The sequence below is a fragment of the Pipistrellus hanaki genome, assembly GCF_964339955.1.
Source record: "Pipistrellus hanaki genome assembly, chromosome: 4".
NCBI lineage: Eukaryota > Metazoa > Chordata > Mammalia > Chiroptera > Vespertilionidae > Pipistrellus > Pipistrellus hanaki.
Window position 1 is genome coordinate 49193117 of NC_140506.1, and position 132214 is coordinate 49325330.

General features: G+C 38.8%; 1 protein-coding gene across 2 annotated transcripts; it reads left to right on the forward strand.

Annotated features, from left to right (window-relative positions):
• The first annotated feature begins 10973 nt into the window (after positions 1-10973).
• On the forward strand, positions 10974-94773 carry LNPEP (leucyl and cystinyl aminopeptidase). Of its 2 annotated transcripts, none has more exons than XM_084881946.1 (18): positions 10974-11161; positions 42422-43262; positions 49353-49491; positions 52118-52249; positions 58593-58713; positions 59585-59739; positions 61476-61589; positions 63087-63218; positions 66635-66766; positions 67453-67613; positions 68104-68192; positions 74978-75161; positions 76271-76427; positions 84270-84454; positions 85908-86069; positions 87839-87979; positions 88636-88717; positions 89338-94773. In XM_084881946.1, exons 2-18 carry the CDS (start codon positions 42445-42447, stop codon positions 89467-89469), a joined length of 3036 nt encoding a protein of 1011 aa, XP_084738072.1. In that variant the 5' UTR covers positions 10974-11161; positions 42422-42444; the 3' UTR covers positions 89470-94773. The 2 variants fall into 2 exon arrangements, with proteins under 2 accessions (XP_084738072.1, XP_084738071.1); XM_084881945.1 differs by lacking the exon at positions 10974-11161 and adding an exon at positions 12022-12191.
• The last annotated feature ends 37441 nt before the right edge of the window (positions 94774-132214 follow it).

Here is a 132214-nt window from a genome sequence, read left to right on the forward strand (position 1 = left end):
GGTCCCTCAGAGAGCTGGAGGGCCAGACTATATGAACTACTAATTTCTACTGTAACACCTCGGCTGCGCTCACTGCCCAAAAAACCTGGCGGGCCAGATCAGACTCCTCTGCGGGCCGCATGTGGCCCGCGGGCCGTAGTTTGAAGACCCCTGCTGATATCCTTCTGGAATTATACAAACTTTTGCATAAGGAAATTGAAAGAGTAAAGACTATTGTTTTTTCGCACTGTGACAATATATAAATTAATTAGTAAAATGTGTATGAGTTTTGGTAGAACTGTGCCATCAACATTTCCATAAATAATCAAAGTTCTTTATTTTGCACAATACTTTATCCTATATGATAAAAGGCTAGTATGCAAACAGACTGAACGGTGGAACAACCAAACAATCGAACAACTGGTCGCTATGATGTGAGCTGATCACCATGGGGCGTGCATGGAACAGGTGAACGGGGGTGCCAGACCAAGGTGGGGCACCAGTTGCTGTCATTGGGGCGAGCCTCTGGTGGTTACTGAAAATTCTTTGCTCCCATGCACTGCGGTCCCACCCAGTGCTTGGACCTGATGCCGGCACCAGCCCTGCTCACACCTGCTGCTGGCGCCTCGTGCTGGCCCTGATTGCTTGGCTCTATCAGCAGATGTGAGCAGTGCTGCTGGCCTCAATTGCCCCTCAGGGCTTCTCCACCTCCCCCTGCTCCTGAGGGGAGATCAGGGCTGGAAGCTACCTCTCTTACCTGCTGTCAGTGACAGCCCCACTTGAACCTGCTGCCAGTGCTGGAGCAGTTGCTCCCACCCACCGCCAGTGCCAACCCCATTCCCACCCACAGCTGGTGCCAGAGCTGCCATTTGTACCTGCTGCCAGTACCAGGTGCCGGTCCCAATCACTTGGCACCATCAATGGGGTGATAAGGGCAGCAGTTGCCATTTGCACCCACTGATGGTGCCAGCCCCAATTGCTTTGCGCCTTCAGCAGCTGCTAGCAGGGCCAGCACCATCAGTGCGTGGGAGTGGTGGCAGCTGGAGCGGGGCTGCTGGTAGACAGATAACCGGGAAGAGGTGAGGTTGAGGCAGGAGAGGCCTGGGCAGGGGTGCAAAGGATGGACCAAAACCTGCCCCTGTGCCTGCTACAGCCTTGCGGCCCACAGTTCCTTCGAAGGTGCACAAATTCATTCACTGGGCCCCTAGTATATTATAATTTTCCATGTTTTCTTAACTCTCTTTTTTTAGTTCCTTATTTATGTACATTTATAATTTTTTTTCAAATTCTTAAGAATTGAGGTCAGAAAGAAGCAATTTTATTATTTAATGAGAATAAACATGAGAACTAATGTATCAATAATGTTTTGACAAATAGATTTTTTTAATGTATTGTTCTTACTAGTGTGATATTTCAAAAGCTTTATGGTACATGCCAGAACCCCAATACTAAATAAGACTTGGCTAAAGTTACTTTTACCCCAAATGAACAAACAGGTTGTGGGAAAGTTATCACATGGTGAATAGTTGATGGAATGAGCAGCTTCTCTGTGCCTCCCTGATTCCCCACAGAGCCTCCTGGGAGAAGTTTGTGATCTCTGCAACCTTCTCAGAACAAGAAACCTTCCAAATCAGGGGCGGGGGGATGAGGGGGGTGAAAGAACCAATGGCTTGTTCCCTTTCAGGGTTTAGTGGGGAGAATAGGCACTTCAGTCCTGGAGAGTCCAGCCTAACACCATGACAGGACTTTGCCCTGTCTCATGTGCACACTTCTGCATTTCATTCCTTGTTGTGTCATTGGGTCTATTTGAGGTTCCAGAGAAGCAAGCCTGACCAGGAAGTACTACTACAAGAGATCTTGATTTTCTGGGGGAAATTCCTGGAGGGAGTGAGGGAATGGGTTTTTGTTGTTTTGTTTTGTTTTTGGAGTTAGGGAGGGGTTTATTCCAAGCCACAAGGGGGACCTCCAAATAGTCATAGGAGCTAGTTTTCCACTTGAACATTAATATCTGCCCAACACAGGTTGTTTAAAATGGCCATGTTTTAATTCTGCAGCCCTCCTTTAGTTATATTCATTATTGACTTTCTTTCTTCCATTTGACTATGTGTCACCTTTACATTTATAAACTTTAGCCCTAGCCAGTTTGGCTCAGTGCATAGAGTTTTAGCCCTTAGACTGAAGGGTCCCAAGTTTCATTCCAGTCAAGGGCATGTACCTTGGTTGCAGGCTGTGTGGGAGGCAACCAATTAATGTGTTTCTCTCACATCAATGTTTCTCTCTGTCTCTCCCCCTTCCTTCTCTTCTCTCTAAAAATCAGTGGGAAAATATCCTCAGATAAGGATTAACAACAACAAAAAAATTATTATATACTTTATTTTTTTTTATTATTTTTTATTTTTTTAATATCCACTTCTAGGAATATTATATACTTTAGATCAATCATCTATTATATCGTTTGCTTCCTGAAACCTTAATCTCATCAAAATCACGTCTTTAAATCATAAGGAAGAAAGATGAAAAGATTATGAAAGACATGGGTTTGTGGGGCTGAAGCATATTGTATTTTATATAATCTAATATTTTAAAAGACAGTGCCAGGCCCTTTCTCTGAAAGGGGATATTAATTCACTTTCTTCTTACTGCTATATTCTGTACTTGTCAGTACCAAACATTAACCTTTTATATCTAGAATTACTAGATGTCTACGTAGCTATGCCACTAGTTTCTTTTTACTGGTATCTGCCTGGTAAAACTTTTTGTATTCTACTTTGAATTTTTCTATATCATTTAGTTTCTGTTGAGTCTTTTATTAAACAGAATATACTTGAATTTTGCTTTCTTTATGTTCTCCAACTTGGGCAGGCCCGGGCTTTGTTACCTGTCTCCTCTACTCTCAAATACATAAAAGCTGATACCCTCAAGGAAAATGTTGATTTCAGCCTTCTGCTTACCCCTCAGGGTTCCTGCCTTCACTTCATTTCTCATCCATGAGTCTAATAACTTTGAAGGACATCAATGTGCTAAAACAATTTTAAAATATACTTTATTCTACATTTTAAATCATTTTTAACAAGAAAGTCAGCCAGGGAACCTGGTCTAGCATATTCTCAAAGGCCATAATAATTTATTTTCCAATATGCAAATACCTAACACTTTTACATATGAGGCTCCTTCCTATAGAAATTTCTCTGCTGTATTGACTGCATAGTATCAATTTCTCATAGATGAGATTGTGAGATGCCTCATAGTTAGGAAGCTAGCAGTGTAAACAGTCATTTAGTCAGAACTTAAGTCAGAAAAATTTTCCAATATTCATAGGGAGAAATGATTTAGAAAGTCTGAGAAATGCAGATTTCACTAACAAGATAGAAAAACATTTCTATGTCTCAATCACTTCTGCAAACTTTACTTTGCAACTGTAACTTCAAGATCTTTTGCTAATTTGTTCTTTCCCTAAAAGTCCTCATCTTCTATCATGTTCCCAGAAAAAGAAAAAAAAAAAGTTTTCTGTTCTCAGTACATGACTCATTAATTCTCACTTGTAGGTATTTAGACATATGAATTTCCACACTTTAAAGTTCTTGCCGCCCTCTGTGGAATTATGCCATACTTCATTCTTTTAATACAACATTAAAGGTTCATGCTCCTGTAAGGACTACCCATGTAAACAATCTGGCATATCCCTTTAATCATCCAAACAATGCCTCCGTTATAATTACAAATCTCATTTTAAAGTAGGCAGAGTAAATTGTCTAAGACAAAAAATACATCAAGGACATTATGTTTTGAAACCTTATTTCCCTTTAAAATTATTTTCTAGTAAACTGAGTTTGAAAATTCTCACTCCTTTCTAATACGTTAAGTTGGAGTTGAGAGTAGGATGAACAGGACATTTTAAAAATTCAAATATGGAAAGAAGTGGGATGTGAATGGGGGAACGTTTTCTAAAAGAGAAATAATTGTCTCCATGGCATAAGGCTGTTGGCATGTAGACCCAAAGACAAAAGCAGGAATCTTAAAAGGACAAATTGAACTTTTTAGCATATCAGGTAAACAGGTGATAGGATCTGTTCCGGAACAACTATGCACAATCTGTGAACCTGACACAGTCCACAGGAATCAACTCACACTCGGGCTGAATTCGGGTCATTTACACAACAATGAATAAGTTGTTGGTTAATGAAAGAGGATGGAAAGCAATTAAATGTTTCTATTTGTTCTAAGTTGTGCCTTATCTCTATATAGATAGTAGTCATGATACTACTGATCAAAGCACTGTTTTAAAAAATAATGTTCTAGCCCGAGCTAGTGTGACTCAGTTGAGTGTTGTCTTGGGCATCCAAAAGTTGCCCGTTGCACGCAGGAAGCAGTCAATGTTTTGCTCTCACATAGATGTTTCTCTCTCCCTCTCCTTTCCTCTCTTTCTAGAAACCAATTTTTAAAAAAATTATTTTTAATGGTGTGTGTGTGTGTGTGTGTGTGTGTGTGTGTGTTCTATTCAATTCTAGAAAAGCCATTACCAAATAGGAAAAACTTATTCTTCTTCTTGTTTCAGATAACTGTTTCTTTGGGAAGCCTAGCTGTTTGTATTTGAAGGCCAAGGGGCGTATACTGTTGGTTCCTATGTCTCACTTGAGGACCTAGAAGGAAATGACACCTGCAAATCCAAATTTAAAAAGTGCTGTCTGAAAAACAAATCTCATAGGTTTTGTTTCGCAATACATCTCTCCTTATCCACTTGCCTTTTCTTCTACCATTTTATCATTACAGATTTATTCCTTTGGGCTGAGAGTGTTAACATATTAAACTATAATTTATTAGTCATGATTTAGTGTGAGTTTAAAATTTTTTGTTTTCTCTATTTGAGAAAAGGGCCTTAAGGAGAGAGAAAAGGCCCTGATCTGGGGGAGAGGACTAGGGTGGAGGATAGATTCTGGAATGAGGGCAATACCTGGGTAGAAAGCTCTGGAGGGTAGTATCTGTCACTTATTCTAGTTGCATACAGGTGGCATTTGACAGATATTTATTGACTGTGTGAAGCAGCAGTTAGAAATGAGGGAGGAAAATTAAAAAAAAAAAAAATGGTACCAGAAGAACTTAGAGATAAGCCTACTTGGAAATATTGCCTCAGGCTGGTCCTGCTAGAACATGATGGTAGGCTCCTGTGGCATGTCTTATTATGTGTACATCCCGTGTGCTTGTCCTGACTGGCCCAATGCCTTGTAAGTGCCTTCAAAGCAAAACTTCAGCTCTTGTTTTGTTATTTGTTCTCTTTGGTGCTCTGTACACCGAAGGCCCGCCGCAAATATTGCTGATTGACTGACAGCCTGTGCTGGCAGGTATCGGCCAGGGGGAGAGGAAAGTATCTGAGTCAGCCCAGAAGCAGCCAAGAATCACAGTCAAGTGTAATTTTCGGCATAAATATTACAGGTCTTTCTCATGCTCAAAAACGGACAAAACCCCGAAGGACACATTTTATGGCAATGAACCTTGGACAGGCTCTCTTTCAGCACAGATGTTAAGAAATAAAGGGAAATGAAAACTGAATCAGTACCTTCAGGAGTGTAAACGTCAAAAAATTCCAGCTAGATATCATTTCTAAAAATATCTTTTACATCTCCTGACTTTTATGCAAGAGGGCCGAGGATTGGCTTTCCTGGCTGGAGCAGAGCCCACCTTCCCTGCCGCTTCCTGGCCCAGCGAGGCCCCAGCTGACGCTGGCTTAGGCATCCACCTGACACCAAGACCTTGGTTTTCTCAGGACCTCATTATTTTAAACTCTCCGGTTGGAATATGTCAGCATTATATAAACTCGTTTGCTCTTGCGTTACGCTTTGTGAGTCTAAGCTATTTTGCATGTAATCTACATGGCACTGAAGTTTCACAATTCACACTTAAAAGTAATAGCAAATCCATTCTTTAGAGTTTACTTTGTGCCAGTCTCTGTTCAAAGTACTTTCAGTGTATTTATTCATCTTATCCTCACAATAACCCTAAGATGGGGCACTTGTCCTTAGTTTACAAAAGAAAAAATAAAATTCAGGGAGGTTAAGCAATGTGCTAGTCACAGAGGTCACAATTTTTAGTATATTCACAAAGTTATGTACCTATCACTGTGGTCAATCTTAGAACATTTTCATCACCTTAACAAGAAACCTGTACCCATGAGCAGTCACTTCCCATTCCTGCCTCCCTTCAGTCCTAGGCAAGCACCAATCTTTCTGTCTGTACAGATTTGCCTCGTCTGGACATTTCATATAAATGGAATAGTACAGTATATGGTCTTCTGAAACTGGCTTCTTTGATGAACATTTATGTTGCTTATACTTTTGGGTCATTATGAATAGTGCTGTGTTAACATTCATGCACAAGTTTTTGTATGGAAAGAAATTTTTAATTATTTGGTATATACATAGGAGTGGAATCGCTGAGTCCTACAGCAACTCTATGTTTAGCCTTTAGAGGAACTGCCAGACGATTTTCCAGCACAGGTGTGCCATTTTATATTCCCACCAGCAGCGTATAACGGTTCCAATTTCTTTACAGCTTTGCCCACATTTATTAGTCTCTGGCTTTTTTATTCTAGCCATCCATAACTGGGTGTAGCCATACCCTGAAGTGGTATCTCATGGTGGTTTTGATTTGCATTTCCCTCATGGCTAATGATATTGAACATTTTTTTCATGTGTTTATTGGGTATTTATATACTAGTATATTGCTTGGAGAAATCTGATCCTTTGCTCATCTTTAATTGGATTACTTGTCTTTTATCATTGAGTTGTAAGAGTTCTTTATGTATTCTAGATACAAATTCCTTGTGAGGTAAATGATTTGCAAATATCATCTGCCATTCTGTGGGTTACTTTTTTTTCACTTCTTTATGTTATCCATGAAAACCAGATTTTTCTTGATACTTATCTTCAACCTATTTCTTCTAGAAAGATGCTATTATGATGAGTTCAATTGCGTCTACCCCAAATTCACATGTTGAAGTTGTAACTCCCAGCACCTCAGAATGGGACTTTATTGGAAATAAGGTTGCTGCAGATGTGGTGAGTTAAGATGAGGTCATATTAGAGTCGGATAGGCCCCTGGTCCAGTATAACTGGTGTTCTTATAAGAAGGGAACATATGAACACAGACATGCACACAGGGAGAATGCCAGGTGAAGACGGATGTTACGCTGCCACAAACCAAAGAATGACTAGAAGCCAGGAGGGAAGCTGAAACGTACCTTCAGAGGGAAGGCCTGTGCCTCCAGGCGCAAGTCCCTGCTGGAATGTTGGTCCCCACCTTCTAGCCTCTAGAACTATGAGAGAAAATGTTTCTGTTGTTTAAGCCACTCAGATTGTGATAATGTTTTACAGCAGTGCTAGCAAACTAATGCAGCTGACTAAGATTTATTTTTCCATGTTACCCTGTTTCCCCGAAAATAAGTAAGTGTCTTATATTAATTTTTTCTCCCAAAGTTGCGCTAGGTCTTATTTTCAGGGGATGTCTTATCTTTCCATGCGCTAGGCCTTATTTTCGGGGAAACACGGTAGTAGTTGCTTTCAGGTCAAGGTTCAAGGTTTAATAATATATCATTTCTTCATTTGTAACCCTAGCCCTATTTATCAATTATATAAAAATTGCATCAAATTGGACTCTATTTTTAATTTCTTTGTACAGTGTTCTTAGGGTTTAAAAATATTATCAAAGTATTCTTGAAATATTTCACTATTGATAACCTCTGGTGAACATTTAGATTGCCTACCTGACATTTTGCTGGCTTAACCCCCTTTTACCCTTCTGAATAAGCTAAATGATTTTGTCCAAGGCCCCCTATCCCCCCATCCCGCACCCCATATGATATAAGAAAACTGATTCTAAACTCGGCACTCCTAAACTGCTTTGTCTAAGAAGCCGATCATGGTGACCCTGTTTTCATGTCCAGTGATTTGCGTAAAAATGTACAAAATACAGTTTTGGCAAATAACACCTAAAGAGAATTCTAATGGGGCATTTCCAAGAAAAGTTTCCTCATTCTGAAGAAAGAGACACTGGAGAAAAGGCTCCTCCTTCCTCCCTCCCTGCAGCCTTTTTGGCCGAAGGATACTCAGTCTTTCAGAAAACCGCTCACAGAAGAGACTGAGTGAGAAACTGAGATCTTGATGAGGTTGGGGAGCGGTGACTGGAGACTGCCTTTCCTCTGGACTTGTCATGTGAGATGATACATTTCTTTATGTTTAAGCCAGTTTATCAGCATCTTGCGTTTGTTTGCCAAAGCATCTGAACGCCTATAGAACTGTTCTTTCCGTTTACTTTATTTGGCTGGATCTTTTTGCTAGTGTCTAAGCTACACGAGGGCTCTGTTGGATAATTATCCTGTTTGTTTTTGGAGCTCTAAACATTGCTTAATTTGGTATAACTTCAAAAATCACTAATAGATGCTGAGCGTGCGTGCTGCAAATGGGTTACAGGGGTAGTGAGAAGCTGACTCGTTTGGTTCTTGGGGTGGCTGAGTAGAGTCGGGCGTAGCTGGAAACCTCGTAAGGCTCATTGTGTCCTGGCAGCAAACAGCGTCCTCTGTTTCTGTAAGAGTCCTGAACCAGTAGTTTCAAATGTGTACACTGAATGCATGTATTGTTTATTGCTTATTTCAGGGTAATTAGAAAGATTATTTAATAACGCTAAACCTAAAGTTGACAGGGACTATCGAGAAATTAAGTTGGGGTATCAATTAGTTAATGGGATAGCTGTCTGGTAATTAGCCTGAAGTTAGTTGTATTTCTCTTCACTCCATATCCGTTTCACAGACTATTGTCATCGATCCTACTGTCCCTGTGGAAACAGGGAAGCAACACCAGACTTCAGAGCTCTGGTTTAGAACACAGGCCCCCTGAGTTGTGGCTGCCACTGGACTGTGAGTAAATCCTCCCTCCTATCCTGCACCAGACAAACTGAGGCTTGCATTAACTCATTCATGGCATACCAATTGCTTTATTTTGATAGGGGGGGGGGGGGAGTTCCTATATTCATTGATTAGCAAGTTTGTTGCTTATTTATAAATAAATGCTGTTTGTTACTCAGGGAGCTCATATTTCTCTGCTTATGCTATTTATTATGTTATACTTAGCCTTCCAGTTTTTTTTTTTTTGTTTTCAAATGTTAAATGGTAGAGATTCTGAAATAGTAAATGGGTATAGTAAACAATGTCTCACTATTGCCTCTGTTTATCAATAGTAACTTCATAATAATTTAAAGTATTATGCCCTTAAAGAGGAAGTTCTATGTGGGAGGCTTGGAGGCAATTAAAGACTGAACCATAATGGGTTTCACTAGTGAAACTGGCTTTATGAAATCAAATGCAACATGTTTTAAAAAACAAACAAACACAATAAACCAAACCCACAATAAAACAAAACAAAATTCATTATTTGAGGGCAGGTAGAATCCTGAAGTGTTTTAGGTTTGTATACTTTAATCTCCAATCACAAACCCAATCCACATGTCTTTAAATGCTCCTTAATATTCCTCCCTCCCTTCCTCCTCCTCCTCCTCCTCCTCCTCCTCCTCCTTCTTCTTCTTCTTTTCTCTCTCTCTCTCTCTCTCTCTCTCTCTCTCTCTCTCTCTCTCTCTCTCGGCAAAGAGAGGATAAAAAAATTATTGAAATTATTGTCTCTTTGTCAAAGAAATCACTGAAAGACATGATTACCCACCTATATTTAGTAGTGCCATGGTGAAGCATTTTTATCACAAGACTCTGCAGAAATGAAATATTTAAGACAAAATACAAGATAATGTGTTCCACACTTAAAAGCTTGATAGACTCGCTTACAGGTGAGGTGAGGGGATTTAACGAGCTGTGGAGTTTTAAATATCTCTGATACTAAGTACTTTGGTTGCAAAAATAACTCCAAAGGGACATGACATGACCTAAAATATAGGGGGAAAGCCTCTTATCCAAGCAACACAATGTGTGGGGTACTCTTAACAAAACCCAGCCTTGCATATACTATAAAATATCTGAACACTGATGCACCACCTATGGTTCACTTCTGATTTTCAGTTCAATTCCTTTGAGTGGGGGTAAAGGAGAGCTCGAGGGAGAGCTGAGATTATCTTTTAAGGGTGGGGAGAGAGCAGCTTTGAGGTGTCATTTGATGAAGACACCTTCCCTGTACTGATCACAAGCACATCACTCACTATGGAGATGTTCTCTGGAAGGGTGTTCCACAGTGCAAGTGAACTAGAACTCTAAATACCATTGCATCCACTCCAGTATCAATTGGAAAATTACTGCAGTTGTTTGGGAATACAATCCTTATAAAGATAAAGACCCTATCTGTTTCATGCAGCTTTAGTTCTTGAGAGGGAGGTTGATAATAATAAAGCAGCGAACAAAACCATTGTTTTACTGAGTAATGGGTGCTCTAAGAAAACTAAGCAGTAGACCATGTTTCTTAATTTCAATTGTGTGGTTGGGGAAAGGCTCTCTGCAGAGGTGACATTTGGGGTGAGACCTAAATGACAAGAAGGAACCAGCAGGCAAAGTACCAGGGCAAGCACAGTTCCTGCAAGAGGAACATGTTGGGTGGAACTTGCCTACTTCCAGGAACTGCAAGAAACCCTCTGTGGCCAAAGCCTTGAGCACATGCTAGGAGAGATGAGGTCCCAGGGCTGAAGAGTTTCGCTTTTTATTCTAAGCTCAATTGTTAGTCGTTGGAGGTTTTAAAGTGGGGTGGAAAGTGCGCGATTAGAGATATAATTGACATTTAATAGACAATATTGCACTTGGATTTTTATTTATTTATTTATTTTTTATTTCTTTGCAATCTAATTTCTAATTCCCGGCTGGGTCCAAGGACACTGGTTTACCCAGGCGGTTTGCGCTCGCCGCGGGCGCGCTCGCCCCCCGCGTCCTGCGGGGCCGCGCCGCTGACAGCCGGGCCAGGGTGACAGCTGGCGGCGCAGGGAGGCTCCGGGAGCCAGGCTGCTGCAGGGGCTGCAGGGGATGCGGAAGAGGCGGGAGAGGAGGTGGTGGCAGCGCCTGGAAAGGCCGAGGCCTCCGCCGCGATGCGCACACCGAACCGGGGATGAGGGAGCCGCCCCGACAAGCCTCGCCGGGGCTCACGGGGCCCCCAGGGGCTCCATCCCCAAGGTTTGCCAGGTCTGCCCGGATCTGACATCGGAAACAATGGTATCGAGGGGCTGGAGGCAAAGGTGCAAATGCTGGGGGAGGGGGTGTGGGGGAAGACAGGGGTGACGAAGGGAGCTTCCGCTGCTCGGGTCTTAGCTCCGCTCGGCCCGGCTGCGGTCTCCGGCGGCGGCACCCCCAGAGCCGCAGGTGTTGATTTGGGGCTCGGCTCCCACAGGCCTTCTGCCCACATCCTGCTGCGAGCGCAGGCCCGGAACATCCAGCGCCGGGTTTTGTGGTTCGCCCGCCGGGAGGGGCCGCTCCCGAACCTCAGCCCGGGGGCTGGGTCCCCGGGGTCCCCGCGCTCCCCGGGGACTGCTCCGCTGGGGGCGGGCACCCCATGGGGACCGCCCGAACGCCTCCTCCTCGGAGCCGGGGCGCCGTGCGCTCCCCGGGGCCCTCTCCCCTCCTGGGAACCCGCTCTGCCTTTCAGACCTGGCCGCGGGGGCGCCCCGAGCGCGGCCTCTCCAGCAGCCATCGGGTTAGCTAGCGACCCCTCCCTCTCGCACACACCGCCCCATCGGATGCTCAGCGGGGCAGTCATTTCAGGCTCGCGGTGTCCTGCGTTTGTGTGGAGTCTGCTGCGGGGGGAATGTCCGCCCCGCTCTGCGATGCCCGTTATCCCGGCACCTAGGACCGCAAGTTTGCGGAGAGATCCACTGCGGCTCCAGCCCCGGGAGGGGGAGGGCCTGCCTCCTGGCGGGCGTGGCTGCACCTTGGCCCCAGCACCCCTAGGTCCCAGCCCCGCCCGAGCCCAGCCCTCCGCTCCCCCATCTTTCCCCCTCCCCCATAGGGCAGCGGGCGGCCCGGAGCCCCGCCCCCCGCCCCGCCCCTCGCCTTCTCCGCAGCTGCCGCCAAAACCCGGAGTGGCGGAGCCCGGGGCGGACGGGCGCCGCCCCGCGCCTCTCCGCACCGGCCGGGCCGCGCTGGGCATGCTCAGTCGGCGGGGCCGCCCCAGCCCTCGGAGTAGGAAGCTGGGGCGCTCGGGCGGCGCGGCGCCGGGCCGGGGGGAAGATGGAGCCCTTGACCGGCGGTGAGTGAGCGGGCGGAGGGCGGGGGAGCCCGGAGGACCGAGGGCAGTCGTACAGCCCGGAGGGTGGGCGTGCGGGGACCCGGCCGCGAGTTTGGGGCGGAGAGATGGGTCTGGGGGCGGCGGCCGCAGGCGGGGGGCGGGATCGGGCCGCGGCGGGCGCGGGGCCGGGGCGGAGGTCCTCGCGGAGGTCCTCGCCGCCGCCGGCCCCGGCCCGAGGCGCGGGGAGAGAGGGGCGGCCGAGGGGGCGGGAGGCAAAGTTTGGGCTGCTGTTCGCCGGGGAGGGGAGAAGAAGGGGCCGCGGAAAGTTGGCGGCGCGGGTTTGCCCCGTGGGAGGGGGTGCCCGCCGCGGCCCCTAAGAAACCCCACTCCTGTGCGCCCCGGAGCCGCGTCCTGCCCTTCAGCGAGCGGCCGGCGTGACTTTCCCCGATAGGACGGGCGGGGGCGGGGCGCCGGGCCGGTTGATGGAGGGGAAGGAGGGGAAACTTGGAGGCGGCTTTTGCTTCTAATTCATCTGCCCGGCGCCCCGAAGGTGCTTGGCCACCCTCCCGCCTGCTGCGGAGGCTGTGCCAGGGCAGCCTGGCTCCCGTGCGTGCCCAGGCTCCCAAAGGCAGCTGTCCTTAGTATCCAGGACCCTAATCTCCAGGGTCTTTAATATCCAGATCTTTAGTATCCAGGGTCTTTAATCTCCAGGGTCCTTAGTATCCAGGGTCTCTAATCTCCAGGTTCCTTAGTATCCAGATCCTTAGTATCCAGGGTCCTCAGTATCCAGAGTCCATCAGCGCGATGTCACAGTCAGGATGCCCTGCAGACTGCCACAGCCCTCCCCTGAAGGGAGGGAATAAATCCCACCCCATTAGAAGGATGGTTTTTGTTTGGAGCACAAGTGCCAGAGTCCCACTCTAAGGATGAGATGTCTACCCATTTTGCGACGATGAGTATATGTATGGATTCTATTTTGGGATAGAAAGTAGGAAAACTGCCAGTAAGGGATGGTTTACTCTTTAATTAGAGAATCCATTCTCTAGTTGACATGGGTTTTCCTGCGGTGGTTTGATTACTTCAGGTAGATAGATGGTTTGTCATTATTAATAGAAGCCAGAGTCTACCCCTGACAAATAACCCACCCAAATAGTCTACTGTTTGTGTGGGTCATTTGTCACCCAAAAGACAGACATTGGTTCACTTAACTATTTCAACCGTCATCCTGACTTGGGTGTCTGTTGGGATTCATTCACGGGCCTGCGAGCTACCTAATTGTCTTCTCCCGGTCCCTAATTCAGAATGCTTTATTTCTACTGCCATCTTTCTGTCTGTCCTGTTTAATCAGGTTTAACTGATGACAACTTTAGTTCTGAATCTTCTCATTCATGTCCTGCTTGTAATCACAAAGGCTCTGAGAAGAGTCTAGGAAATTTACCGAAACCAGATTTGAACAGAAAAGGACCTTAAAGATCACCTAAGTACTTTAGGGTAAAATATGTTTAATATAAGTCATTAAATCCTTTCAAATGATTATTTTAAGGCCTTTTCTTTGTTCTAATTGAATGCTTGGAGCTTCCATCTTTGGAGGATTTTGAATGTGAACTGTCATTTAACGTAAAAAAAAAAAAAAAATCCCCACACGGCTGAATCATCATTTGGTCAATATCATTGCTAGCTGATTGGGTTAACCTGGGTCTACAGAACTAAAACACATTTTCAAGTCTTAAAATGGGTGCCTTTCCTCCCCTCTTAGAACAGGCTCCCCTACATATGAATATTGACAAATTGCCGCATTTGGGAAGTGAAAAAGTCTTAGAGAGAAGAACAAAAAAGAAGCAACCCTTCAACTTTCATGTGAAAAATTAGATTTCTGATCCTTTCCTCTCTATCTTCAGATTTTCAAAGTCTGTGTTGGAGATAGTTTGGCAATCCATCATTTTAGTTAGTGTTTTAATCACTCATTAGAGCCTTATCTAGCATTCTTTAACAAGGAGAATAGAAACTACAGTATCTAAAGTCAACATGAAATTTTAGCTTTTTAGGTTTAAGGTGGGCTTTTTTTTATTTCAGAACTTTTGAAGGGTAGCTGTAGAATTTTCTAGTGTCTTCAAACAGGACATCTTTATACTTAATCCTTTTGAGTGCAAAGCATATGTTTATTTAATTCTCCCATTGATCTGGGCGTTCTGATACAGAGTATTTTATTATCCATAGAATTTATGATTGCAGGAATTATTAAGCTTGGTATTAACTTTTGTTACAAACTCATGCTCTTTTAGTAAAATTGTCACCACTTACACTTTCTCAGAGATCCCAGTGTATGGAAAGAATTGTGGGAGCTTAACAAAGACAGTTTTGGTAATTCAGGACAACATATCTTTCAGTTAAAATCTTGTCAATGGTTTCACCACCCTCTGACCTATAAATTTGTAAAGGAGGCAAAGTTAGTTTCTGTTTTATCATTCTGGCTTTTAGTACTCATCTATTCCAGTAGGACTTTCTGACCTTTTCCTGTTAAAACTTGCTGCTAGTTCACTTTTCTTGGTCCCTGCTCTCTGCCTGCTGCTGATCATGTGAACATCCTATGTTAACCTGTCCAGGTAAGACTGCTGGAACCCATTTAATATGCACATCTCCTGAAAAGACTTGTAAAGAGGGATCTTAGTGCCCGGAATTCCCATTGGCTCAGGAGATATTTCTGGCCTTGCCCTTGGGAGGAACTACTGACTCTTATGCCAAAGACTGGTTATCCATTCTGGCTTTGAATCTTTGGTGACTTTTTTTTGTTTGTTTGTTTTTTTTGTTTGTTTGTTTTTGTGGGGAGAGAGATATGCTAGAGCTAGACCAATACTCAAGATTGTTTTAACAGTAACTGCTATGTCCTGTTAGGCAGGTGGAGCTGAAACTATTAGGAAGTAGTGGTTTATGTTTTACCATAACAAACAAACAAAAGTGACGTGATAGGGCAAGTAATTACTTGATGACTTTATTTATCCTCATGTGCTTGTAGGGTTGAGGTATTTCAGGGTAAGTTAAATTCTTGTTAAATTAATATAAATGCCAGGATTCAACCTCAGAACCTGATTGAGGAGGTCTGAGGTGTTGGGCTTAAGAATCTGTGACTTCATTTTGAGGATATTAGAAGTATTCACCAGAAGGGAGCAAATTCAGAATTTGGAGGCATATTGACAGAGGACTCCTTAGCCTTCGTGTGTGTGTGTGTGTGTGTGTGTGTGTGTGTGTGTGTGTTCCCCCTGTGCTTTCTAGGTCTGAAGGAAATCTAGAAGATAAAAAAGCATTGATTTAAGCCCCAGAACTGGAAACCTAACAGTTTGTCATTTTTTTTCATCTGAACAAAGCCCCCAGAAATCACTGAAGTACTATAACCTGGTACATAATCAAACAGGGGGACTTTCCTGTCTTACAAAATTATTTTTGTTGTTGTTTTTTAACTGCAGTCCAATTAGAAGTATTTCCCAACTTCCAAAATGAGAAGTCTGTACAACAAGTTAGATATTCATGGATTAGAAGGCAGTATAAAATTGTGATTTCATCTTTTCAAGTTGTAAATAATAATTGTCCTACAATATACATTTAAAAACATTTTTAGCATCATCTATAAAAAATGTGAGCTTACCACATTTTGCTTATACATTTTTTTCTTTTGTTATATGGCAAATTACCACATTGAGAGAAAACCCTTAAGAAATGGAAAATCTGAGGGTTTTTTTTCTCTGTGATGGAATATAAGTTAAATTCTGTTTTTAATCCACCTGCCTTAAGTTTTTATTTTAGAAAAGGGAAATAGCTATTTAGGAATTGAGTGTTAACATCATTTAATCTAAAGTTGAGGCTGTTACAACCTCCAAAAAAGTGTCTTGAGACAAGATAAACAGCATATTTTAGATGCAATTAAAACCAGTGTTTATCATTTATCTATAGATGATCCTTGATAACTCAGCCTGAAAGCTATATAACCAAAAAGATTGGTTATGAGGAAATTATCACATAGAAAATAAGCAAGGGGTAATTTCCTTCTCAGTAATTCAGTCAGATATAATATTTCGAATGCCCATTACAAGTAGATTTTCTGTTAAACACAGTTATAAAAACCCCACAAACCTGTCAACAGATAATGCAAACCAAAATGAGAGAAGTGAAATGGAAGAATCTAATTTTGTTTTCATGCTAACATAAAAATATAGAAGCAAAGAAGCAATAAAACCTCAAGAAAGTTTTCTAATTGTGAAATAAATGTAAATGTACAGAGTTGTCTTTAAAGCCTGTTCATATAACATCTATCACCAATAATTTCACATTTCTGTTGTGACTACTCCTGTTAGAAAACAGTAGCATTTTGACCCTTCCCATGAAAGTGTTAGGAAATCCCAAAAGTTGGGATGGAGCCTGGTTCGTGGTAGTTGACGTGACAGATGAAAGTGCAACCATGTTCTGTAAATTTGTTACTCAATGTCTTGAAAACTGTAGGAGGTGGTGGTGACAATAATACTACTAAGCCTTATCGTAATATTAGTGGATCAACAAGAGAAAGTATTTATCTTTTTTTTACATTTGAATCCATAGATATGCACATAGCCTGGTACATAATACAGATACATGATAATTTCTGTGTTCACAGAAAGCAGGATTGGGAATGGAGGGAAATTTAGGAGCCCTTTTGATGGTACAGTTCCTTGTATATCTAGTGGCCTTTGTAGGGAAGGCTGCCCATGGTCCTAGTGTTTCTGAAGAGTGAATGTGACAGTAAGAGTTCCTGTGTCAGTGGAAGAGAGGTCAGGATCCCCCTGTAACTTGATTCATTACTGTAATTCATTTGTGATTGTCCTCAGAGTTCCTTTAGGACTTAGGCTGTAAAGATTTTTTGGGGGAAATTGGGACTTAACAGAATGAATGATGAAGATGAAAGAAATGTTGAGATTGAAGGTAAAGGAGGAAACTGATAGGTAGAGATTTTCAAAATGGTCATACTTTGAACCTTGCAAATCTTTGGTTCAGAAATGAGCCTCGTTTGGGAAGCATGACACAGTTGTGTGAGTTTGAAAGACAGAATCAGAGTTGGAAGGGGGCAGTAGGTAGATCTGGTGGATCTAGTCAGACAAAAGAAATTGAGGGGTGAAAGAGATAAATGAGTTAAGAATGGCATTGGGAGGCCATAGAAGGAAATAGAAAATACTTGCCATGAGTTTAAACATATGATGCACTTCTCTTTTTCATAGTCAGAAAATGTATAGTCACTTGTAAGACAGGACTGTTCACTTTCTTGAAAGTTTTAGATTTCAAGAAAAAAAATTTAGAGGACTGTAGAGCCACTGGCCTTGTGGGACCTTCCTAATAGCAGTGACAGTTCTTTATTGCCCGGTTTTACTTCACTTTGCTATCCTGAAGCTTATGGTTGAACAATGAGCCAATTAACTTTTTAAAATTCCAACCTCAGCATCTAAAGCAGTTCATTTGCCAAGTAAAAAAAAAATCAGGCTCCCAAGGGAGTTTGAAAACAATGGAGAATCAAGTTCAACTATAGAAGATCCTTTGAAGTTCTTTTCCTTTTAGAGTATTTTTCTTAATGAAAGTCTTCCTGGTCATTCCTTCCATGTATTTAAGAATGCACTCACCTGCCCAGACCAGTTTGGCTCAGTGGAGAGCGTCGGCTTGGGGACTGAAGGTACCCGGGTTCGATTCCGATCAAGGGCATGTACCTTGGTTGCGGGCATATCCCGGTAGGGGGTGTGCAAGAGGCAGCTGATGGATGACTCTCTCTCATCGATGTTTTTGGCTCTCTGTCTCTTTCCCTTCCTCTCTGTAAAAAATCAATAAAATATATTAAAAAAAAAAAAAAAATGCACTCACCAAAACATAACTCAGGCCACTTGTCAGGATTTATGTAGGTTGGGGGACTGGGTGGTCCAAAGTCTTCTCCAGTCCCCCTGTGCTTTTGAGGGAGGATAGAATGAAGGGAGTAAAAGATTTCCTGATTTTCTGTGAGGAAAGCTTCATAAGCTGTGAGAACAGGAAAATGGGAAGTGCAGTGAGAGAACTAGTATCTCTGTGGTTGAGTGTGCTCCTTTTCTTCCTGGATAGGACAGCGATGATGACCAGGACTATGTGGCAATGCTTCCCAGACAGCTACTTTAGGAGTCATAGAGGAAGTTCTGGTGGGCAAGGAGGCCTTGGGCCATAGTATTTCTCACAGCTGAAACTTCCTATCTAATAAAGAGGGAATATGCAAATTTACCATCACACCATCACAAAGATGGCAGCACCCAGTCTCCTCAGCCCCTCCGGAGTGTCCCAGTCCTTTCAGCTCTACTGGGGGGAGGCAGGGAGGGGGCAGCAGGCATATGGTGCAGGCAGACCTGTCCTCAGTCCCCCAGTCACCCAGGGCTGGCCCTAGGCACAGGCAAGCCTCTGATGGTGGCTGCCCAGCCGCCCAGGGCCACCCAAGGCTCAGGTAACCAGGGCCAGCCGAGGCTTGCACTGCCAGCAGTGGCAGCAGCAGAGGTGTAATGAGTGTATCGCCTTCCCCTGATTGCCAGGTCACCTCTCACCCCTGAGGGCTTCTAGACTGTGAGAGGGGGCAAGCTGGGCTGAGGCACTCCACCGTCCAGTGCATGAATTTTCTTGCACTGGGTCTCAAGTATTTTTATAAGATTTTAAAAAGTTGTTAGGATATTCATTAACTCAACAACATTGTATCATCTCAAGATTCTCTTTAGAGGAAAAATGCGTGGAGATTAGTGGGAGTGATTGAGTAATGTTTTAAAAGATCTTTCTTTAAGTTGGTCTTGGTCATGTGGTTTGAAAATAGAAAGTAGTGTAATACTTGTCTCGTTTCTTTTTCTCTTATAATTGTTGAAAGGGCCTCAATGGTTAAATAAGGGAGGCTGCTGTGGACCTTGGGGCTTGGTGGGAGCAGCTAGTGTATTAGGTTTATCAAGATTATGTCCATGAGTTTGGGATGGTTCCCCCTTACATGTATTAACAGTAGTTTTTCTGCTTTAAAAACTAAATTCTAAGTTCCTAACCCTTAGGGCCACTGGCATCGTCCTTGACAGTATCTAGATTGGATGGCTAGATTAAGAAAACAACTCAGAGCGTAGGGTATTGGGTGTTAAGGGGAATAAGAAATGCATTGCTCTTTAAAACAGCAGCTTCACTGCCATCTGCATCCACCCAGGCTTGTGAGGTTTGGTAACTTTCCAGTTGGAGGAAGTACACAGAGAAATGATTTGAATGTAGAAAAGAGGGGCTAGTCTGACATGCGGTTTCGATAATAAATTTAGTGTGTGGAGTTAGATAGAAATGAGTACACATTCACTAAAGTGCAGCTACTCTTGTTCGGTTCAAGTGCAGTTATTTGTTGCAGTTGGGTGCATTGTTTTAATTAATTGCCAATTTGGGAAATACTATAGAGAGAAAAACCTGAAGAAATCATGCATAGAAACTTTTCTTGACAGATAATTGAATGACAGTGGTGATTGGTAGAAAAAAAATGTGGTTACAGTCCCAGACTTTTGGATAATCATCACTATTAAAAAAAAAAAAAATAGGTTAATGATAAACTGACCCTTAGTAAGTTGTAAATTGAGGGCAAAATTTTTGCTATAGAGATTTAACACTATCATTTGCTTGTATTTTATCAGTCTGATGAGGTCAAGTCTAACAAATACATTCACCAATTGAAGTACTTTCTAACTCATAAGCATTCTGTATACATTGAAGGGTTCTTATAAATGTCTTTCAATGATATACATTCTCTACTAAATCACTTCTAGGTATTCATTAAGCCTAAGGCCATTTTCATTTTAAATAAGGGATTATGGTAGATTGAGATTATTTTGAAACTATATCCAGTTATTGGGTGGTATTAAAAATAAACATTTTAACTAGCTCTTTGAAAGGTATTAGCCTAAGAGATTAATGAGCATAAATATTTAGGCATCATTGCAATTTCAATTGCTTTTTATAGCTGAATCTTTCTAGGTGGTACCATCAGGATTGTCAAGGACTATGGGACCTATGTTATGAAGATTTTAAAAAATATTATAAACAAATTTGATATAAACATTAGGGTTTTATAATTTAGCCTAGGAAAGGGGAAAAAAAAAAGGAAATTTAAGATTAAATAATTTTATTTTGCCCATAAGGCTATTGGCTAACTTTTAAGTGGGGGGGAAAAAAAAGCCAACAACAACAACAACAAAAAAAAAACCCACAAAAAAAACAGGCATATCTGATCATTTTCATAATGATAAATATAAGGATAAAGGATGCAAATACTCTCAGTATTCTTTACTGTGTGGCTGTATTCTTTAGTCCATGGAATATTATGTTCCACTTGTTAACTTGATGGTTTTTAAATATCCTCTAGCCAGAAATTTAACTAGAATATTTTTTTTTCTATGGAATCTATAATGGTTTTGAATGCTGACAGTAGAAATAAATGGTTGTTATTAGAACTTTGTACATTGTTGTAAATTTTATTCTTCTTTGGGCTCTATATTAATTTGACTGAGATAACAACCAGAGAAAAGAAATACAGAAATATGTATTTATTGGAATATATTGTAAAAAAAAAAAAAAAGTTTTTTTGAAAAGGAATGCTTTGGGCTCAGTTTTGATTTGTTGAATTTAATACTGTGGTTTAAGTCTACTTAATTCTGTTTTTTCTTCTTTTCCCCATGTTTGTTTTTAGTTTCTTTCTTTTTAAACCATGCTAATAGCTTTTCTTTAGCTCTTATTTTTATCATCACAACTAAAATTAGTTTTCATGTCTCCTTGCTCTATTTTTCTGTTGGGGAATCAGGATAGGAGAGTCAGAGAAAAAGCATAGAGTGAATGGTTTAGTACACATTCTTCTTGCATACCATTTTAAACTGCCTCAATTAAGTATTTTTTATTTGTTTTTGACATGTCCCTATTTACCTCTTTTTAAAAAGATAATAGTTTTTAAAAAGATCCCTCCTTCAAATAAGTACATTAAAATATAGGTTACCTGTATGCTAACTTGTACCAGGCTTTGTTCTTTAAGCTGGAGTGAAAATGTGAATGCAGCATTGTCTTTGTTTTTGAGGTGCTTGGAGTCCAGCAGAATTAATTTTTTTAAAGGTATATGGACATACAAAATAGTGCATTCTCTTAGAAAATGGCCTGGCTTCAAGAAGCACAGGTCCCTTCTACCACTTTCCTTAACGCTTGGTTTTGTACTTTTGTTTTTTCATTTTGTACATCTGTCATGATGACCTATCTACCTATCTTTCTATCTGTCTATCTCATTTTGTAAGACTACTGCATAGTGTAGCGTAGTGGTCGGCAAACTCATTAATCAACAGAGCCAAATATCAACAGTACAATGATTGAAATTTCTTTTGAGAACAAATTTTTTTTAAACTTAAACTTCTTCTAACGCCACTTCTTCAAAATAGACTCGCCCAGGCTGAAAACCGACTTTTGTGCATGGGCCACAAAGTTTCAGTCACATTGCACATGTGTGCCCCAAATGATATTTTGTGGAAGAGCCACACTCAAAGGGCCAAAGAGCCAGCTCTCGAGCCGCAGTTTGCCGACCACTGGTGTAGTGTAATAGAGAAGAGCCGTTCAGATGGCAGCATTCAGATCCTGGCTCCTCAAGAACTAGCTCTGTGATAGTTAATTAAGGAAATTAGCAAGATGTTGTACTATATTTAGTTTAAAAACTAAAATGTGCACAGAAACTCAAACTCTTCATGTTATTAGCTGAAGTCAAAGATATATGGTGGTTTGACATTCCAGCCATAGTGAGATTTTCAAAATTGGAGAACAAATTGTATTTCTTCATCTTGTTTAGTAAAGGCTTGAAGCTAGTATAGAAGGATACTTTCCATTTCATATTTATTAACTATTATCATGCATTTGTAACACTTTCAGATAAGTGTGTAAGAGTACAGGAACTATTTCAATATTCAATTTGATTCTGGCTTGGATGTGTTTTTCTGGTTCTTTAAGCAAATGTAATATGTAACACCTCATTATTCATACAAGTAGAACTTGTTTCAGTCTTAGATTAGGTATTAAGTACATTTTATCTATTAGGTGGGGTTGAAGTAGTTAGGAATTTAATACAAAAAGAGGTAGTGTTAACATGAAGATACAGAATAAGGTTACTTCATTAACTGGTAACAAGGCCTTCATTTCATAGGCACCAGGCATGCAAACAAACATGTCTGTGTTTAAATTCATACCTATTTGGCTATGTTTTCTCACAGTAAGCTTACTAAGTAGCTAGTTTTACTAGTGAATTTGTATTTCTGCTAGTGACTGACGACCTTATTTTATTATTATTATTTTTGCAGAAGGATTGTAACTTGGCAGCAGCTTTTGGCTCTGAGAATCTGTTATGAATCATGGCAGTTTGCCTGCTTACCTCCACCCTGCCAGGAGTCTCCAGAACTGTTCCTTTTTTCCCCCCTCGCAAAGATAATACTTTCAACTTCTAAAACATATCAGGCAGTGATTTTGACCAAAAAGCCAGCTGAAGAATGTAAGGAAAAATTATTCAAATGGTTCTAAGGAAGGATTGCATGGAAAGAGGGTAAGGGCATGTCTCATCTTGGGCCTCATTTGTCCCCGGGGAACTTCAGGGTTAAGAAGATAGTGTTTTTCCACAAGAGTAAATTATTGGAGCCCATACTTCTGCTCAAAGCTGCCCAAAGAAACACAAATGGTATGTTATGAAAGCTGAAGTACCAGTTGTTTAGGACGCCATTTTTCTAAATGGTTAAAACCACATTTTGAGTTCTGTATAAAGATTATATACACTTATTAGCTAAAAACCATCAATTACATCAAATAAAAACACAATTTTCTCCTATTTGTTTGCTACTAGAGTTGCCACCTAACATAGTATCCCACACATATTAGATGTTTAATAAATGTTATCTAAGGCTAATATTGCTTCAGATAACTCTGAAACAAATATTTAAATACCAATTTTATTCGTTTTCTTTTAAGTTAGAGGTTTGTCCCCCCACCCACCCTCCACCTTTTTTCCCAAGTAAAGTTGAATTTCAGTGCTCTTTTCCTTTTTCTATAAATTTCTCAATAGCAACAGAGTAAATTAAAATCACTTTTTGGGGGCAATATTCTTATCAGTGTTCATTCAGCTTCTCTTTTTTATTGAAATGCATTTTGAGTGTTTGCTGTATTTCAGACACAGCAAGTGTTTAACATGGGAAAGATAGTGCTGCATAAGAAGTGGTGAAGGGAAGAAGATGATGGCTAATAGGAGGGAATCTCTTACTCTGAAGCATTTTTAGAATCAAAAGAATTGTTTAACATTTCCCTCCTTCATAGCTAGAGAGCTGCTGTGCAGTTGAGACTAAAATGGTGCTGTTATATCAGTTTCTCTCTGGCAGTGCTGTAGGGCCTTCTGCTCACCTGCTATTGGGGAATTTTTGCCTTCATTAATTAGCCAAAAACAATTCCCAAGCCAGTTAGATTCAACTTATAAAAGGGATTTTCCTAATATCCCACATACCTTATGGGAAGACTAAAGGAGGTGACCTTACATCATTGCTGTAAATGAGGCAAAGCCATTGGGAGGCAAGATTCTCTATTAGTTGGTATGACAGAATAACTAGTGGTGTGAATTAGTTACAACATGAGCTGGAATGTGAAAGCATGAAACTAACCAAGAGGGAAAATGTAGATGTTTCTGTTGTCATATTAATCAAAGGAAAAAAAATTAAATGACATTTGGAGAAGAACAAAACCAATACAGCTCCTTAGTGGCCATGTAACATAAATTATGGTGTGTGAACTGTGAAGACATTAATTCAGTATTTTCCCTCTTAAACAAGCAAAAGCAAAAAACAAAAACAAACAAAAACAAGAAAACCTCCATTTCCCCCTCCTCTCAGTATATTTATGAAGTACTTATATGGAAACAGAATATAGGCAGTGTATTAGTCAACTCATACTGTCATAACATAATACCAACAGACTGAGTTGGGTAGCTTAAACGACAGTAGTTTCATTTCCTTACAGTTGTGGTTTGGAGGTTAGGTGTTCAAGATCAAGGTGCTGGGCATGGTTGGTTTCTGGTGACTCTTCCTGGCTTGCAGATGTCCACCTTCTTGCTCTGTCCTCGCCTGCCTTTCCCCTGCGCTTGCAGAGAGATCTGTGGTGTCTCAGATTCCTCTTGTAAGAACATCAGTCCTATCAACCTCACCCTTATAACCTCATTTAACTGTAATTATGTCTTTAAAGGCCCCTATCTCCAAACAGAGTCACACTGGGGGCTAGTGCTTCAACATAAGAGTTTTTGGAGGGGGTGGGGCAGGCGGGCTCAGAGCAATCTATAACAGGCAGCTTTCTTTATGGATGATTTGTTTACCTTTAGGTAAAGATTATGTTTTTTCATAGGAACAAATTATTGGAGTCTACATTCCTGCCCGAGGATGCTCAAAGGAGCATATATTGTTAATTTAAGTTCAATGATTTATTTTTGGACCCAGAAATCCAGGATGTTCCCAAACCCTTCCTGCCCTACTAGAGATTGATTTAGACCCTTTATATTTGTTTTTACTTTATGTATTTATATACTTTTTCAAACAATATATTAAAACTTCCATTCTTGAACCAAGATGTCTGGAGAGTTTGGGGATTCTTTTCTTTATATTTGAAGGCGAAAATTATGCTCCTCAAACTTTTTGGTTTCAGAATGCCTTTCATACTCTTAAAATTATTGTGGACCCCTAAAAGTTTTTGTTTATATGAGTTCTAGATCTTGGCTGTGTTAGAAGTTAACACTGAAACAACTTTTAGAATATTAGTTTATTACATAACAATAAAAAAAACTTTTACATGTTAACATAAATAATACTTTAAAGGAAAATAACTTTTCCAAAACAGGACACTTAGTGAAAGCATTGTTTTATATTGTTGCCAATCTCTTCAGTGTCTGGCCTAACAAAAGGCAACTCGATTTTCAGATTTGCTTCTGCATTCATTCAGTCTGTTATATCACATGTCATGTACCTATGGAAAACTGCACCTTGAAGACCCACTGAAAGAGTATACCACACCCATACCACATCTTGAGAACTGTTTAAACATTTAATCTTCCTTTTACAGGGACGGGAGAGGAATACCTTAGGAATCCTCAGCGGGTAGAAAGTGGAATTGGGCAGCAGGTTTGTTAAGATAGATCTAGGTCACAGGAGAAGGAAATGTTCTAGCCAGGCAGATCTGACAAACCACTATTAGGTGCCTTAGTTATACGAGGATTCTACAGTTATTTATTTCAGCCCTGGTTAGTTTTAAACTAGAGAGGACACAAAGTTTTAGAAAATTATTTAATTACCTTAAAAAAAAAAAAAGAAGTAAGTTTTATCTATTTTATGTTTAAACTTGAAGAGTTTTCAACCTCTGCCCCTCTTTCTCAAACCCCCTTCCTCCAACATTCACATAATATCATTTAACTTCGTAGCCCTTTAGTGATTTCTTAGACTTATTTTAATGAATTCAAGGCCTACATGGCTAAATTCAATTTTTTTTACAACTTATTCTGATCTATGGAGTCCAGAATGATCTAAAACCCTCTGTCCCATATCTGTACTGCTTGCCATAGAGTGATCTAAATCTTTATGAGAACTAGAATCAACCCTCTTTTTTATTCTCTAGTGCCATGAATCTACTTAAAACTGTCTTTTCCTTGAAAAATGTCTATAGCGCCTTGTTCATAGCAGCATTATTTATAACTAGAGGTCTGAAATTTGTGCATGGAGGGGGGTGTTCCCTCAGCCCAGCCTGCACCCTCTCCAATCTGGGACCCCTTGGGGGATGCCCTACTGCTGATTTAAACCGGCAATTGGATATCCCTCTCACAATCCTGAACCATTGGCTCCTAATAGCTCACCTGCCTGCCTGCCTGCCTGACTGCCTGGTCACCCCTAACACCCCCTCCCCCCACCAGCTTGATTGCTGCTCACTGCCTCTGCGTGCTGGCCTGATCGCCCCTAACTGCTCCTTCTGCTGGCCTGGTCATCCCCAACTGCCCCCTTCCTGATGGCCTGGTTGCTCCTAACTGTCCCCCCTGCTGGCCTGGTCACCCTTTACTGCTCCCTCTTCCAGCCTGATTGCCTCTAACTGCCTCCCCCACCTCTCCCACACCGACCTGGTTGTCCTCAACTGCCCTCCCCCCGCCGCCAGCCTGTTCGCCCCATGCAGCCTTCTTGTTCAGTCATTTGGTTGTCCCTCACTCACCCCCCTGCTGACCTAGTTATAGGCAGCCATCTTGTGAGGGTGTGAGGGTAAATTTGCATATTACCTCTTTATTATAGAGGTCTAGAGGCCCGGTACACGAAATTTGTGCATGGGTAGGATCCCAAAGCCTGTTTATATTGGCCAACAATCAGGGCCAGTCAGGGCCTTCCGGTTGCTGGCCGAGGCCTCCCTCCCCTAGATGCTGGCTGCCTGTTGGGGCCTCCCTTCATTACTTGCCACCCCCTAGTGGTCAGTGCATGTCATAGCAAGTGATTGAACTCCCAGTCTTCCAGTCCAACTCCTGAGGGGACACTTTGTATATTATTAGCCTTTTATATATATAGATAGCCAAGTCATGGAAGCAACCTAAGTGTCCATGTTGCAACAACATGAATAAACTTTGGAGTCATTATGCTAAGTGAAATAAATCAGAGAAAGGCAAATACTGTATTTGTCTTGCATTTGGAATCTAAAAAGAAAATAACACTGAAACCCCAAAAAACATACCAAACACTTAGATAAAGAGAACAGATTTGTGGTTATCAGAGGCAGGGTGTGGGAAGAGGGGCAATTGGAGGAAGGTGGTACAAATTTCCAGTTGCAAGATAAATAAGTACTAGGTATGAAATGTACAACATGATGGCTGTAGTTAATACTGCTGTCTGATATGTAGCAAGGTTGTTTTAGAGTAGATTCTAAGAGTTCTCATCACAAGGAACACTTTTCTTTTTACCTTTATCTGTGTGAGATGATGGATGTTAACTAAACCTATTGTGGTAATCATTTTATCAAACCATCATGCTGTATACCTTAAACTTATACAGTGATGTAGGTTAGTTATAAGTTCAGCCAACTAGTGTTCTATAAAAGTAGGTCACGTACCAACCGTCGTAATTCATACATTTAAAGTACTTAGAAATACTAACATTATAAAGAATTAGCTCTTTACTCAGTTGGTGTTCATCGTAAGTGCTAGGAATATTTTTAAACAGAAGACCATTTATGGATCCTTTGTGTGAGTGAACAAAAAGTAATTATGGAACAAAGGCCTAGAGTCTGGCATGTGAATGTACAATAATTGTTTAAATGAATAAGCCTCTCAAATTGGCCTTTGTCTAATTAAAATTAGAGTGTTGCATATTCCTGATTCTCGTGTTACATTTTTTAAAGTCAAAGCAAAACAAAAAAAACTACAGTTTATCCCTGCTCTGTCCCTAGGCAACCATTGACCTGCTGTCTGTCACTATAGATTAGTTTATATTTTCTAGAGTTTTATATAAGTGGAATTATATAGATTTTATATAAATAGAACAATATACTATCTTTTTGGCCTAGTGTTTTCTGATCAGCATAATAATTTTGAGATTTGTCCACAGGGATTGGGCCTAAACGGGGAGTCAGACATTCCTCAAGAGGTCCCAGATTGGAGAGGGTGCAAACTGGGCTGAGGGACACACACACACACACGAATTTCGTGCACTGGGCCTCTAGTCTATATATCTGTATCTATCTATATCTATATCTATATCTATCTCTACATATCTATATCTATATCTATATCTATATCTATATCTATATCTATATCTATATCTATATCTATCTATATAAAAGGCTAAGCGACCATTTAACCCATAGCTGTGATGCACAAACACCACTAGGGGCAGATGCTCTGACCAGTAGCTATGATGTACACTGACCACCAGGGGGCAGACGCTCAATGCAGAGGCTGCCAAGCTGGGGTGACTTGGCAGCAGTGGTTCTCAGATGACACACCCGGAACCAGAGAGGAGGGAGCCCGATTCCGGGGTGCATAACCTGAGAACCGCCCTCTTGCAATCCAGGACCCTTTGGGGGATGTTGGAGAGCTGGTTTCAGCCTGATCCCTGCACTCCAAGCCGAGGGACCCCACCTGTCAAAGAGACACCGCTCACTCGCAGATGACCTTCAAGCTGTGGCAACTGGCCAGGAAGAGACCGAGTGAGGTTGGCTCCTGAGTGTGTCCAGCCAGACTCACCCAGTCCCACCACACTGGCCACCTTCTAATTAATTTCCTTTCAATATGCATGAATGTGTTCACTGGGGCACTAGTATACACATAAACACATAAACATGTAAACACATGAACATATGTAAATATGTCTGTATATGTATGTATATACACATATATATGAATATAAAACAAAGATGCTGCTCTATGAACTTCTGGCCTATGTAGTTTTCTGTTAAGAAATCCATGGTACTTTGAGTAGTTTTATCTATATTAATATGTTGTTTTTTTCTAGCTGGTTTCAGAGGTATTTTTTTATTTTTTGTTTTCAGCAGTTTAATTTTTTGTGTCTTGGTTTGGTTTTCTTTGAGCTTATCCTTTTGTTTGGTTCATTGAACTTCTTGAATCTGTAAATTTGTATCTTTTACTATATTTACAAAGTTTTAGACCATTGTTTTTTTTTTCCATATAATTTTTCTGCCCCAATATTATTTTACATGTACGTTAGTCTTTTTTATAATTGTCCTATAGGTCCTTGGGGCACTGTTCATTTTTTATCATTTTCTTTTCTCCCTGTTATTCAGTTTGAATAATTTCTATTTATCTTTAAGAAATTATTACTCTATGATATATGAATCATAATTAAAGTTGAACATCAGTTGAACTTAGAAATCTCCTGAAAAATAGCTGTAGTAAACAGCTGCAGTGAAACTTGTTTTCAATGAAACACTGGTTCAATAAATAAATCTAAACTAAAACTGAAAAAAAATCTCATGCAATATTATTTGCTGTAAATTTTAAGTTGTTAGCTAAAATGCATTGAAGCAAATTGGCCAAATCCTGGGGTATACGGTGCCATTTCCTATAGTAGTACTCTTATCAGCCAAGACACTGAGTTCTGTGTCCCAGCAAGTAGCAGTATAGTTACTATTTTTCAATAATAACCATACGTTGAAACTATTCTTTGTAAGGAGATGGGAAAGTAATAAAACTTGTTAGAAATATTTGCATCAAAAACATTTTAAAAATTAGCAAATAAACTTTATCATTCAGCCAGAAAACTCTAATATTAATAATTATACAGATTCTCTCATCCTAAGTGTGACATTTTACTGTACCAGAATTCAGCTAGTACTATAGGATAAAAAATGAGACAATTTTTTTTCTCTCAAAAAATAAGCTATCGCACAACATGAGAAATTTATTTTAAAATAATAATTTTTCAATCATATCTGGGTCTGTTTTGTCTGAGATCAGGATGGAACCGTGTTGCTTAGCACTGAGCTGTCAGTTTGCCTGTTCCTTGCAATGATTTTTATTCTTCTGGTTTGGTCTTAAAGAATAGAGTAATACCTTCTCTCATAGATTTGCTATTTCAGTTGATGAGTGCTTGGACAATGCTAGGATATTCTGGTATCTGAAGAGGATTCATTTTAAAAAATTGTCTACCATGGTGCAAGGATAAATGACTTCTTTGAGGTTACTTTACCATTTCCTGTAAGTCTGAGAAAGTAGTTGTTTTCAAATCGCCAAACTGAATTTGGGGAGAACTAAACTTAGCTGAGCGATTCTGTGGGCAAAACCCACTTATTGTTTCATTTCCATCTTCCTGTAGAGAAATTAAAATTTTTAAAAATCTCCCTGGTTCCAGGCACTTTTACTAACCAGCTAGATAACTTTAGACCAAAGTTAATTGTTTTAGCTGCAAATATAAAGGTTTAGAAGGTCTCTAAAAAAGTTGGTAGTTTTCTAAAATAGCAAAAAATCAAAAGTTTCAGTAAAATGAACACAGACTGTCTTGTATTTGGATAATTTCATAATCTTAATGAGAAAGGAGGAAAGTCCAACTTACTGCCCATGATGGGGTAGTAATACAGGGAATGTAATTGGGCAATATCAAGCAGCACCTTTTGAATACCTATTCTGTGCCTGGCTGAGAGAGTTGTGGAAACCAGCTGTCAGTGTCTGACACATTTGGTAGTTGTTTTAATCTTTGAGGCTATCCTAAAGCTCCCTGCAGCTCTTCAGTTCTGACCTGGAGGTGGGTCTGTGACCACCCCTCCTCTAGAGGCTGTGAAGACAGGAAACGTTTGCCAGCAGGAGGGGCCTGGTTTGACACTCCTGGGCTATTTTAAGTGATATCGTATGTTGTTGGAGAGTTAAGTTACCAGTCAGAAAAATGTGGGTTTGGAACTTGGTTGTGCTACTTACTAGCAAGTTCTTTAACCTCTTACACTCTCACGTCTTCATCCATAGAATGTTATAGGGATTAAATTAAATAAGCTCACACATGTAAAATGCTGATTAATAATACAGAAGGCTAATAATTATGAGCACTAAACTATGTGGTAGGCTCTTTTCTAAAACTTTTACAGGTTTCTCATTGAATTATCAATTCAATCAGAGAGGTACTGTTATTATCTCCATTTTACAAAAGAGCAAACTGAGCTTAGAAAGGTGAAATAATTTGCTCAGTGTTACACAGGAAATGGCAGAGAATATCTCAGGTTCGAGAGACATTTTTAACTACCCGCTGTGCTCAGCCCATTATTAGCACATGCTAACGCCCTCAGTGAGAGTTGGTTTTTATCACCGCTTTGATTGGTGGTGGTATTGAAATGGTAATGGTGATGATGAATTTTGGTTTTACTTTTCCCAATGTCTAACCTGGTCCCCTTCTAGGACCTCAAGCAGAGAGCATCTTCACATCATTTGATGAGGGAGGGAGAAAGTATGAAGTCATGTACATCAAGGCCCTTGAGCTTTGGAGGAAAAGCTACAGCTGCACACAGTTTTTGTATGAAGAATGCAAAATGTGTTCCATTCTCTCCTTAAGTGTTTGAGTTGAAGTCCAAAATAACCGTGAGACCCTGCATGTGTTTAAAGATGCCACAGAGTCATAGAACTGGTATCTATAGCATATATCAATTTTGTCTTAGGGGATAAATTAGCCTATAAGAATAGTAGACACACCAAAATATTAAAGGTATACTGTATGGATGATGGATAAATCAGTCATCTATTGCTGCATAATAAATCACAAAACATAATGATTTAAAACAAATATTTTATTTGCCCATGCTTTTGTAGGTCAATCATTTGAATTGGGCTCAGCTAGGTGTTTCTTCCACTGATTTTGTCTGAGGTCACTTGTAATAGCCGTCATCTGGGCAGGTTAACTTGGAGTTAGAAGATTTAAGATAGCTTTGCTCACCTATCGGGCAGTTGGCACTGATTGTTGGCTGGGCTTGTCTTGTGGTTCCTCATCCACAAGGAGGCTAGCTCAGATTTCTTCTCATATGACTCTCAGGTCAGCAAAAGAGAAATAGTGAAAGCTATGAGGCCTCTGAGCCTAGGACTGGAAATATTACTTAGTCACTTCTGCTGCATTCTACTGATTCAAGTAAATTACCAGGCCAATACAAGGCGTGGAGACAATAGATTCCACCTCTTAATAGGAGAGCACATGGGAGATTAATTAGCAAATTCTATCCTGGTATCCAGGTTTTCTGATTTTACTGGCCAGGACCATTTCTAAGACATGCCAACATTTGATAATTTTTCATTAATTTATTAACTTTACATCTTGAACAGATTAAAACATGATCTGTACATGTTTGAGCGTGTTTTCCTATTAATTAACATTAAAAAGAAAATGTAATAAAAACATCCAACATACCCACAACTTCACCTCAAAGAAATACTGTTAACACTTTTAACACTTTTATTTACAGTGTGTACAACTAGACAAATATTATTTATTTAAAAATTTATAGCCTGCCTCTCAATGCTATATCTTGAATAGCTTTCCATGTTTAAAATATATGTAAATAATTTTATGTCTACATAATATTTTATTGGGTATGAATATACCTATCCCCTTTCATTAAACACTTAGGTTGTTTCATATTTCTTGCTATGTAAACAAAACTGTTATAAACCTTCTTATATATAGGTGGGGCAAAAGTAGGTTTACAGTTATTTGTATGAAAAATAATACAAATAAACGCAATTTCATGTATTCACAACTATAAGCCTGCTTTTGCCATCCACTCTATATATGATTGTGTAGATTCTCAGGATAAATTCTTCTTGTGGAGTTACTTGGTCAAAGGAGTTTCTTGGGCTTTTGACACGTATTGATGAGACATAATTTTTTAAAGTCTCTGGTTTAAATTTATCAATGAGTATAATTTTGCAGATGTAGGTTCTTAAGTACCTTAGTAAAATTATTCTTCAGACACGCACAAGTAAATGTACTCATTGCTTTGTGTTTGGAGGAACTTAGGTATATTCTTTTGACTGTCAGGATGAACTCTTAGATGTGGTTTACATTAGTTTCCCTTTAACATGGAACATAATACTTTTTAAACCTAGGGGGAAATGGAAACCATAAAAATACTTTCCTCTAGCATTTCAAGTCAAAGTGTATAAACTTAGTTGATAATATCATATTGACTCAAGGTTTTGTTTTCCATATGGACCATTGATTAGAGTTCTACGTCTTTCTTGTATATGATATATGCTGCCCATATTGCATCTGTAATTTCTAGGTCCTTTTTTTCCCCCAAGTGGTTTGAGAACTTAAACACTTTGAAGCCTGGATGCAAAAATTCTTTTAGGACCCTTGTCTCCCAATCTTTTTGCTTTTCTTGCTAATACTTAATTTGGCAGCTGCGTTATTTTGGGGTCTTGCTTTTGTAGGGTCTTTCCAATACATAACCCAGTTTTCATATAAACTTTTCATTTTTGTATTTTTTCATTTAATACTTAATTATTACATAACTATAATTATAATTTTAAATAGCATAAGCTGGCTTATTCTCTCGGTAAGAATGCAGCTGTTCTGCTGGGGGCATAATTGCTTGGACTTTCTAGAGCACATGTGTCAAACACAAGGCCCGCGGGCCAAATCCAGCCCGCCAGGCCTTGCAATGTGGCCAGCACCGCACTGTCATCACTGCACTCCGCTGTCAGTTTATGACATTGTCAGTTTATGACTGTTTAGTAAACCATTCGGCCCGCGATTTAGGCTGGATTTTAGATTTTGGCCCCTTCTCTGATTGAGTTCAACACCCCTATTCTAGAGAATAACCCTTTAGTTGTAAGCATTCACCGGGCAGTTGACATCAGAAAATGTCTTTCAGAGGAAATGGAAAACATTGGTTAATTAGGAGGTTTGTTAAAAGAACATCCACCTTGTTTGTTGAAATGGAATATATCTTTTACTGAAAGAAATGAATCCTCCTTTACTATTTTATTATTGTTTTACAAGTTAAGGTTTGCATTAAACTGCAGGTACTTATTTGTTTTACACCTTGATTTTTGACATTAACTCTGTATCTGAAACATTTTATGCAGATTCTTTATGTAGCCACAGCTCTTGTTTTTGTTTGGTACTCTCATTGGTCATTGACATTCTCTAGCAGGAATGCCTCCTTTTTCTCTTAAATGTTCTCCTTGACAGGTATTTAAAATAATGTGCTTCACATCGAACAGACTGTCAAAGTTTGGTGGGAAGGCAGGGAAGGAGGAGTGGTTAGACCAACCAAAGAACTTGTATGCATGCATATAAGCATAATCAATGGACACAGACACTAGGGGGGTAAGGGCATGTGCCTGGGGGTGGGAGTGGCTGGGGGGAGGTCAATGGGGAAAAAAGGAGACATATTTAATACTATATGTAATAATTTAAACAATAAAAAAATTGTGCTTCAGATCTACAACATTAAACTTGCAAGTAGTTCATCTTTTTTTTTTTGCATCTTCCTCCCAGCACTAAAATGTTGATATTTGCTCATAGGAATGCAGAACTGCACAGAAAATAGCAATCGTGATTAGATAGAGTAAATCTAATACAGCGTAGAATTTGAAGATGGTGGAAATTTTATTGACTGAATATTTTAGTTTGATAAGGTAAAATCAATGTCTATGTAATGCTGCCCTTTAGGCTATTTCACTTAGAAAATCTTGAGCAGTATATAAATTTAAATTGCCGCCTTAACAAATTTAATACCTGTTTTATTGTGTGAATCCAATTATAGCAAATGAGCATAACCTTTAGATACACTAGTTCCTACGGGTATTTTGAGAATAGTAATAGTGTCTTTACAGTCAAGACAGCCATGGACAAATGTGTTAGAAGGCAGATGTAAAACATGCATATTAAAATCTCTGAAACAGGATTATCTGAAGTTACCTTGTTCCACTCAGCCTGAAGTCCTCCATGGACACCGCTGGTGCTGATTCTGAAAGACTTCAAGAGGCCAAAGTTGTTGCCTGTGTTATTATTTGGTATTTATGGCCCCAAGGACAAAATGAGGTTTCTGGACTCTTCTGCCTTTACTAGTATCTACTGATAAGTGTTGTGAGCAACATTTAAGCATCATCTTTTACAGTTAAAGTATGGGGGGAAATTTTTCTGATGGATCTTAAAGAGAAATACTAGTGTGCTTGGCTGAAAAGTAAAAGTGTTTATTTGCTTATGTGTTTGAAGCTCCTACCCTAATTACTTAATATATTAGCAATAAATGCTTTATTAATATAGCACTTTATAGTCTGCAAAGTGGTGTGACCCACTTATTGGGCAATGATAATCTAATAACTGGCAAGCCAGTTATTATTTCCATTTTAAAGCGAGAAAACTGAAGTTTCAACACACACTTACGTGGTGGAGCCAGAATTCAAATCCCCAGGTTTCCATTTAATACACTTTATGCCTCCTAAACCATAATGAATTTAAGTTAAATACTGACTTAGAGAAAACAAGAGGAAATGTAGTAAGAAGTCTGAAAAATCACTGTTCACTGGTGAAGAAGTGAGGTGACTCTGAGCCCATGATCACTGAGGTAACTACTAAGCCCTGCATCACAGTAGGTGTTAGAAGGACTTTGATACCCTCATAGCCAGCATGTTAATTTTATCTTCTTACAGGTCTCAGGAACCTGCGTTCAGCCCCTGGAGAATTTATGAGCAGACATGGAGATAATTTTCATTAATTAATACTGCCTTTTAATGTATGGGGTATTGCTACTTTCATTTAAACTTTTCAACATTTATTGCAGGCTTCTTCCCCGCTAGGTACCAGAGATACAGAGGCATTGTCTAAGTGTGAAGCAAAATTTATAATTGTAGTTTACTTACAGTTCCCTTCCCTATGGTATACCAGGCCTTGAATTTTTCTAAACCTTCTGTCCTTCAGAGTGTAATTCTTTAATAAGTGGAAAGTTACTAAGATTAAAATGTACCCATTAGTCTAGAAAAGTATCAGAAGCAGGTTTTGGAACTTAGTATTTCATCGTAAATGTGGAAGACTTGTATAAGCACGTAGTATGCACAGCTTCCAGTTTCCAGGTTTCAGAAGCTGCCAGTGAGTGGTGTGTAGTGTGGAGAGAGGTGACTCATAATTGGGGAATGATTGTTTTGATCTCTCCTGGTAGTTTCTGTAGAATATTGGCAGGGCAGCCAGCACAATTAACACTGCACAGTCTAATTATAAACACAATCTGTGGACAGTAGCTAGGGAGAAGCAAGCCTGCAATGGATAATTTTGTAACTTGGCAGAATTACTTTAGAATAATGACTAGATAAAGTGGAGTTTACTCTAAATCAAGCTTTTCTGAGATTGTCTAAAGAGTTACCTTAGGGAGGAAATGATATTTGTGGATGTCTCACTGGGTTATTTTTTTCAGGGCCCACATAGCATTTATTTTTTACAGTCCTTCTAACCTTTTCATCCTAAGACAACAGATTGGCATCTTAATGTTCAAGAGAGAGTAAGAGAAAGAGTCAGAGTGGGACTTTTTTTCCCCAATAACAGTTGAATTGATATTTAAAAGGTAAAAGAAACTAGGGATTTCAAACCATTACACTGGATTAGTGTAATTAAAGAGGGAGAAAAGATAAGCCTGTGGACTGAGGAGAGTGAAGATGGTGGGATAAGGGTCTGATGATGAAGTGGTCACAGCAGCCATGAATGCTTGAGAGAAACTGAGAAGTTTGTAACGTGTGTGTGTGTGTGTGTGTGTGTGTGTGTGTGTGTGGTCTCATACTAGTCAAAGGCAGAGCAGGCAATGTGCGTGGTTGTGTGTCCTTTGGGATTTGCAGAAATGTGGCTGAGAGCCAAGGACCAATTTAGTTAGTTTATATATAGGTTTCGGTTGTTAGGTCACTGAGATTCAGAATAGAGGTGTTAGCTGTGGAGATTGATTTCATATAATTGTAATCTGAACTATTGCAAGATGGTTGTATTTCTGCAGAATGAGCCTCAGAATTGTGACTACCCTAAATGAAGTAAGCACTTTAATTCAGATGTTTAAAAATGAGGCCTTTTTTTTTTTTTTAACTTTAGATTTTCCTGTTGAGAATTACTCAGTTAAAATTTTAAATGGGCACTTAAAATAAAAAGGTTTTTTATTTTTTAAAAATATGCAAAAATTTAAATTCAGAAATAGATGAGTTAAGTACAGTGTTTTTTCTTAGGAATACTTTTTTTTACTTTTAAAGAGATCATATGAGGTTTCAAAGGAATTTCTTTGGTTCATTTTAAATACTTGCATTTACAAAAAAAAATTAAAAAAAATCCCTAGCTTTTTATTTAAGAGTACGGTGAGAAAATATGTATTTTTAAATTTGAGTATAACTAGCATTATCACTAGCTAAATGATTCTGTGTTTACCAGCTAGTCTTAAAGAGGGACAGATAAGACTGTTGGGCTTGTAAAAGAGAGTCTCTGTCTATAGCCAAGGAATCAATTCTGATTTGTCTCTTTAATGAACCTAACAAAACTTTTGGGGAGATATGAAAAATTAGTTTTGGAGATCTGCTATACTTGATTTATGTGGATCTTTAGGCCAGTTTCTAGGAGAATATGATTTAGAGCCAATAACACAGCCTTACTGTTCTCCAGAAGCATTTTTTTTCTCAATTAATTTTCTGCTGTTTCTCTGTTTCATTAATTTCTGCTCTATTCTTTATTATTTCTTCCACTTCTATTTAATTTGCTATTCTTTTCTAGATTTTTAGGGTGGAAACATATCTGATGATATGATGACATATCTAAACTTGTAACTTAACCATAAGCATTGGAATTGGGGGTGGGTAGAGAATTTTTTGTCAGAGTAGAGCTGTTCCAAAAAGTCACCTTCTTTTGTTCTAAATTGTAATCTTTTCTTTTTAAGCTTAAATGTCTTTAAAATAAAATCTCTTTTTGATGAAAGAAGATTGCTCATAGGCAAATAATTACCTTTTTTGGTAATTAGCCATCACTTCAGAAATTTAATGAAGTTTCCATTTGGAGATGATCTAGAAGATTTAAATTCTGTCTCAGGCTTGGAGTTTTTAGCTCTATTTAAATGTGTCAGTGGGGCCTCAGAAGACTAATCTTTTATTTTTAGAGCCTAATTTGGTTGCTGTATTACCTAATTAAATATAGTAAATCTTGTATCTGCCCAAGAAGCCTTATTTTTATTAGCCCTATTCTTGTAAAATTGTTTTTGGCTTATTGATTTGGAAAAACACTCCATTTCATTTTCTCTGAAAATATGATGGTAATTTGAAGGAATTAAAGTCTGTTGGAAGTTTGCTCTTTTTAATTCAAGTTCTTCACCATGTTTGCCATAGCTTTACTCAACTTTTACTTTTAACAGTCCTTTATAGGTGAGGAAGGTGAAACTAAAGCATGCTTGGTAACCTGTTTGAGATCAAGCATTTAGTGAAAGAGCCAGGATTTTAACCTCTGTCTAAAGTTAGGCCAATAAAATAAAATAAAATAAAATAAAATAAAATAAAAAGTTAGGCCTTTAACTCTATAATATGCTATTAATCAAATACCTTCACTTGGCTATCTGACAGATATTAAATATGTCATGTCCCATGTCCCATACCAAATACCATCTCATACTCTGTTTTCACTATCAATGCCCCCCCCCCCAAGAACCCCTCCTCCAAAAAAAAAAAGAGTATGAAAATCTGTATTTTCCAATCTCAGTGAATGGCATTTCTTCTTTTAGTTATCCAAGCCAGAATTGTATAGAGAATTGACATACACTTACCTCTGCCTCTCCACCCTACAGGCCCATCCAGCCCAAGCTGGTGTCAAACAATTCCTGTGTAATTCTCCTTCAACATGACTCATTGTCATGTTCTCCTTTTTTACTTCCACTGCTACTGTGACAGTTTGAGAACTTTATAATGACCTGGATTCCCTTTATTGTGACAAACCAACTCATTGCTGCTCACATTATCTGACATGAAGAACTAAGCTTTCTTTTTTGTTTTTAATCTGTTGCAGAAATTTTGTAAGCATATAAAAATGAATCCTTGGAGAAAACTAAAATGAAAAAAGACATGAAAAATATGTTTCATTTTGAATTTGACAGATATAAAATTATTCTGAAATTTCTGTAGTTTTCAAATACTAATTTTCTATGTGTATCCTGTCACAGACAGATAAACAATTTGCCGATTGGCGCTGGTCCATAGACTACATTGAGGAACACCAGTTCTTGATATCTGATGAAAAGAAATGTCTTCAGCTTTCTCAGATTATAACCACATGAGCCTATGTTATTTAAAACTGAAATATTTCAACTAGAAGATTCTTTGCTTTTGGCTTATAGAGAGCTTGGATATATGGATTTAAGAGGTTTTAGAAAATTTCCCATTTCTTTAAGACGCCTTCTTTCAATGTGAATAAATCCCTTTGTGAGCAAGGGGTAGTCATGTGTTACATTATAGCTTAATGCTAAGATCAAAGTTTACCAACTTCAGAATCTAAAGCAACATTTTCTTAAATAAGCTTAAAGTATAGCCTTCATGGGCTACCTGTAATAACAGGATTTCCCCTCATTTGATATATTTAACTTGATATGATTGCACACATATACAAAAGTTTGTTTCTAATGGGCAATAAAATACAGCAGGTGGGTTGATTTGTTTCATTTATGAAATATTAAAATTCTATATATGTATTAATCTGACTGAGTGATAAATAATAAAGTTAACCTGATTTTGACAGGCATATGACTAAGTCCTTGTCAAAGTTTTGAAGTTGATGAATTGTGGACAGGAGATGCTAAAATGGTCAGACTGTGGATTTTCCCTTGGCTTTAAACAGGGCATGGCTTAGGAATCCAAAAACTCAAAAATGAAGTTTTAGAAGGATAGATGAATTCAGGGATGGAAATGCTCTAAATATAAGCTGAAATCATACCTAGAGTTAGTTTAGAAATTTATTAAATGAAACCATACTGCCCAAACCCTCATTATTGTCTGTATCAGGTAGGTCTGACACAGAACCAAACACATGGACAGATGCCTAAGAGAACATAGTTTTCCTATGTGAGATTTTTAAAAAAAAAAAAATCATAAAAGAAGGTCTTTTAGACATTTTAAAATGAAAAGGCAAATTTAAGCAACTCATCTACAGCATGGCCAGGTACTAAAAAATTACCACAGAGTATTTCTAACCATTAAGTGTTCATTAAGAGTTGAAAAAATTTTTAATTCAATTAAAGCAATATTTGCTATCAACTAGACTCTCAAACACGGTAAACTATCAAAACAAAACTTTGTCACAGAAATTGGGGTGCTATAGGAAGTTTAGGAGACTAAATTCCCAAAGCAGGATGTTATAACTATCACCCTTCTTCCATTTTCAGATCGTTCACAGGAGGTGGATAGGTGGCAACTTGCTAAACCCACACCCAGAAAGTGATTAACAGTTTTATTCAAAAAAAACTTAAACTAGTGTAGCTTTTGTAGGATGGAGAGGAGGGAGGAAAAGGCAACCTAACTGGTATTTCTATGCTCCCAAAGGAAAAAAAAGGGGGGGAGGGTGTGAGATAAAGTGAAAGAATATGTATTTTAAAAGATAATAAAGAAAAAATAAATAACTTTAGTTAATTTACATTGTAGCAAGTTCAGCTGAGTTATGGAATAGCAGGTGTTCACCAGGTGGACTGGATGGAAAGGAGAAATGATGACATTGTAGACGAAGGGAACAGAGAGGAGAGAAGGCATGTGGAAAACAGCATGAAATAGCGGCATAGCTTGTTCTCAGAGTAGATGGGAAGGCAGGAGCACACCCAGGCATGGAGTGACTAGTGTCTAGCTGATCATGGAGAAGGCTTACACCAGTGCTTCTCAAACTTATGGGCACTTAAATCTCCTGAGGATTTATTAAAATTCAGATTGAGGGAAGGGAGTTGAGAGTCTGCTCTTCTAAAAAGCTACAGTTTTGAGCAGCAAGACTGTACATTTTGTCTTAACATTTATTGATACTTTGTTTCATGAGTTGCCACTGTTTAGTTATTTAGTGTTCGTTAAATAGCACAAAAAACATGGCATTTCTGTTAAGCTAGATATTAAGTAATTTTATGTAAGTTTGCTGATAGAGAAATAATACTCTTAGCAACTTCATTGACAAACACAAAATAAATAATTTATATAAAGCTCTCATCACTTATTGAATTAGTTGAAAAAGGGAATGCAACATTATAATGGAAAGAATCTAAAATTTGGTATCGGATTTTTAGAATTTAACTCCAGTTTCAGTTTTGTGACTAAATAACTGTGACTGTATGAAGATAAATTAACCCAATCCTTCTTTCTATTTTTTTTTTCCCTTCTTGTCTGAAATAGGTATAATACTTTCCATTTTATAGAATTGTGTGAGAGTTAGAAATGATATGTATAAAGTACCTTGTAGGAAAGTTTAATGGGAGTTTCAATGATCAAACTTTTGAGATCCCTTAAAAGCTAAATTTGTGTGATTCTTAAGTAAAGAACATTGAATGGCCCTGGCCGGTTTGGCTCAGTGGATAGAGAGTCAGCCTGCCCAAAGGGTTCCGGGTTCAGTTCTGGTCAAGGGCATGTACCTTGGTGGCAGGCTCCTCCCAGGCCTAGGACTTGGTCTGCACTTGAACAGGAGACAACCAATCGATGTGTTTCTCTCACATCAGTGTTTCTCTCTGCCTTTCCCTCTCTCTGCTACTCTCCCTAAAAATCAATGGAAGAATATCCTTGGATAAGGATTCTAACAACAAAAAATAGAACATTGAATGATCTGATCCTAGGAATTATTGATCTATGTGTGATTATTTACTCATCTACTTTTTGGGTCTTTTTTTTTTTTTACTCAGTGACTTTTAGCAAGTTGGAGACTGTGGTTCTTTGTAGTTTATAAAAGCTTTTACCACTACCAAGTAAAAGGCCCACTTATACTCAGAGCAAATATAAAATGGTTGTTATAGAAGGGTATATGTTGTACTTCTGAATGCTCTGGAAGCATGAGAAAATAGGTTGGATTATAGTTTTATCTGATTTTTACTATTCTTTTGTTTTATTTTTAGTATATCTTGATTATGGAAATTTTCTATATAATTTACTACTTTCAGTTTGCTGTGGTACAGGAACATCCTTCTTCCAGGAGGAAAAAATAACCCAACCTTTTGCTTAGCTTTTATTTAAGCCTGTATAGAGCACACCAGTGATTCTCCTTAGGGAGCCAGAGAAGAGACCCACAGAGACCCTAAAAGCAGGGATTCTGGGTTCTGGTGCCAGTACCCCAGAAGGGGGACATGGACTGTGGGTGGGCAGGGCACATCTCTTTGTTCTTATTGACTCCTCCTCCTGGGGGGCATGCACAGCCAGAATTAGGCCAAAGCAGGGCCCTCTGAAGTTCAGGACAAGGGCCCAGGTTGTTGGGCAGGAGTGTATTAAGGAAATTAGTATTTAATCTCAGTTACCTTTTTTTTTTTTTTTTTTTTTTAATATACTAACCTTTGTATTTATGACTAGTATACTTTTATTTATGCCTGAATTTGTAATGGATACAAGAAAATTACAGCATCTTATTTATTAGTTCAGTAGCTCTGAGATGGAAATAAATCTTAGTGATAAAAAAATTCTTAGATTTAATGCAGTCTTGCTAGTAGACATTTTATTATGAGCTTTTCTTCCTAACTCCGTGCCTTGCCCTTATGTTTTGGTTTTTCAGATCGGCTTCCACTCCCCAGGAATATGATTGAAAACAGCATGTTTGAGGAAGAGCCAGATGTGGTGGATTTAGCCAAAGAGCCTTGTTTACATCCCTTAGAGCCGGACGAGGTGGAATATGAGCCGCGGGGTTCACGACTGCTGGTGCGGGGTCTGGGAGAGCATGAGATGGATGAGGAGGAAGAGGATTATGAGTCGTCTGCCAAGCTGCTGGGCATGTCCTTTATGAACAGAAGCTCAGGCCTTCGGAACAGTGCAGCCGGCTACAGGCAGAGCTCAGATGGGACTTGTTCAGTGCCCTCTGCAAGGACCATGCTGGTCTGTGCTTTTGTCATTTTGCTTGCCATTTCTGTAATAATGGTGATTTACCTACTGCCCAGATGTACCTTTACCAAAGAAGGCTGCCACAAGAAAAACCAATCAATGGGGCTCATTCAGCCATTCGCAACCAATGGGAAGCTGTTTCCATGGGCGCAAGTCAGGCTTCCCACTGCCATTCTGCCTCTGCACTATGAACTGAACCTGCACCCAAACCTGACCACAATGACATTCAAGGGTTCTGTGGCGATCTCGCTTCAGGCTCTCCAGGCCACATGGAATATCGTTCTTCACAGCACAGGCCATAACATTTCAAGAGTGACCTTTATGTCAGCAGTTTCAAGCCAGGAAAAACAAGTTGAAGTTCTGGAATATCCAACTCATGAACAAATCGCCATCGTTGCCCCGGAAGCCCTTCTTAAGGGGCAAAATTATACCTTGAAGATAGAGTACTCAGCAAATATATCTAGCTCTTACTATGGGTTTTATGGACTTTCTTACACAGATGAACATAATACGAAAAAGTACGTAGCCCTCTTAAATAATTCTGTTTCTTTGCTCTGTGAGACTTCTGCAATATGGATTCCTTTGCCCCCCCCCCCCCCCCCCCCAGAGACAGTAACTACAATTCTTTAACATTTAGGATGTTATGTGTGAAAGAGCAGAATGGTGACTTGGAAAAATGTGCTTTTTCTTTATTAGTCAAAACCTTGAACATATATCATATATCGTGGTGGGGTTGAGGACATGCTAATGGAAGGAAATGGATAAAGATTATACCTATTACAGTCTTTATCACAAAACGTACATTATTTTGAGTTTAAAATATATATATATATGTATGTATATATATATATGTATATGTATGTATGTGTATCTATCTATCTATCTATCTATCTATCTATCTATCTATCTATTACTAGAGGCCTGGTGCTCCTCAGCTCAGCCTGCACCTTCTCCAATCCAGGACATCTCTCTAAAAATCCTAGAGTGCTGGCTCCTAATCACTCACCTGCCTGCCTGCCTGGTCGCCCCTAACTGCCACCCCTCTGGCTTGATTGCCCCTCACTGTCTCTGCATGCTGGGCTGATCGCCCCTAAGTACTCCCCCCCATCCCTCCTCCCCCGCCAGCCAGGTCACCTCCAACTGCCCCATCCCTGCTGGCCTAGTCGCTCCTAACTTTCCCCTCCCCCTACTGGCCTGGTCACCCCTTACTGCCCCCCCACCCCCCCACCCCTGCTGGTCTGGTCACCCCCAACTTACCCCCTCTAACTGCCTGGTCACCCCGAACTGCCCCCCAGCCTAGTCACCCCGATCTGCTTCCCCTGGCAGCCTAATTGCCCCCAAAAGCCTAATTGTCCCCAACTGTCCCCCATGCCAGCCTGGTTGCCTCTTACTGTCCCCCCTGCCAGTCTGGTTGTCCCCAACTGCCCCCCTCTGCCAGCCTGGTTGCTCCTAACTGCCTCCCCTGCTAGTCTGTTGCCCCAACTGCCCCCCCCCTCCTGGCCTGATCACCCCAATTGCCATCCCCCCCTCCTCGCTGGCCTGGTTGCCCACGTAGCCTGCTGTTCAGTCGTTTGATCATCCCTCACTAATCCCCCTGCCAGCCTGGTCACCCCATGCAGCCTGCTGTTCATTCTTTTGGTTGTTCCTCACTAAGCCCCTGCCAGCCTGGTCATATGCAACCATCTTGTGAGGGTTAATTTGCATATTACCTCTTTATTATATGGGATAAGATGAATGTAGTTATCTCTTGCCTATTAGAATCTCTGAGGGAAGCAGAGTAAAGATGAGTATGGATTATTCTTTAAGACCTATTTTCCTTATATGTGGAACTTTTAGGAGGCACTTAGTGATATGCGGGAGAGGGTGTTAAGATGTGTGTGATTACATATGTCATTTTTAGTGTCTTTAATCTTTGCTGTCTTTTGTTTTTAATGCCAGTGGCTATTTTGAATTTGACAGTTTTTTTTTTTTTGTTGTTGTTGTTGTTTGTTTGTTTTTTTCAATCTAGTAGAGACTTAATTTGTGTGTTTTTTTAAAGTGACTCAAGCCTGGCCAGGTGTTGCTTAGAGGTTGAGCATCGACCTATGAATCAGGAAGTCACAGTTTGATTCCCGGTCAGCGCACATGCCCAGTAGGGGGCATGCAGGAGGCAGCTGATCAATGATTCTCATTATTGATGTTTCTATCTCTCTCTCACTCTCCCTTCCTCTCTGAAATTAATACAAAAATATATATTTTTTAAAGTGACTCAAAACATAAAAGTATTCAGCTCTCTATTTAGACCATGTATTTTGCACTTTAATCTTGGTATTGATAGCATGTAGTTTGAATTTTCAGAAAGATGAAGTGTACACTGCATACAGGTTATTCTTAAAGTAGCAATAATGTCAATTTTCTTATGTGCTCAAAGTCCTTGTTAGATCTGCTTCACTCAGTTGGAGCATTGTGTCATATTTTTTGTAAACAGCATTTGAATTACTAATGCCATTTGGCTAATGTATGCTGGTGTAATTCAGAAAAATAGAAATGAATATTTAAAATCTATTTGAGAAAAATTTTTGATCTTTCTTAAATGGGGAAAGACACAAAAGCAGGATCTGTAGCCCTATTCTGATAAGTAATTCTTCTCTTTTTATGTAATGCCTTTAAAATAAATGGCATGCTGACTCTTCATGATATCTGACATTAAAAGCAAGTTTATAATTGCAATGGTAGCTCAAGCTTCTTTGCTGTACTTCTTCCGTAATCTCTATCATTCTAGGAATTGTAGGATATACATTTAAAAAGTGTTCTTACTGTGCAAACAAACCTACAAGGCAAATCTTTTATCATCTCTTCCAAGTAGATTATTGCCCTTGGAGTAGGAGTCCCATAGTGTCAGCTACTATGTAATGAGAGGGAAAATACTATGTGGCAGAATAAGATGATTTGGGTATGGTCTCTTGACTCTTGCTATGGCTGGATTGAGAATTGAAATTGCTAGAAAAATGGAACACAGTTCCTTAAAATTAAGAAATTGAATATTAAAAATAGTATTTTAAAATCTTAAATTAGTCTGTGAAACTCTGCTGTTACTAAAAACATATAAATTGATTAACCTACTTGGTTAGATAAAATGAGTGCCCCACAAGAATGCATATCTTAATGCAAAATAAAAGTTTAGCAGATTATTTATACCCTTGAAGATATCTGAAAAATATAATTCAAAGCAATTTTTGGGTCTTTTTCACACTTCTAATTTTGTATAGTTATATTACAGAAGATTTTTTGTACTTTTTATCCCCTCTGAGATTTAAGAATAATAAATATTTAAACAAGTAGGTAAAGTAAGAGATATACTTCTCTTATTGATTGGAAAATCAGAGTATATGTAAATGCCAAACATTTATTGACACTGCTAGTGGTAAAAGAAGCTTACCGGTGTCATCTAAGAGGTGAAAATGGTCAGTAAATCTAGATGTTGCTGACGTTAGACTTAAGGTCTAGAAAGCAAACTGATGCTAAAGGAACTAGTAAACAAATTTAAGTTGGGGATGTGTTTTAGTTCTTTGTCTTTCAATCTGTCAGTGTTTTTTTCTTAAACTCTTGAAACATCTTAACTGATCTCCTGGTTTCTAATCTTACCACACTTTCCTCTCTCCTTTTTTCTCCTATCTTCTTCAGTGTTGTCAGACTCGTATTTTTAGAAATACAAATCTAATAATGTTAGGAACCATTAGCAGTTCCTCATTTCTAACATGATTTAGTTCAAGATCTGGCCTTTGTTTTTTCATAGCCATAGTGAACTTCATGAGCACTTTCCTGAATTCCATTGATAACAATAGCCCATATTTACTGAAAATTGAAGTGCTAGAAGCTGTTCCAAGCATTTTATATCTTTAGTTGTTTATCCTATTAAACCCACTAAGAGCAGGATAGCAATATTTTATTTATTTTATGGATGAGGAGGCAGAGGCACATAGAGTAACTCATTTAACAATTTATGGCTAGCAAGTAGCAGAAGGGAAACTCAAACCCAAGGCAATTTTAGCTCAGAGACATTATTATTATATTATTATTATTATTATTATTATTATTATTTTAATTGACCTCAGAGAGAGGAAGAGAGAGAAACATCAATGATGAGAGAGAATCATCAATTAGCTGTCTCCTGCAGGCTCCCTACTGGGGACTGCACCTGCAACCCAGGCATGTACCCTGACCAGAAATCGAAATGTGACCTCCTGGTTCATGGGTCAGTGCTCAACCACTGAGCACCACGGGCTGTGCGGAGGCCACATTTTTTTTAAAAAAAATCTTTATTGTTCAGATTATTACAATTGTTCCTCTTTTTCCCCCCATAGCTCCCCTCCACCGGGTTCCCACCCCACCATCTGCCCTTACTGCCCTCCCCAGAGGCCACATTCTTAACCTCTGTGTTGTACTGCCTCCCTAGTTCACACTCCTTTCCTCTATCCATGTGATCCCCAGTGCTTTGAGTTCTCTTACCTGACCTCCAGCTAATTCATAATTGCCTTCAGCTCTATTATAGGTAATAAATTGCAATTAGTATTTCTGAAAGCAAATGCAGTCACTAATACAAAAATAAGCTTCAAGGTACTTAACATAAGTAAGATAGATTATAAATATCATCAAGCAGCAGCCTTCTCAAAGGGACTTTTATGTGTAATAGTTATTATTACATCTCTTTTAACAAGAATTTAAGATTTTATTTGCCTTAGCATATTATGATCCAAGTTTTGTCCAAAGTAATGGTCCAAGTAGACTCTTATATGATAGTATGGCTATCATCAAGCAAATATTATGGCTATTATCAAACTTTATCCCCCTCCTGGCCTTCCTCCAAAATCTTTTGTTAACTGGTTAAGAATGTTAGAATTACATGTAATGTTAGAAATGTAATATATTTAAATGGTTTCAAGTTTAAGTTGATTGTTATCTTTTTTACAGTTTACCCAAGAGAAACAATTATTTGGGCAAATCCTTAACAGAAAGAAAGTACAATAATTTTAACTGTGAAAGAAGAGTTATCTAGCATTTATAATAAATATCTATGTAGGACTTTATAGCATACCAATAGTTTTTATTATAAAAAGTTTTATTTGATTCTAAAAACAAAACAAAAAACAAAACAAAACAACAACAACAACAACAAAACCTAGGTGTTTGTCTGGGGATCCTATCTCAGTCCTAAATTTGATAAATAAGGAAATTGAGACATGATTTGCCTCATGTCAGAGGGGTGGTAAATTGAAGAGTTTATATCTTCTAACTACAAATCCCACACTCTTTTCTACTTACCTTTTAAAAGTGGAAATTTAGCCGAAGCCGGTTCGGCTCAGCGGTAGAGCGTCGATCTGCGGACTGAAAGGTCCCAGGTTCCATTCCGGTCAAGGGCATGTACGTTGGTTGCGGGCACATCCCCGGTAGGGGGTGTGCAAGAGGCAGCTGGTCGATGTTTCTCTCTCATCGACGTTTCTAGCTCTCTATCTCTCTCCCTTCCTCTCTGTAAGAAAAATCAATAAAATATATTTTTAAAAGTAGAAATTTAGCCCTAAGCAAGTGAGGCTATCGTGTCTAAAGTGGCAGTTGTATACTAACTGGTACCTGAAATAAGCACACCAGGGCCACACTTGCCCTGATTATTCTATCTACAGCCATGTTTGGATGATTCCCCAAATGTTTATTCCTCTGCTTAATTGAATACTTGCATTTCTCTTTTTCAAGTTTTTCTTTTAAACTTGCTTTACTCCCAATCTTTAGATGAGTCAAATTCTCAAATGCTGTTGCTGTGTTCTAAGAGGGAGAGGAAAATGTTAATTCATTTCTGAAGAGAGTAAAGGAAACAAACATACTATAGGACAGCTGTTTTTTTTTCAGTCTTCCTGAAAGTGCACGTTTCAAGTTATTTTATTTCAGAGAGAGGGAGAGGGAGGGAGGGAGGGAGAGGGAGAGGGAGAGGGAGAGAGGGAGAGAAGGAAGGAGAGAGAGAGAGAGAGAGAGAGAGAGAGAGAGAGAGAGAGAGAGAGAGAGAGAGAGAGAGAGAGAGAGAGAATGATGAGAGAGAATCATTGACAGGCTGCCACTTGCATTGCATTTTCCACTCTGGGGATCGAGCCCACAACCCGGCCATATGCCCTGACCAGTAATCAAATCGTGACCTCCTGGTTCATAAGTCAACATTCAACCACTGAGCCACGCTGGCTTGGCAGGACAGCCATCTTTAGTCCGTGAACACATACTGCTCTTTTGTTGTGCTTCCCATTCTTTCCAGATTGTACTTTCTTCCCTTCTCTACCTTTTCAAATATTTCTTACTTTTTAAATGCCTTCTTCATGTTTTGTCACCAGTTTCCTTACAACGTCTCAACTGCTAGTCAGAATCTATTCCCTACCCTTTGTTTCCAGTGCTTTGTTTTCACTGTTATGACATGATTTGCAGCCTGGCAAGTTTTTGTTCATCAGATAACCTCTGCCCCTCCCAGTTGATTGTGGATCCTTTAATAAGTAGGGTTGTACAATGTTTATCTTAGTATCCCTAGTACTTGGCAAGGTACCTTGAATAAGTACTTGCTCAATAACTATTGGATTAATTTGCATTTGATTTAGGTACTTTGCAGCAACTCAATTTGAACCCCTGGCGGCAAGATCTGCTTTTCCTTGTTTTGATGAGCCAGCATTTAAAGCTACTTATACCATCAAGATCATAAGAGAGGAGAACTACACTGCTTTATCAAATATGCCTAAGGTACTGTTCTGGTTCTTGATTATAAATTTTTTGAGTGGATCTCTTTCTTTGTTGAGACTTGAATTCCTCTTTATCAGATTGTTGACAATGATTGAAACATCATACATTCTTATTCTTCCTTAAAATACATACATAAAAGTTAAAATATATGTTGGAATCAACTGAGAAGTCAGCCCAATGAGCACTTGAGGAAAGAAAAAGACCTGCTGGGTATGGAATGTATGGGCATGAAATGTGAAGTGTGTACTATGTACTAATGATGTACGAAATGATTAATACTGTGAACTGAAGATCAGAGTGATATTTTCTGAGATATGGTATATTTGCTATTCTAAACAATGATATTTGATAGTGTTGAATCATGATTGACCTGGATGTTTTATTAGTTATTTAAAAGTCCGTATTGTAAACCATGGAGGTTTAACATGTTAAATATTACTTTCTTGTATGTGAGCTCTGCGTGGGAGGCAATGAGATTAAAACCAAGCAGAATTGTTTTTATGCCAAATAGAATGTAGGGGGTCCTTTTGTTGACACCTGAGGGGCTGTGTGCAGCCTGATAGGAGCCTCTCAGAGCCCATGGGGCTAGTGGAGAGGAACAGTTACATTCAACAAACCCTGGACTGAGCCTTTGTAGGCCAGAGAGAACATGATCTGTCCTTCAACAGGGAAGTTACGTCAACAACTCCACTCCCAGACATAGTCTTCACCTTAATCTTTCTCTGAAAAAGGTAGAATGCCTGCTTGCCTAGTATTCCAAAACATATTGCAATTCATGATCAGAAAATCCTATAAGGTTGCCTTCATTCCCTCGTCTTATGGCTACTACAGACTTCTCTAATAACTTTGATCCCACTAAACCTTCTTGGGGTCATTACATGGTACTTTCTGAAAATCATTTTGATGCCAGAGGATTAGGGCCAGACTTTCCAGACTCAGGTGGGACTGAGGCTCTTGGGATGCTACTGAAAGAAGCATTTTCAGAAGCCTCGATGGGAGGATGGGATGTGAAAGATTTTATATTGGCATGGAGTTACATCTCTCTGGTTCCAATGTCCCATTTCCCTCAAGCCAGTCCTGAAAATAGAGCAACTGAGAGTTCAGCAAAGCCAGAAACGAGGTCAGTGTCCAAAGTTTCTGTTCCATGTTGCAGCCACATGAGGTTCAGCATTCCAGCCAGATTAAAGTCTATTAGTCCATGTGTGGAGAGCAACATGGCCATGCATCTTGCAAGCACAGGAGAGCGCACCCCCCTTCAGCAGAAGTCCCAAGAGGGCCCTGTGCCCTGGAGCCTAGAGAGTTAACTTCCTTTGTTTGGAAGTTTTTTAGATTTTGCTTGATTGCAGTGGTCACACCCATTCTGTCCAATTACCTGTTTCCAGGTGTGATTGATAAGCAGGCACTTTCCCATATCTCTCAGCCCTTACTGGGCTTGTGTCTAAATTGCTTTTGTCTAGACCCTTCCCCCATCAGTCAGCAGGGAACCGACTTAGAGTGTTCATTCAATGCAACTTTTTGGTAAAGCTGTATAAATGGTATGCTTATATCTAGTCTTCCCTTTTACTCCTTTCCTGTTAAATTATAACCAGGTTATTACAATGGCATCATTTTGTAGTGATATCCCAGCTTTAGCTCCTTCTTTAATGTTTATTTGTAGCAATAAAGAGGAGCATGCTAGATCATAAAGAAGGATTTTGGTTTTGGTGTTTTTAAAAAAATATATATTTTATTGATTTTTCACAGAGAGGAAGAGAGAGGGATAGAGTTAGAAACATCGATGAGAGAGAATCATTGATCAGCTGCCTCCTGCACACACCCCCTACTGGGGATATGCCCGTAACCAAGGTACATGCCCTTGACTGGAATCGAACCCGGGTTCTTCCAGTCCGCAGGCCGATGCTCTATCCACTGAGCCAAACCGGTTTCGGCTAGGATTTTGGTTTTGATGTTTTTTTAATTCTTTTTTTTATTGATTAAGGTATTACATATGTGTCCATATCCCCCCATTGCCTCCACCCCACTCCCATGCATGCCCTGACCTCCCCCGCTGTCTCTGTCCATTGGTTATGCTTATATGCATGCATTCAAGTCTTTTGATTGATCTCTCCCTCTTACCCACCCTCCCCTACCTTCCCTCTTAGGTTTGAGCATCTGATCGATGCTTCTCTGTCTCTGGATCTAATTTTGTATATCAGTTTATGTTGTTCATTATAACCCACAAATGAGTGAGATCATGTGATATTTATTTTTCTCTGACTGACTTATTTCACGTAGCATTGATGTTGTTTTGAAGGAGAGAAACAGAGCCAATGTTACTTATTATCTCTAACTTATATTTATTTAAAGCCATCTTTGTTGTTGTTGTTGTTGTTTGTTCTTAAAGTCATATTTTGAAACTAAAAACTCCTTAAGTATTTTCATTGTAATTAATATATCCTCATGATGAAGGATGGTAGAACAGACTGAGACTAAGGGTCATTAGTTTAGAAACCAGTCCTGACAGATTAAAATATGCTAACATCTTTGCTATTTATTTCCTATTTGAATTTTTAGTTTCTCAGTTTATTTGTCACTGACATTTATTCCCATAGTTATAGAACTTTCGTCTTTTCCCCTTGGCTTGTAGAAGTCATCGGATACCATGCAAGATGGACTTATTCAGGATGAATTTTTTGAAAGCGTGAAGATGAGCACTTACCTGGTTGCTTTCATTGTGGGGGAGATGAAGAATCTGAGTCAGGACATAAATGGAACCCTGGTATGTTGTTATGGTATTGGTCTTGAAAGAGGTTGAGAGAAATTCTTTATTTCTGATAACTGCTTTATGGAGGATAACAGATGTTGGATCACAGCTCTGACATCTTACAATTCAGAATTGTTACTTTTTGCATAGTTGTTTACTGTTATCAATTGAATACCTGAAAGTCAATAATTTCTAAATTTCTTTTAATTTTACTTTTACAAGTAAATCCCAGTAAGGCAATATACAAGATGGGCAAAGTAGGTTTATAGTTGTTCATATGGTAAACATTACAATAATTAATAAGTAATTATACAAAACTAAACTATATGTTTCACATATAACTGAATGTATAATAAAGCTTCTAGAATTGTGTTGTACACTATGGTGGTTACTAGCTTAATGTGACTATGTAGATTTAAATTAAAATTAGACAACAGTTTGGTGGCTAAATAAGATGTTCTTCACTTATGGCCACCTCTTTGCCCCAACAACTATTTGACATCCGTCCATGGAAAAGATGCCTTTGTGGAAGCTGTGGGATCCAGCACCACATGCCATGGGACCTGGAGAAGTCTTGCCTACCTGTGCATCAGCTAGTAAGCACACAGACCTTGGTACTGCTTGTGGACCCTGGAGTGGCCTGTGGAATGGTTCCAGCTTCCTGGGCCGTAGTTTGGGAGCATTTCAAAAACTGTCTTAGACCAGTGATTTTAAACCTTTTCCATCTCATGGAACATATAAAATAATTACTAAAATTCTGTGGCACACCAAAAAATATATTTTTGCCAACCTGACAAAAAATAGGTATAATTTTTATTTATTCACACTGAACAGCTATTATTGTTTTGTCTGTTGTCATTTTTTTTTTAATTTGGCAATCTAAGGGAAAAGAAGTCAGTGCCCCTGACTAAGTAGTCCGATGTTGCATGTTTTAAAAATTCCTGTAGAATATCAGTTGAAAATCACTGTCTTAGACAGTTGCTCTTGGATAGGAGAGCCTTTGTAGAAGTCCAGATTTCCAGCAGAAAAGTTCTAGCATACTATTGGAGGGGAAAAAAATATGAGTTTGAATGCATTGGAGATGTCATTTAGTAAAGACTGGAAGAGTTGACTGCTATTTCAGTATGAAGACAGCTACACAAAACATCAAGGGACATGAAAAATCAAAGAAACATGACACCTCCAAAGCACAATAATCTTCCAGTAACTGATCCCCGAGACATGGATATCCATGAATTACCCAATAAAGACACCAAAATAAGTTTTCTATTGTAAGAAAACTTATTGAGCTATAAGAAAAACAATTCACTGAAATCAGTTAACAACACACAAGCAAAATGAAAAGCTATAAAAATAAAATAAGTTAAAGCTAATAAAAAAGAACCAATTAGAAAATCTAGAGCAGGAAAATGTAATGAGTGAAATGAAAAATGCAATAGAGAGTATGAAAGGCAGAATGGATAAAGTAGAAAAAAGAAGATAGGAAAATTTGATATCTAGTCAGAGGAGAACAAAGTAAAACAGGAAAAAAGGTGAAGAAAGCCTGTGTGCTTTATGGAACCATCAAATGAAAGAATTTGCAAATTATTGGATTTTCAGAAGAAGAATAGACAGAGAAGGGGGCAGAAAGATTATTTACAGGAATAATGGTGATACAGAGACAGTAAAGCAACAAACAGTACAGCGGGCAGGGGAGGGAGATATGGGAGAGATAAGAGAACAACCGAAAGACTTGTATGCATGCATATAAACACACCAATGAACGCAAAACTCTGTGGAGGGAGGGCATGTATGAGAATGGGGGGAGGGCAATTGTAAGATATGTACACATATAATACCTTAATAAAAAATAAAAAAAATAAAATTAAAATTAAAAATGCTAAACATTAAAAAAAAAAATTTAAATAAATAAATAAATAAAGGAAGGAAGGAAGGAAGGAATAATAGCTGTGAAAGCTTCCCAAAATGAGGGATTTGGATATCCAAGTTTATGAAACTCATAGATTACAAAAAACAAACAAGCAAAAAATACTCAGTTTAAAGACAAGACACATTGTAATAAAACCACTAAAAATTAAAGAAAAACTTAAAATCAAAAAAATATTTAAAAAATCATTGTAATTTATAAGGAAAACTCCATAAGTTTATCATTGGAACATTAGAGGTCAGGAGAGAGTCATATTATCTGTTCAAAGTGCTAAAAAAAAATAAACTGCCAGTCAAGAGTATTCTTTCCAGCAAAGTTATCATTCAGAAATGGAGATAAAGACTTTCCTAGATAAGCAAAAGTTGAGAGAGCTCGATAGACCTACCTTACAAGAAATGCTAAAAGGAGTGCTTCCAGCTGAAATGTAAGGATGCTAATTAGTAACATGAAAATGTACAACTCATTAACAAAGTATATAGTCAAATTTAGAATACTGTAATGTAGTATATACATCCTATGGAACGCATAAAAAGAAGTTCTAAGAGGGAAGTTTGGAGTGATAAATGCCTACATTAAGATATGTATGCGTGCTTGGCTTCTTTTCCCTCTGTCCCCTTTCCCCTCTCTCTCTCTCTCTCTCTCTCTCTCTCTCTCTCTCTCTCTCTCTCTCTCTCTCTCTCTCTCTCTCTCTCTCTCTCTCTCTCTCTCTCTCTCTCTCTCTCTTTCTCTCTCTCTCTCTTTCTCTCTCTCTCTCTTTCTCTCTCTCTATCTCTCTCTATCTCTCCTCCCCACTTTTTCTCTTCCCTCCCATGAAGTAACATGCATGGAGTTATACTTTTTATTTTCTAAATCTAATGGGTGGGGCATTAGCCCCATGTTGCTGATGAAGAAATAAGTGTCTCAGAGTTTAGTAGTTGACCCAAAATTACATAGCCAGTAAGTGATAGTCAGAATTGTATTGTCCACCACAGTATGCTGCTTCTCACACCAAATGACTTAACTTCTTGTAGGTTTGGTGACCAGAAATTCAAACTTGGAGTCTACTAAAAGAGTTTTGTTATGTTAAAATGTGTCAGTGTCTAGGATGGTTTCTATTTTGTAATATTTGACATTAGGCCTATTTCACTTTGCTTACTAATCAGTCTTACCAAATAACTAAAAATGTCAGAGTTGGCTGTAGATTATTAAATATATCGTGTTCAGTGCTAGAGACTAGTATGTTGTCAAAGGCCCAGGGATAGAGAAACATTTGTTTTGTTATTTCTGTCCATTCTCCAGTGTTCTTTGAACCTCTCCCTGACTTCAGGAATGCCAGAATTACATAGTACATTCCAGGCCAGTTTTTAAAATACACTGCTTTTATCTGTTTGTCGTGAGGTGTTTGTTTTGTTTTATTTTTCCCATCGCCTGACTTTGTTTTTACCATAGGCAGATCTAATTAGTAGAATCAGAATTGAGTGGTGGTTAGTCAGATGTGGACTATTTAACATTCAAACAGAATCTTCAACAGCATATCCATATGAAGTTATAATTTTAATTTATTCATAGTCAGTTAGGAAAATGGCTTAGTTCCAATTTTCTGCTAAAGCATTTCTATCTCTCCACCAGCCAGGGACATTGTTTATAATTTATATCATTCTCCTGAAGTCCCATCTAATTAGTTATTCTGGATAGACTTGATACTGTTCTTATTGTGTAGGGTTTGTTGTTGTTTTAAGAATATATGCTTTTTTATGTGTTCAGCCATCTGTTTAGGAAAACTGATATTCTTTTAGGAGCAGGCTATATTATTATCCTTTTGGGTGGGGAATGAGGTTTAGTTTTGTTTTTGTTTTATCTATTTTTTGCTTTTATTAAATTAAGGAACAGATTAAGTTAAATCTAGCTAATCTGTTACTCCTCAGTCTAAGAACACTTTGCTCTGAGTCTTTAGTTGTGTTTTTTAGAAATCTCCTAAAGGTCTTAGCAAGAAATCTTGCAAGAAAGGTTTTAAGCTGTTAAGTCTTAAGGCCTAAATGGCAGTTGAGTTCCGTTTAGCAGTATTTAGAGTGCTTTTATCAAGACCAGAATGCTGGTCAACACTTTCTTTGTTAAACTAATTGCCCGTTTTGTTCTCACTGCTTTTGTTTTCTTCTCACTGCTTTTGTTGCTCCTAAAATAAGCTTGATCTTAGTTATAAGGACCAGATGATTTATCTCTATTGAGCGCTCATAGCACACATTCTTTTAAGGAAAAAGAAAAGAAGTTAAAATATACCAAAGTACCTTTTTTCCTAATTATTGTATACCAGAAATGGGACTAAGTGGATCTTTTGATCAGAGTTCAGTTTTATATAAACTTCCCTCCCCCCCTTTACTTTCCCTCTGAGGAAAGATGCTTTTCACTTACAGTGATGGAAGTGGCTGAATGGCTTGCCTGGCAAAAGGATGTTTGAAGAGGAATCAGGATGATATGGGTGATGTTTCTATTGGGAAAAGCATCTTCTAGATGATTGCATCAATTATAACATAAAATATGTATGTCTGAAAAGAACAGGCAGAGAGAATAAAGACATCTCAAATTCCAAGTGATCTTGGTACAATCATTTATAATAACACACTTTAAAAAAAATATGTCAGGCTTTTTTATTTTTTTAGCAATAACAATTATTTCTTCGGGAGTTGGGGGGGAGATGCAGAAAGAGCACCTGTCAGCAGCATGAGCTTGAGTTCCATTGGCAGGTGGTGACTGAATTCAATAAGCTGTGGTCACAGCCCTGTACTTAGGGCTGCGGATGGCAGAGTGCTGAGCCTGTAAAGTACTCTTGGCCACATGCTGTGGGAGGTTACATTTCTTCCATAGTTACTTTAGAAAGCAACACATTTTTAATTGGCTAACTCTAGTTCTAGACACTACATTCTTCCAGTAATTTGCCACTAATGTTCTAGTCACATATATTTTATTATACTCTATTAGTAGTAATGATAATAACTCCCATTTATTAAACACTTTTATTGTGTCAGGTACTATTCTAAGTTCTATAAATGTATTAGCTCATTTAATCCTCACAGAAGCCTGTGAGGGCAGAAGCTACTTGTATCGCCATTTCATAGATAAAGATACTGAGTCACACAACTAGCAGAGCCTGAACCTGGCACTCTTAACTACAGAACCTGTACATTTGATGCCATGGGTCCCCCATGTTTTCGTGATTAACGCATATGGTTCTATAGACTGAAGTCCCATATAAAGAGACTTACGGCTGAAATCTATTTGACCTAGTCTTTTAATGGGAGACTAAAATCAATTTAAAGTGAGAGTTCACCAAATGATGAATTATTTAATGTCCCATTTCCCACTACTGAAATCTTTATTTTGAGGTTTTTATTTTCTGCCATGTCTTGTCCATATTCCCTTTTCCAGGGGAGTATAGAGGTTTTTTGGTCCCCCCCCCCCCCAATCAATTAAAAAACGGTAAATATTGCTTTTAAAAGACCCATTGCTTTTAACATAATGGTTTACATTTTGTCTTTTGATATTTATTGAATAATATGTTTACAGTTAGTCACATCTATGTGTTTAACTTATGCACTTAGAAAAAGAGAGAAAGAATAACAATTTAAGTAATGTGGACGATTGCATCTGCCATCCCCCTGAGCAAGCACATGCCCTGGAGTGAATGGGGAATGGGGGCATGAATTTATCATCCCCTTAAGTTGGCTTTAGCTACTATGTGCCACTCATGGAGTGTTTCACTCTTCTGGGCGTGATTATTTTTTTATACAATGTGGCCTATTTTTTTTTTATACAACTGGAAAAAAGCAAGCCCTCCCAAGGCTGGAAGGAAAACTGGCTGTGCCGTACTGAAAGAGAGTGTGTTGGTTTATAGTTGTTGTTTTTTCTAGGATAAGTTCAACAAATGTGCAATTTCTGCCGTATGTGTTTATTTTAGAACTAACTCCCTCTTAAGATGCGATCCTCTGTGTTGAGTGCCTGCCTGCTCGATGCCAGGCACTGTGATAGGTGTCAAAAGAGTTAAAGTTTGGTTTTGTCCTTTAAATAATTCACAATCTTGATAGCTCATAAGCAATGGAGGGTAACTATAGGTAATGGGGAAGAAGAACAGAGTATTGTAAAATTAAATGGGCAAATGCTTATAAATTGCTGTAATCTGACCTCAAATAGTTTATTTTAGATGTTATGTTAACTGTTTTAAAAAGGAATTGTTAAGATTTGGTGTGTGTTTTTTGTGTGGTTTTTTTTTTTTTTTAACATCATTGTATGCCTGGAAGTGATTTGCTAAACTCTGTGAGTGCTAAAAGAACTGTAAGCAAGAATTTTTGTCCTGAAAAATGTTGCAACTCTGTAGTTTTGCATATGCCAATCTTGACAGTGTTCACCTGAATAAGTAATTATACCTGGCCTTACATCATACATAATGTTTCCTTCTAGGTTTCTATATATTCTGTTCCAGAAAAGATTGGTCAAGTTCACCATGCCTTGGAAACAACTGTGAAGCTTCTTGAGTTTTTTCAAAACTACTTTGAAATTCAATACTCACTTAAGAAATTGGGTAAGAATCAAATAGTGCCTCTGATTTTCGTTACCATTATAACCTAGAATCATTTTGCAAATGTTTTTTAGATAGAGCTCTTGCCAAAGTTATTATAAAAGAAAACCAAGAAACACAGTTAATGATTTAAAAATTGTTTGTATTTAAGATCATTTAGATTTCATGAGTGTATCTGAATGTGGAGCTTCAAGTTTATGGGGCTGTTACAAAGGTGCTGTGTAAGCGGGAATGCACTTAGGGCTTAAACTGGAGTTTAACTGATTCTAACTTCCTAAAACGTTCCCGATTCAGTAATAAAAATTGAGTAATGGGCCTGGGCCCTGTGGTGCAGTGATTGAGCTTCGACCTATGAACCAGGAGGTCACTGTTCAGTTCCCCGGCAGGACACAGGCCCAGGTTGTGGGCTCAATCCCCAGTAGTGAGTGTGCAGGAGGCAGCGGATCAATGATTTTCTCTCATTGTTGATGTTTCTATCTCTCTCCCTCTCCCTTCCTCTGAAATCAATAAAAACATATTTTCTAAAACTGAGTAATGGAAGCTCTGGAAAGCAAGAGCATTTCAATGTTCTTCAGCATAGAGCTGGTTTTGGGTAGAAGAGAGTTGGCCCTGCCCATTGTGAAGGAATTAGGTATCTCCTTTGCTAAGGAGCAGAGGAACAGTGACTCTGCAGGGGTTTTATCAGGATTTCATCTGCTGACCTAGTGGTGAGGAGCATATAGGGCTAGAGTAAGGAAGGTGCCATTTGTTAGGAGTATAAAATGGACTCTGCCTCCGGGTCCACAGGGATAAAACAGTGGGTGAACTATTTTGATTTAACCAGGAAGTACCTTAAATGAGGGAAAGTTGATTACTTTTCTCCTGTTACGTCCAGATTTGGTGGCTATTCCTGACTTTGAAGCAGGAGCAATGGAAAATTGGGGACTGCTCACCTTCCGAGAAGAGACACTTCTGTATGACAATAATACTTCTTCAGCAGCTGACAGAAAGCTGGTTACTAAGGTCATCGCTCATGAGCTGGCCCATCAGGTATTAGCATCCAAGGCTGTTTTATCTCATACCTGTGGTCTACTCCATATCCTAGAGTGTTGGAATAAGTTTAGAGGCTAATAATAATTTAGCTGTTTATTGTAATATTGCTTTCATAATAAAATGATGCTTTTGAATGCACAATTTCAGATGAAAATGCCATCTAATGTTTGTATAGGACTTTACAGTTTATAAAACATGGTCAATTGTATGATCTCACTTTTCATAACTGCTGCAGGGCAGGTGAAAATCCTATTTACAGATGTGCTCAGTCACACAGCTAATGAGTGGCAGCACTGGGTCCTAAAGAAGCACTATCTCATCAAGATCTCTCTCTCTTCTCCCCACAACACATAGCTGTTTGCCACTGACAAATGCCAGCTGTTCAGGATAGCTTTGTGGGGGAAAATCTTTTTCCAAAGTTGCACTCTCACAACACTTGAACTATAGTTGTCATCACTATGTTTATTTTTTTCTCTCCTGCTAAGAACTGTTTTTTGTGGGGTTTTTGTTGTTGTTGTTTTTTATTAATTTGAAAGAGGAAGGGCACTCTTTGTATGCCATGGAGAAAATGAAAGAAAATTATACGGGTACATGAACCTCCCTCTGTCTTCCCCTCCCCTGTCTCTCTTGTATCCTTGATGAGGTGCTTATCGGTGTTGAGTATTCTTTAGGGGTGTTATGATGTGGGAGGATATGGAAGAAAAGGAGAACATGCCTTGGGCTGTTTACTCCCTGTCTCAACCTCAGCCTGAGCACAACTGTGTAGCCCTTCTGAAGACTTCATAACAAGCAGGGTAGGAAGCGTATACTTACTGTTAGAGTGTGAGGCCTGTAGACAAGGGGTCTTCTAGGGGCTTTCCTCTACATCTGTTATTTCTGGGACCTCCCACCACTACTAAGGGGTATTTCTCTGTTCTTCGTCTTTAGGACTTACAAATCATCTTTGTTTGAAACTTGTGTTAAAATATCTTTGAAATACATATTCTGATAATTCAAAAGTGTTTTGTTTCAGTATCTAGTAAACTTATTGTCTTACTGCTGGTTTGAATCAAGCCCTAAGCCACACTATCATCACACTTTATTTCAGGAATTTTTTGAGACATTTTTTTCACAGAGTCTTCTTTAATTTTTTCCTTCTTACTTCCTCATAGAAGAACACATTTAAGATCTTTCTGATTTCATTTCTTTATATGCATACCAACTTGCCTGAGGAATGTTGTTTGAATTCTGTTTTGAATCATGTAAATACTGTCCTCAACTTGGGTAACTGAGGAGAAATGTGAAGTATGGACTCTCTAAATATAGGAAATTGTCACACAGAAATTTACTTTTTAGTTGTCATGTTTGGTTGTAGATACAACAAAAAAGAATCTTACTAACTTGATATTAGAGATTAGAAGAATTTCATTATGTAGGGAATCTCATTTTTAATGAGGTGTCTAAAAACTGTTTGCTTTTTTTTAACCTAATATTTAACATGTGTTAAATTGAAAAATATGCTAATTGCATGTCTTGCTTGTTTTCTCATTCAATTAAGGTAAAATGTTAAAAATTTTATTTTACTTACACAACCTTTGTAAGTCTTTAATTTGAATATAGTTTATTTAACTATAATGACTATATTTTTATGTAATTATAATCTAGTTACAGGTGATAAACCTAACAATTCAATTATTAGAACATTCTTGAGAATGTAACTGTTGTGTTGGTTAGTAATGTGTTTTTCCCCCCAGTGGTTTGGTAATCTGGTAACGATGCGGTGGTGGAACGACCTATGGCTAAATGAAGGTTTGGCTACTTTCATGGAGTATTTCTCTCTGGAAAAAGTATTCAAAGAGCTCTCCAGTGTAAGTATAGTGTTTTTTTGTTGTTTTGTTTTGTTTTTTTTGCCTACTATGAGTGCTAAGGGAGGAAAAACTCAAATCATATTCGCCATGTATTTTCTATGCATTTGCAGAAATGAAACTGTTTCTAGAAAGAAACAATGAAATTGGCCTCTGTTACTTGTATCTGTACCTCTTGAGATCTGACAATGAAAATTATGCTTTTATTTACTGACATATTTCATTGAAAGCTGAAAGTATGTGAAATTATTTTATATTTTGTTATTAGGATAAACCTTTGAAATTGATTTGCTACATTTTATTTTCAAAAGTTGTGATTCTTCTGTTTGAAGGAATTTAGATATAATTGAAAGGCCTTATTCGCAAAAACAAAACATTTATCCTGTGCATAAAGAAAGAAAAAAAACTAAGATATTTTGTAGCAATACTGTCTGTTATCACTGCTATCATACTTATAACAGTGATACATAGTTGATAAAAAAATAATTTTCCCTTTTTAGATACAAACCATATTCTGTTCCTTTTCAAAGACTTGGAATACTATTTTGTTATAGAGAGCATAATAATGCCTCCATTTTATTAGACTCTCTGGAGATGTTTCCTGTCCTTAGAAATATTTGGACCCACTAAGCTATGATATGACAGTTATTACCAAATAATTCAAGCAATAGGTGAGAAAGTATAAAGATCTAGTTCAACCCTAAAATTCTGTGACTTTCTATTAAACTTCTAGCTATATGACCCAAGACTTCTTTAAAACAGGAATATTCTTAGAGCTTTCTATGTGAAATTTTTGTGTAAGACCTATTCAAAAATTTCAAATGGCACAGAATGAACTCCTCTTTAGTTAGGAGACTCAACAAGATACTTTAAATCTGTGTATGCTCAATTAAGCAGCGAGATTCACAGTTTCACCACTTGGTGGTGCCCGGAATGTTTAAAAGCTTCTAATATATATATATTCTAGGGAAGCTCATCTCTTGAGATCTCAAAGAATTCTTTCTGTTTAAGAGTTATATTTTATTTCAAATGAACCCCAGTTAAAGGAAATATATATTACCTTAACAGAAAAGCTGGACTGTATATAATAAATCGGTTTAAGGATGACTTTTTATTTTTTAATTTTAGATTTTTATTTTTTTAATTTTAGATTTTATTTTTAAAATATATACTAAACTTTTTATACTATTCATCTTGAATATCAAGATTTGGCATTTTGTTGCTTTAGTAATAGAATCTTAATTCATCCTTATATTCTTGTTGCTTAGGAAACTGTTTTTCATGTGGCCAGGAGGTTATAATTTTATTTTTAAATTTAAGGAATATGCATGAATATCATACTTCCTATATTTTGCAAAAGCTTATGTTCAGAAGTTGAGTAAATCTGGTTATTTTTTAATAATGTCCTTAAGCAGTAGTCTAATTTATATAAATAATTGCTATCATGCCTTTGTCTTTGATACTGTTCATAATTTTCTAACCTGTCTCATTTTTCACTAGTATGAAGATTTCTTAGATGCTCGATTTAAAACCATGAGGAAAGATTCCTTGAATTCATCTCATCCAATATCATCATCTGTTCAGTCTTCAGAACAGATTGAAGAAATGTTTGATGCTCTTTCCTATTTTAAGGTATTGCTATGCACATTAGTACCTGGAGTAGTTTTCAAGTTAATTTCCTATGTGAACAAGTTACATGGCTTTGATTGTTATAAAAATTAAATTAGTATTATTTTCAGGTATCCTGTTAAAATTTAAGATGTTTGCTTCTATTTAAATTTTGAACTTAACTTTTTCTGGTTATTCTTTTTTTTCCTCTGTCTCGTTTAAGTTCTCTGACTAGTATTCTGGGCATTTAACTAGATCTTATAGAAATATATCTTTTAAAGTTGGTTCATTCTTTAGATCTGTAGGTAGAATATGCTCAGGGAGGGTTCTAAGAAAGCCTTTGGATGTGTGATTCAGGATTGAGGTATATTCCATAGTCAGAATTTCCAAAACAGGTAAGCAAACAGATATTAAAAGAATTGAAGTTCAGGAGATTCCAAGATGTCTACTGAGTAAGTGGAAGCTACTCTCACCTCCTCCAGCACCAGACCAGATTTATAGGTAAATTGTAGAGCAGTCAACCTGAATAACCACCTGAAGAACAGCTGAATAGGTATATCATAACTAAAGATTTACAGAGGAAGATTGGTAAGAAAAGGAGATGCTGCAGCTGAGAAGACGCAGGGATATCTTGGCTGCAAACATCCCCCTGAAGAGTGTGGGGTCTCAATCCCATGCCGGGATCCCTAGCCCAGAGCTTCAGAGCTGAAAAGAGAAGCCTGCATAGCATCTGGCAAGTGCAAATCAGTGGGGCCTGTCTGCCCAGAAGAGGAGCATGTATTTTAGAAACCCTGGAGCTCTTTTAAAGTCAACACACAGGATCTTGCTTTCAGACACTCACCTGGGACTTCAGTAGCGAAAACAACTCAGGGCAATGAGAACCATAAAGAGAAGATCTGGTGGCATGGCCCTGAGGAGAGATCTAGGAGGTCCAGCCACTGAGGTCTCTGTCCCACACCGCATTCTGGTGCCAGCACTCCTGTGCCTGCAGCACCAGCCTGTGGAGTGCACTAACCCAGACTTTCAACAACCAGCGACACCTCCCTACCAAGCTTGAGTCCTGATGAGGGATATGTTGGCTGCATGTAACCCTTGTTGATGTGCTCTTTTTTTCTGGAGAAGTAGTTGCCAGTCATTGAGCCACGTGGCTTTGGAACAGGGGCTGGTCTTGCCCCCGCTCCTGTAGCCTCAGCTGCCACCACTCCCTACAGGAGACTCTTTTGATCTGTCCTCCCAGGTCCTGGTGTTCCTGCCTGGCTGAGCTCAGTTCCATGGACAGACAGGAAAGGGAGTGCTGCTCAGAGCTGGGACCTTTGGAGTCTGTCTCCCATCAAAGCTCTTCTCTGGGACTCTGGGGCACTGGGTCATGTGCCTGCAGAGTGGGAGGAAAGAGATGTGTTTGCCCCCCTCCTGCAGGAATGGTGGGCACCAGCCCCAACAGAAGACTTGTTTGATCTGTCCCTCCAAGTCATTGTCATCAAGAAACTCAAAGTTTAGGTGGTGGCTACTTGTGAAGCAATAAGAAATAATATGTGCTAAAGGAATGGTAGAGTACTTTTGCCTGTGATTATGAAGATAAATTTTTTAGAGGAAAATGGAATGTATTGTAAAGGTCAATCCCATAGAATTTGCTAATGGATTACATGTGGAATATAAGTGAGGCATCAAGGATGACTTCAAGATTTTTCCTGAACAACTGGAGAAATGGAATTATTATTTGCTGCATTGGGGAAAACTATTGGAGGAGTAGATTTTGGACAAGAAGAAAATTAAAAGTTCAGTTTTTGAGATATGGAGCAGGCAGTTGGGTCTGAATCTGGAATTCAGAGGGGATGTCTGCTTAGCTATATAAATTTGAGATCTGGAAGAAAATTTAGAGGGAGAGAAGAAAAGAGGTCTGAAGATTAAATGCCAGAGAACATCAAAGTTTAGTTCTTGGGGAAGTGAGGAGGAACCAGCAAAAGAGACTGAGATTTAGCCAATGAATAGGTGGAGAATCTAGAGTGGTGTCCCAAGGCCAAGTATAGAAGGCCATCAGGAGGAGTGGTTGATTAATCATAGCAAAAGCTACTTACTAGTGCTTGATAAGTTGAACCTTGGAATTGATGTTGGTTTGACACCATGAAGTTCACCTTGAAGAAACCTTGATAAAATATTTCCAGTGGAGTGATGTTTGGAAGATGGCTCAAGAGAAAATGGGAAGAGAGCAAATGGAGATGGCAAATGCAGGCAACTCTTCTGAGGAATTTACTACAAAGTGAGAACAAGAAATGGGTGGTAACTAGAGGAGACCTGATGTTAAGGAAAGGAAAGACATCTTTTATTTATTTAAAATGAGGAAAGTTACAAATTCTGTATTTTTAATGGGAAAGTTACAGTTGAGAGAGGGGGAAAGTAGGTGATATAAGAGAGAAGGGGAAATGTTTAAAAAGAGTGGGTACTTAAATTTATAGAACAAGTAACACCAGAGAGAGCAATAGGTATTAAATTTGGTTAATGTGTGTATGGTAATCTTAATGACTTGACATAGCTACATTTTTATCAGAAGTGAAACTCATTCAAAAACCATTTGAATGCTTACTGTGTACTAGGCATTGTTTTAGTCATTGGAGTTGAATTTTTCAGTTTTCCCCTCAACAAGCACACATTCTACAAGAAAAGATAACAATTTCTATAGCAGATGCAGGAAATGATATAAGTTGCTTTTTAAGATAGAGAAATATGATTTTTATCTCAAATTGGAGGCTTCACCAAGGAGGAGATAGTTATTTTAAGAGTGTGAGTTATGACATGTACATCAGTGACTATAGTGTGACCTTAATATGTGCGTGCCTAATTTTGGATTATTAGTATATACTTACTACCCTATACATTCATCAGTTCTAAACACATTGGAAATGATGCTTTAGGAAAAAGAGAGATCTTACTTTAGTGACATGATATACCAACATTGGAAATTAATGTAGTCCCAGCAGAGAGACTTCTGAGAGCTCTTTAATCTATTGTCCACAGTCGTGTGCCCATGAATTGAATTGGTGCCTTAAACATTGGGAATAAAAGTGGGGATGCCACAGAATATTTGGCATGTTTTTCTATTAAAAATATATTTATAATTGCTTAGTTTGTTAACATTAACACAAACAGTGAGTAACTGACAGACCACACAAAATGGCTCATAGTAGAATTAATGCACACGGGAATCTACTCCATTAATTCTTTTCAAGTCCTTTAAAATAATTTAAAGACAATTTAAACATAGTCCACATGTCGTTATATGAGACCAAGTAGCATTGTGTCATAACTAGGCTCTATATATGGAAGTATATGCTTAGATTGACTATATTTTGAATTTTAGATTCTCAATTCTATATATATATATGTCTAATGTATTCTACTATTTTCCTCCCTTTGTACCTTTTTTCTTCTTTCTTTTTCAATAGGGAGCTTCTCTCTTGTTGATGCTGAAAACATATCTTGGTGAAGATATATTTCAACGTGCTCTTGTTCTTTACCTGCAAAAGCATAGCTATGGATCCATTCAAAGTGATGATCTGTGGGATAGTTTTAATGAGGTAAGTGGCTGACCTAGGTGTTCTCTTTGGCACTTGAAGTAAGAAGAGAGGAGTTCTATTATTTTTTTTATCAAGTATATAAGCTGTGATAACAAAGATAGTTATTTGAAAAAGAGGGAGATAGAGCTTATGAAATAAACATTAATAGAATGCAGAATTGGAAAGAAATGGAAGTACTAGTCTTAATTACTGAAAAATTGTATGTGGCCTTATGCAACCATTTTTGTTCTACATCTTAATCTCCATTCCTTCTTTGTAGGAAAGTTGTTGTTTTTGCAAAATAATGTATATTGCTATATTTTCTTCAAAAATATATTTTTTTATTCTTATGTTTTGGCAGTTTTTCAACCTCCTTCAATGCTAGTCTTGTGGCTTGAAAGAGCACTTATACCGCCTTAGGGATTTTAATGAACTTGGTTGATAATATCTGCTGCTTTTTCAACGTTGTGCCTCTCTCATGCTCTTTAGTTATCACTTAGTTCTGTTCCAGGTCACTTTCCTTTTAGCAGTTACTCATTTACATATATGAAAAATGTAAATTAGCTCAGCATTTGCGCTGCTTTTTATTAACACTACTAGTAAATGCAGTCTTCCTAAAATGTGGTAAGAAAGAGGAAAAGATACAAACTGTTAAGCTTTTAAACTGTTTAATTTTAAGCAAAAATAATTTATTCTTTTATTTGTAGGTCACAAACAAAACAGTAGATGTCAAGAAAATGATGAAAACTTGGACCCTGCAGAAAGGATTTCCTCTAGTGACTGTGCAAAGAAAGGGAAAGGAGCTTAATGTACAACAAGAAAGATTCTTTTTAAACATGAAGCCTGGAATTCAGCCTTCAGATGCAAGGTACAAGCCTACTTTCTCTCCCTACCATCTCTTTGGACCCTCGGATTAAAGTATTTTTAAATGTTTTGTAATCATAGGTTCATATATATTTTTGTAATCCTTACCCAAGGATATATTTCCCATTGCTTTTTAGAGCGGGAGGGAGAGAGAGAGATAGTTGTGAGAGAGACATATCAATTGGTTGCCTCCCATGGGAGCACTAATCAGGTCCAGGGATCGAACCTGCAACCCAGGTATGTGCCCTTAACTGGGAATCAAGTCAGAGACCCTTTGGTGTGCATGCCGGCACTCTAACCACTTAGCAACATTGGCCAGAGCCATAGGTTCTTATAAAACATCTAACAAGTTTACCCCTTTCTGGAAATACCTTGAAAAATTTCATTTTCCTGCCCCCCCCAAAAAAAAAAAATAAAGCAAAAATGGACAAATTATATATAACTGACTGAAATATTGGAAAGTATAATAATCTTTCAATATTTTCTTCTTATAGCTATCTGTGGCATATTCCACTATCCTTTGTCACTGAGGGAAGAAATTATTCAAAACATCAAATGGTGTCATTTCTGGACAAGAAATCAGGTTTGACTTAATTAGCACTTTCCATATAAGAAGTTGGAAGCAGCATATTTTTTAAATATCTGACCAGGCAGCAGAAAGGAGTTTATACTTTCCAGTGTATACAATCTCCAAGCTGGTTTTCTGAGTCACCTATACATGATGTGGACTAAAGTGAGATTGGGTCTATGTATCTACCATCTATAAAATTGGTTTGTCTTAGTCATGTAACACAAAGCATAAAAAATTGCACAGAAAGTGCTAGCAATCCTGTAGAAAATACCAAATGCTATATCTTTATATCCTAGGTAGATATTTTATGTCACAAAGTAAGAAGTACAGCAGTTTTTTTTTTAAGTATGTCTGCTGTCTGCTATCTAGGGACAAGCACCCTAGATGATGCTTATGCATATTAAAAGTTGATTGATGACCTACATTTATAGAAAATAATTATTATAAAATGCCTCATAGACATAGTATATATTTTTGGTAATGGAAAATGGGGCAAAATATTATGATTGCAAGGAAATAGGTAATGTAAAGATTATATATGCTGAACCACAACAAGTCTATAAAAAGCAATTGAAATGTAGTTTCTGACCATCTGTTAACTACCTATATGTATCCTACCATACCATGTATCCTCTTAATTTATACCCTGAAAGAAGATATGGCTTCTGGGTTCTGCAGGAACCATTAGTGATACTCTAGATTTATATAAAGGGAAAATTTGTTATTTGAATTTGGATCTGGTGTTCAATCCCATATTTTTTAGAGTGCAGGGTAGCCTAGTGGTTAAGAGAACAGACTTTAGATCCAGATTGCCTGGCTCAGTTGTATGATTTTAGGCAAATTATATGACCTCTCTGAATCTCATGCCCTCAGCTCTGGAATGGAGCTAGTAATTATACTTATTATTTAGAGTTATGATGAGGATTAATTGAGTTCAAGTTTATGAAACACCCAGAACAACAACTGGCATAAGTTTTGTACTATATAAGTGTTGGCTATTATTATTGATGTTATTACTGAAAAAAAAAATACTTTAAACATATTATATCCACATTATAGAAAATCTAGAAAAAGAAAACAAATCTCACCCTATCATAACTACTCTCATGTTATTTCTTTCTAGTCATTTAAAAGTATACTTTACTTAGTTGATGTCATTGTGTACATATGATTTTTAAAATTTGTTAAGCTTAATATGTATAGTAATTGACTTAATCTTTCTTTACTATTGGACTCTTGATTCACACTTGTCTCTATGGGGAGTTGGGGGGGCACACAAAGCCTTAATAAAAATTTAGGCTCTTAAATGTTTTTTCATTATTTGAACTTTTTCATAGGAATGCTTCTTAGAATGAAGACTCTTATCTTTGTGACTTAATACATATTTCTAAGTTGCCCTTCTATTGTGTGGTAACAATTTATGCCAATTGAAATATATAAGCATGCCTGTTGCATTGCAATTAATTGGAATGAAGTGTTACAACAACAATCTCAGTATTTCAACCCCTAAGAGCAGTTGATGATACCATCATATTTTTTATTAATATAGCTTAGCTGGAACTGCAAGTGCTGCCTTCTTTTTTTGTTTGTTTGTTAATCCTCACCCGAGACTATTTTTCCATTGCTTTTAAATAGAGTGGAAGGGAGTGGGGGAGGGGAGAGAAGAGAAAGAGGAACATTGATGTGAGAGAGACACATCAATTGGTTGTCTCCCACATGCGCCCTAACTGTGGCCAGGGAACAAACCTGCAACCCAGGTATATGTCCTTGACTGGAATAAAATCTGGAGCCTTCTGTGAACAGGCAGGCACTAACCACTTAGCAATACCAGCCAGAAAACAAATGAAATAAAAACAAATCTGCGTACTTTAAGTGAACCCTGCAAGGATAGTCTCTACCTAAGAGAGAAGAAATAATCTTATCTCCCTGTTTGAAAGGGACTAATAAGGATATTTTGCAAATGTCCTGGAAATCTGTAAGTTTTTGGGTGGTATTAGAAGTTTCCACCGCACAAAAATTGTTTGAGCAACTCAAACAGGCCATTCTTCCTCTTGCCTCTGGATGGCCTTTGTTTCTGCTGTTTTGCCACCTGGAAGAACACTCTTGCCTCCCCACTCCCTTGATTTACTCCTGTTCATTCTTCAGATCTCAGTTCACCTATTGCTTGCTCTGGAAAGCCTTCCCCCACCTTGAGACAGGTTAGAGACCCTACTTATGTGCTGTAATAACATTCTCTATTTCTCTACTTTTGTATACTTTACTGTTTCATGTGTATCTGTCCCCATATTAGATATGTCCCCTATTGAAGGTAGATATGACTATATGAATCAATTTTGCAACCTTAGCTCCCAGTTGGCACATAACATTTATTGAATGAATAAATCTTGTCTATAGTGAAGTGACTCAATTTCAAATCTCACTGTAAAAAGTTCCAGGAAAAGAGCATTCAAAGCCTAATGAAATTATATCTTCTGTTTCCTTTAATTTCATAACACTCTTTGTAAAGGAGAATGTACAAAATGCACTACAATAAAATTGGTTTAACCTAGCGCTGTAACAGAGCCAATACTTGATGAAAGTGGTGTCTGTTGGCTCCCCTTCTCAGCTGTGTGGTTTCCCTTTCTGCTGCTGCTGTTTTCAACCCTGGCAGTTTGCGTTTTGAGGGTCACATTGAAAATGTTGTATCCTCACAAAAAAATGTTGAACCCTAAGGATAATTGGCTCTTCTTGGTTCCTGATACTTCAGTGAGAATCACTTTTATTTCGATGTTTTCTGTCCTCAAAAGAAATGTAGCTGAGGCGGTGGCTACAAAGGCTTATTTGATGTCATATGACTTTAGTACAGGGTGCTATCTTGGTAGTTTGTTAAATCTGTATTATAGTCAAATGGGTTCCAGGGTTGTTGGGTTAGTCCATTAGTTGAGTCAAATATAGAAGTTATACTGTATTTGGTTAATATTTTTCCACTTTTTCCTGCATACATGAATTTTGAACATTAATATTGTAGTTGTGCAGAAGAAGGCCTGAAAAGACCCAGCCGGAATGGCTCCTGTTAAGTATTGTCTAGTGCACCAAAGGGCTGCTAGCTTGAATTCTAGTCAGGACATATACCTGGGTTGTAGGTTCAAGATCCTGTATAGAAGGCAACTGATCAATGTTTCTCTCTCACATTGATTTTTTTTTTTTTCTCTCTCTCTCTCTAATCATGTCTTCCGTTGAGGATAAAAAATATAAAGGTCTGAAAGGGGCCTTTTATTTTTTTTAAGCTACACATTGAGAAAATTATACTAAAATGTGTTTCCCTCTCCCTTTTCTTCCTTCTCCTCCCCCCCTAATTCTGTCTCTGTCTCAGTCTCAACCCACTCAGACCTCTAAGCACTTTAACTATAGGAAATTTTTATATAGAATCTAACTTGAAACATTCATTTTCTAAAAGGATATCACTGTGCCAGAAATATTTCCCTGGAATTAAAAGACATGTCATTGTAGTGAGAGGCAACTGGAAAAATAGAAGAAGGAAAGTCATAGAATTAAGATATTTATCATGTGCCTTTCTCTACTCTTGCCCTCCACCCCACTCCCGCTAATAAAATAAAGGAGAAGAAAGGAGTTTTGCAGAAAGGAATGCTTTTGAACAAGAGGGGATGCAATTCAAACGTATGTCTCGCACTAGTCCTCTGAAACAAACTACTCAGGAAATTTTGTGACTTTCTAGTAAAAACATGATTTTTGTTTCTCTGCTGTAATGTTTCTTTATAAAACAGTAGTTGATTTTCATAACTCATGGACAAATGGCTTTTTAAAATCAATATTAGATTACTTCATCTGGGCTTCTGCCATTTAACATTGGAATTGCTCATTCTTTTTTACTACTCAATGGATTGTGAAAATTGAACTGTTAATCTGTTAATGATTATAATAAATTAAAAACATATGGGGGTAGCCTCATCCAAATTTGAGCTACAGGATGTAGTTACCTCCCTTGTGAGCAAAGCTATTATTTTTTGATACCCGTGGTTTTAAGGATCTCTATTCTGGATCATTCAGAAGACCTGAAAAAGACTAGCATGTTGGCTCTTAAAATGATAGCTCTCCTCTCTGTGCTGTTGGCTGTACTGCTTTATATTCTGTCATCAAGATGACAGTAATAATTTCAAATACACTCCCAGCTGCATTTCTCCTTTCTGCCATTTCATTTGGACTTGGCTAGGTTTACAACACGGCAAGTTGCTTGCTTATCAGCCAGATTCTCAATATTTTCTTGTATTCATCCAGTGAGAAAAGTGCCATACTTGTCATTACTTGCCTCCCTGTAAGAGAAAGGAAGAGTTGGAGCTCTTCATTCCTTCCCAAGGTCTTTTTTTGATAAAAGATCTGTAAAAAATTGTGTTTGGTGAGCTGGTGAGTGTTGATATTTTTTATTAGCTAATAGTAAATTTAATTTCTTTAGTCATAGTTTTGTTAAAAATATCTTCAACTTGGAGCAGCTACTGTTGCCATCACAGTTATTCCTTACAACTTCATTCTGCTCTAGAAAAAGGAACAGACAATATAATTGATTTTTCTGTTATATCAGCAATAAAACAGAAATTAGTATGGAATTTTTAAATGAAAAATACATTGTCTGAGATATGTCATGTTAAGAGAAAAATCAGAATGTAAGTCTTTTTCCATCTTAAGCATCTTTTGTAGTTTCAGTATAATTAGAATAAATAAAATATTAAGAGAATCTGAAAAATGTTTTTGAAGTTGAGAGACCCTAAGATGTCATACACTAAAGGATTTAATTGTATTTCTAAAATATATGTGCAAAAACTTTCACATAGCATTATGATAATAAAAATTTTAAAACAACCTGTTTCTAAATAGGAAACTTCTAAACTATGTAGGTCTTGAAATGGATTTATTATGAAGAAATTTAATACTGCATAGGAAGACAATGAAAAAAATGGCAGGGGGTGGAATCTGATAGACGAAAATGAAGTATAAAAATGAATGCATATACAATATATATATAAGTCCATAGTATGGAATATTACATTAATTAAATTGTGTATAGGAAAAATCTTGGCAGGAAATATACCTCAAAGTGTTATTATTATCTGAGTTTAGATTATTTTTCTTATTTCTCTACTCTTTCTCTTAGAATTTTTTAAAGATATATTTTTATTTTAAAGAGATAGGGAAAGGGAGAGAGATAGAGATATCAATGATGAAAGAGAATTATTGATTGGCTGCCTCCTACACACTCCCTACTAGGGATTGAGCCTGCAACCCAGCATAGGCCCTGACCAAAATCGAACCATGATCTCCTGGTTCATAGGTCAACACTCAACAACTGAGCCATACCGGCCAGGTGGGCTGGGCTCCCTTATAGCTTTAAAAATTAGTATTCTTTATTTTAAAATGTGGAATAAAACGTTAATAAACATTTACAAACCTTTTTTTAGATTATTTAGAACGATTTTTCATGACATAGTTATTTTGTTTATTCATCTATTAACTACCCAAGTATTTTTGAGTACTAGGACTATTCTCAGTGCTGAAGGATTAGCAGTGAAAAAAGTAATTAGCTCATGGAGCATATCCTATATAATAAAAGGCTAAGATTCAAATTGTCTTCTCTATCAGGAATTTAACCAGTAGTTCAACAAGGGGAGAGGACCAGCTGGCCAACGGCCCGCGCCCCCTTCCCCCAGCCGGCCCCACTCTCGATTACCCCCTATCGGGGGCGGGGCCAGCCAGCCAACTGCCTAGGGCCCCTTCCCCCAACAGACCCCACCTGTGCATGATTCGTATTCTAATAAATAGTAAACCGTAAGACACTTAGAAGCATACCCTCAACTATTATATTAAAATCATGTCCTTGTTGCAACTTTAAAGGACATTTCTTGATTAGTATTTTTAAGGATTTTAAAATTTATTACATATATTTTGTAATTAGCTTTTGTAGTAATACATTTTTGTAGTCGTATAGTTTGTACCTCCCTATTAATTATAAATTAATTGAAATAATTCCATATACATTTCTAACAATTCTGTCAGCATTTATATATATAATGGTTTGGACCAAAAAAAAAAATGCAAATCACTTTTCTATTATTTTCACTTAATTATATTTTATTTGTGCGTGACGAGACATTAATCTTTCCCTAAAGTTTATTTTGCTAGATTTGAATTATGTGACATTATAAAATTGCTTTATTTGTTCTTCCTTTGCTAACATAAAGACAAAGGCTGCAATGGAACACATTTTAAGAACTTCCCCTGCTGCCTCACCCCACATGAATTTTCCCTTTCTCCCTGCTTCTCTCCTTTAGCCACAATGAACTTGGGAGCCAGTTCAGTGCATGGACACGATGTATACTTTCTCTCTGGGTCTTGCACACTCTTTACCTTGCTAAACATCTATATATCTTGAAGTCTCAAATTAGCTGTCATTTCTTCCAGGAAATCTCCTAACTTTCCCTAGGGAGTGAAGCATTTCTTCTGTGTACTTCCATAAAATATCATATTTTCTTTTTGAATTCTACCTACCTCGTTACAGTAAACTGTAAGATCTATGAGAGAAGAGACATAAGTACCCATAAGTACCTGGTTCACCATTAAATGAGTAACTAGTAATCTTTGTTAATGTGAAAATAACAGCATTAAAAGGCAGAGATTTAGTTTCTTAGTAGGATGATTAAATATAAAAATATACCATATTAACTTTGAAACAAAGCATTTAATTTTTTTCTTGCCCTATTACCCTTCTTTCTCTCACTCTTGCTCTTTCATTTTTTGATTTGTATTAGATGTCATCAATCTTACAGAAGAAGTACCGTGGGTCAAAGTCAATACAGACATGACTGGCTATTATATTGTACATTATGCAGATGATGACTGGGATGCACTAATAAAACAGTTGAAAATAAATCCTTATGTCCTGAGTGACAAAGACCGAGCCAGCCTCATCAACAACATCTTTGAACTTGCAGGGTAGAGTATGCTTGGTTTTATTTTGTTTGTTTGTTTTTTAAACAAGTGATATCGAGGAAAAGAACATTTTAGAAAAAACAGTTCAAAAGAGCTAGCATGTATTGCCTGTTAGGTATAGGTTTTGGAGGAACTGGAAAATGTCAGGCACAGTCCTTGCCTTCAAGAACTTTATAATCTATCATGAAAATTAGCTACAAATATTGAACAGTTAAGTAACAAGATTTACATAACATTTCAAGAATGTAGATGCAAACAAGCTGGACCCATATTGCTGAATAAATTAATGTAGCTCAGGCATTGTTTTATTTATTTGTAGGATTTTTTTCAAGCAGCACTTGGTTTGTGTGATGCTTAGTGCTTACTAACTAGTTTGAGGGGCAGCTCTGATAACTGGAGCCTCCTCATTATGTACCACTTGCCTCTTCCATCACCTTGTGTGCTACTGGAATCCCAAAGCCAAGAATGGTAGAGACCTTGTGTAGAGAGAACCTTCGGAATAGGTAGATTACCAATTTAGGTTGTTAGTGGGTATAGAAACACAAGGAATATTGAAAAGTGTTCCTCCTGACTGCTCTTGACCTTCCTATTTTTTTTTTTTTTTAACAAACGACATTATATTATCTCAGCCATCATTGTTATGATTTCTATAAAATGGTTGATTTTAATGATGTACTCAGCATAAATTAATAGTGGACCTCCCTTTAACAAGTTTGACAAATAAATTCCCATATAAGTATTTTTTTTCAAATTCTCTTTATGCTGCCTGTTCTTACCTGGTAAATATAAGAAATTTAAAAAACAAATAAAATTAGTACTATTAATCATTTCTCATCTAAGATGTAATTCCTGAGTTAGTAGCAATTTACAGGTGACATGGAATGAAAACGGAGCAATTATTGATCATTTTTTTCTGAAATGTGTCTTTAACTTTGGGTCACACACATGAACTTAATCAAAGGTAATCATATTTAGTCTAACTTTACAGAATGACAATCTAAGCTTAAATTTTAGGTCTTTAAGACACCATTTGACCATAAAACTTCTCAGCATGCGTTCAGTTCATCTGCCTTTCTCAGCATGTTTACTTGTTCTGTTCTTTTACCCTTTAGGCTAGGCAAAGTGCCTCTTAAGAAGGCCTTTGATTTGATTGATTATCTTGGGAAGGAGACCCATACTGCACCCATCACTGAAACCCTCTTTCAGACAGGCCTCATCTATAACCTCCTTGAAAAACTAGGATATATGAATCTGGCCTCAAGACTGGTGGTGAGTCTGCCTTTTTGCCAGCTTCTCTTTGTTGATTGCTTTTAATGTGGTTATTCAGCAGTAATAGGCTGAAAAGGAATGAAATTCCATTTTCTTTACTTTCCAAGAAATCTTTATTTTTAATGAAAATGTCATTGCTTACCATGAATAGTTGATAAAGGCTTAGCATGATTTGATTTTGTTTGAATATCAACAGAGATTTCTCATACTGCTGTCACATGAAAAGAAACTTTTTCTATTCAATTTTTTATATAGTAAATGCTTTATATGGACCCTTTTGAAAAGCAGTGCTCCCGTTAATATCCTAGTAGCCTATATCAAATGACAGTCATGTTTGTGTTGTTTGTATTCGGATTATTGTTTAGGAGCCCTTCTGATACCTTTCTTATGGATGAGGATGCTGGTGCATATGTTTGTCTGCAAAGCAGAAATGGAGTCTTGGTATTGGAGACTGTTTTACCTTTTTAAAAAAGACCAGTTGCCTGATCTTAACACTTGTTATTTTAGACACTTTCAGTGTTAAACTGTTGACTGCGTCTTTAAAAACTGTTGACTGAGTCTTTAAAAGCTTGGAAGGGAGTGATGCATCCTTTGTTTTATCCAATTTTCTGAATCAGCACATTCTGACCACAGGGTTTTGCTTTGTAAACTAGTTGGGTTTTCCAGGGACCAAGCAAAAGGCAACTTTCAGGAAAAGGAAGACAGTACTGGAACAGAAATTAGATCAAGTCTTTTAGGGTTTTGGTGTCTTCACTGGTAAAAGGAAGGGATTGGATTAAATTTTTATTTTATTTTATTCCTTTCTGCCACATTTTGCTATGCATTTCTTAGGATGAGTTCTTACCACAGGCATGATTCTCAGTGGGGAAAGGGAATGTAGGGCAGGTGGGCCGTATGCAGCTTAAAAAACACCGTCCCTCACAAGTTTCTGATCTGACCCCAAAGGAACCACCCCCATCCCTACCCATAAGTGAGGTTCTTAAGTTAGATGATTTCTGAGGTTTCTTCTAATTGGTAGATTTTTATCATTCTCCTATTTCATAAGGTTTTAACTACCAGCTTAATAAAAATCAGCTTCTGGAATGTGCCTCAGCCCATAGTAGCATTCAGTAAATGTGGAATGAATAAATGAGCGAGTCACTCCAGAAACAAATACATGTCAATGTTTATTATATTCTGTACACTGTGCTCAGTACTTAGTGTTGATTACCTTGTTTGATCCTCACACAACACCAAATGGATATTTCTACTTTCATGAGATAAAGGAGGAGACTAAATAACTTCCCCAAACTCACTTATCCAGTCAATTATAAAGCTGAAGTTCTATCCCACATTGGTTTTACTTCAAAACCTATTCTTTTCCTTACATTGCTATATATTTTAAACTAATTTGTAGTCTAACAATGTCATCATTCCAGTGATACCTTTTTGTTGGGAAAGATCAAAGCTTTTTTCTTTTTTCTTTTTTGCTATTGTTCTTTTTTAAACTGAGATTTTAAATTAAAACAGGTTGAAAAGTTTGGAGACCATGTGTTTAAGGTTTAAAATCATAGACCCACATCTAGTGACTTCCTTGAAAATGAAATTGTCAACTTACTATATGAGATTTCTTTTATACCTAAAATGTTAGTAACAGTATTTTTTATAGTATTGTTGTGCATTTCCAAGAAGTATACAGCTAACTATTGGTCTCTTTCTACTGTTGCCTTATTAAAGAAGTTGGCCATTTGTTAGCCAGTTCAGCCACTGTAGATGGACATTTGGGTTGTTTGGAGTTTGGAGCTATTATAAACAGTGTTGCTATGAATATTCTTATACACATCTTTGATGAGTTTCTATGGGGTATGTGTCTGGAAAATGGAATTGCTGAATCAAAACATATACATGGTTAATACTGTATTACCAAATCATTTTTCAAAGTTACACCAATTTAACACTCCATCAGCAGTGTACGAGAATTCAAGGTCTGTTCTGGATCTATTTTTTTTGTCAACACGTATATTAATAGTAACCTTTTTCTTTTAGCCATTTGGATGGGTGCACCATAGTATTGTAATTTTGTCTTTAATTTATATTTCTCTAAGTGAATATGAATTCCTTTTGAAATGTTTATTGACCATTGGGTTTTCTCTCTCTTTTTTATATTGAATTTTAGAGAGAGGAAGGGAAAGAGAGAGAAACATCGTTGTGAGAGAGAAACAGTGATCAGTTGTCTCCTGCACCCACTCTGGCCAGGGATTGAACCTGCAACCTGGGTATATGTCCTGACTGGGAATCAAGCCCATGACCTTCTGGTGTATGGAATGATGCTTAAACCAACTGAGCCACCTGGCTAGGGCTGGATATTCTCTTTTGTCTTGGGATATTCCCCCAGGTCTTTCATTTGTTTTTCTATTGGATTGTTTGCCTTTTTCTTATCGATATTTAAGACTTTTTAAAAAATATATATATATATATTTTTTTTACAGAGAGGAAGAGAGAGGGAATAGAGAGTTAGAAACATCAATGAGAGAGAATCATCGATCAGCTGCCTCCTGCACCACCCCCACTGTGGATGTGCCCGCAACCAAGGTACATGCCCTTGACCGGAATTGAACCCAGGACCTTTCAATCCGCAGGCCGACACTCCATCCACTGAGCCAAACCGGTTTCGGCTAAGACTTTTTTTTAAAAAGACTTCTTTATATATTCTACTTATGAGTTCTTTGTTTATTTTGTATATTTGCAAATATCTTCTCCTACTCTGGCTTGCTTTTTCACTTTCTTAATGATTTTTTAATTAGCATAAATTCTTTTCTTTTTTTAATTTCAATGCAACTTATATTTAGATCAGAAGTCTAACAGGAACTTTATCAAAATTTAAACCATTAATTTATAAAATGCACATGGGAGGATGTAATAACACATGTACAGCACCCAGACAATATATGCCCAAGACATACATAATTAGCATAAATTCTTAATTTTAAGGTATGAAATCTGCCTAGCCCAAGATATTCTCCTAAATTTTCATCTGAAAACTTTTTTTTACCTTTTATATTTAGATTTATGATCCATTTGGAATTGATTTTTATATGGTGTGAAGTAAACATAAATATTAATTTCTTTTCAATATGGGTATCTAAGTGATCCAGCACCAGTGTACTTCATGGTATCCATTTTTTTATTATAGGATTTCTATAACTACTTTGGGGTTATTAGTGCCATATCAAATCATCACTATTTGAGGTAATACAATATATTAGTTTCCCAGGGCCATCGTAATAAATTATTACAAACTGGGTGTCTTAAAACAACAGAACTTTATTATCTCACAGTTCTGGAAGTCTTAAATCAGGGTGTTATCAGGGTAAGTTTGGTTTCTTCTGAGGGAGAATCTATTCCATGTGTCTCTCTCAGTTTCAAGGGCTTGCTAGCAATCCTTGGCATTCTTTAGGTTGTAATTGCATTACTATTGTACAATCTCTGCCTCTGTCTTCACATGGCATGTTTCCTGTGTTTCTTTGTCTGGATTTCCTCTTGCCAGGGCACCCATCATTGGGTTTGGGCCCACTATAATCCAGTATGACCTTATTTAATTTATTTACATCTGCAAAACTCCTGGTCCCAAATAAGGCCGCCGTCACAGGTTTCAGTCAGACATGAGTTTTGGGGGCATACTGTTCAACCCAGTATAAGTAGCAGTATTAGCATATGTCACTCACTTCTTTTCAGTGTTAAAGAACAGTGTTGGTACAGAATGTATTGTTAAGAGAAGGCAGGATAGCTATCTACTCTGAAGCTGCCCAGAAGCTACTCTTCCTCTGCCTCTCTCCTTAACTCTGTTGAGGCCCAGTGTCAGGAAACATTGGGTAACTTACCTCAAGCTATCCCTGTGCTGAGACATAGATGGGAAACACAGTTCAAGGAGTTAAGCCGTTTGAATATTTTCTTAATCAAGTAACTCTGCATCTTCATTTCTGATGATGACTTCCAGTTTGCTGGGAAGTATGTGTTTATTAGGAACATACTTCAGAGTGGGGTCCAGAAGGCAAGGACGGGAGGCTGAGTATGTGTTTGGAAGACCACAGGCCCTTTTACTGCTGGAGATTGCATAGCTTGATGGTTAGTTAAAAGGTTAGTTTCAATTCATCAAAAGGGAGAAACTGTCTCTTTAAAATTATTCTTCTCATTTTAGGACATTCTGGTAGCATCAAAACTCTCAAAATATGAAGTCTGAGCCACCGTAGTTGGAGATTGGAATGGCAGACATTTCTGAGTCTCTGGAGCCAATTTTCAGTAGTATTTATGATTGTGACTGGTGTCTAATTTTTATGTCATTGTTGCCAGAGCAGAATGTACATTTATTGGTCATTTTGTTCTATAGGCTCCATTATTTTTTGTATACCTATGTAGCACATGCCCATGTATCACATTTTGTGATGTATACTGTGGTGCTGTGGTGGGTAGGGTCTGGAGGCACACTTGAATTATGTTAGATTGTTCACATCTGATGTTACTATCTGATCCTAGCTATATCCTGTCTCATCACTTATAAGTCTGTCATTCTGATATGTATGAGGGATTGGTGGGATAATGTTTTGCAATAAAAGCTGACACTTCACTTTTAAGAAGTTCAGTTGACCCACAAAAGAACTCCCTGGATATATCAGTGTAAAATTAAAGCAGTAAATCAAAATGTAATACATAGCATAAGTGCCAGCATCTATCCCTGTTTTATTTTTTAATCATTTCATGTTGTTGTTGCATTTTATTACATATCCAATGTTTGTAGTTTGTATAACCCTACTTAAGTGTCAGAGGAGGAAAATATTCAAAAGGTTTAACTCCTTAAATTGTGTGTATCATCTACATTCCTTCTCCCCATTTGCCATTTTCACTTTATGGAATCAGAGGATGGGATTCTAATGTTTAATGAGTTTAAATTTCAAAAATTAATTTAGAACCATGGAAAAAATAGGATTAATTTTATTTATGGGAGGCAAAGGTAATTCAAAGCACTTGTTATGGTTACTTAATACTAAAAACATAACCTGGAATTTTCTAAAAACGAGTTATTTTTTTTAAAAGAAGGTATTTTACTTTTACTCTATTATGTAATAATTTGAAACATTTCAAATCAACTATTTTGGTAATTCCTCTTGGTGTACAGGGAATAACTAGTAAAAATTCGCCATGTAATTCTGATGGAGTAACTGCCTATTCAAGGTTCAGGCTCCTCTTGCCTTCAGTCCTTTCCAATGGCATTTTTTTTTGTACTGGCTTCTTTATGTTTTAGTTAATTCTCAAGGAGCATTGGCATTTTTCTCTGTTGAACTTTTCTTTTAATCATTGAAGGGCTGCCTCCTGCATGCCCCCTACTGGGGATTGAGTCTGCAACCCTAGCATGTTCCCTGACAGGGAATCGAATCATGACCTCCTGGTTCATGGGTCAATGCTCAACCACTGAGCCACACCAGCCAGGTTCCACTGAACCTGAATAGTATTTCAAACATGTGACTTTTTTTTTCTCATCCTTCTTTGTTTTTATTTGACAGTTATGAGTAGCTTTTAAATTTCTTTTTTCCCATCAGTCACTTGGGATTATTTGCTATCATGATGCTGTTGAGGTCAGGCCAGTGAAGACAGCATGTACCAAAGTGGTCATGTGTATCCAGGAGGGTTTGCATCCCTTTTATGTTCTTTGCATTATCAATCAGCAAAGCAAGTATTTTTCCACTTCACATCCTCCCAGTGACTCACAAGCTTACTCAGGCATTCCACCAGGTGTCTGTTCTCCTTTTCATTGCTTTTGAAGCAAGCAAACAATAGCAAGTGATCACTTCATCACAAACTTTGAGTCCTCTTTTTGCACGGATTCTTGTTTCTATTCTCATAGTTCCACAAGAGATTTATTCAAAGGTCTTCTGAGAAAATGGCCTTGCAGTTTACAAGTCTCTGCCTAGGATTCATTTTAAGTATTGACAGTGGCACTCTGTAAAAATATAATGTTCTATGAAGAACTTGAACTACTTTTCTGGGGTTAAGAGTTTTCGTATTTGGTCATCTGTGGTACTTGACTTTGAGATGAGATATGATAAGGGTGATGCTGTTAAAAAGGAACCAGTGGGAGGAACTGCCCCTGCCTGAGACCCTGTGGGCAGGATATGGCTGTACATTTGTTTGTTTGTTTCTTCTTATTTACAGCCATGAGGGTTTTCTAAAAAATACCTGTAAGCATTTTATATTAAAATTTGTGTTTCTTTTAGTAGCATTCATGCATGCATATTTTATATGATGATTTTTAAAAATCCCATGTGTCCTCACCCCTCCCCATGTACCACAGCTTGCAACATTGAAATATTTCCATATACTATTAATAGTTTTTATACTTTTGTTGTGGGGAGAGATGAAAAAGAAATAAAAGCTATATTGATTTCTTAATACTATCCTATCTAATAAAAGTAATATACAGATTGACCGTCACTCCAAGACACAAGATGGCTGCCCCCATGTGGACACAAGATGGTCGCCACAAGATGGCCACCAGGGGAGGGCAGTTGGGAAGGACCAGGCCTGCAAGGGAAGGCAGTTGGGAGGGACCACACCTGCAAGAGAGTGCAGTTTGGGGGTGACCAAGCCTGCAGGGGAGGGCAGTTAGGGGTGACCAGGCCGGCAGAGGAGGGAAGTTGGGGGCGACCAGGCCTGCAGGGGAGAGCAGTTGGGAGGGACCAGGTCTGTAGGGGAGGGCAGTTAGGGACAAACAGGCTGGCAGGGGAGTGGTTAGGGGGTGATCAGGCTAGCAGGCAGAAGTGGTTAGGGGCAATCAGGAAGGCAGGCAGGTGAGCAGTTGGGAGCCAGCAGTCCTGGATTGTGAGAGGGCAGTCAGACATCCCTGGAAGGGTCCAAGATTGGAGAGGGTGCAGACTGGGCTGAGGGACACACACCCCTGTGCACGAATTTCATGCACCAGGTTTCTAGTAAATATGTATTTAGGAATGACATTTTATTTCGAAGAAACTATTAACAGTGGACTGAAATAATAGATAGTATTACTGATTAACTTAATTTCTTTCAGAGTGATAATAGAGACTTCTTATTTCTGGGAGTTGCATGCTGAAGTATTTATAAATGAAATATCATGATATCTGTAACTTACTCTCATGGTTCAGCTAAAACCATAAAAATATATATGTATGTGTGTTACATGCACATAGAAACAAAGCAAATGTAAGAGTATTAAAAAAAACAGTGAATCTAGCATATGGGTGTCCATTGTACTATTCTTGTAGCTTTTCTGTAGATTCAGAATATTTTTATAAATATTGAGGGAGAAGATAACTATAAACAACTATACTTTTCTATAGTACTCATTTTCTCACTAATTAGATTAATCTGTTACAGCATCAATATTTGAAGTATTTATTTAATATTAGATTTAGAAACATTTAAACAGTAAAGAACTATATTTTTCTCTCTGACTGCTTTTTGGATTTATGAATTCTAAAGTCACAAGGTCAGGAAGTTCCAACTTCCTTCTAGCAGTGGTACTTTGGGTCAGGAAAATAACTTCTTGCTGAGTACACACTAAAGAAAGGTTCCCTACTGCAGGGAAGCCATTAATTCTTTCTGCGTTATGTCATTAAAAGTCCCTGTTGGCTCTAGCATTCTTTTGTATAAACTTTGTCATTGAATGGTTGATCTCAGCTATTTGTGGGCAGTTGGTATTTAATGAGTAATATCTCTGTCCCTCTCCCTCTTTTTCTCCTTGGGTAAATGTTGGGAAAAAGAGACCTAGTTGTCCTGATTTTCCTGATTGTCCTAATTATTATTACTCCATTGTAACCTATTTTGTATCTCTAGAACAGGGTATCTAAATTGCTTCAAAGCCAAATTCAGCAGCAAAATTGGACTGATGATGGCTCCCCATCTGCTCGAGAGTTGCGGTCAGCCTTGCTAGAGTTTGCCTGTGTCCATGACCTAGAGAACTGCAGCACTACTGCCTCGAAGCTGTTTGACGATTGGGTTGCATCCAATGGAACTCAAAGGTGAGGTGTGCTTTTACTCAAATGAGCTCTCTGCCTCTTCTTTACTTCACATCATGTACTAAAACCAGGATCTTTTCATCCTGGGTCATACCTGTTATAAAGCTGAGTGTCAGTGTGTGTGAACTCTAGGCACTTACGTTCTCAAATAAGACTTTTTTTATTGTGGTAAATTATATACAACATAAAATTTACTATCTTAACAAATTTTAAATGTACAATTTGGTAGTATAAGCATATTCCCCTCATTGTGCAATAAATCTCCAGAACTTTATCTTGCAAAACTGAAACTTCTTACCCAAATGAGTCTCCCCCACCCTCTTGCCGTTTCCTCAGCCCCTAGAAATGACGATTCTACTTTCCATTTTATGAGTTTTTACTGCTCTAAATACCTCATTTTTGTGAAATCATACATTATATGTCTTTCTGTGACTGGCTTGTTTTACTTAACATAATGTCCTCAAGCTTCATCCATATGTAAGAATTTTCTCCTTTTTAAGGCTGAATAATCAATCCATTGTATGTATATATCACATTTTACTTATCCATTCATTCACTAATAGACATTTGGCTTGCTTTCACCTTTTGGCTCTTAACCAATAATGCTGCTATGAACATGGATGTACATATGTCTTTGAAGCCCTGCTTTCAGTTATTTCAAATAATCCCAGAGTAGGATTACTGGATCATTTGGTAGTTCTATTTTTAATGTTTTGAGAAACTGACACACTATTTTCCATAGCAGCTACACCATTTTACATTCCCGCCAACTGCACAAGGGTTTCTTCCAGTTTCTCCACATCCTCACCAACACTTCTTATTTTCTGTGTATGTGTGTGTGTGTGTGTTTTATAGCAACCATCCTAACGGGTGTGAGGTGTCAAAGACTCTCTTTTAATTTAGGAATAAAACATAGCAGGTGGAGTTAGCAATTAGTAAAAATAGTTTGATGATGATGATCGGTTCTCTCTAAGTTCCCTATTGGGCATATGGAAGAAGATTCAAGCACCAGATAAAGAGATTTTAATAATGGCAGAAAACTATGCTCCCTCCCCTTTTCTCATCCCTTGGTTTGTATTTCTACCATGGAACTTGACACACTGTATTGTAATGAATATATTTCTTGGTCTGTACTTTGTGATAGCCTGTGAGTTCCTAGAGGCAGAGACTGTGTCTCTTTTCCCCCCTCTCCATTACCCAGCCAGTCAGCTGCTTGGTTCTTTGTGGATGTTCAGCAAATAGTTATTGTATTAAATTGAAGTCATATTTCTTCTAGTCCCACCAACTAGGAAAGTAGCAGCCACTAAATTAGCCATTTTCTTCACTATTGGTTAGTTGTACAGTGAAGACTCTTCTGTACTGCTCTGCTCTGACACCTAACACATCACCACTAGTCATTTCCTTACCTTTGAATTTAGGATGTTTTTGTTCTCACATTTGAGTACCTCTCTTACAGCCTACCTACTGATGTCATGACTGCTGTGTTCAAAGTCGGAGCAAGAACTCAGAGCGGCTGGTCGTTCCTCTTAAGCAAGTATATCTCTATAGGCTCTGAAGCAGAGAAGAATAAAATACTTGAAGCTCTTGCCAGCTCCGAGGATGCACGGAAACTTTACTGGTATGAAACCAACCGAGGCGTATGATATGTAGGAACCAAAAGTAGGAAAGCATGGTGCTGCAGGGGTGGGTGGAGACCTCATTTCCTCTGGGATCTCCCTTCCACTCACAGACCAGGCCTGACTCGGTCAGTGAGCTAAGGAGCCCCATGTGCTGGCTTTCAGCTCAGGAACTGGACAGCTGGGCAGAAGGTGCTTTGCCCAGAACCCCAGCACCCACCTACTTTTCTGCTTAAACACGGCTTCGTCCCCTTAGCATGTTGTCTTCATTCCACAGTTAGTGCTTCATTCTTTCTGGTCAAGGCATTGCTCTGTCCAAGCTGTCATTTTGAAAATGCAAACACTACAGAAAAAGGGATTATGTAAAAAGTATAGGCTCTACTCTCATATGAATTTGCCAGACATTTTCTTTCTAATATTGACCGACAAATACTGGAAATGGGAGTTTCACGTGCGAAAGAAGGGCCGTGAACAGGGCCTCCTGACCAAGGGGCCAGCAGTGGTGGGGCAGAGAGGAGCACGGGATCTAAGGGTCAGCGCTGGGAAGGTCAGAGGGAGGCATTGCTGTGTCACTGCTTCTCTTGTATAAATGAACTCAGATAAATCCTAAGTGTCCCAGAGATGTCATCAGCGCCGGCCCAGACCTATTTCCCAAAGGATGCGCTGTAAATAATTATTTTCCTTAACATAGTAGCCAGCCTCTGACCCAAGCAAACAGAGGAAAGTTTGTTCTAAACTGTAATAATTTTTTGTTTTAAACAAATAAACACACTAATAAATTCCCATTATAAAGTATTTAAACAATATCTATGAAAATTGAATAAGACATGAAAGTATCTCTTATATGATTCTCTCATATGTTTCTTCCATTCTTATACTTTCTGCTAACAGTGTCAATCCCGGTCTGTATATTTATATGTCAGCATAGTTTATACTAGCCCCAGTGTCTTGTGATGGTCCTTTCAGCCAGTGATCTTCTCTGAGATTTGCCATGTCAGTTCATGAAGCCTACTTCATTTGTTTGCATGGATGCATACTATTCCAGAGTAGGGCTCCATCATAATTTGTTTAACCCATCACAGCTTGATGAGCTCTTGGGTTTTCTTTCTATTAAAAGTATTGCTGCATTTTGGGGGAAATGTGTTTTCTCTATGTACACAGACTTCATATCACAGGAGATGAGAACTGCTTGTGTTCAGGTGCCAGGCTGCAGTATTTACTAGCAGTGTAACTGGGGCGATTACATAACCTCAGTTTCTTATAGAGTGGGTATAGGTAATAATTGCCTTTTTTCAAGCATTGTTGTGTCAGCAATTTAAACATCTGGTACATATGAAATATTAATAAGTAATAATTATGAATATCAAGAATATATTATGAAATGTGTCTTCATTTTCACATTATTTAAACAGCCCCGTTTTTAAAGAGTAATACCTTATATTAAAAATTACTTTTTTTTTTTCTGTTAAGGTTTTTAGCAGGAAAAAAAAAATCAGTCTTCAGAATTATAAATTCTACCAGGGTTTATTTCTCAAATGTCTTTACTATATCCAGAAGTCTGTATTATCTCAAAAGTGTTTATCTCATTGGTGAATTCTTCATTTAAGAAAAATGACAAGTTTTCAATCTGTTAATCAATCTTAAACTAACCCAAAAGTGATATTCCTTGAATTGCTGCAGAGCTGTAATTGGGAGACCAGCACTAATCTAAGTTCAGTCATCACTTCATCATGAATAATTATTTTGGAAGCTAAACCTGTTTGCTTTTCAGGTTAATGAAAACTAGCCTCAGTGGAGATACCATCCGAACACAAAAGCTGTCATTTGTCATAAGAACAGTGGGCCGGCATTTCCCTGGACACCTACTGGCATGGGATTTTGTCAAAGAGAACTGGAACAAGCTTGTACAGAAGTAAGTGTCTCAGAATTACAGCTTTTAGTGTTTTCAGTCTCTGCACTTGAAAACTATTCCCAATGTTGTATTGGTTCATAGGCCTTATGATTTGCTGTAGGAGGAAAATGCTTCGGTAACATTTGACCAAGACACTCAGAAATTTTCACATTTGTAAGCATCATTCCATAATGTGAATCACATTTAGGTACTAATCAAGCCTAGCCATGCCCCACCCAGATCACTTAGCTTAGCATGGCCTTGGGCTAACTCAGAAGAGCTGTTTAGTTATGTGTGTTGAAAATGCCTCTTCATTGCCAAAGGATCAGTTCAGAGGTCACATCCAGGTAGACAGCACAAATAGGGGTTTTTTTTCTGTTAAAGCAATAATATTACATTTCAGGATGTTTGCTATGATTTTTTAATAAATCAAATGGATTAATAATTTATCTGGTATTGCCAGCTCCTGCCTTTTGTATGCACCTTTCCTTCCCATGTGCAGTAAGTGCATGTAGGACTTCTCCCAACTTCCGGAGCTGCAGTTCCCAGCACAGGGACGAGACTCTACTTTGGCATATGTGGCTCTTAGGAAAACATTTCCTTTGCCATCGGAAACTTAGCTTACCAACAGCTACCTCATTTTTTGCTCTTTTGCTCTTGTATTTGTATTTCTTCAGGTTCCATCTGGGTTCCTATACCATACAAAGTATTGTTGCTGGATCAACTCACCTGTTTTCAACGGAGGCACATTTGTCGGAGGTTAGTTGTGTAAAATGTTACTAACAGAGATGGGGTATACCTTTCCTCTCAGGCTGCTCAGTTTAAGTCAGATGGTGGCTTTTCATGCCAGTTCCTGTTCCTCTTCTGCCTTCATCAATGCTAATGATTCTGCATTGGATTGTGTCTTAAGGCTGGATATACAGCAATGAGAAACATTTCTGGTGAGGAAAAATTCTGATTCCATTCTCAACAATATTCCCTTGTCTTATTGATGCAAATAATTTTGTAGTTAAGACCAGTATATGCAAGTTTCTAAGTGGTAATGAGATTGTTGTGAAGAATGCAACTTGAAGGGTAAAGTTGACCACCAAGCCTAACTTTAGACTTTATCTCACTTGCTATTACTTGGCTATATTAAATTGAAAAGCTCATCCTTATTCCCATAAGGAGAACGCATTTTTAAAATTACCTCAGTTTAATCATACTTGATTAGTAATTTGATATAACTACCCTGGATATTAAAATACTTTTTGTCTCTACTTTCAAGACATCAACACAGCCAATAACTAAGTGAAAGTTTATTTGAAAAGGATATTCAGAGTTACCTGAGATTAACTGTTATTTTCTTCTTTTGAAATATTTCTGTGTGCAACTTACAGGTCCGGGCATTCTTTGAAAGTCAGTCAGAGGCAACCTTTCAGCTTCGTTGTGTCCAGGAGGCTTTGGAAATCATTCAGTTGAATATCCAGTGGATGGAGAAGAACCTTAAAACTCTGCCGTGGTGGCTGTAGCATGCACAACTGCACCTCATTTTGTCACCCGTCAGAGAGCTTGTTAACGTGGGCTCTGTGTGTTAACTTTTGCAAAAGCCAAGGTGAAACCAAGGATTGCTGCTGAGTTGTTTGCACTCTTAGGAGTTGTAGCTCGCTCAGGGTCCATCTGTATTTCCCGTCGGTCTTTCTGAAATGTCTTTGGGCAGTACGTAGTTATTTATTACAAAATTATATTCACTTATATGCCAACCATCTACAAAAACAACAAGTAATTTTTATACTTTGAAGATACCCAAATGGGGAATAAGATTGTTTGGAATTCTGTTCTATTTCTCAGTATCCATAAAGTACTGACCCAGTGAACAAGGAAAGACTTCCCATGGGAGCCGTCAGCCATCATTGTAGGCTGCTGGTTTGTGAGCCATTTGCTTTTTCTTGTTGAAAGAGTTATTGAACGAGGTAACACTTCAAAAAGTATGGCAATCAGTGAAGTCGATGAAGCATGCAAATGTAGAGAGCTGATCTCAGGTGTGCAGATCTACTTTGATTTGGGGTTTTGATTAATCCTTTATTTCCTGGAAAAATTTTAAATAAGATCTACTATAACTATTATTTTTTTCCCCTGCACAATAGCTAGGTGCTACAGAATTTTTAAATTTTTGTTATATTAAAAAGCTAAATAACAAGGCCAAAAGATTATATTTTCCCAATATTTAAAATTTTCTTTTTCATCTTTTAGGAAAATGTTTCTAACTTAGATAGCTTTAATTATAATTATTTTGTTCATAAGTTTCAATATTCTCCATATCTGTACACCTTTACCACTCCCTGCCCCAGATATACCTTATGTTATAAATAAGTATTTTCACAGTTATGACAAACATTTTGTTATACTGGTGACTTTTATCATTACTTTATCTCTGTTACTAAAAATGTAGTTTGTTTTTAGATGCCTTTTGGCATGATAAATTATAGGCACTTTCTCTGTATATCATACCCATGGGTGGATTTTTTCATTTTATATGATAGAGTAGCACATTGGAAACATTTTAAAGTAGGGCCTTGGAGAAATTAAACATTTTTATTTGAAGTTCACCATAGTACCTTAAAGGAATGAGAGAATGTGAGAAAGGAGTAACTTGATTCGTATGGAATATGGTGGGCTTTGAGTTTTTCCCCACTATCAAATACAGTACTTTTTTTTTTTAGTTAAAAAACTATAGTTTTATTTTATCATGGCCAAACTAGCAAGTGAAAGGGAATGTCGAAAGAAAGAAAGAAAGAAAGAAAGAAAGAAAGAAAGAAAGAAAGAAAGAAAGAAAGAAAGAAATCTAAAACTATAAGGCATTTTTACTCCTTCTAAAGGAGAAATACTGTACTTGAATTTTGTGAGCTCTGCAGACTTATATTTAGATTATGGTGTTTCTTTGATTCTTAGGAGAAAAGCTTTCTTCCAAATAATTCTTGTACTTTATATTGTGTTTGAAAACATATTTGTACAAAAAAGGATAATTACCCATTTTCAAGCACTTAAAAACACTCTACAGAATCAGACAATGGGAATGGTCACCTTTTTTTATTCAGCAAGTGTAAAGTGAAAACATGTGGGATTGTGTATAAAACTATATTTTATTTTATGAAAATATTTTTATATAACAAAATTTAAAAGGCTGGCAAGCTGAAATATAGCTTTCTTTACTCCTAGTGTGTTTTCACCCAATTTAGTCTTTTCTAAACATTTATCTCTCTGTTTTAGAATAAAAAACATTATATCCTGAGAATCACAGCATCATCTAAAGATGTCTTATTGAAACTGGGGTAATTGTAGGTTTTTATTCCTCTTGTGCTTCAGTAAATGAATGATAATCTAGTTGATAGTGAAAGTTAGTGAGTTTTTATATTTTTAGAGTGGAAAAAAAATACTAAACTTTTGAGGTTTTTTGTTGTTGCTGAGTTGTTTTTTTACCATGTTATATTACCAAATTCCACTTTGATACAGAGTTTAAATTTTGCTACTTCTCAAATTCAGTTAAGAAGCTTCAGTTTTTTCTGCCCAGTTTCACATGGCTCCTGTATCATGTGTTAACTGCTTATGGAAGATCTTCTCCTGAATTATATCATTTTTCTTGTGAGAGTGTGTGTGTGGTATGGGGGTGTGTGTTATTATTATAAGTAAAACCTCATCAAAAGTTCAGCTAAGAAAGAGGTAACTCATAATCGATTGCTATCTTTACTCAAAAGCCGTTCATTCCCATGAAACCTGATCCCTACTATTTTTAGTTGTGTTTGTGGGCCTCACCTCAGACTATTTGCAGTTTTAGTGGGTCTTACCTCAAATTTTCCCACAGAATTCCATAATTTTCATTGTTGTGCTAATCCATCTATATGAGACATCTAAAAAGTAGCCTAAATCAGGAACATAAGGTTAAGTAATAGCTAAAACATGTAGTATAGTACTTATAATTGCAGCTTTTGAAGTTTTCCCAAAAAAACTTTATCTTGGCCAATGAATTTCTGGGAAGTTAAATAGACTGAAGCACAGCAGTTAGCCACAGTATGCTTTTTTATATAAGCACATAGGTCCATGATACAATTAGGTACTTGTTTGACAAGTATTATATTCATTGCAGAGAGACAGTTTGCTTGAATGTAATGTCAAAGACACATTTTGATCCTTAGGAAACATAGAATGGAAAATCTGGAACACAAAGCGTAGGCTATGAAAGTAGAAATCTAAGGAGCCCAGTTCTGTTAATACCAAGCAATTGGAAGTATTAAACTGCAAGGAGTGTCAGCCTCTACCATAAGCCTGTGCCTTCTTCCATCTCCTAAAGTGAATTTAAGTGTCCCCTGCCATTGTTTCAGTGTCCATGAACTTTCTTGCTATCACAGGTTCCACTTGACTCTAATATTCTTTGCAATTCATGTTTTCATTTTATTGTACTTGGCCATTGTAGGAACAAAAAAGCTGGCAGAAGAGCCCTGGGTACATAGAGGATGTTGAGCTGCATCAGTCTTACTGGGTACAGAATAGAATGCTTTCTGAATATTGTACAGTAAGAAATGAAAATTAAGTGCTTAGTTTGTTGGATTACTGATAGCCTGTTACTGAGTTGGATTTTAAAAACATTCTGCTCAGACTAAAGCACCTGGAACCATAATCTACAGTCAGATTGCTGACCATTCACATAATGCCTTTGCATTTCATGGGGCTGCAGGGAAGGCCTATGCATTTCAGGAGATATATCATCACCAAGCATAGCAGTTCCTGGGCTAAGTTTGTAGGCTAAGGCCTGAATTTCCTAGCTACAAGGTAGCTCTTCTTCCCTTTGCCTTTGTTTTTAGTGTTTTTAACTCTTTTTAAAGAGCTTCCCCTCAGCCCCATTTGTATTTTTAAAAATAATGTATATAATTTTGCTGTTTTTTGCATTCTTGTATTGTGTGCTTCATTCTTTGTATTGGCAAATAAGTACCAAATGAAAAGTGGAGGTCCAAAAGTATGATAAATCTCCTCTTCTCCCTTTCCCTTATTGCCGGCATGGGCAATCGCTAGTAGCGTAGTGTTGACTGATTTATTTTAGTGGCTTTTTGGGGGTATATACTTTAAATATGTACATATGTGGTTTTGATGTGTTTTTATATACTTTCATTTTGTATATTTTGTCCTGATGAAAAGTGAAATATTGACCATCAAAATCTCTTCTACCTTCCCATATTGTCTGTGTGGGCAACAGCTCTAGAGTGGATTTTTATTTCCTTTTTTGGAAGGAGGTGGTGATACTGAGAGGTGAGCAGAGTATGTTCTTTTAAAAATGCGTACAGATGTTTTTGCTGCTATTTTGTGAGTGTTGTTTCATTTTGTATTTCGTTAATCCTTCTCATGGATATTGAGGCAGGGAGATCCAGAAGCTGGACAGATGTCCTGTTTACCCCTCTCCTTGTTGCCTGCATGGACAATGGCTAATGGAGTAGTTATTGCTGCTGTTTTGATCTAGGCTTAGGTGTTGGGGGAGGTGTTTATCATTCTTTCAGGTGTACATAAATGCTGTGCCACTTATTTTTCATTTTATAAATGTTCTTTTGCATGGATGCATTATACACTTAATGAAACAGGTTCAGAGAATGACAGATTTTTTTCTTTTCCTTATTGCCTCTTTGGACAGTAGCTGATAGAGTAGTTTGCTTTGTATTGTGGTGTAGAAGAGAATGGGGTATGTACTTACTGTATATAAGCAAATTTGCTACCATGTTGTATTATTCATTTCGTACAATGTCCTTCTCATAGGACATTTAAGTACCCAATGACAGAGAGGTCGGATGTATGACAGTCTCCTCTGGTCCCCTTCCCTTGTTGCCTCTGTGGGCAATGGCTAATAGTGTAGTTGCTGGAGTGGGTTGGGGGGAGGGCGGGCAGGGAAAGGCGGGCAGGGATGTGTACTTACTGTATATACCTGTTGTATTATTTCATTGGGTTTCCAGACTGGAGAGTACCTAATGACCCCTGGAGGTCCTGATGTGTAAGAGTCCCTCTTCTCCCCTTCTCATATTACCTGAGTGGGCAATGCCTGTTAGAGTACTTGGTTAGTTTCAGGGTTCTTTTGTGGTTATTGGAATAAATGCTTTGTACTTTCTTATTATCGTTTTCATTGGGCACCAATCCTTCACTCGGACATGTAGGTTCCTAATGAACCATGGCGTTCTGGATGTAGAGCAATCTCCTATTTTCCCTTTCCCTTTTTATCTCTGTAGGCAATCATTTTAGAGTAGTTTGGGGTTGTTTTTTGGGGTTTTTTTTTGTTGTTGTTTGAAGTTTTGGGGGGTGGGAAGGGACTAAGGGCTGGATATATCATTTTAAAAACTGTGTATATAGTGTTTGTTACGGTTGTGTTAGTGCATTCTGTACCCCGTCCCTTACTTGGACGTGTAGGTACCGAATGAGACGTGGAGGTCCGGATGTATGAAAATCTCCTCTTTTCCCTTTTCCTTATTGCCTTTGTGGGCAATAGTTTTAGAGTAGCCTAGATTGTTTTTTTATTCTACCACTCCCTCTCCTGGGATGGTGGTAATATGTACTTTTAAAAATGTATGTAAATTTTGCTTTTTTGTTTTTGTTTTTGTTTTTTAATTTCATTTTGTACCTAGACCTTTCCAAGAACAACTTAGGTACATGATGAAAATTAAGGTTCATTCTATGAAAAAAATATCCTCTTCTCCCCTTCCCTTATTGCCTGTCCAGGCAATGACTAGTGGTGTAGTTGTTTAGAGGTTTGGGGGTTTGCTTTATTTTCCGCAGGGTCATAGGGGATTTCTGGGTTGACTTTTTTTTTTTTTTTTTAAATGTATATAAATGTTTGCTGGATTTTTTGTTCTTTCTCCCCAAACCCAGTTTTCTGTTTGGACTTGTAGCTATCAGATATAATGCAGAAGCCCAGATCCAGAGGTGTAGTAAATCTTTTCTCCCTTACCCTATAGCCTACATACAAGAGAATACTGTAGGGTTTGGGTTTTGTTTTTATTTGTTTGTTTTTGCTTGTTTTTTGAGGTTTTAATGGGGAATTGGCTTCTTGGGCAAGATATGTAAATTTTTAATTGTATACAAATGTTTTGCCTTTGTTAACTTCATTTTGAATCTAGTTCTTTGCATGACTATTAAAGTACTTAATGAAAGTTGAGGTTGATTCTATGAATTATCTCCCCTACACCCCTTCCCTCATTGCCTGGTGGGCAGTGGTAGAAGAATAGATGTTTGGGTACTTTTTTGGAGGGATAGGGGTGTGGGGGAGGTGTGTGTGTGTGTGTGTGTGTGTGTGTGTGTGTGTGCGCGCGCACACACATTTTTAATGTATGTAAATATTTGCTACATTTGTGTATTATTTCATTAGTACTCAGTCCTTTGTTGGGACTCTAAGTACATAATGAAACATGGAGGTCCAAACCTATGATAAATCTCCTCTACTCCCCTTCCCTCACTGCCGGCACAGGCAATAGTTTTATAATTTGGGTTTGTTTCTTAGGGGTAGGGATTGTTTGGGTAGGGTTGGGTTGGGGGAAAGGGCAGGGTATGAACATTAATGTATATATGTACATATTACTGATTTTGTACCTAATCCTTTGCATGAATGTATAGGTACAAATGAAAACTGAGGATCAGTGTATGACAGATCTCCCCTCCCCGGCCCCTTATTGCCTGTGTAGGCAATAGTGACTAGAATAGTTGTGTGTTATTTACTGACTTGTTTCTTTTAGAGAGATTTATATTTTCAGCAGGGGAATATTTTTAATACATATAAATATGTTGTCATTTCTTTGTTATTTCATTTGTATTTAGTCCTTTGCATGGCTATGTAGGAGTCTAATGAATATTAAGTTTCATAAGTTGACAGATCATTTCCTCCTTTCCCACAGATTTCCTCGGTTAGCTGTAGCTAGTATAATTGTTGTTTTGTGGTTAGTTTGTTTTATTTCCTAGCATGTATGCCTTTAAAGATGTAAATATACAGACATACATAATTTGCTTTTTTCTAATGGTTTTCCTTTACTACTTAGTCCGTTGAAGAGCTCTGAATATGCCTAACAAAAATAAAGTTCTACCAAGTCCCTGCCTCTGACTTGAAGGCATTGCATTGTGGTGATGTCACTAATGGCAATGGGCATGTAGCCAATAATATGGGAGAAGGCATTTGGACATGACTAAGCTGTGAAAGCTAATCAGACTCCGCTTTTCCTACTTTCATTCAAACTGAATGAAATGGTGGGAAGGGACCTGTACATTGGAAGTCCCAGAAAGGCAAGAGGACAGTAGTAGGTAAAAGTATGCTTAACGTTCATTGCTGGTTAATTTTTCAGTGACTGGTAAGCCAATAGAAGTGCCTTGAGAGTAGCTTCTTTTAAGACTAGAATCCTATTCATCTATAGAAGTCTGTTGCAGTTCCATCAATAGTATATTCTTGTGTACCCAGTAATAATTATTTTTGTTTTTGGAATGAAACTTTTGACTTATTGTCATGGTTCTAGTGAATGACAAAATGGGCCCAAAAACTAATCCAAAAGTAATTTGTGGGACAAGCCCTCTATCTTTCAGCACCACATGTATGTGGTCGGGCAAGTTGGCCCTTTCCTACCCAGAGCTCTTCTGTGTGGCGACACCCTCCTCAGCTCTCCACTAGCTGGGTCATTCCTGTTCTTCCTTCCTTTTTTTCTGATCAGTGCCTACACCATTAGATGTTATCTTCAAGTGCACTGAAAAATGTAGGCCAGTGTTGCCTCATTAGTTATATGCTTTTGCATACATTTCATACATTCAGACCTGTATGTTTGCTTTCACCATTCTTAATCATACCTCACATTGACTCTTCATTCACCACAAAGTAAATGTGACTCCACATTTGACTGTATCAAGGAAAACACATGTGTAAAATCCACCCTTTGTCCCTCTCTTCCTCCCTTCCTTCACGCTTCTGAGCATCATTGATTTATTGTGCAATTTATAATGAATATAACGCTGAAGAGTTGCCATATTGCTATTACATTTTTAGAAACATTGAGTGATAGAACTCCTAGAAAATTTCAGAGATTTTATTTATCACATCAAACTCTTAGGCTGTAGTGTTGAAAATTAGCCTACACTTTGCTGTTACTTATACCTGCTGTTGTAGAAAAAAATAAGAGCTTATTTGTGACACATTTAACTTTGATCATAAATAAAAGAGAAGGAGCACCTTTTTAGAGTTAGTCATGGTAGTTAGTGATATTTCTGAACAGCTTTTAGTTTAAAATACTTCAAAGAAAGTCAAGGTTATGGCTTAGCTGACTGAAATGCTCCAGAAGTTGTACTATATAAACCATTAGTACAATAATACACCCGTGTGTGCGTGCGTATGTATAAAATAAGAATTCCAAAATAATTGGGACATCTGCATTAATCAACAAAACTCACATTAAGTCAAAACTTAGTCTTACAGCTGTCCTGACTTAAGCCAAGTGTTCCATGTTGCTGTGAAGAATAGTCTCTTTCAAACACTTTGAAAAGTAATTACTTGGAAACTTGTGAAGGTATTACATTTTTGTATTTAAACACCTATGGAGATATCCAATTCCTAGAATCTGAGCTTGTGGGTGGAATTCTAAATTTATATCATAATCTGTCTTTTGTGAAAGATTTTGAAAATAGTATGTGTGTATATATATACATATATATAAAACCTTATATATGCAAATTGTGTTGTATCACTTGTAAAGGGAAAAAAGCTTATTTTTCTTTATACTTCTGATAACTTGTTTTGCATATGACCAGCACTGACTGAAAGGCATGTGTAACTGCAAACACTGTTGCTTTTTGTGTGAAATGAAAATAAAAGTATTTAAATATAAATATCGTGTGGACTATTTGGATGAAAAAAATTACATACAGGGGTTGGCAAAAGTAGGTTTATATTGTGAGTACTCGAAAAAGTTTATTCTTGTATTATTTATTATTGTATTACTTATTTGTATTATTTGTCTTCTTGTTATTATTTTATATCCTCACTTATGATTTATCTTTTAGGTAATGATAGCTGATAATTTAACCTACTTTGCCCACCCCTTTAGGGGGTATTGTCTCAGATTATGATCTCTTCCAGGACAACGGCCATATTTCATTGTCTTTCATAACTTGTTTCCTACCTCACCAGGGCCCCAGTATCCTTACCCCGCGTTGACTCAAGGTTTCTCACACTCACACTGTGACATTTTGAGCTCTCCTATGCCTTGTGTGATGATTAGCAGCATGCCTGGCCTCTAATGCAAATAGCAACTCCCAGCCCCCAGTGTGACAATTAAAAATGTCTCCAGACATAGCCACATGTCCCTTGGGGGGTGGGGATTAAAACATTCAGTGGATGCTTGGAGCGGGGACTCAGTAACAGATGAACTCCATCTAGGGCAATTTTTTACTCCGTAGCTGATGTGCTTCTTGGAAATACTCATGTCACTTGAATAGCCAAATGATGCAGTAATAATTAAGTTCCTAAATAAATCTAAGACATAACCTTACAGGGAGGATTGATAGCATTATATAAAATAACCTGTAAAGTGCTTCCCGTGGTACCTGATACAGGCATAGGAACTATCAACTGGTATTGGATTTTTTGTTTGTTTGTTTTAACATATATTTTCATTGATTTGAGAGAGGGAGGGAGAGAGACATCCATAGTGAGAATCATTAATCAGGTGCCTCCTGCACGCCCCCCCCCCCCCTTTCTTTCCCCACCCAAGGGATCAAGCCCAAAACCAGGGCACTTGCCCTGATTGGGAATCAAATTGTGACTTCCTGGTTCATAGATTGACACTCAACCACTGAGCCTCACTGGCCAGGCTCAATTGCTATTGTAAAACTCAGCTACAGATGGAAGTGAGCTTTTAAAATTGAATAAGGTTATATAACTTGCAAGTTAGGAAATTAGAGAAATAACTGCAGCCTAACCCTCTTTTTATAAATTTAAGCCTTACGTTTGCAAAGATTTTGTTTCTTTGAGAGGCACTGTAGTGTATTAGAAAAAGCATGAAGTTATATAGGTTTTATGATTGAACTGATATCCTGTCACTGAACTTGGGTAATTACAAATAAGTATGAAATAAAGTTCTGGCATGACTAATCTGCAGCGGGGGTAATAATATACACCTGCAGTGAAAACATGAGGAATTAGGTCTATGAGAAAGGCCAGGTACTTCACAGGTGCTTGGTAAATACTCCTTACCTTTTCATTTATTTGCCTGAAAGATGCAAAAGAATCACACATGTCCAAGTCTCAATTCTAGCTAGAAAACATGGCATACACTATGGCATGGCACCGAGAAATTAGCCAAATGCAGGCTCTCTGTGAGTGCTAGAAGGAGCCTTGCAAGTGACCTAGTCTGACTCCCTCATTTTACAGAGAAAGTGAGGGCCCCAGAGGTTATGCTTTACCTAAGGCCTCCTTAATATCACATGTTAAATTTGCCTATGTGTTTGTGGTAGAAACAATTTGTATTACCTTTAAGCCTTAAGATGTGCAGTTACCTGCAGGAGACTGTTTCCTTGGAGACAAGAGGATTAGAATGTACTATCCAAAGTGTTGTTTCATTGTTTTAATGTGGACTGTAAAGCTAGATTAAACTGTTCCAACATTTAACTTTTAAACTTGATGGTGTGAATCATCTAGATATCATAATCCCAAAAGAGCGGCCTTCCCTGTAAGCTTACTAGGAGACGAATTAGGTTGTGTTGAAGTGCGGTCTCAGGCGGAAGGTAACTCATGTCAGGGGAGTTTAGACAGACTTCTCTCACGCCAAAGGGGACTTTAGGAAGGAGGGAGGCGGGTTGATGATGAGTAAAGTGCTGTAATGGGGGAGGAACTGGATGGAGGAACATAAGTAACTTCAACAGCTACAGGTAGGAGGTGAGATAGACCATTTTTCTAAAGTGATTGAAGTCAGCCTGAGATGGGCCCTCTGTCCTCAGGTAGGCCATAGAATCTACACCAGTGATTTCAAACTTCTCCTCTCATGGCACACATAAACTGAGGATAAAATTTTGCGGCACACCAAAAAGTATACTTTTTGCCGATCTGACAAAAAAATAGAAACTATTAACACCAGATGGGCTATTGTCGTGTTGGCTATTGTTATATTTTATTTGACAATCGGAGGGAAAAGAGGTCAGTGCCCCTGACTGAATAGGCAGGCATGCATGGCATGTTTTTAAAATTCCTGAGGCACACCTGCATGCTGAGGCACTGGCTGAAAGTCGCTGTCCTAGACCCTGGGTGCAGACTGCTATCCCTTCCCCCTTCTCAACAGAAAAGCCATTGAAACTCACAGAGGGACAGTGTGAGAGGGAAGTCACTCTCACATGCCTACAACAAGCTTCACCTTCACTTCACATTTTCCTTCTCCAGAGCCTTTCCTTTTATCTCACCATTTCTGGGGGATCTGTACACCTACCTATTTTACCCAAAGTGTGTGTGCCCCTGCGCGCGCACACACACACACACACACACACACACACACACACACGATTTTCTGACTGCTCAGTCTTGCTCCTGGATATTCCCTTGAACTTGAAATGTCTCCTATATCCAGATGCACGCGGCCAAGTGCACCAGGAACCCAGTGAGATCAATGGCCTGTGGTTCGCAGCTGGCCCCAGGGTTTAGGGCCAATCTGTGGCCTTTTGTTGTTTGGGTATCTTCCTTGGAGTCTCCCCCCTCCCTCCAGGCAGCTTATCAACTGTTCATTTCAAAGAAACACATTGTTCTCATAAAAGGGAATGATGTACCTCTTTAGATTGGCAACCGATTTCCTCCCAACTATGTTTTGCTAACCTAATATGAAAATTGGCTTAAGATATCTGAGCACATCCTGGCTTTGGGTGAGAGAAAAACAACCATAAATGGAACCAGTAGAAGAAGGAAGCTAGGCCATACTTTTAAAATGTTTTTTCATGGGTCATTCATTCAATAAATATTTGCAATCCTCTACTATTCACCAGGCCCTGTGCTAGGTGGGTCCATGAGGTTTGACTCTGTAATGTGAGCAGCTGGCTCCAGCTGGGAGAATGCCACCTGGGTTTTATAAACACCGCCGGCGTGGTGGGTGGTAGATCGTTGAGGGCATTTGGTTTATGAGGAACAGAAGTAAAGGGTGTCACAGTGGGAGGTTGTAAGCTACAGAGGCTGGTAGTGCTGCAGCCACTTCGTAACAGCAACTGCCTTGAATGGGCCGGGGTTGGGCACTCATTCCCCAGCCGCAATTCTCCGGTGGCTCATTTGGACGAGCAGTGCAATGTGAGAAATGGAGGCCTTGCAACAGATGCTGCTTAAGTGCCCGCATTTACAGCTTGTGTCACTGATTGGAAATGGGAAGTACTTTTGATCCTCACCGAGTAAGCATACAGGTATTCCTTTCTAAATGAATGATAAGAGGCCAGATGTTAACTTACTTCCTGTAAAGTGGTCAATTTAGGCAGCCTCGAAATCTCCTATAACCACCAAGGGAGTTTCGTTGTCCCAAATAAGACTTGCTGCAGCAGAAACTCTGGAAGGTGGTACCTTCCCAAAGCAGCCAGAAGGAAGCAGCCAGAAGGGGCTTGGCTGCAGGCCATCTCATCCCAGGACAGGAAAAGCAGTGCCAAGTCCCTGCAGGCAAGACTCTCCTGTAGGATCTGTGAACAAGGGTCCTTGTTCTACTCATCCTGAGATGAAAGTCATGACTGTTGGTTCACCAGGAAAGGTGGTTACAAGAGACATTGCTCCAAGCGTACAGCAGAGAACTGAGCTCAGCCTCCTCAGCCGACAGCTGCTCCAGGAAAACGTCCTTTCACTCCTTGCCAGGCAAGCTCTGCAGATGGCTGTCAGAAAAACACCGAAGGGACCTTCAGACCAGACAGATTTAATAAGAGGGGTGAGTATTTGATGGTTTGGGGCACTGACTTCCGTGGGAGAAGGCAGTCTGGCAAACCTCTCTGTGATATTTGCGGCACCAGTCTTCACAACTGTGTGTTGAAGGTGATGCCATTTGGAGACAGGTGCTTCATGGTTTAGAATACGAAGCTTATTGTTGCTCCATGCACACTAATGGTCCACCCAGGAAGACCCTCATGGGAGAGTGAGAAACAACCTGGAGCAGCGAAGCCTCTCCCTTGCCTCATGCAGGCCAGCCAGCGGCTGGGGATGAGGTGGAGAGAAGCAGATGGATCAAAGCTTTCAAACATCTCAAATGTATGGAGCTGTCCAGTTCCTCAACTCCTTGTGTATCACTTTTATCCCCTTGCCTACTACTGATAAGAAATAATTTCTGTACCTAGCAAATAGTAGAGGCAGGAGACATCACAAGAAAAGGAAATTACAAACCAATATCTTATAAATACTGGTGCAAAAATCTTCAACTAAAGATTAGCAAACTCAATCCAACAACATATATGAGTGTAAATGCTTATACATCATGACCAAGTGGGATTTATACCAGTAATGCAAGGTTGGTTTAATATTTTAAAAAATCAGTTAATGTAGCACATCATATCAAGGATACATCATAGAACAGAAAATAAAAGCAACATGATCCTATCAGATGCAGGAAAGCATCTGATAAAAAAAAAATACTTTTATGCTAAATACACAACAAAGAAGGAATGGAAGAGAATGTCCTCAGTCTGCTAAAGAACATGCATGAGAAACCCATAGCTAACATGGTGAATATTGGAAGATTTTCTGCTGAGACCAGGAACAAGACAAAGATGTCTATGCTCACTATTTCTATGCAACATTGTCCTGGAAGTTTGCAGATAGCATTAAGGCTGTTGATTAGTTGACTTTAAAATTAGGAGATTATCCTGGATTTTCTAGCTGGGCCCAATAGTGTTGAAAGGGTTCTTAAAAGAGGAAAGAGACAAGAGGAGGAGATCAAAGTGATGCCAGGTGAGCAGGACTCCAGTTGTTTTTTCTGGTTTTGATGATCAAGGAAGGGGACCACCAGCCAATGAATGTGAGTCTACCCCCCACTCCCCCATACAAGCTGCAAAAATGAAGTAAGTGCACTTTATAGAGCCTACTGAGAGGGGCACAGCCTTGCCCAGGCTGTGAATAACTGGTGAAACCCACCTCAGACTTCTGGACCATAGAACTGTAAGATAACATGTATGTGTTTAAACCACTGAAGTTTGTAGTAATTTGCTGCAGTCGCTGCAAAATAACCGGAGAGCGACTGCCCTTAGAAAATTGGATCTGATCACTTGCTAAGAAACTAGTGGCTAGAAATCCCACATTTTTTTTTTTTTTTTACCTCTGAGCTTTTTTTTTTTTTTTTTTTTTTTTTAGCTCTAAACTTCAGACAAGTTATTACAAATGCAAATAGAGTTTCTTGGCAACAAGAAAAATAGTTTCAGAAGCAGCCAGCTGGAGATTGGAATCACCATCTTTCAAACTGAGTTTCTTGGTACAAGCATATGTTATTTTGTGTGTCTTAGCCACTTTACTTTAAAAAATACCAAGAGAATAATTCAAAAGCTATGTATAAATCCTCACTCATAATGATTTTCTCAAAAATGGGAAATTTATTGAGTGGTAAAAATGGAAGAAACAACAGCTCGGAGTAGAGGTAGTATCTAGATCAGCAGAGATGAACATCTCTTAGGTCACAGATCCATTTGAAACTTTTTATTTTATTTATTTTATTTATTTATTTATTTTTCTTTATTAATTAAGGTATTACATATGTGTTCTTATCCCCCATTGCTTCCCACCCTCCCCAACTCCTGCCCTCATCCCCCTGGTGTCTGTGCCCATTGGTTAGGCTTATATGCATGTATACAAGTTCTTTGGTTGATCTCTTCCCCTTCCCTCACCCTCCTTTACCTTTTCTCTGAGGTTTGACCATTTGATAGATGCTTCTCTGTCTCTGGATCTGTTTTCATTCATCAGTTTATGTTGTTCATTACATTCCACAAATGAGTGAGGTCATGTGATAGTTATCTTTCTATGACTGGCTTATTTCCCTTAGCATAATGCTCTCCAGGTTCATCCATGCCGTTGCAAATAGTAAGAATTCCTTCTTTTTTACCACAGCATAGTATTCCATTGTGTAGATGTACCACAGTTTTTTAATCCACTCATCTGCTGATGGGCACTAAGGCTGTTTCCAATCTTAGCCGCTATGAACATAGGGGTGTATATATCCTTTCTGATTGGTATTTCTGGTTTGTTGGGATATATTACTAGAAGTGGGATCTCTGGGTCAAACGGAAATTCCATTTTTAGTTTTTTGAGGAAACTCCATACTGTTCTCCACAGTGGCTGCACCTGTCTGCATTTCCACCAGCAGTGCACGAGGGTTCCTGTTTCTCTGCATCCTGGACAACACTTGATTTGTTAATGATAGCTATTCTGACAGGTGTGAGATGGTACCACATTGTCATTTTGATTTGCATCTCTCAGATGTTTAGTGAATTTGAACATGTTTCCATATGTCTCTTGGCTTTCTGTATGTCCTCTTTCAAAAAATATCTACTTAGGTCCTTTGCCAATTTTTAAATTGGATTGTTTATCTTCCTTTTGTTAAGTTCTATGAGTTCCTTGTACATGTTGGAGATTAAACCGTTATCAGTGATAACATTGGCAAATATGTTCTCCCATGCATTCGACTTTCTTGTTGTTTTGCTAATGGTTTCTTTTGCTGTACAGAAGCTTTTTATTATTATTATTATTATGTAGTCCCATTTATTTTTTTCTCTTTAGTTTCCATTGCTTTAGGAGCTGTATCATTGAAGATATTGCTTTGGCATATGTCTGAGATTTTGCTGCCTGTGGATTTCTAAAATATTTTTATGGTTTCCCATCTTATGTTTAAGTCCTTTATCCATTCTGAGTTTATTTTTATGTATGGTGTAAGTTGGTGGTCTAGTGAAACTCTTTTTAGAAAAATTGGCATGCATACCAACCTACGCACACTATTTAGCATTTGTTTTTATTGTTTTTACAGCCCCGATGTTTATAAACTCAGGTTAGAAGCAGCTTATCTACTAATAAACAGATATTGTCATGATGTCCTGTTGGATGGTAGTGAGGGATAAGTCTCTTAGAAAACATTTGTGTGATGGAGCACAAGTTCACACACAAAAGAAGCATTTTCCTTATTCTAATTAATTGAGGGACTAGCTTCTCTTCTGGTTTTAGTCATCAATAGGATCTAAATCCAATACATTGTTGGGAAAGGATGTGGGCTCTTAAGTCCTTCAGCTGTGAAGCTGCAGGAGTCATTTCTCAGTCCCAGGGCTCTGCAGCTTCACTTTCAACCGAAGCATCTTGAGAAATTCCACTGTGAACACGTGACCAAGAAGTCCTGAGGGAGCAGCTCCAAGATCACAGGAAGGTACAGAGGGTGGAAGTGGGTGGAAACATTGGGATTTTCTCCACTCAAAACTAAAACATTCATGCTTTTAGTTGGTTGGTTTGGTTTTTAACTCAATTCATGGAGATTTATTAACAGAAAACTAAAAATTAACTGGTGGTGCAATGCAGTTAAAGGAGTGTCACCTCGCTGTCAAGGTCCTGTGGCTGCGTGAAGGCCACTCAGCAGAATTCCCTGGACACGGAGGTATGCCCGGGCAGATGCTGTTATTGTAATTATCGTTACAAAGTGCTTGTGTAGCGATAGGATTCTCACAATCACAGAGTTTTTTACTCTCCCTGTGAGTTTAGAGGCAGATTAACATACTTCCCTCCTGTCTTCTCCCCGTTTTACAAACGAGGGAACAAAGACCCAGGGAGACAAAATAAGTTGTTCAAGACTTGCAGAAAAAACTACAATCTCATTCTTCTGGTTTTACAAAACAAAACCTGGTGCTTTTTTAAAAATAGCTTTTCCAGCACTGTGGTTCTCATGGTTGATTGCCTTGTTAATCTACAGCAGTTTTCCATCTGCATCAAAAGAACTAATGGACCTTGCTATGAATGAGAATTCTCTGTGCCCATCATGGGAGCATTCAGTGGGAAGCCAAATCAACACCAGCCAATCTTCCAAATAGCTCTTCTAATTCCTGTGTTAAGTATTTACTTTTTCTCAGTCCATTCATGACAGGTCAACCATGGAGACAAATAAGCTCAACTGGGAAAATATAGAAGGAAGGAATCTAAAACCCATGCCTATAAAAAATGTCAGGCACCTGTAGGATGTGTTCTAGGCGCTTGGGAACCGTCCTTAGTGGGGAGAACCACGAAATACCAGAGCATCGCTTCACAGCCGGTACAAGAGGGCTTTGCAGATGGTCACACAGCACAGAAACCATATTTTGATTTTCTCTCAGTGAAAGGCATGATGAGTTGTTTCAGGAACATGAACTCGAGAAGAAAGAGGATGGAACCAGGATGAAGACATTGGGATTTTCTCCATTAAAATAAAAACAAAAACAAAAACAAAACCACAAAATATTCATGCATTTAATTGGTTGGTTGCATTTTTTAATTCAATTCATGGGGATTGATTAACATTAATAATTTCTTGCTGGAGACTCCTCACTCGTGGGGTGACAGGGGCAGAAGTTAATTCTGCAGAGCCACGTTTGAGGAGGAGGCTGGGGATGCCGGGTTTGTTCAAAGAGACGACACAGAAGCAAAGCCTAGGAGCTTCCCATCAGAAGTGAGTCAGGGTGAGGGGAATCCAGATGAGAGTCTGTCTGTGTCCAAAATAACCACAAAACTAAGATATTATACCTTTTACGCCCATATCTATGATCTATCCTCTAGTCTAAACTAACTGGTGGTTACAACTTTAAAAAAAATGTCATTTAAAATAAAGTCCTTTAATAATTAAAAAAAATAATTTCCCCTGGAAACAATAATTGACTCTGAATACAAAGTATTATATGTCACTGAAGAGTGATCATTTTTTTTTTGAACTGCCCCTCCAGAGAGCAGTGTACAAATTGGCTGTTATGTTTTAAGCAAAAGACTCAAAATGACAAAAGAAAAGAAACCCAATCTTTTAATTGGCACAACCGATGAAACTTAAACGAGGGACTGGGTGTGCCCTGAGTGTTGATATAAGGTTTGTTATTGCCGTTATTTCTGAGTGTGCTCTGATTTCCATTATGATTTCTTCTGTTGAGAGGGGAAATAGGAGGGCAGCTATGGGGGCTTTCAGCCTCGATCAGTATCTAGTTAAACAGTAACCTTACTTCCCCATTCTGACTGACTTGGGCCGGCTGCAAAGCCTACCCCGAGGGGCCCGCCTCAAGAAGATGTTTACTAATGTATCCGAACCTCCACACATTGTCCGTTCAGGCTTTGGGTCAAAATCCCCTGGACTAGCAGCGCTGTGTAATAAAGGTAACTTTCCTGATTCCTCTGGCTGCTAGCTGTCGTTTTCTTGGGCCATTTGCCACAACACTGTGATCCATGACTTATTTAAAGTGTGTGTATGTGTGTGTGTGTGTGTGTGTGTGTGTGTGTGTGTGTGTGTATTTCTAATGTATGAGCTATTTTGGGCTATTTGGTTACTGATTTTTCACTTCATTGCATAGTAGGTCAGAGAATGCAATCTGTGCAAAGCACTGGTCAAAGTTATAAAAGTTTCTTTGCTGTGCCAGGGGGTCAGGCTGTGACACCCCAAACTATACAATTTGGAACGTTGATTGTTTTGAGCAGAAGGCAATGGAGAAACAGTGGGTGCATGAACTCTCTGCTGCCCCCTTTCTGACTAAAAGCAGCCACTAATCCCCTCCCCTCCTGTACCAGGGCGAGGTGCGGCCTCGTCACTGAAAACCAGAGCCTGCACATGAATGTGATTTGCAAACCTTACTGAAGTAGCCTTCACTTCCACTAGTCCCCCCATGTATTTCCTACTCACTTCCCACAATGCATTGGCCCTCATACGCCAAACCCCCTTTCTTTGTCTAATCACTTCACAGTTTTTGTCCTTTGTTGAAATAGTACTAAGCCCCCAAGTCTAACTGCTTCTTTGGGTTTTCCCTTCTTTTCTAGATCCTGTACAAATAAGAAAAAATCAACATCAATACAATTTGTGAGGCTTTTCTCCATTAATCTGTCTATTTTCAGTTTAGCTCACATGACTCATTGACTGAACCTAGCAATTCAGTTATTCACTTCCTTCCTGGGAAGGGTCTGGTCTGGTCAGTCTTGCCAGCTCTTCTGGCTTAAACACTGCACGTCTCTGATGTCCCCATTTTTAAAAAAGGTACTAGCTTCTGATTTCTAGATGTTGACTCCGTTTTTTTAATTTTTTTTTAATTTCTGAAAACATCATGCAGACCAAACCAAACATTCTGCAGAAGGTATATGGCCCATGATTGCCAGTCTGAGACCTATAGAACAGATGGCTTAACTTTGGATTTTTTACCTTGGAATCATTTTATTGAAACTTGTAAACATACATGTTTTTCATTTAGAAACTTAAAATGATTGAGTAGATTGGAACAAATATCTTTTCTGACATAAGAATGTCTATCTCAGCTTTCTAACAAACTCAGCCATTTCTCTAAGTCTGACAGGGGTGATGTCTGTTTGTTCACCTGATGCGCTAGGTGCAGAGAATCTGTCTCCCTGTTATCACAACAAAGAAGTCCTGGTGATTAACGACATAATTTGCATAAAAAATAATACCCTTGCCTTAGAAACACACACATCTATTTCTGTGCAGGGAATATCAAGTGCAGATCATTTTTTTGTGAAGTCCAAATGTCCACAGGATTTCCATCTCATAATACGTGGGAGTGCAAAACTCCCCAAGAACTACCGAGGTTTGCAGAAGAAAAACTACGCGGCCTGAGTCCTCCCCTGGCTGCTTGGGTGGCTGAAATCCCCACCCTGCTCCAGCTGATCTGGGGCTGCTTTCCGGCCTCCTGAGTGATCCAGGTAATCTGAGCCCCAGCCCTCTGCCTGGCCCGGCAGCCATAAGGAAGCCATTGCTTTCTCCTGGGGGTAGTGCACATCAACCTGGCAGGGCCACATGTTCAGAGGCCAGCTGTGCCTTCTGCATGGGTGACAGAGCCTGCTAGGAGCCCTTTGAAATGCCAGGGCAGCCTGCGGGCTGGCGGAGCAGGCATTCAACCATGAGACAGCTGGAACCCATTAAGGTTGGCAATTTTTGCCCAAGGGACCAAAGTGCCTTGACATTGGCAGGGCCAAGGACTTGGCTCACACTTGACGAATGTTTGTAAATGTTTAAGGGAATTTCAGGCGAAGGAGGTGAGCCTGTCCCCGGGGTCCTGTTTCATGCCTGAGCGACCTACCTGAGGAAGCAGTTAGGTGCCCTGCTGATGGCTCCCCGTCAATTAGAGACAATTCACTGGGTCCAGGGATTGTCCACAAAGTCAGGCATTCTATAAAGAGGAAATTGGTCTGAACACACGGGAAAGATCTAAATAACAGTAGTATGTTTCCTTCCTCTTATTATTCTTTTTAACATTCATACCATCACTACATACTAGCTAATCTGTGTTTAGAATAAAATATACAGGGCATTGTTCTGAGGGCATTTTATTCTGAGAATTTTCCCACTCATTTAGAAATGCACACATAATTGTGATAAAATCATCTTTAAGTCATCTGTTTACCTAAAAGAAAAAAAAATTATCTTTAATGTAACTCAATAGCACATACAACTTATCAGTATGATCAAATTCTAGCTTAAGATAGGTATGGTAAAAGCCTGAATATGAAACGACATACTATTTTCTTCTGCAGAGATAAGGCATGGGCACAGAGACAGAAATTGGGAGCCACAATTCTAGTCCAGTCCTGCAAGGTAGTCGCTGCAAACAAGGGCCAATGACCAATTAGATTGCCAACACGCTGTGCTCTGTATTCTATTTTGAAGATTGACATTGCCCAATTTAGAACTTCCGGGTTAAGGAAGCTAAACACTCCATTTTCTGTATTCCTTGCCACTATGATTTCTCAGGAGAAAGAGGTTTCATCATTTCGCTGCATTAGTGCAAGGTCAGTCCAGAACTGAGTGGAGTCAGGAGAGAGGCAGCGGGCACGAGGCACCCATTTGAGCTTGTCCAGATGGAGAGGACACAGAATGCCGCTGAAGCCAAGAATTCTGGTGATGGGTGGTAGTCCCTGGAGTTACCGTAGGGCAGGCTGTTTCTGGGATGCACAAGAGGCAGCTTCTTGATTCCTGCATCTCAAGTAAGGCATGATGGTCCTGGAGTCAGCGGTCGTCATAACCGCTCTCTGATTGTAGCTGGGGCAGTAGGTCCCTTAGCAGGCCAGTTCCGCAGTGTTCTTCTGAAAGTCGTTCCTGAGAAGCCCAGCCCAGAGTCTATTCTTCTAGCTATCCCAATGATTCCCTGAATTAAATCTCGTATTGCTTGAAGTAACGGGAGTGGTTTTTCTTACCTGCCGCTGAACCCTGACGGTGCACTGTGGCTCCCTGTGGGAAATGTTGCTGTAAAGTCTAATCCTACGAGGTGGGAGATACATCCATGCCCTTTCCCCTGGACCCGCCCAGCTCTTGTTGGTAGGTGGTGTTCCCATATCTTCTTTAGTAGTAAATGTTTTTCACAGTCCATGAGCTTTCTCCTCTGGCCAAGCTGCCATGTCTCTCTGAGGCGCCCAGCCTCCTCCCAGGGCAGGCCAGGGCAGTGCCAAGAATGAGAATGGCACATGCTTGCTTCCTTGGGTGTCCTCACAGCGCCTGGCTGAACGGGCTGCTGGAAACTCACGGGAGATTAATTTACAATAAATGACAGTAGGTTCAGAGCGTGGGAATGTTTGCTGACCTCATGTGAAATTGCTTTGACACTTTGTGTCACAGGCCCCCTTAGACAGATTTCTTTTGCATATGGACGTGATGATTCTATAAATCATAGGTAACAGTTTATTCTATTGCTTAAGAGCCTCCTCTTGCAGCCTGGTTTTCCTTGAGTGCTAAAGAAGGCAAAGCTGTGCTGCTAATGACTTACAGTTTGGGCTTATAAAATTATATTTAGCAAGAGATTTGAAGTAAATTCTCATTCATTATAATTATAGAATACTTTATTAAAGTCATCTGTGATCTATTTAGACACATAGCAAACTAGCACCTGCCAGAAACATCAGTCATGTATGGTCCTAAATCTCGTAGATACAGCTGGTGTGAGGGCACCTTGTCCGAACTGCCCCTCCAGCTGTTCTTCAGGAGCTGCCACGTTGGAGTTCTGGGCTGGGTAGTGGGCCTACTGTGTGAATTTCATTCGTGCCTTCATGGATTCCTCACACTCCAGTTAGTGGCTTTCAAACAGAAGGAGTCTGAGAACTTCTAGCTCTAACACTTTGTAAGGATTTTCAGGATCTTTCTGCAAACTATGCTTTCTTTTCCACAACCAGACCTGAATTCTCAGTAGACTGTGATAGATTACTTTCTCCTTCTCCTGTGGTTTTTTGTTGTTGTTTGTTTTGTGTTTTGTTTTGTTTGCTTTTTTAGAGGTGAGGGGGGAGAAACTAGCACACATTTAAGTTAGTCCACAATGGTAGTAGATCCTAAAAGTTGAAATCTATGCTTTGCTCCCTCAAGGTTAGCTGAGGCTTTCCTCACATCATATCCTTTTTTCTTCACAGGATGGTTCTTAGAAAAGGGGTTGCCATCCGAGGGTGCTCTGGGATTGACATTGTGCTGTTCGGTGATGAGTTTGCCCATGTGAACCACTGCAAGAAACAACTGAGAAGTGTTGGATGCTCTGAGAGAAAACCCGAAGCAGATTTCACAGGGGAACACGCCTGGGTGAGTGTATTTCTGTGAATTCTTCCTTTCCACAGGTGAAAACACTGCTAATGGGAATTCTCAGCTCAGAACAAAAGAGCATTATTGAGTAATAATTACTTGTGTATGCTAAACATTAAATTCTTGGGAGAAAATCTGAAGAGGTTGCCCCAGAGGCATTTTTTAAAAGGCTTCGAGCTAGATTTTCAATGAAATTTCATGAATCTGAGATCCTATGATTTAAGGACTAATTATGTCTCTTCCAATGCACCTTTATTTAATTTCCATCCCCTCCGCTGAAATCTAACCCTGAGGAATGCAAACAGGAAGGGGTGGGAAAGGTGCCTCAGAGCACAAGAACCTTTGAGACACATTTGTCTGATAAACATTCCCTCCCATGGTGTCCTGGGGTCTCTCGCTGATGTGACTTTGCTGACATTATACACAATGTCTCTTTGCCCCCAAATGTTGAACTAATCAGGCCTGGTGATTTTCTTTCTTTTTTGTGAGTTCCAAAAAGAAAGAAAGAAAGAAAAGAAAAAGCCTCAACATGTTGTTATTTATTTTCTTACTTCATTTATACGTCCCTTGCTATTTTTTTTTTTTTCAATCTAGTCAGTTGTGGATGAAGAAAAATGCAAATAACTGTGCTGTAAAGTGAGTAAAACTTTTTTAAAAAGAAAAACAGACCAAGCTGTGTTACTTTAATTCTAAAATAAGATAAATGTTTTAAAACAATGTCCCAGAACTGTTTATTAATTTAAATAATAGATTCATTACCAAGCCCTTGCTTCAACTGAGTCTAGAGAACCAGCTTGAATGTGTCTTTTAATGAAAAACACTACCTTCAGGAATACCAAACACCTACTAAATTGTGGTAGTTAGTGAAAGACGTCAGATGAATGGCATGATGGTGACTATAATGAAGCATGTTGGGGTTGGAAAGGCAAGAGGGGAAATGATGGAGTTTCACATATGATTACACTTTGGACAGGGAAAGACCACCTTCAAGGAAAAGGGGGGGAAAAAGTAGAAATGGGAGAATGTGTTTTTCATTTTTACTCATTGCTTCTTCCAAGTTTTCCCCATTAAATTTGTAAACCATAGGGTACATTATAGCATTGTTATTATTATTTATCAAAACAAGACAGTTAATGTACTCTAAAGGCACATTAAATATAAGAGTTAGGATATACCCTTTCCATAGTGACCTTATTTGGAATCTAAATCTTTGCCCTTCATTGTTATACCCCTTTCTGCACTCCCTGCCCACCCAACTTCAAAGAACCTTCTAGATGCACTCTCCCTTACCCTGTCCCCTCCCTTGGTCTGTGGCACCCTTCTCCTGGGAAGTTTTCTTTTTGTTAGACTCCCAGGACGAATTCTGAAGTAGAACCCATGAAAAACAATAGCGCTGAAAACCTGGGTTCACTAGCTTTCATTTTTCCTGACTGAAAACATGTAAACGCATTTTCTAACCTTTGTTCCTTCTCTTCTTTCAACTCATTAAATATCTTAATTAAAAAAGCCTTTAAAGTTGAACTGAATTCCCAGGTAACCAACATCCTTTCTTTGCACCTAATAAATTGGCCTGTTCCTTTTCTCTTCCAAGGGGCTAATGGTTTTAATTCAGCTTGGAATATATTTTATCCCATATTTTATTTTGGTGAATGGTTCCTGTGGCAAAAAAAAAAAAAAAAAAGGGGGGGGGGAGGAGCATTTTTGCAGAAGAATGAAATTTCAAGGCAGACAGGGGGAGGAGGGGCGGGACTGAAGTCAGGAAAGGAGACAGATTGTCCAAGGTTTTTTCTTGTACTGATATCTATATGCAGCAGTTGCTTTTGCTGGCTTTTTTCTCTGCTACTCAGAGCAACCAAGACCATACCATGATTCATTTGAAGGGAAAATTGAATTAAAAATGGAAAAGAAGCAGATATGTGAGTCTGACAGTTGGTTTTGACTCCCACCCACTGAGAGAGTAAAGAAGTTTATTGTTTCAGTTGATACCTGGTTTTTGGTGATATATTGTTTGTTGCTGTTATTTTTAAAGCTATTCAGTTACTTTACTTTGAAAGATGGGTGTGAGAAAGCCTTTCTTTTCCTTTGGAACTAGTCCATGCCTTAACCTACCGATAACAGCAACTGTTCTGTGTCAGTCATTTTCTGGGGCCTGTTTGTGAATGGAACCCGGGAGACTTGCCCAATGTGCCCAGGTCCCGGGAAGCACTGACATGCCAGCAGCACCGGGCGCCTCTCTTTACAGACCATGTGGTTGTTATTGAAACTGCAGCGGGAAAACACATTCTGAGGTTTGAAGGAGCTGTAAATATATGTAATACCTACGACAGTTACGGTTATAATTGGGATTCCTGCCCATTATCTTTTATTTATTATTGCTTTGAGGTAGAGGGGAGAGGATTAGGGGCTGTGTGAGAAGGGCAGAGGGATTAAGCAAAGAAAAAAAAAATGAAAGACTCATGGACCCAGACAACACTATGGTGATTGCCCTGGGGAAGCGGGAGGAAGGAGGTAGAAGAGAATAAAGGGGGGATAAATGGAACTTGACTCAGGGTGGTGAACACACAATGCAATATGCAGATTATATATTGTAGAAGTGTACAGCTGAAACCTGTATATTTCTATTAAACAATACCACCCCAATAAACTCAATTAAAAATAATAATTAAAATTTTAAATTAATTTTTTAAAAATGTCTACATTATTTCAATGTGCAGCAAGAGTAGAAAGCAACTCTTAGAGACTACTTTGTTTACCAAGAACTTTCCCTAATCTCTGTGCCGCCGGCTTCTGAGACTGAACCTTAATTCGTGTTGCCTCAGCCTGGCAAAACTCAGCAGTTCCTTTCAACTCTCCAAGATATCAAGCAAATGTTGTCAAGGAAAAGCAGGCCATATTTCAGGCCCAATTCTCTATCCTTCCCTTTTCAGCAGGATGCTGGCCTGTGAATCTTTAACACTGCTTCTGCCTTATGAGCTCTGGTTTCTGTTGGTTTCTTTAACCCCAGAAGCTTCCCTTTGGCTGAAAAAAAAAAAGTTCCTATTTTTAGCCTCTTGTCCATTTTTAAGCCAGCAAATGTCCACTGGGAAAATGCAGCAGAATAACATTCTACTTTTTCATGATCTGCTGCTCCCATATCACATCAATGCCTTGCAAACTACTCCATTTTACCAGAAGTAGAAGTCTGATTTTTAAAAAATATTTAGTTAATTATATTTATGATTAATAGTACCTTGTATCAAAATCCATATTCCAATACAATTGATTTAAACATTATTTATGAATCACCTATAATGTGTCAGATACTAGAGACAGAGCAGTGAACAAAGCAAACACCGTTCTTGCTCTTAAGCACCTAATACCCCAGATGAGAGAAATGACCCAATAGTATAAATGCCAAGTGGTAATTAAATGCTATGAAGAAAAATAAAGCAAGTTAACAGGACAGGAAATAGGGAGGGTGCTCAAGTTTTAAAGTCTAAGCCAGGTCCAACTGGTGTGGGTCAGTGGTTGTGACTCAACCTATGAACTAGGAGGTCATGGTTCGATTCAGGTCAGGACACATGCCCGGGTTGCAGGCTAGATCCCCAGTGGGGAGCTTGCAGGAGGCAGCCAATCAATGTTTTTCTCTCATCGGTGATATTTTTATCTCTCTCCCCCTCTCCCTTCCTCTCTGAAATCAATTAAAAAAAAAAAAAAAAAAGCATAGCCAGAAAAGGCCAAGGGTACATCAGAGAACTGAATGAAGCCAGGAAGCAGCCCCTGTGAATTACCTGAGACAAGTGTATTCCAGGCAGAGGAACAGCAACGGCAAAGATCCTGAGACGGGAACCCTCCTCGAATGTTCAAGAAATTTTTAGGAGAGAAGCAGGGCTGGAGTAAGAGGAAGCATGGTTGAAAACCATATAGTACTTTTCTTTGTTTTCTTTCTATTGTCTTCCATGCCATATCATGTTTCCTTCTTAAGGCTACAATGGGGAAGAGAACACCATTGTCTTTAAAGTTCAATTTTTTATGTACTGGATGTCTTCAGAGCCATTCTGCTGAGATCATGGCCCACACCCTCCACAGGTGAGATTTACTTGTTTTGGTTCACAGGAAACTTTAAAATAGCTGCTTATTTAATATGCATTTATAGAGGTCTGGCTGTGTTCAGACACAGTACTAGTATTGAGCAAGGCATACAGAATCAGGTGGCTTGCAGTAGTCCTGAAACACGTAGTATTTTTAAAGAGTCGCTTTTGTTTTTCTGTAGTGCATAAACACCATGCGTCCTTAGGCCACCAGTTTTCAATTTAGGAACTATGATCAAGCATTAATATTTGTCCCGTTATAATAGAGTGGAGTATAAAGGGCACAAAAGAAGTATGGACTTGGCCTGCAAGGAGCTTCTTGTAGTGGGAATCTCAACTTGAGCCAGTTGAGTCTGCACAGGATTCAGCCACAATCTGGATGACTCAGGAAGGTAAACAAGTCTCCTCTAATAGATAATAGAAAAGACAGGTTAGGAAGAGCTTTGGTCCAAAGTCAACAGATCAGTGTTGAAGAGAGGTGTTTAATATTCAGCACTCATGGACTCATGCCTCTGTCTTTGGAAGAAAGATTTTAAGAATACTGAGTAAAAACCAGAAGAGCTATTTCCTGAATGTCTACTGAAGCGGCCAGAGCTCAAGTTGGCACAGCTTTGCAGCCTGGGGCGTAGATTCCGGCGTTGCTGTGTGAGCAGGGAAGAGCCCGGAGAGCCCGGACAGCCAAAGGGAACACCCTCAATCTAAATTGAGAAGGTTCAGGAGCAGGCCTGTCTCTTTGCTGGCCTGACTCCGCTGGCATTGGGAGAAGCAGTTGTGCTTTGGCAGGTGTCACCATCACTGGTGGCATTGCCATTTTGGGCAGGACCATCAGTGCTTTTGGTAGCAGCAGCCACAGAAGATATCAAACCCAGAACAATAGAGCAGGAGAAGAGGAAAAGGCAGATGCCATGTTGTACAGAAACCAAGAGCTTGCAAGCACATGTGAGATAGTAACATCACCAGACCACAATAATGTCATTCTCATTAGGTGGTTGTTTTTTAGAGATTTTAGAGTGAGAGGAAAGGAGAGGGAGAGAGAGAAGCATCAATTGACTGCTTCTTGCACATTTTCTACCAGGGATTGAGCCCACAACCCAAGTGTATGACCTGACCAGAAATCGCATCTGCAACCTGTCAGTGCATGGGACAATGCCCAATTAACTGAGCCACACCGGCAGGGTGGGAGGTTTAGAAGAGGATTCGGGGGTGGGCCCCATGAGGGGATTAGTGCTCTTATAAGAAGCAGAGACACCAGAGCTTCCTTTCTTGGCCACGTGAGGACACAGCAAGAAGGTGGCTACCTACTAACTAGGAAGAGGGCTCTCACCAGGCACTGGATCTACCAGCACCTTCACTCGAGACATCCCAACCTCCAGAACCATGAGAGAATAAATTTCTATTTTTTTAAGCCACCCTGTCTATGGTGCTGTGTTATATTAGCCCATACAGAGGCCAGATGACTAAGTGATGTATATGGGTATAAATGCATTCTCTGGAAACTTGGGGTTGAGTCTAGGCTTTTGCTGATTTAAAATACTGAAAATACCATAGTAATGTGTGAGCCAATACATGACCAATCTTCTTACTTTAGCTTAACTGTAGGTATGAAGTATTTTTACTGATCTATTCATTTATTTATTTCATTTGATCATTATTTCCAGAATATCAACTATATGCCATTAAATACTTGTAATAGATTAGGGAGGAAATGAGGATTTTTGCTTATTGGGGAGCTCGCATTTGAAATATTGGTTATCTTCTAAAACTCTATGCTTTCTCCTATCTGTTTGCACAATGTTTCCATTGATGCACTTTTCTTATTCCACAGTTCTACATTCTGCCTTGCAAATTCCTGCTTACTCTTCAAGACTGCTCAGCTTCAGCTGAACTTCCTTCCTTAATCCTTCCTAGACCTGCCGCTTCTGCTTTCCCATCGAATCTTCCCTGTGTCACTGTGGGAACATGATACTCTTATATTGTCATTGTGCACAGACTTGGCTTCCCACTGTATTTTGAGCTCCTTCCGTTTGTGTGCCTGTTACTGTATTATTCAATAAATAGTTACTTTCAGCCAGACTCCAGAGGAACATGCTGACTTTCTTGAACTAGTTTGCCACTCAGTTTAGAATTCTCTTCTATTTTACTATAATTTGTGAACATACATGAATTGCATGCCTTCCATGTTTCAGAGACTGTGTTAGGACTAGAGGTACACATATGCATAAGCCATGGTGGGGTTTATAGATGGAAGGTAAATAGATCACATAAGTAGGTCCCTTTAATAAAACATCATCTTGCCCTAGCCAACTTGGCTCCGTGGATAAAATGTCGGCCTGTGGACTGAAGGTTCATGGGTTCGATTCCCGTCAAGGGCATATGCCTGGGTTTTGGGCTTGGTTCCCAGTGGGGGGCCTGCAGGAGGCAGCCAATCAATGATTCTCTCTCATCATTGATGTTTCTATCTCTCTTCCCTCTCCCTTTCTCTCTGAAGTCAATAAAAATATATATTTACAAATAAATAAAACATCATCTATATTAATACAGAGGTATGGGGAACTTTGAGGTAAGATAGGAGACTAGAAAGGAGTGTGTGCACTCTTTGCCCAACCTGAGGTTTTAGTAAGTCTTCTTGGCTCTGGAAATTTTGATGTGTCTATAAGGTTTTTTTTTGTTGTTGTTGTTGTTGTTTTTTAATGCTGTGATTTATCCAGCACCTGTTATGTGTCATACATAATTCTCAAAGTCCTAAAATTAATCTGGTTAAACGAATCTTATTTAATCTGTACCAAACAAAAAAGAAAAGGGAAGTATTATTCCCAATTTAAATATTAAAAAAAAAACTGAGTCTTAAAAAATGTAACCAACTTGCCTGTGGTTATGTGCCAGTAAGTGCAAGAGCTGGGACGCAAATCTAGGTCCAGCTGACTGTGTGGGTCCTAGGTAGACTGATATGACTTCAAGATTTTATAGTGGAGAGCACACACTGGGCTTGAAGCCAAATCCCAGGTCTACCTTATATTATCTGTGTGACCTTGGGTCAGTCATGGAAAACTCTCAAACCTCATTTTTCCCCCACTTACAAAACAGGGATAGGAAAGTTACCTCACTGGATGGTTGTGAGAATTAACATATGAGAATTCATTTGAAATCATGTGGCACTAATCATGTACTTTAGCTCAATGAATATGTATTAAGAAAAATATTTTTGTTTCTTTAGTGCTAGCCATGGGCCCATGGTGCTTCTGGGTTTTTGCAAGATGTTTTCTTCCCCTTGTGTGCTGGCTTCAAAAGCACAGTCGTTAGCCACAGCAGCTCCTGGGTTTTGGTCTGGAGAGGTTGAGGTTATATCAGTAGCTTTGAGTACAATGTCTCCCAGAGGACGGAAGCATATTTTTACACTGGCTTCTACGTCCTCTGAGTTCTTGAGTACAGCTGTGTGAAATGAATCGGAAAGGACTGAAATCATTATGTAACCCTGCTTCTCTCCACTGATGATGGGAATGGGTTTGACAGGAGACCAGCCACTCACACAAGTCTTGGGACTCCAAGGAATTTTAACGGGGCACTAAATGTTGCTAATAATTGTCAGAGTAAGATTCAGATGATCAGATCAAATCTTCACAGGCATCTTAATGTTATTTCCTGCACAGCTTACATTTGTCCTGGACCCAGTGGTCAGCAAACTCATTAGTCAACAGAGCCAAATGTCAACAGTAAAATGACTGAAATTTCTTTTGTGAGCCAATTTTTTTAAACTTAAACTTCTAATGTCACTTCTTCAAAATAGACTCTCCCAGGCCGTGGTATTTTGTGGAAGAGCCACACTCAAAGGACCAAAGAGCTGCATGTGACTCTCGAGCCATAGTTTGCTGACCACGGTGCTAGACGACTAATAGCAAGGCCCATGTACCATGACGCAGCCTAGGAACGTGAGATTTGACAAGGTCGTGGTTGACAGCATTCCTGTTCCTAATATTATTCTCGGGTCAGCAGTATGGGAACTTGTTATAAATACAGAATCGTGGGCTCCACCTCAGACTTACTAAACCAGAAACTGTATATGAATCACGGATTTGGACCTAAACAAATGGACCAATATAAAAGGACCAAGCAGGTACTCTTAAAATCAGGAACCCAAATAAAGGCACATATGTATTGTTTTGGTAAAATGTATTCTACACGTAAAATAAGGTTACTTACCAATTAATTTTAAGATGTGCATTGTAGAATCTAAATTTGCCATGATTAACAAGTGTGTCATTATGTGGCAACTTAGTTGGGCAGGAGAATAGGTACATGTGAAGGATATACAAAATAGATTCACACAAGAATCTCTAACTGTGTCTAATTGGGAAAATATAAGTAGATTATAATAAGAGTCACTAAACATTCATATATCATACATTTAAAATGAGCTCAACCTGAATTAATGTGTTTTATGATACTATAGATGATTATTTGATCATTCTTGCTTTTTAATCTAGTTTTCCTCCCTTATAAATCTATCATTAAATGAAATAGATTATTTGTTTTCAATTTGACCTAAATATATCTTTTAAAATCATCTCCATCTTTATTAATATAATCAATTCCTTCAAGTGCTCAGGTAGTAGAATCTCTTCTGCAAGTATATACAAAAATAAAAATTTAGATGGTAAAGAGGATTGTATAGGTTATTGTGCAGACAGATAATGACATTTAGTTCATATGCTAGAAGTAAAATCTGCTGAGAAATGAGCATCTTCTGCTTGATGAAAAATCTCTCAGATTTGCTTATGCCAGGGTTTGCTCAGTTTGAACTGCTCAGGCATCCAGCTGTTGAAGCTCTCTAATTACTTGGGTAAACTGGAATAACTCTCCTAAATATAGAAAACGCGTTTGTTTTAAGTGCTCAAGGTCTAATTAATCAGAGAAGCATGGCTCCTTTGTACCAGGGGAAACTAGAGAGGAGAGCGGGAGGCAATTCTCACAGCTGTCTTTGTTCCTTGGTGTTAACAGGTTTAAAACTTCACCTTTACTGCAAACCGTACCTCCGCGCTGACAGGGAGGAGTTACAGCTGTGTGCCCTGGCTCTCCCGCCATGCCAAGCGGGTTTTGTCAAGGCTTCTGTCGTGAGGATGGAGGTGCTCAGATACGTTGGTTCAAGACATCCTCAGTGTAGAACCAGCACATGGGCACCACGTGAGCCTTCCTCTCTTTGGGTCCCTTTCTTCTTTTGGGCCCCCCATCTCTCTCCTTGGCAGTCAGAGGGGACGATATATATAAATGGGAAGAACACACCAGGGCTGTTACAGAATATGAAACAGCTGTATTACATGATTCCAAAACATAGCATAATAGTTTTGGAGGAACCAAAAAATAGAAACAAAAGTATTCAGAGGCATGACCCAGTGGTTGGTACCAGGAAGAAAGGCACAGAGAAAGGGAGAGGGAAGCACTAGTACAGTGTTTAAAAGCTTCCAGGGTTCCTCTGAGGCAGCCGGTGGTAAGCAGCAGCGTTGTCCTCTGGGGGATGGGACCTGCAGAAGTTAACATGTGCATGCCTTTGCATCTTTCCTTCGTTTGGGTGGCAGCAGATCCCAGTTTTAGTGCAGACAGTGAAGGGATGTGAGGGAGACTCAGAGACCAGTTTGCGTATTTTAAGATACACTTTTCATAAACAGAGAACTAGAACATGTTTGTACGAATTCGTCATTTGGCAGATATAGCAGAGGCAGGGGGATTTATTATAACGTATTTACATAGCCACTTTCTACAAGGGCTATGCCTTCTTCATCTTTGTATAAAGTTGCTGCTAATCTTGATTTGTTCATTGGCATCACATGCTTTCCCTTAGCTCCTTGTATATTTTTGTGTTTAACAGTGACGATAACAGTCACTTTGTAAAAAACATGCATTCCTTCTATATAAGTGCCTCCTATCTCTAAGCATCTCTAAACATTCCAAGGTTTTCCCTTGTTTAATTGAGTAAAATTTATTAGTGAAAATCGAAAAAATTGAAAACAAAAAATAAAGTTTCTTACCTGATCCTAGGTCAGATGACAGGTCTGCTTTTGAAATATAACACTTTTTTTTGGGGGGGGGGGGTAGTGGAGTGCATTTATAGGTTTGACATAGCAGAACAATAATTCTGAAGCTTAAAAATGTGGAAGGTGACATTGTGGGACAATCGGACAACATACATTATACCATAGTAATTGGTTTTCTAATTTTGGTGAGTAATCTGATAATGTGTATTAAGTATTTTTATGTGGTAAGGATTTTAAAATATTCAAACCATTTGACAAGTTAATTTCCCTTTTAGTAAAAAAAGAAAAACAGTAAAAAAACATTTACTCATTTGTTTTCAGAAAAAGAGTTGAGGCCACTTCTGGTAAAAATCTGTCGTAAAAAATGTCCTCAAAATAATTTTTAAAAAGAGTTCAGGAATACTCAGAGGAGCTGCACTTAGAGAAAATAAATCATATTTTAAAAATTAATTTAAGTATGTTCAGAGTGTTGCTACTACAGATAATAAAGATTCCCTTGAAGAGTAAATAAACTTGTCATATAAATATGCTGAAATACTACTCAAGATACATTTGGGAAATATGGTAATACATATTATTAAGTGACTAAATAGAACACAAAATAATATGAACACATCTTAGAGATATGTAAATATATATTCTAAAGTAGTTTAATTTTTATTAAATCCTTTCTCTCCTCCGAATTTACTTTAATAAGATGTGAACAACTTCCCAGCTTGAGAAGTTTTCAACCAGGACTTCCTTTTGGCACTTGGAGCATCAGATGTTGAGGTGCACATGGATTTTAATCTTCTGTCCACTGTTGTCAACCCTGAAGGAAAATTGCAAGAACTGAATTCTTCATAAACTGAAATCTGATTTGCTCTTTATTACCAGGACAAGAAATTTTGCCTACTTTTAATTTTTTTGTATTTCCTTTACTAGGGTCAAAACAAATGACAGATAGTAATAGTGAAAAACATATTGTATATCATTCTAGTAGGAAAAAATTTCGGGCTTTGCAATATGTCATCAAAAGAGATTTTCATAGCCAATGAATGCCAAGGCAATACAAACACATATGTAGATGTCAACAAACATGAAAGACTAAAACTATAATGGTTTTTTTTTTTCTCCCTTGATTTTGTTTTTAATTTTTAGCTTTAAATTTTATTTTCCCTCAGCCCTTCAATATACATTAACTGCGATTTAAAAGACATAATGTAAAAAATTTTTTTCTCTTTCATCCCCAAGCCCCATTTCTCCAACAATAGTTAGGGCATATTCCTCCAATTTTTATTTATTTATTTATATACCTAACTAGAGGCCCAATGCATGGAATTCGTGCAAGAGTCGGCCTTCCTTCCCCTGGCTGCGGGCACCAGCTTCCCTCTGGCACCTGGGACCCAAGGTTCCCTGGCTTCATCCAGAAGGCTGTCCAGTCTAATTAGAATATTTTGCTTTTATTATTATAGATTTTTAAAATATATATTGTTATTGATTTCAGGGAGGTAGAGAGAAAGATCAAAGATGATGAGAGAAAATCATTGATCAGCTGCCTTGCTTGCATATCCCCCACTGAGGATCTAGCTGGCAACCCAGGTATGTGCCCTGACCAGAAATCAAACTGCAACTTCCTGGTTCCTAGGTTAATACTTAATTTTTATTAAAAACAAAGGCAAATGTATTTGCAATTTATGTATTGCTTTGAAAATTATTTTTTAATTAAACTATATTGTATCTTTTTTTATCTTTACATAGAGATTTACCTTCTTTTAATGACTAGTACATAATGCCTGCTAAGAAAAATATAATGTGAGGTTCAAATATGAGTGACATATTCAATATTATATATCCTAGTAGCCACATTAGAAAGGTAACAAATAATAGTTAAAATTAATTTTAATAGTATGTTTAGCTCAATATATCTACAATGTTATCTTTTTTACCTGTAATCAATATAAAAATTATCAGATATATAGATATAGATATAGATATAGATATAGATATATAGATATATATTAATATATTTTATTGATTTTTTACAGAGAGGAAGGGAGAGAGATAGAGAGCTAGAAACTTCGATGAGAGAGAAACATCGACCAGCTGCCTCTTGCACATCCCTTACCTGGGATGCGGCCGCAACCAATGTACATGCCCTTGACCAGAATCGAACCTGGGACCTTTCAGTCCACAGACCGATGCTCTACCACTGAGTCAAACTGGTTTTGGCAATCAGAGATATTTTACTTTTTGAAATATAAATCTTCAAAATCCAGTGTGTACTCAAGTTAGAATAGCCACAGGTCAAATGCTCAGTAACCACATGTGGTGAGTGGCTACCTTATAGGACAGGGCAGAGAGAGACACATCATGAAACTAACTAGTCTCCTATGGGTGAGCATTCCAAAGTTTACTGTTAGAAGCAACAAAATAAAGATCATACTTTAGTACATAGCTTTGAAAATTTGTAAAAATGTTGCAACAGAATGAATTTGTAGAAGTGAAACATGCTGGTTGATAGGGACAGAACATATCACATTTTAATAGCTTTGACTACAGAAAAGGCTGTATTGATTTACATTCTCATCAAAACAGTGTGAGAATATCCATTTCCTCACAAACTCACCAATGGTGGATATAGAATCCTGTATTTTTTGCCAGTCTGATTGGTGGAAATATTCTTGTTTGGTAAGTAGAGAGATTGAAAATAGAATTTTTTTTTTTTTTAAATAAATTGCCTGTTGAGCTTGATCTTTCTCAAAACTGAAAAACCTGCCTTCATTTTCTGGCAGGAAAGATCAGCCCTTCATCCTGTGTGTGTTGATTCCAGAGACTATCCTCCTCGTAAGTGGAGGAGGAAAGTTCCACAATTGACATGGGAACTGCCAAAAAACACACACAAAACAAACAAACAAACAAACAAAACCTTGTTCTTCAGCCTGGTGCGGGAATGAGGGCAGCCCTCAAACTTCTAGTAAGGAACAACATTGTTTGGCATAGAAACTATTATCTTAAATTCCCCATTTTTGTAAAGGTTAACCAGAAACATAAAAAGGTAACACCTTTTTGATGCCTTTAGGATAGAAGAAGCATGTTTGTTTAAAGAAAGACTGTCTGAAGCAAAATGTAGCTTTACTGGGATTCAATGTACATGAGGCCTTCCTTACCTCAAAGCCAAATTGCCTTCCATTTCTTCTCACAGAACTTTAACTCTCAATTGTGAATTAAGAGTAATTTGAATGAAATGAGTCGAATGTGAATATAAACAACAAATGAGGGGAAACTGAAGACTGAATTCAGGAATTTCAATCCTCATTCCTCAGGTGAAAAGGAAAAATGAGAGGGAGTGAGAGTGGGCGGGGCTGAAGCAGGTGGCTGTTTGCTGTTGGGTCCGGTGAATCCTTTGTGGACTTGCTCCCACCTCTCCCAGAGTCCTTTCCTTAACCCAGTTCCTCCTTTAGCTCTGGCATTCCCCTCTTCGAACGGTAGGGCAAATTGAAACTGCACTAGTTACTGCCAATTTACTCTCAGACAGTATCTAACAAATCACTACATGGAAACATGAAAATATCTGGGAGGACCACAATAGATTGACTCAGAATAAGTTCTTTCAACATCATTCTGTGACAAGTTTTTTTTTGTTTTGTTTTGTTTGTTTGTTTGTTTGTGTGTGTGTGTGTGTGTGGTTTTCTAGACCTTTTATTTGAGAGCCTGTAAATCCTCCGGTCAGTGTGTGTGCCGCCTGCAGCACCTGGGGCGAAGGTGCTCAGGTGGCGAGATGCAGCCTGTTGAAGCCTCTTCTCAGCAGAGAGCTGAGCCCCGGGCTTTTCAAAGAACCGGTGAATGGGACACGGCTTCCTGTCCTTGGATTTCTGTGAAACAAAAAGGATGCAAAACGTGACGCCAACACAGCTGCTCTGGATGGAAGGCAGCAGGAAGGAGACGTGTCTTCATCGAGTTCACTGCTTTAATGGATGGACCCAGTCTTAATCAATTTATGTGAGTCATCATTTAAGAGAAAATGTTTCAGGCTCTAAGAGAATTGAAACCCCCTTCCCCATTTATTGGACTTATTTGTTTAGATGGCCTTGTGAACAAAAAAAAAAAAAATATTTTTAAATCTAAGTAGCCACAATAACTAGATAATTAATCCTTTGAGAACAGATTAACGGAAAGGGTAATACTTTTTTGTTTTGATTTATTACTGTTTCAGGTTGACTTTCAATTCTCCTTTTTTGTTTTGATTTATTACTGTTTCAGGTTGACTTTCAATTCTCCTGTGATTTTCATTGGGTCCCCTGTGGTTTCAATATTTCCCTATGAATTTTGCACTAGTTACTGCCTATTTACTCTCAGACAGCATCTAACAAATCTAACATGGAAACATGGAAATAGCTGGGAGGACCACAATAAATTGACTCAGAATAAGTTATTTCCAAAATCATTCTGTAACTGCCTGTGTCATGGCTCATGGGCCAGAGTGGAGCATGGTTAGGTGTGTAAGTCACTCAGTCATCGGGAAGGATAAATAAACTATCCAGGCTTTTGAACGGCCCAGTTTTGCCACAGCCCTTTTCAATTGCTGGGAACAAGTGTTTTCTTTTCTATTAAGGGGCATTAGCAGGCACTGATAATGAAAGCCAGGGCCCACCAGAAATATAATAGACTGGGGTAAATTCCCTGACTCACTTGCACAGCAGCAGTTCATCAGCACGGAAGGTACATGAAGTGTGACCGCAGAGCAATGCGGACGGTTAGGCTTCTCCGCACACGGAGCTCTTACATACGCATGAGTGCTGTCCCCGTCCTCAGAGAGCCCAGACACTTACTCCAGGAGGTGACTTGTCCGGAAACACTTTTGGACTTCCCCTCGGGGAAGAATATTCTTTTGAACATCCTGAATAGTCACAAAATTTGCCCTCTGAGGGTAGATTTGATTTTTGGAAATGGTACCATGCATGCATAGTGGACATCTGTTGTTTGTTGCTTACCCAAAGATCTTTTCCCCAACTAATGGCAGGGGAGACTGCATTCCTTCTATTGTTCATCCCATTTCTGAAGGCTCTGAAGGAGAAATCGTTTTTAAAATGTCTTGGAAAATGATCACGTTCTCCCCATTTTGGTAACGGAACCTGTATTTACTTCAGGTGACTACACCCCTTCCCCCACACCCAGGTGTAAGTTTTTTGGGTGGGCTGACTTGACCGCCACTTAATTCTAGAATTTGGGATCCAGAATGGTTAGATCAAGTCCTGGTTTGTGCTTCTAGATCCAGGTGTACTCGGAGAGAAAAATCTGGTCGGTGGCCAGATTTGAACTATTGGGAGGAGAATTCCTCATCCTGCTGTGATGTAAGCATGAAATTGCTGGCCACTGACTTGCTGCTCCAAGGGGAGGGCCTGCCTAAAAATGGACTTAATGCAAAAGCAAGCAGATCTGAGAAGTAAGCAATTATGCACATGTATGTGCTCATATGTATACATCTGCAGGATGGTGTGTGCTTCTGGACCCAGATGTACGTGGAGCAAAAGCTATCCTGGGACTCTTTTGTGTGACGAGTAAATAAACTCCCTTTTGCCTAGAAAGTTTGATTTGTGCTTACAACTCACAACTAAGTGAGTCCCGACGAACCCTGTAGAACAGAGCCAGGTCTGGGGAATGAATTAACTCACCAAGCAAGGAGTAAGAAGCCCCAAGACACCGATGACAAATTTCTACCCAAGAAACATTCATTGAGTGCTGGCTAAGGATTAGGCCTTGTAGTTGAGGTGCTGAAATGAACCGGTCAGTTCAGGATGGCAAGGTGCTCTCAGCCACAAAAGAGACGGTGTTTCTTTGTTCATAGGGAATCAGAGGGCCGTTCGCAGGGAGCTGCTTGTGACAGGAATGCCTTTGGCAAACACGGCACTCCTCAGCGTGGTCAGAGCGTGATGTTAGTTTCCCAAAGTGATTAGTTTTGTTTTTTTTGTTTGTTTGTTTTTTGTTTTTTTTTTAGTTTTGTTATTTTTAAAAAAATATTTTTTTTATTGATTTCTGGGAGGAGGGAAGAGGGAGAGAGAGATAGAAACATCAATGATGAGAGAGAGTCATTGATTGGCTGCCTCCCGCATGCCCTCACTGGGGATGGAGCCCATGCATGTGCCCTGACTAGGAATTGAACAGTGACCTCCCGGTTCATAGGTTGATGCTCAACCACTGATGCTCAACCAGCCAGGCGAATAGTTTTTTTAAGACAACAATTATTTGAGGTTATGAATTCTGTGTTTTTAAAAATAAAATTCTATTTCCTCTCTGTGGCCATACCTCCTATGGAACATAGGAACACAGGAAGATCTGTGCAGGGTAGCAAGGAGAAGATGGTTCCCACATAACACATAAGTGTGTTTCAGGGTTGGGAAGGACTCCTGACGGGTGAGACCTTACAGCACAGTGGGAGGGGCAGTGAGAGGGGAACACTTAACTCTGTCGCCAGTTCTCAGTCTAATTTTCTTAGTAGCATTTCTATCACTTGAGGTTCCTCCTTTTGCAATATTTTTGCTCTATTCTTATAGGATGAAAAGTTCTGGATGACCTAACGCGATTTTTCTCTGCAATGACTAAAGTGAGAGTTCTTTGGTTGCCAACTGTGTGACCCCCTCAGGGGAAGAATGTGAAATTATTGCAGGACCGTTGGGCCAGCAGCTTTCACCATCCCCTCTGAGCCTCCTGCTCTCACCTTCTCCTGCATCTGTGCTTGTCTCTGCACCTGCTATCTGAACTCATTAGCTTCCTCTCTGCCACCCTGCTGGCTTCTGGTTCCTACTGCCTCATCCCTTGGGGCTGCACAGACACAGGATTCATGAAGTTGACTCTTCTAGGGTCAGCTCCCAGTTTGAACTGGAAAATTCCTTCCATGTTGCTCGTTCACATTCCTGAGAGGAACAGACTGATCAGGCCAGTTTGTGATTTTGAGCCAGATTACCTGGAACTGGCGAGCTATGGGGCAGTTGTGGCCACAATGGGGTTGTGTCATGTGGAGCCAAATGAGAACACGGAAGAAGCAGGAAGACAGCGGTACGGGTGAGCGAGACCGGTTCCACGGCCAGCTTGACAATCAGCCTGCTCCATGTGCCCCCACCTCTCCCCATAGGGCCTGGTGCAAACACACTACAGAGAGCTTAGCAGCGGTCATTTGTAGGTCACATGAAGGTTCCTATCTCCAGGGATAACAACTCTTAGAAATTTTCAAAGATTTGTAGTAAAGGCATAAAAATAAAAAAAAAAGTCTCCTCTTTTTATTAAGTCAGAAAGTAAAAGAAACTGTGATCAGAAGAAGCAACAAGTGATGACAGTGGGTAATCTGAGAGACAAGAGAAAATAAAGGGACTCTCTGGAGATGTGGTTTGAGACAGAATATGCCGCCAGGGAGCTCTTTCAATACTGTGCCTGAGTTGCCCCCTGTGCTACCCTCCTCTGCTCAGTCACAAGCTGGACCTGGGTTAGGTCCCATAGATCAATACTATAGGTACCTTCTTGCTTACCTAGGCTAGACTGGGAAATTTGCCACCATTTATGACCTTGTTCCTGTATAAGAATGCCTCCTCAGGGGTGAACACCGTGCTGACTCACAAATGGACTTGTGGAGCATACTTGCTGCTGAAACTGGGAGGTGTCTACAAACAGATACCTGGGATTCTCATGTGGGTTGAGAGAGAATCAACAACTCTCAGGAGAAAGCTTCTGCTCCCCTTATCCACCACCTACTTTGTTCCCAGGAAGAAAAGCTCACAGGGTTTAGAAAGGTTTAAAAAGGGGCTGTGAGAAGGAGCTAATAGATATTTTCATGGTTTCCTATGAGGGATTAAAAATAATTCCAAATATGGGGGCCAAAGTGATAAAAGAGTGGGAGCTGCTCTCTGGGGAGGGAAAAGGCAGCCATATCTCTGCCCTCCTGCCTCTTCCTAGCTCCTAGGAGGCCAGAGGCCACTACCCGCCCCCCCCCCCCCCTTACTCCTTCCCTGTGACCACGCCCCCAAGAGGCTAGTTATGTCAGAAGGGCGGGTGGGAAGGTGCTGGCTAGTAAAGAAAATGCTAGGTAGCTTTAGGCCACAAGAGCTCAAATTTAAATCTGATCAGAAACACCTGGTGAGGGAGTAAAGAATCCAGACCCTCCCCAGGAATTTGGTCAGCAGGTCTGGAGTATGTGCCCAGGAACTTGTACTTTTAAACTTGGACCCCAATTCTGGTGCAGTTAGTTCATGTGTCATATTTGAGAAAGAAAGCTGGGCCCTGGGGAAGAATTTGGTTTACCTGCAAAAATAAAGTGTGTGTGTGTCTGTGTGTGTACGCACTTGCCCTGCTTTAGTTTTGGGCTCCAGGAGTCTCTTAACCAAGCAAAAGGATTTGCTCTTACCTGGCTCAGAAGAGCCCAACATTTGAGTTTGGGCCAAAGCCAACTAAGTAATAGCTCCCACTAGTGCGGCCACCGACCTCTGAGCCAGCACTTCCTGGGTAGAACATTGGTTCTCAACGTTACTGCACATTAGAACCCCCTGGGGAGCTTTAAAAATACTGATGCCTGCGCCCCCCTTCCAGAGAGTCTGGTTTCATTGGATTGGGTACGGCCTGGACATTTAGGGTTTTTTAAAAGCTCCTTGGGTATTTCTAACGTGCAGCTCAAGACGAGAACCACTGTGGTAGGGAAAATGACTTTTGTTTTCCTAGAGCCCTGGCTAAAAACAATCTTATATTACCTCTTTAACATGATGTACACCATAGAAGAATTCTTGATATTTGCATTTCTTCAAGGCAAAACAAACAAACAAAAAAATCAACAATATATAAGAGGTAGTATTTGGAATAGTGGTTACCTGAGAACATGCAAATATTCTTACTATGACTTCCTTTGTCCTTTAGCAAGAAAGAATGGCATAGTATGGTATAAGCCATAATTCTCTGAAGTATTTCAGAGATAGTTACTTACAACACCTGTAAGCTTTAAGAGCTTTCCCTAAAGAAACGGAAGTGATTATGCTTTCTTTCTCTTTTTCCTGAGACCTAGCTGATCAGACTCATGGTTGATGTAGATATATGTTGATGTAAGAATATCTATTGCTAGCCGAAACCAGTTTGGCTCAGTGGATAAAGCGTCGGCCTGTGGACTGAAGGGTCCCAGGTTCGATTCCAGTCAAGGGCATGTACCTTGGTTGCGGGCACATCCCCAGTTGGGGGTGTGCAGGAGGCAGCTGATGGATGTTTCTCTCTCATCAATGTTTCTTACTCTCTATCCCTCTCCCTTCCTCTCTGTAAAAAATCAATAAAATATATATTTTTTTAAAAAAAGAATATCTATTGCTAGAAATAGGTGAATGATTTTAACGGCAAATGTTATCAGTGGACTATAGCTTTAGAACAAATGGCCATCTAAATTCTGATCACTAGAGGAACAATGACTTTATTAAATTTTATTCTATTCTGATAAACTAACACTAGCAGCTAGTTTAACAATCTGGTGTGTTTGGATTTTGTGAAAATTAAACTTATCTCTTGTCTATTTAAGGATGATGCCATTTATCTTAGAAATAGGCTCCACAGGGGGATGTCTGAGCTAGGTCCGATTTTGGCTGAAAGGTTTATGAGATTGTGAGCACCTGCTCAAATTGAGTTGTAAATTGGGGCTTCTGGGAAAGAGAAATCTATGGAAATTTGGGGAGGTTCACATACTCTCTGAAACTAATTTTAAATGTATATATTTAGTTCTGTTTTTCCCAGAAGGCCCATAGCTTTTATTAGATTTTCAAAGGGTCTATAACCACAAAAGGTTAGGACTCAGCACTTCATATACTTAAATTGAGCACCCTTCACTCTGATCCCCTTCAATGCAGTGTGCTATGGAAAACAGGATGTAGACAAGGAAAAATAATATTACATGTTGCTCTTCAGCTCTGCTCTTCTCTGGGCCAGGATTACAGATGTTTCTGTGAGGTACTGACAGCCATTATGTCTTAGTTAAGATGATTTGCTATAAATAAGCATTGGAGGGACCAGCAGTAGCAGGGGACCTAAGTCTTATTTCTTTTGCTTAGCTTCCATCCCATTCCAGGAAGAGTGGTCAGTGTTGATTAGCCCAGAAAAACTGATAGTGGATGCAGTTTTCTGATTATAGGCAGAAAGTAAATTTGATATTTTCCTAGTTGATTCCTATTCCTGCATCTAATTAGATAGTGTCAGCTTGAGGGGGTCATTATCAAAGGCTGCAAATGCGGTAAAGGTGGGCCTCCCTTTAATTGCACTCAACATTAAAATTGCGGCTTTTCTCAAATGGTAGAGTGATGACTTAATGAAAAATTACATTAGAAAAAATTTCCTCAAAATATAGCCAACGTGCAAACACTAACTCTAATTTCTTTATGGGAATATAAGAGAATAAAGTTTTCTTCTAGGTGAGTGACATTTTGCCTCATTATGGGG

Coding starts and splice junctions, on each gene's coding strand:
- LNPEP (XM_084881945.1), top strand. Junction 86,070..87,838: donor GATGCACGGAAACTTTACTG/GTATGAAACCAA, acceptor TTTGCTTTTCAG/GTTAATGAAAACTAGCCTCA. Junction 87,980..88,635: donor TGGAACAAGCTTGTACAGAA/GTAAGTGTCTCA, acceptor GTATTTCTTCAG/GTTCCATCTGGGTTCCTATA.